General features: G+C 36.0%; 6 protein-coding genes and 1 long non-coding RNA gene across 10 annotated transcripts; 2 read left to right on the plus strand and 5 right to left on the minus strand.

The window, feature by feature from the left end:
• Positions 1–31379: 31379 nt before the first annotated feature.
• On the plus strand, positions 31380–95368 carry LOC724138 (igLON family member 5). Of its 4 annotated transcripts, none has more exons than XM_006567573.3 (7): positions 31380–31780; positions 32946–33135; positions 69187–69288; positions 75559–75701; positions 91934–92089; positions 92183–92516; positions 93061–95368. In XM_006567573.3, the coding sequence occupies exons 3-7, from the start codon at positions 69225–69227 to the stop codon at positions 93207–93209; spliced, it is 846 nt and encodes a 281-aa protein (XP_006567636.1). In that variant the 5' UTR covers positions 31380–31780; positions 32946–33135; positions 69187–69224; the 3' UTR covers positions 93210–95368. The 4 variants fall into 4 exon arrangements, with proteins under 4 accessions (XP_006567636.1, XP_001119871.2, XP_006567639.1 ...); XM_001119871.5 differs by having other exon boundaries at positions 31380–31688; XM_006567576.3 differs by lacking the exon at positions 31380–31780 and adding an exon at positions 31811–31944.
• On the plus strand, positions 80523–84123 carry LOC113218992. Its single transcript, XR_003305334.1, has 2 exons — positions 80523–82774; positions 83094–84123. It is a non-coding gene; the product is annotated as an uncharacterized LOC113218992 (long non-coding RNA).
• A 27115-nt stretch (positions 95369–122483) lies between the features above and the next one.
• LOC724178 lies at positions 122484–130727 on the minus strand. Its single transcript, XM_001119931.5, has 2 exons — positions 129955–130727; positions 122484–126769 (listed from the first exon to the last, which is right to left on the minus strand). The coding sequence occupies exons 1-2, from the start codon at positions 130060–130062 to the stop codon at positions 126476–126478; spliced, it is 402 nt and encodes a 133-aa protein (XP_001119931.1). The 5' UTR covers positions 130063–130727; the 3' UTR covers positions 122484–126475.
• A 3982-nt stretch (positions 130728–134709) lies between these two features.
• Positions 134710–135580, minus strand: LOC102654541 (zinc finger protein 776-like). The gene is made up of 2 exons (XM_006567471.3): positions 135228–135580; positions 134710–135021 (listed from the first exon to the last, which is right to left on the minus strand). Exons 1-2 carry the CDS (start codon positions 135235–135237, stop codon positions 134792–134794), a joined length of 240 nt encoding a protein of 79 aa, XP_006567534.1. The 5' UTR covers positions 135238–135580; the 3' UTR covers positions 134710–134791.
• A 480-nt stretch (positions 135581–136060) lies between these two features.
• On the minus strand, positions 136061–137785 carry LOC102654585 (zinc finger protein 37 homolog). The gene is made up of 2 exons (XM_006567472.3): positions 136705–137785; positions 136061–136557 (listed from the first exon to the last, which is right to left on the minus strand). Exon 2 carries the CDS (start codon positions 136487–136489, stop codon positions 136112–136114), a length of 378 nt encoding a protein of 125 aa, XP_006567535.1. The 5' UTR covers positions 136490–136557; positions 136705–137785; the 3' UTR covers positions 136061–136111.
• Positions 137786–138290: 505 nt separating this feature from the next.
• LOC100578093 (myeloid zinc finger 1) lies at positions 138291–139843 on the minus strand. The gene is made up of 2 exons (XM_026442967.1): positions 139576–139843; positions 138291–138598 (listed from the first exon to the last, which is right to left on the minus strand). The coding sequence occupies exons 1-2, from the start codon at positions 139841–139843 to the stop codon at positions 138291–138293; spliced, it is 576 nt and encodes a 191-aa protein (XP_026298752.1).
• A 559-nt stretch (positions 139844–140402) lies between these two features.
• LOC102655188 (zinc finger protein 2 homolog) lies at positions 140403–144006 on the minus strand. Its single transcript, XM_016913877.2, has 3 exons — positions 143853–144006; positions 142262–142501; positions 140403–140812 (listed from the first exon to the last, which is right to left on the minus strand). Exons 1-3 carry the CDS (start codon positions 144004–144006, stop codon positions 140403–140405), a joined length of 804 nt encoding a protein of 267 aa, XP_016769366.2.
• Between the last annotated feature and the right edge of the window lie 173 nt (positions 144007–144179).

A 144179-nucleotide genomic window follows, 5' to 3' on the forward strand; every position in this document is an offset into this window, starting at 1 on the left:
ATTATACATGTATAAATTATATATATACGTTTGCAAATTGATGAATATTTGAACAAACTTTGCCCGTGACCAATTTCGATTAACCGACACGTACGTATATCATATACCTAATATATCGTTAATGAGCAATTGGCTCGCTGTCAAATGAATAACAATTCGAATCACCTCATCCTCGTCCGAGATTTCTACATTTCGCTTCGCGTTCGATACAAATTCGACTCGATTATTCTAAAATATTCGACAACCATCCTTCTTTCGCGCACAATTTCACAATAAACGTGCTTTCTTACCCGAAAATCTTTGAAAATCTTTTCTGCAAAAGTATCCTCTTCGTGGTAAATCTTGTTTAAATCACGATTGTAATTCGTCAAACGCGGTGGATTAAATCCGATCGAACGAGTCGACCTCGATCAATGTCAACGGCAAAAGTATAAATTGGCATATTCCCTCGACGTATTCCATCGTTAGGGAGCGATTAATTCCGCGAAAGATTCCGTAAAAGATATCCTTTCCTCCGTGAAATCATCCCCTCCTCTCCCAGAGATAAAATTCCCAGTTGCGCTTGGACCATTATCGTGACATTTCCTGAAGGCATTCGTCAAACGATAGTCGATAAAACGAATTGGCCGTGACTCTGGGATGAGAACGTCTTGTCGAACGAGGAGGGGAAATCACGTTTGCTCGAAAACAGGGGAAAAATCGAGGGAATATTAGAGGAGGGATATATATATATCGCTTTCTCTCGCGGTCCCAGAGGATTTTAAAAAGGGGGCGTATATAAGAGATCGTGAGCAAGGATTCGGGTGAAAAAGAGAGAGAGAGAGAGAGAGAGAGAGAGAGAGAGAGAGAGAGAGAGAGGAAAGGCGGTAAGCCAGGATAAGAAATCCTCGGAAGGATTTTACATGGAAAGCACAACAGTGTCGCCGGGCGGATCGAATACTCGAGCCGAGGCCGATAATGCGAGCGATGCTGTTTTCCTTACGACCAGAGATAAAGAGATTCGAAAACGTTGATCCAAAGGATGGTGCATAATTGCGAGAGAGGGAGAGAGAGGGAGAGAGAGAGAAACAATTCGAAACGGAAACTTTTAACTTTCATCGAACGTTGTTGTTTCATAATTCAAGTTTTATAATTTTCTAAAATACTTTTGCGACAGAACTCGTATTATTACATCTCCGGGAAAATATCTCGCGTTTGTTTTCATTCCATTTTCCCCCGCTAAACAGGAATTTCCTTCCTTTCGACATTCCTCCGTAAGCAAACGTCTTTGAAAGATTTAACTACGTACGAAAATCTTCGGATCTTCTGCTTTGCTATCGCTGAAGAAGAGATTTTCGCTCGAGATTCGAGCGTGCATCCCCTTATATATTAGTTACTCGAGAGTCAAAAGAAGATATCGGTCCGTCGTTAAATTTTACGTTCTTCAGTTTCAACTTCCCTCCTCCAGATTTCTTATTAACCGCCCTCCATTTTCCGTCTCGATTCGATTCGTAAAAAATCCCTCCCCCGTTATTGCGATCATCCCAAAGAAATGGGGCGCGGATTTGCGAAACGAAACTCAACTTTCACACCCCGATCTCGTCAATTCGTCGTGGCGCAGTATTACGCGATATTACGACGGTAATATTTATTATTGTAAACATAACGGAGGAGGGACGAAATATTTCATCCCCTTTCGTTCTATCCGCGTTATTTCTCCCCGCGTAACAGCCGAGGTTAACGTATATTCGTATTTTATTCGAAGGATCGATTCGAAGATAGGGAAATAAAATGTGATCTATCGAGGAAGGGGATGCAATTCGATCTCTTGTGTCGGGGACGTGTGAGCAGCATATGCGATCGTGAGTTAAATTCTATAGGCTTGCTATACTTAAAAAAAAAAATAATAAAAGAACAAGAGCGTATTTTTATACTTTTCTTGGAAAAATTTGAAAATCGGCAGAAATCTATCGGCGATCGTTATTTATATAAATTGGAATGATTTTATGGTCTGGTAATCGATATCGTAGATTGTGGACGAATCACGTATGGTTAAAAATCATGAATAAGAAATTTCAATTTGATGTAAATTGATCTCGAGACAAACTCGAAAAATAATAAGAATAAACGGATGAATCGAGCTTGTTTGCATTTGCAAACGCGTTGTAAAATCGAAATTGTCTTTTTTTTTTTTTTGTATATATATTCAAACGTTTATTGTCACTTTGTACGTCGGCTCAATTTTCAGATAGATGGCGCAAAGTTTATCGAAGAACACCCAGCCATCCATCGATCATCCCCCTCCCTCGTAAACAAACTCTTTTTCCATTCTCATCCGTAAAACAACAGATTTTTATATTCGAAATTGAATATCGAAGGGAAGGGAAGACGGCCCGCCCTTCTTGACGGGTTCAGATTGAAAAATTCACAATATGCGTTTATTCACTTCTTTCTCTCTCTCTTTTTTTCCTTTCTTTCTTTCTTTCTTTTTTTTTTTCACGTTTCAATTATTCCCCGTCGAACGAATCGACGGAAACGATTTTCTATTCCAAAAAAAAAAAAAAAGACTCGAGAACCAGTCTGTTCGAAATAAATAAAATATCCGAGGCGTGCATCTATAAATAACTTTTCACTCTTCTTAATTCAATCTCGATCAAAAATTGTACACGCGGTTGTATTTTACTTTTTTTTATTTTCTCGATATTTATTTTTATCTCTTCGCCATTCGATTACGAACGAAAAAATTTATATATGTGTGTGTGTGTGTATATATATATATATGCGAACACGGAATAAAAGATAATGATTAGTGGTACCGAAAATACATGGAAATGGGCGCGTTGTTGCGTCTGGCACGGCATCGAATAAACCGTATAGTGCAATAACAAATTTCCATTGAAATACGTGAAATTAATTTCATCGAATTATTCGGCACGGTCCTACGAAACGCCTGTTGCATTTTCATGCCGGCTCGAAAAGAAGATTAATCCCGTAGTCAGATTAAATCTATCCCGTAATTACGATGAAAACAAATTTCAGCGGGGGGGGGGGCAGCCACGCCATCGCGCTATCGCCTCTCGCGCTACAAACGAAATCTGATTACGTATTATTAAATAATTTATCACGGTATTCAATTAACGTTTGCGACGTAATTTGTAATATTATGTGTATATCAGCCGAACGAGTGCGAAATCGGTTTAAATTCGGCAACGGCCCCCCTCCCCCCTCCTTCGATTAATCTTTATTTTTGCCACCACCTCGTGCGTGACGCAATAACGGAAACTTATGTAAAATTTGGGGCGATTAAAAAAAAAGGAAAAGATTATCTTAAAGATTCGCGTTTAAAAGGATGGACGAAGGAGATATCGATCGAGCAGAGGGAAATAATGTTATCAAAATTAACTCCAAGTTTCTGTTCATCTGGATTTCCAGATGATCCATCGAATCAAATAATGGGAATAATATTATACTTTGTAATAACTCTATCGGTACTTTTATCTCTGCCTCTTCTTTCGATGTAATTTATCCATCTCTCTTCTTGTTCGAAACGTTATTCCAAATTTTATCTCTAGGCTTCTTTTGATCGACTCGAAAAAAAGAAATTGAAATTCCTCTCGCTCGTCATCGCGTTATTAATCGAGCAACGATCCTGAAATCGATCGAAACGTTATTCCAAATTTTACAGATCCCTAAGCTTCTTCCAATCGACTCGAAAAAAAGAAATTAAAATTCCTCTTGCTCATAGATTTTCGAGCGGTTTCGCACGACCTTCATCCATTGTGTTATTAATCGAGCAACGATCCTGAAATCGAAACATTATTCTAAATTTTACAGATCTCTAAGCTTCTTCCAATCGACTCGAAAAAAAGAAATTAAAATTCTCGTCGTTATTAATCGAGCAACGATCCTGAAATCGGTCGAAACGTTATTCCAAATTTTATAGATCTCGTTCTCTAGGCTTCTTTCGATCGACTCGAAAAAAAAGAAATTGAAATTCCTCTCGGTTGCGTTATTAATCGAGCAACGATCCTAAAATCGATCGAAACATTATTCCAAATTTTACAAATCTCATTCTTTAGGCTTCTTTTGATCGACTCGAAAAAAAGGAATTGGAATTCCTCTCGCTCATAGATTTTCCAATAGATCTTCCGTCGCGTTATTAATCGAGCAACGATCCTGAAATCGAAACGTTATTCCAAATTTTACTCGTTCTCTGGATTTCTTCCAATCGAAAAAAAAATGTTTGTCAAAAAGGAATTAGAATTTCTCTCATAGATTTTCGAGTAGATTTTTTCGTCGCGTTATTAATCGAACAAAGATCCTGAAATCGAAACGTTATTCCAAATTTTACTCGTTCTCTGGATTTCTTCCGATCTCTCAGAATTTCTCTCGCTCATAGATTCCAATAATCTCGTACGATCCTTCATCCGTCGCGTCATCGGTCGATATTATTAACTATCCTATCCTAAAAACCAGTTTGCAACGACGTAGAAAAAAGAAGAGAATAAAAAAAAGAAAAAGAAAAAAATCTCATGGTATACAAGTATCTATAAACACGTGGCAGACGTTGGATCGCGGCAAGCATCTATCGATAGCCGAAACGAAACAACGTGACGCGGCACGTATCACGGGGGGTACGAGGCGTTAAAATCGATCGTAGCTTGGCAAATAATTTTTGCCGATATAGCACACGTACGCAAGAGTGACGCGCAAAATGCTCGTAGAAAGATAATCGAATCGGTGTCTGCGCAAAATCAAGCCATCGAAGCGAGCAGACACCTTCCCTTCTCTCTCTTCCTCCCCCGTCTCGAAACCAGCTATCCCGGCTATCCTTGTCTCGCACGCAGCCCTCCTCCGCGTCCAACTCTGCCCGATTCTTCCGCCACTCGACTTCAACGCGCTTCTCCACCTTTCCTTCTCTCTCTCTCTCTCTCTCTTTACACTGCGTCCATAGAGGAGAAGGCACGTTAAGTGGCATCGATTATTCCGTCCGCGAGATATGCAAATCTCCCCTTCTGTCCTCGACTTCGACTCTCTTTCTCGCCATCCTGGGGCCCTTTTTCACCTCTTCACTCGACACACACTTCTCTCCCTTATCTGTCCACCGATTTTCTCCCTCACCTTTCTCTTACCTTTCTCCTCCCCTCCCCCTGCGAATCGTGGCCCGCTGTCGCGTGATTTACGCGGGGAGAAATAAAAGATGTACCCTTCCCCCTCTTCCCATCTTGAACCCCTCTAAAATAAGACGGAATTAACGCGATAGGAGGGGGAAGAAAGGGGGTTGTAAATCTTCCTATTCTCGTCCTTCCGTTTATCGCGGCAGAGGGAACCAGTTCCCTTTTAACTTTATCTCCTCGATCCCGGCTTCGTTTTTCGTATTCATAAATGTGTTTCCCCGGCTTTCCTTTCCTTTCTTCACTCCTTTTCTCTCGAATAAAATTGAAAATGAAATGGAAAATGGAAGAGGAGGAGGAGGAATCTTGCGAGGCTTGTCGCTACCACTTGCTCGAACACGCGTGGAGAAAGAGAAACACTTGTCGTTAACGAGGCATGCAAATAGAACGAGGGAGGGGAAAAATTCTCGTTAGAATTTATCGGATTTATCAAGAGAGAGAGAGAGAGTTCCTTCGTACAACGATTGTGAAACAACGCATCGTGCTTTGTATACGAATCCCGAACTCTTCGCTAATTCGACGCGATATTCGGCATCTCGATGATCGTTCGATCGAAATGGAACGAATGTTTATTTTCCCTTGGAGCGAATAATCGCGTAAGAAGCTTTCTCTCTTTCTCTCGCTTCGTTTTTAATCACCGCAAAAAAAAAAAGAAATGGAGGGGAAAGAAAAATACGGAAGGAGGATAATGGACGTTGGACGATTACATAATTACTCGGCGTAGCCGATGAAATGTTTGTTGGAAGCCGGTGACAAAGGGTTGATGCAATTTCAAAGGTTATTACCGCGTACGGGGATACGCCATTGCGATACCAAATTCGATTTGACGCTCGTGCTTCTAACGGACCGTGAGTGCAACGATACCTCTCGCGTTACGCGTCATCGTTACGTGATGCGAGTCGCAATTAATAATCGAGCGCCGCTGGTTAACGGAAGAGTATCCGGATACTCGATAAAATCAACGCGACCTCCCGAGAATTTAATACAAGTAATAATAATAATAATAATAATAACAATTATCATCGATGTAATTGTTATCGAAGCTTCGAAATAGTCTCTCGTCAAAACAATTGAAAAAAAATATTTGATTATCAATATGTTGATACGAAAAAGAGAAAGGATTGTTCTCCGATCTATACAATTTATCCATGAAACACACGTTTATTAATGTTCGCTATTATTACAGAAATTGGATTATAATTATCGTCGGTGTATAATAAATGCATCTGTGTGCGAGTAAAATTTCACCAATACGTTATATAGTCTGATTGTATGGAGCCATCACGTCAATTATTAGGTCTACCGGAAAGTTCTGTCCGTTTTTGGAATAAAACAAAATACAAATTTTTTCTTACCGTCAATTTATTGAATAATATAATTGCCATTATTATTAATGATCTGTTGCCAGCGCGAGGGCAATTTGTATATCCCATTTTTGAAAAATGTTTCATCTTTTGATGCGAAAAATTGAACCAGTGCTTGTTTGACATCTTCTTCATTTTTGAAGTTTTTGCCCGTCAAAAAATTTTGTAAGGATAAAAACAAGTGATAATCAGAGGGTGCTATGTCCGAGGAATATGATAGGTGCGACATTCGAATTTCCCAGCCTACTTTTGCAATTTTTTGACGAGTCCCTAAAGCAGCGTGTGGTCTGGCATTATCGTGGTGCAGTATCATGTCCTTCCTATTCAACATTGCCGGCCTCTTTTTTTGGACCGCTATCTTTAAATTATCCAGTTGCTGACAATACTTCTCCGAATTGAGCCTTTCGTTCGGTTTTAAAAGCTCATAATGTATTGGTCCTCGAATGTCCCACCATATACACAACATTCTCTTATTCAGATTTGATTTAGAGGTGGAAGGGCTAGGTTTTCCGGGTTCACAATATGCCCTTTTCCTTACAATGTTGTTATATATAATCCACTTTTCATCCCCAGTTATCATCCGGTTCAAAAAGGGCTCGATTTTGTTCCGAACAAGCAGAGATGTGCATATGACAACTCGATCATCCAAATCTTTCTGACTTAATTCATGTGGCACCCATCTTGAATACTTCCACACCAATCCTATCTTCCGAATATGGTCAGAAATGGTTTGTTGAGCTGAATTAAGCCTTTCTGCGATCTCCGATATTGTTTGGAAAAGGATCTTGCTCCAACATTGCCTTAACAACATCGTCGTCGATCAAAGATGGTCGCCCAGAATGTGGCTTATCAGAAAGGTCGAAATCACTTGTTTCAAATTTTTCGTACCATCTTCTGCATGTCCTATCAGAAACTGTACTTTCACCAAACACTTTCAATAAATTTCTACATGCTTCTGTAGCATTTCTTTCTCGTTGAAATTCGTATAAAATACAGTGGCGTAAATAAACTTTATCAATCGCCATATACTATTGTTTCACATTTAAGACTAATGTGAATCAACTTTATTATAGTTTATTTGCTACGTCAGTATGTATACATTAAGCGATAAAAATATAGAGCCGAACATGCAATAAATAAACATGTGCTTACGTGGCGAAAATGATGTCATAGATTCGGACAGAACTTTACGGTAGACCTAATATATTATATATAATTTTGTTTACGATATATTCAACAAAATATTCGTTTTCATCGATTTGTAATTCTATTCGCATCTTGATCTTATGCCTTCTGTCTGTCGACGAGCAAAAATAAATCCATAGAAACGTAACGAAATAAAAATTCGCGGTATTATTAATTCACTCTCACTCGATTGAGATAATTTGTTTCCCACGTATGAAATTTGCAACAAAACTACGTAAATGTCATATCTGCTCGAAAGAACGAGGGTTGTAATTCTTTCGTTTCGAAATCCTTGAGGATTTCCACCCAAAGGTATCGCGTGATTACGATATAATTCACCGACCACCAACATTCCCCCGATTACCTGTAATCCGCGTGTTTGCGCTTATTCGGGAGGGGGGCGAGACGAGCCGATTATCCCGAATAATTACACCCGCTACGTGCATCCGTTTTATTAAGGTAATACGTATGCGTACGTACATCTATACAGTTAATCTTCTTGATATTTGACGCGCTGAATATTCGATGCGCGCTAATCCAACGAGTAATCACGCGTCCCGATGATCCACGCTGAAACGCGTCGATGCGGCTTCTCGTCCATTTTTTTCCTCCCCGATATTTCCCCCTACGATTTCAACGTACATTAATGTTATTTCGAATCCTGTTTACGAGAATAAGAATTTTAATTGTGAAATTATTGGATGTCGCGCGATATGGTAGAACAAAGGATAATGTATGAGATCGATTTTATAATAATTAGAATAATTTTAGAATGAACTAGATTTGTAATATTTTGCTTATATTTTGCTGTATGTATTATGTTGTATACATTTGTGTGATAAATTGTTTTTTTATAGTGTTAGAATTTAGAATATTATTCGTTTAAACTGGGCCATAGTGCAGTATATCGAAATATCAATTAGATTTCGAAAGAAGAAGATTCTATCGACGAGAGGATCGTTCGATGGTGATTTTAAAAATTCAGATTTGGAAATGGGAATTTTGAGAATGGACCGAAATCAATATTAAACCCAGAGTGGAAGGTAATCGAACAAACAGAGTTAGATAATGATAATTTTCAGACATTTGAGAGCGATAAAGCTCGAAACAGTAGAAATCCATTTTTGAATTATAACCTGTGATGAGAAACGGATATTATATGATGTTGTGCACGATCTGGATTAATGAAAATAGACTAAACAAATGGCGAAATCATCGTTACTATTATGATGATTGAAACATAACAGTAGCATTTTATTGTTATGAAATTGATTAAGAAACAATCCGCGTTTAGACGTGGATCTATTCTTCTGCATGCAAAAATAAAATATTGGAGAAGCTATATTCACAGTGTTCGAAGAATTTCAACACTGAAGTTTTATGAAATGTCTCAATTGGAATCATTCTGGGAAAGAGTGATTAAAGTTGACGGCTCGAATTTTGATCGAATAAAGATTACAGCTTCGAAAATGTACGCTTTTCTTCCGACAAATGTGAAACTATAATACAAAAATATGTTCTTTCTTATTATATATTCTTCGTTATTGATCCAGTATATATCCTTTGATATTTCATCCTGTCGACCTCCGAATCTCTCTATTCGTCTGTCTATCGAATATCGAACACACTTCTTTACACCTAATCCTCGACTTCTCGATTCTCGTTATCAAAAAAAATGAAAAAATGTTTCGAAAAATATCGTTTATCTATCCTCCGAAGAGAATAATACTTGGAATTAATATTAAAAGATCTTGGAATTTCTTGGAAAGAAACTGACCAGATATTTCCAAAGGTGTCATTGTTCGACTGGTCTCTAATGATTCTTCGAAAGTATCGAATTTATATCGTCCTCTGCTATCGAGCGTTAAAAAGACTACAAAACATTGGCCGAGACTAACATTTCAAAGGTTGAAAACTGACCAACTTACTCCCTGTTCCTTTGTGGTTATCCACTCTTCTCCCAGAACGATACAGTATTAAAAAACTTTCCTTTGCAACGCAGAGCGCTGTGTCGTTCGACGCTTTCGCTCTCCTCGTTTTTTCATTTTCCACGAGGGAATTAAAATAAATAAACAAACAAACTTATCCATCGATAATAACAAAACTGAAGAACGAAGAAAGGAAAGACAGAGATCGTTGGAGGAGCGATAAGAAGAAAGATCATTCGTGGCGCGAATTTTTAATTCTCGACGAAATTGAACCTGCGCCCAGCGAGAATGCCAAGTTTAAACCGTGTTGACAATCGGAATCCCTCCCCCTCTCCCTTCCTCCTCCTGGTTTTTGGTAATTCTACCTTCGTGTATCCGGTTAATTTGGACACTGATGGAAAAGGAGGGGGAGGGAATAACGGTCGAAAATTAGTAGTGGCGCGTAGATAATCGATCGTAGGCTGATATCTGTAATCTGGGATCTGTACTCTCGGAATGGGAGGGAATCTCTTAACGTTATCACGTTTCTCGGTGTTTCGCCGCTCTTCCAATTAGAAGGCTTGTAATTAATCCGCGGCATTCGTACACAACTCGAGAGGGAATACTTCGCGACAAGTTTCTCGTAAACAAGACGCGTGTGTTATCGAGGCTAGAAAGAGAGAGAGAGAGAGAGGATGTTCGAAGAATCGACGAATGGGGTCGAATACTGAATTAGTTTCAACGCTTGTTATTCGAGGACTAAAAATAGAAGGGAGAAGAAAGGGGAAAAGGAAAAGGGACAAAGGATCCACGTCGTCCCTTTGTAACGTTAAACTCTTTGCAAGTTAGGTTTAGAAAATATTTTTCCTAACGTATTCCCGATGTAACGTTTCACAATTTTTGGCCCAAACCGAGAGAAATCGGATAATTAATTTTGTTTCGAAAGGTGGCCAATTTCAATCATAAAACTATTCTTCTTCCTTTTCTCTCTAATTTGTCTCTTTCTTCTACGCAATCATGGCGAATGCAGTCGGTTACAAGATCCTCTTATTTTGTTCTCCAAAATGATCCAAATGGTCTCGATTACTTCCTCGAATATAAAATTCTTGATCAATTATTCTCTTCTTATCTCACTTGCGAAATAACGAACAAACTTACTCGCTAATTAAAGATATACGATACGAATCGAATAAATAATTTCCGTCTCGAATCGATCTTCTAAAATTTCTACCAACACGGAAACCAGGATCCAGGATTCCCCAGGAAATTTCGTTTCATCTCGTTCTTTTTTCTCCTTTCCTTTTTTACCTCTCATTTCCAGCGAGAAACAGCCAGGAATAGGCCATACTCGTTGCACTTGTTTCGGCTCTAATTAACATCAATGCGACCCTATTTATCCCGCGCAGGGCGGAATGCCTTGCGCCGTTATAAATATCCGTCACAGCCCGTTTTATTATTACACGCGAATATAACAAATATTCGCAAAATACATCCCTCTCCGACGATTCGACTCGTTTCGCTCGTCCTTTCTTCCATTTATCGAAAACGCCAGGGCCGAGAGTTTCGAGTTCCCATTGTCGAAAAACCCATTGGCACGAAAATTACGACTCGACCTCCTCGTCCAATCCCCTCCTTCTCCCCGAATTAAAATCACGAATTAAAATCACGCGTTACATAACTCGAGGTTCGATCAAAGCCTTTCGAATCGATGATTTCACTCTGAAAGTGAAAAGTAAGAAATCGTAAGAGAAAAGATTTGTTAAATATCGACTACGAGGAAACTCTCTGATCCATCGGCTCGAAACGTCCGGAAAATAGCCGTGTATTATATTGAGAAAAAGGAGAGGGGTGAGAGTAAAGATGACTGGTAAAGGATAAAGAGATTTTTGGCCTCAAAACACATGCACACTCGTGTGATTTATGATCCATTGCCGAGAAATAAATAAATGCCGCCTCGCAAAATATTCGATCGTGGCTCGTGCCCGTTCGTATATACAACAACAAACGATAGAAAGGAACGATAAGCCGCGTTTGCAGTTTTTCTCAATTCTCTCTCTCTCTCTCTCTTTTTCTCTCTTTTTCTTTCTTTCTTTCTCGCGATTATTATCGGGGAAAATACACGAACCGTGAACGATCTTTCGTTATTTTTTTTTCCCTTTTCCCTTTTTTACCGTCCGCTTTTGAACGCATTGTTGTTGTCGTCGTCGTCGTCGTCGATCGTTACAGTTCCGTAAACGAAGGATAAAAAGGAGGACGGAAAAATAAGGGAGGAGAGAGAGATAGGGAGATTTATTCCCTGGATGAAAAACGCGGATCCTTCTTCTTTTCCATCCCTTGGCGACATCTCTCCTCCTCCTCCTCCTCTTCCTTCTTCTTCTCGTCGGATGGAACACATTGAAAATTACCATAAACTCGGCGGAAACAGAAGCAGGGCGGAAAAAGGAATCGATAAATCGGTTTCGCGAAACCGATGGACCAGCGATCGAGCGAGGTTTCTTGCAGGAAGCGACAGATAGGATAAACTCTTAGGAGATCAAGGGATAGGGAACAATTTCCTGAGGGGGTTCGCGTGCTCCTCGGAAGTAAACGTCGCCGGGGGGAGAGGAAGAGGAGGCTTGATCCTCGCCCCTCTCTTTTCTTTCTTCTTTCCCAACCAGTTCGTCGAAAACTAACCTGTGTGCTTTACAATGGAACAACGTAGAAATGTTTTTCTTTGATATGAAAAACATGTTGCCAACGTTTGCATAATTAAATCCACTCTTCTCTGTCTCCCTTCCTTTATTATTATCCTCTCTTTCCTCGCTGTAATTATTGCGTGCACAGAGAAGAAGAAGAAGAAAAAGAAGAAGAAGAAAAAGAAGAAGAAGAAGAAGAAGAAGAAGAAGAAGAAGAAGAAGAGATTCTTGTTTTTACTTATAACTTTGCAAAAAGTTTGAACAAAGAGGGGAGGGAAAATTCAACGATTGCCAATCTTACTCGCGATATAATAACTTTCTATTTTCCTTTCGTGAAAATAACGCAAATTATCGTCGCGGGTAATTTTATACGCAAGTTGGATCGATTTCATTCCCGTTCCACGAACGCGCAATACTCGACACGACTCCATTCATTAGCGCTAATTGTAAGGTAATATCGTCCTGTTGAACGAGGTTCTCGAGGTTTGCAAGGGGAGGGAGGGGAAAAAAGAAGAGGAGGATACATCGTCACCTCCCTCCGGCCGCGTGCAATTATCGCATTTGCATAAATAACGATTATCGGTATCGATATGCGGAATGTCGTAATGGATTTTCGTCCACCGGGTTTTCACGAGTTGTTGTTATCGGTGGTGGGATGGAAGAAATGGTTGGACAAACGATGACAATGAATGAAAAAAAAAAGAAAAAAGGAAAAAAGTAACGATGTAGCGGCTAATTTACACGAACGTGCCACATATTTCGATATTTCCATACAACGGATTTGCAATTTTTAATAACAGGAAAAATTGTTATTTCCCATGGCGGGCCAACTTAATCCTCTAATTTTATTCGAGTCTATATATCGCAATCGTGTTTCCGAATAAATGGAATATTTTTATATTAAAATCGAGTGAAAAGGGATTTTTTCTTTTTTTTTTACATTTTTATTTACCCTTCTATTACACCGACGAGGAAGTCGCGTATTAACCGTGCTTGATCGAAGGATCCACCAATGGAAATTTCCCCAATATTTTGCAATTAGTGTTTCGTCTTTGACGGGAGGTGAATTTTTTTTTTTTTAATCCATCAAACCATTTTCCATGCGTCGTCCCTTTCGAGCAGGACGTGCAAATAAAATTTTCGCCGAAAATTGGCGAAAAAAAATACTGTAGAAATTAATTTACAACGGTAAAAATAGAAGAGCTTTGAGATTAATTCGTGAAATTTCGATCGACAGAGAGGGAATCGAGTCTAAATAAAATTCTTCATAGAACTTTAGCTTCGTTCGACCGTTTCGAATGTTTCTGAAACTGCGTTCTGCTAACTTGTATTCGAAGGGGAAGAAAGGAAGGAAGGAAGGAAGGAAGGAAGACGATGGACGAAGGAATCAATTAATCGACGGTCATTAAGGGTATGATGAAAGGATTGGAAGACAAAGGAGGAAGAGACCGCTTAGACAGCGCGGGTGAGAGGGGGGACTTCTAGTAAGATCCTAGGGCCAGGTTCGAAATTGTTATCGTAGAGGAATTGCAAACTGGTGAAAGGCCGCAACCACGATCAGAAGGCCGGAATCTAAGCAAACGCGTTACACTCGATGCATATGCATCGACCACTTTCGGCTGACCTGGCTGCATAAATTCTAACTAGATTCAGCTCGATATAGGGAAACGGCTTGTAAACCAAGGGAGCAAACCTTTCCTCGGTTAAATCACTGTACCCTTCGTCCTCCAAGGATAACCAGGTCGTAATACCAGACCTCCTCTCTTCCTTCTCTCGGCCGCGACCCTTTCCTTTACTCCTTCCACTAACTTTGATTTCTTAAATTGGATTGCTCGATTTATATGCTAATGTTGATCCATCAATTGATTTATTAATTTCTCTTTCTTTAAATTCAAGATGATTCCTGAAAAATCTATGTGAAATTAATTTTTCTTAATATATTATTTATTATTAATAAAATTATGTTACGGTTTTAAAATTAATTGTATTAATTGATTATATATAAAATATAAAAAGTTTAGTTCTGAAATAATAAATGAAAATTTTAGAATAGAATATAGAAATGTAAGAATGATAGAAATAAATATACTGATATTAATCCAATTGATCATTGATTTCTGGAAAATTCAAAATGTATCAGAGACCGCTGTTCAACGACATTTTCTCACGAATGGTTATTACGAAAACCCGTGAACGTATAAAATGAAATAAATATGATGTTAATCCAATTGATTTTTGGAAAATTCAAGATGTACCAGAGACCGCTGTTCAACGACACTTTCTCACGAATGGTTATCCTGAATAATCTACGAACGTATATAGAATAAGATGTAAGAACGATGGAATAAATATGGGGAAGAAGCAGATATAGAATCTAGAGCCGATATAGAATCGCTTCTGAGAATCTATATAAATCGAGAATGTAGAACCGATAAACAACTATTTCGGAATCGATACAAGGGCAATATAGAAACGTTTCATAACCGATAGAGGGGCCAATACGGAATCGATATGAAATCAAGGTAAAATCGTTTCAAAGCCAATAATACGGGACTCGTATAGAACTCTTTTCACGAGTGAAGCGCTGAACAATATCGCATATATATATGTATATATTTTATCCTAGGATTCGCGTTAACATTTTCAACCGGCTAAACTCGATCGAACGTTAATTCGGTATACGCGTCAACTTTTTATTTTTTCCTCTCCCCTCCCTGCGCAATTGCAAAAAGTGGCGGGCAAATACACGCGTACGGCAATAATAATAACGCTTTTGTTGGCCGACAAATAGGTTAATTAAACTTTGCGATATTTTGAGCGGCCAAAAGCTTATCCGGTTCGTTATCTCGGCCCGGTCATTCCGCATGGATCGTCAGTTTTCCCAGTGTTTGTCACGCTTCGAAAATATGATTTGATACGAAAACCTTTCATTTATCTCTATATCGATTCTCTTTGATTTTTCTCCCTCCCCTCTCTCTTTATATATATTCCGTATCCTATCTATCCTTTAAAAATATACTTTTAATACACACACACACACACACACACACACACACACACACACACACACACACACACTATATGTTATTTTATTACATACATAAAAATAGAAAATTCTAAATAAAACCACCCCTACAATGTATATCGGTTGATTAAATATAATTCAGAATTTCATAAACTCTGGCAAACTCATTTTCCCCGGGAAATGCTCCTCGATTATTATCGTAATTACCAAAGTTATTTCCATATAAAACAACCTTGCAGCTTGTTAAATATTTCGACAAAAAATGAACCGCCATTTCGTCTCCCCGCGTCGCCCTACATTTTTCCATCGGAGGATAACAATGTGGCCGGGAGGGGAGGAAGGGAAAGAGGGAGGGGGATGGCAATTTATCAAGGTTGAATATCATCGGGCATTAATTATCCGGTGAAACGCGAACCTCCTTTTTATGGCGGAGCTCGTGTCGCGTCGGTTCTCCAATTTTTTTTTTTTCTCCCCTCCCCTCCCTCGTTCGTTTGCATCGCGCATTCGATGTTTTTTTTTTTTTTGGTCGGCGAAATTTATAGCATTCGACGTTTCAAATTAATATTAATATTATACCATCGTGGATGGTATGAAATTGTCGCTGTATTTCTCAGCTCGGTTAAGGCTCGTCGCGGAGATGAGAGATGAGAGATAGATAGAGAAAGGAAGGGGATAGTTTACGGTGGATAGTTGCGAGTGAAATTGTCGGATGGACGTTGGCACGCCAAATGTCCACAATTTTTCCACGCTTATATTTTTCCTCTCCATCGAGGGCGCATCCCGCTAATCGGGGATGTGGGAAGTGCAAAATATGGTTTTGACGAAATTTATAGAGAAAAAAAAAAAAAAGGAAATATTATTTGATTCTCTTCGCGACGAAAATAAATTGAAATTTAAACGAAAAATCTCGCGAAATGTTTTCGAATTTGAAGAAATAATGTTCACCTGTTTTACATAAATTTTTCTAATTATCGTATCGAATAATTGCTACCCAATTAATTATTTCTGAATCCTTATTTCGAGCCAAGTCATCATTCACTTCTTCTTGTCATCAATTTCCATCCCATCTTCGTCTTTAAATCGAATATTTTGAAGAAATTGAAATTTAAACGGAAAATCTTGAATCTCGCGAAATGTTTTTGAATTTGAAGAAATAATGTTCACCTGTTTTGCATAAATTTTTCTAATTATCGTATCGAATACTTGCTACTCAATTAATTATTTCTGAATCGTTATTTCGAAATCATCATTCGCTTCATCTTCATCAATTTCCATCCCATCTTCGTCTTTAAATCGAATATTTTCTTCTCGATTTCTTTAACGCGTTCCCTTTCGTTTACCTTTTCTCCCTTCGATAAAAAAAAGAAACTTTTACTCGTCTATTTACAGGAAATTCGACGATTGCAGGCGACAGTTCTTATTTCGGTGAAATAAAAAAGTTTGGTTGGCGCGCAATCGAATATCGCTGCCCGGAAAAGGGATTCAAACGAGATTAATAATCGAGTAGTACAGAGAATGGATGGAACTTGTAAAAGTTATTAAGACAGAAGAGGAGGAGGGGGAAGAAAAGGTGAATTCGTTGAATTTTCAACCCGCGGGGGCGGACGAGAGTGGCGACGTTCCGCGAGGAATTGGCCTGGTAATTAAAAACTTGGGCGAAAGTATTCGCCGTGGGCGGGCGGAAGAGAAGAAACACGATCCCTTCGAGGGATCGTGAGTCCAACCGGTTGGGATTAGTCGGTCGTGTCGCGTCGATAGAAAGGGATATCCGTTCGCATACAGATTTCAATTCCATTTGCGCGAAACTTGCTCCAGGGGATTCTTGGAAATCGTAGAGACGGATTGGAACAGAAATTTCACCGTTCTAACCATCGTGGATGATTTTAAACGCGACCGAAAAAGTCTCTTTCTATTCGGCTGTGTTTCTCTCTCATCTTCGTTTCTTTCTTCCTTTTCCTTCAACGCGTTAAATCGTTTCGTTATTCTCTCCGGTTTAATATTTAATGAATTTCTTCTCCAGAATGGATGAACAGGCTTTTGACAGGATACAGTGTATAGAGTTATTAACAAATTGTTATTATAAATCCGAGGAGAAGCAAGCAATGGGGGATAGGATTCCATTCAATGGAAGATAAACGTGTACGAGGATTTTCTATTTCATAACGAGTTTTCCAAAAAATGAAAAAAGATTTTCATCAAGTGTGTGAATTATAAAATCGTTATTTTAATTAAATTTCCCTCGATAGCTGCCTAAAAGAAGCTTGCACACAGTTATCGCTCGTAAAAGATGTTTTCCATCGAGAAAAAATCGTGCAAACGGAAAGAGGAAGTTTCGACGGAAGAGTCGATGTTGGAGAAGGGAAAGAATCGAAGAGAAAACAAAAAGAAAGAAAGAGGAGAGATCGAGAGCGCGGGAATCCCTTTAAAAGTGGTAGTAAAAGTGGTTAGGTTAGTTCCTGAAGAAAAAAAAAAAGAACGAGGTTTGGACAAAGAGGTAGGATACGACGCATCGATCGGGAAATGGAGGGGGAGGGGAGACGTGGTAGGAAGATTCGTTGATGTTGAAGGTAAAGTAAGTCGATACGTGAACCGAATAAAAGTCGACGTTGAAAATATGCTTGGCTCCCAAACAGAGCCTTATATATACACCGTCGACCTATTTCATCCAGTTTTGATGCGGGATCTTTATTTCATATTTTCATGGCCGTAGCTTCGATCTAACCGGCTCCTTCTAACTTCGATACTTCGTACTCCGGCCAACGGAAAGGCGACGCTCCAACGCTCCAACGTTCGATTCTTATTTTACGTGGTGCAATTTGCACGACGCGCGGTTAAAATTATACGCGCGTAAAATTATACGCGCTCCCCTGAAAATGTTATTACTCGCGTCGACGCGTGTTGCTCGAATTTTCGAAATTTCAATAAACGGGAGAAATATTTCTGAAAAGAAGATATTCGAGAAGAAGAAATTCAATTCGTCCGTGTCGAAAACTATATAACTTTTTGTTCTTGCAACACTTCGCAACAAACGTGTATTCTAAAGATTTGAAAATGTTCGAGAAAAAAAACTCTAGAAATCTCCAGAAATATCGCCAAATGTTCTCTAGATTTCAAAATTTTCAACGAACGTAAAAATTCTTTTAAATCATTACTAAACAAAAATCTCTATTATCTCTATTTCCACGAGATTAAAAGGAAAAAATTTTCTTTCCTACGAATTAAAAATAATGAAAAATCGACAACATCGTAAATAAGGAGAATAAGAAGCAGAACTAAAAAAAACTATAACTTTTTGTTCTTGCAACACTTCGCAACAAACGTGTATTCTAAAGATTTGGAAATGTTCGAGAAGAATAGAAAAAAAACTCTAAAAATCTCTAGAAATATCATCAGATATTCTCTAGATTTCAAAATTTTCAACGAACGTAAAAATTCTTTTAAATCATTATTAAACGAAAATTTTTATTGTTCTTTCCACGAGATTAAAAGAAAAAAATTTGCTTTCCTACGAATTAAAAATCGGCAATCATAAATAAGGAGAATAAAAGGAAGAAACTAAAAACTATAACTTTTTGTTCTTGCAACACTTCGCAACAAACGTATTCTAAAGATTTGAAAATGTTCGAGAAGATTGGAAGAAAAACTCTAGAAATCTCCAGAAATATTGCCAGATGTTCTCTAGATTTAAAAATTTTCAACATAAAAATTCTTTTAAATCATTACTAAACGAATCTCTATTGTCCTTTCCACGAGATTAAAAGGAAAAAAATTTGCTTTCCTACGAATTAAAAACGATGAAAAATCGACAACATTGTAAATAAGGAGAATAAGAAGAAGAACTAAAAACTATAACTTTTTGTTCTTACAACACTTCGCAACAAACATATTCTAAAGGTTTGAAAATGTTCGAGAAGATTGGAAGAAAAACTCTAGAAATCTCTAGAAATATCACTAGACATTCTCTAAATTTCAAAATTTTCAACGAACGTAAAAATTCTTTTAAATCATTACTAAACGAAAACCTCTATTGTCTCTATTTCCACGAGGTTAAAAGGAAAAAATTTACTTTCCTACGAATTAAAAAGGATGAAAAATCGGCAACCATAAATAAGGAGAATAAGAGGAAGACGAGCCATCAAAACGAAAGTAGAGGGGCGGAGAGAAGGGAGGAGGGAAGGAGGAAGGAAAACTCGATAGGATGGAAGGAATGAGCGAGGGGGAAACGGGATGCGAGGAGGAATCGAAAGGGAAGAGCGGGTGTTCGGAAGAGCGTCGAATCGAGTTGAACGGATACACCGCCAGTGTCGGATCTGTCCAACGGGATCCGTATCAACGCTATCGGATATATTGTCTCTCGTGAAAGAGGCGGGCTCGAAAGTGGGAATCTCCGCGCGGTAACGTTTACGATACGGCGCGAGTCCCGTCGAAATGGAACGGAAACTGAGCCTCCAGATTTTTGTCCACCCTTCTACCATGTCCTTCTCGCTGATAAACCGATACATACCCCCTCGAGAAGCCGATATTTCGAGAGAGAAAAAAAAAGCGGAATATGGAAATGTTTACTCGTCCGTTCATAACAGAGAAAAGGACGAGGAAAAACTCTCCTCTAAATTTCTAATACGATTCTTTTCGGTTCGGTCTGGTGGATTGGAATAATATTTACGAAAACTAAAAGTTGGAATCCGGGCGGATATCGGTAAGAAAGCGGAGGGGCATTAACGATGCATAAAGCGCAAACGTTGGCTGAATAAAATGGGGAGTTTTAAGGCGGCGCGAAAGCTTGGGATGCATGCTAAATTTACGGGTCGTTACCGCGTTGTTGCGTTGCCGCCACGTGCGACGATTCGCACGCCTCGAAATGAAATCTGTTTCTCCTAGGAGGCGGGGCGACCTACGAAAAACGCGAGAAAAGGATATTGCGGATGCGAAGAGGATAGGAAAAGGGGAAGAATTTGGGTCGGGTGAAGAAGAATCGTATAACTGGAAGACTGGGGCAAACCATTGTCCGGGGAATATATCCCCTTCCCGCGCTATCGGTCAACGTTACCCGCCATATTCCACTTTCGACCATAACCTCTCGTTACAAGGACGCGTGGCTCGGAAAATCCATCCCGCGCCCGGTGCTTATTCGCTCCAATTTGTCGCGAATTCGATATGATGATGATGATTTAAGACGATGAATTTAAGGATGGGGAAAATAAAATAAAATAACAGGTAGATGGAAGAAAATAGGAATAACGTTGATTCGTAACGACGCAGTTAATGAATTTTCATTACAAGTTTGCAATTATTACAAGTTTTGTTTCTTTGAGCAGTCAGGCTATGATTATTCAAATTTTTTAGTTTGAATAAGATTCAAGATGATGAGTTTAACGGGGGAATAAAATGAATAAGTTAAAAGAAATAGAAATTTATGGAAAATTGTGAAATATCGATAGCTTTTAATATAAATTTTAGTATAAATTTTGATTGAATTCGTTTTCTTCTTAGTTTAATTGGATGATATATGTATATCGGAAAATGAGATATCAATTTTTGGAAAGTATATCGAATATTCGATCAACCGATTCGAAATCATTATGCATAGCCCGATTTTTCAATTGTTGGATCAAGCGTCACAAGCATCTCGACCTTTCCATTTTCCAACATTTATCGTCCACGCTCGTTTGTCACCGTAAAAAGCATCATTAACGCAAACCGTTTCTTGTCTTCAGTTCTCATCGTTTTCCGACTCCGACTCCGCCTGTCTTGTCCGACCATCCAATCGTCCCGATTTTTTTTCTTCCCTTTTTCACCCTCTCTTTCCCCTTTTCGACCAAAAATGTGCGTCAATTCAAAAGTATCGTGATGTGAATTTTTCTCGGGAATCAAAAATATCTCAAAATTAAAGAGACTTAAGAATATACTTACAAATTCCAAAATTCTTAGAAATAGTCCTATATTCTCAGAAATTTCCAGAATCTCAAAAATCTTAATATTCTCAGAAATTCTAAAATTATCAGAAATTCTCTAAATCTTAGAAATTTCGAAACTCTAAGAATTCCCAAAATTCTCAGAAATTTCCAGAATCCCAAATATTCTCAGAAATTCTAAAATTGTCAGGAATTTTCTAAATCTCAGAAATCTCGAAACTCTGAGAATTCCCAATATTCTCAGAAATTTCCAGAATCTCAAATATTCTCAGAAATTCTAAAATTGTCAGGAATTTTTTAAATCTCAGAAATCTCGAAACTCTGAGAATTCCCAATATTCTCAGAAATTTCCAGAATCTCAAATATTCTCAGAAATTCTAAAATTGTCAGGAATTTTCTAAATCTCAGAAATCTCGAAACTCTGAGAATTCCCAATATTCTCAGAAATTTCCAAAATCTCAAATATTCTTAGAAATTATCAGAAATTTTCTAAATCTCAGAAATTTCGAAATTTTAAGAATTCTTAAAAATTTCCAAAATCTCAAAAATCTTAATATTCTCAGAAATTCTAAAATTGTCAAAAATTCTCTAAATCTCAGAAATCTCGAAAATTCCCAAAATTCTCAGAAATTTCCAGAATTTTAATATTCTCAGAAATTCTAAAATTGTCAGAAAATCTTTAAATTTCAAAATTCTGAGAAATCTCTCAAAATTCTCAGAAATTTCGAAACTCTGAGAATTCTCAAAAATTTCAAAATTCTCCCAATATTCTCGGGAAAAATTCGAAAATTCCCACAAAATACTCAAATTCTTAGAAATTCCGATACTTTTAAATGCCGCGAAAACTATCCGCGAAATCCTAGGGAATCGGATTCTTCGAATTCGCGCGAATTCACGACGAACCTTCCCGTAAGTTGATTTCCAGCGCGATCGTAGAAGGGAATCGTGGTTTCGCCGTGGTGGTTATAAATTTCGCAGCGAAAAAAAAAAGAACACCGACCGACGGCGGGAACGACGCGAGAGAAATATTAGAACGCGGCTCCATTTTGTTGCCGCCGCGGGATGAAAGCGTGTTGGTGGCGTGGCGTTGTTGGCTCTCTCGTTGCTTTGTAATATCTGGTAACGGATACAGTCACCCCACAACCGGACAGCTCGTAATTTCACGATACACTTATTTCACGCCGTTCACTTCCTCCCCTCTTCCTTCTCTTCTCTCTCCTTCTCGCCACTTCAGATTATCGTTTCGAATTTATCGTCACACCAGCGTTTCAACGCTTCCACCCGCGTTCAACGCAAACTCTCCCTTTCTTCCTTGCTTCCTTCCTCCCTTCCTTCCTTCCTTTCTTTCTTTTCTCTCTTTTCCACAATAATGTATTTACCTTCCCTCCCCGACAAATAAACTTTTAATTACGATTTTCAGCTACGATGTCGCTCGCGTAATCTTCTCGGCTACAAATACCCAATCCCTGGGAGGTTAATACCGTTTAATCGGGAAAGCAGTGGTAAGGGAATATTTTCCCCCTGTTTGCCGTTTGATAAATTGCCGTGTTACGATTTGGTAATTGAAGCGAGATCTCCTGCCTCGCCTTTTTCCAACGCGTTTCCCTACGCTCCCTTTTCTTTTTTTCTCTCCTGCTTCTAACATAAGAAAACCCGTATCAACTTTGGGAAGAGAAAACCTTCGAAAACATTTTAGATTGGAATTTTTTTTACTCGAAATTTTCAAACCTTCCTTTTTCCATATATATCAAAAGAAAGAGAGGGAAGGAATTGGAAGAAGATTCTTTTCTTCTTAAAAAAAAAATACCTTAGATTGGAATTTTTTTTACTCAAAATTTTCAAACGCTTTTCCATATATATTAAAAGAAAGAGAGGGAAGGGATTGGAAGAAGATTCTTTTCTTCTTAAAAAAAAAATACCTTAGATTGAAATTTTTTTTACTCGAAATTTTCAAACCCTTATTTTTCCATATATATTAAAAGAAAAAGAGGGAAGGGATTGGAAGAAGATTCTTTTCTTCTTAAAAAAAAATATCTTAGATTGGAATTTTTTTTACTCGAAATTTTCAAATCTTTCTTTTTCCATATATATTAAAAGAAAGAGAGGGAAAGGATTGGAAGAAGATTCTTTTCTTCTTAAAAAAAAATACCTTAGATTGGAATTTTTTTTACTCAAAATTTTCAAATATATATTTTTCATATATATATATATATATATATATATATATATATATATATATATATATATATATATATATATATATTAAAAGAAAGAAAGGGAAGGAATTTTCTTCTTTTCTTCTTAAAAAAAAAAAAATACGATAAGAAAGAAAGGGTGCAGTAGGCGAGATTTATCCACGTTCCCCCTCCCTCTCCTGCGTTGATTCCTATCGAACAATCGTCCAATTAACAATTCAGCCGCGGGGGGGGGGGGGGAGCTGTATCGATCGGGTACCAAAAACAAAAAAATTAATTTCCACGACAAAGGGTTAGAGGGTTTGCTTTGCAGGTAAGTTGAGCGTAAACAGCTGCTTGAGCGTGGGAGAACGAGGTTCGAACGTTATAGTCAAAGGAGAGCTTGAGGGGTTAGAATCACATTTTACGTTAACAGAAACGTAGGGGATGCCTTGCCACGTCCGTTAATCCCCGCAAAACTTATGCAAATACGGCAACAATAACAATGATAATTGTCCAACCGTGTTCCAAGCCTCGCGTTAAATACGTATACGTGCCTCCTGTCTCACGCATGTTGCGACTTGCCTCGATTCAGCCACGTCAAAGTAACTACCGTTTCAAGGTAAATAATTGTATCAGATACAATTATTTTGATTGTCGTGACTACTTATTATAATATATTATATATTGTTTCTTCTTTCTTTTTTCCTTTTTTTTTTTAATCATTCACTTTGTTAGGTAAAAAATAATATCGATATTCGAAATGAAAATTCTATTTATTACAATATATTATATATTGTTTCTTCTTTTTCTTCTTTCTTTTTTCCTTTTTTTTTTAATCATTCATGATGAAACTTTGTTAGGTAAGAAATAATATCGATATTCGAAATGAAAATTCTATTTATTACAATATATTATACATTGTTTCTTCTTTTTCTTCTTTCTTTTTTTCCTTTTCTTTTTTTTTAATCGTTCATGATGAAACTTTGTTAGGTAAGAAATAATATCGATATTCGAAATGAAAATTCTATTTATTACAATATATTATATATTGTTTCTTCTTTCTTTTTTTCCTTTTTTTTTTTTTAATCATTCATGATGAAACTTTGTTAGGTAAGAAATAATATCGATATTCGAAATGAAAATTCTATTTATTACAATATATTATATATTATTTCTTCTTTCTTTTTTTCCTTTTTTTTTTTAATCATTCACGATGAAACTTTGTTAGGTAAGAAATAATATCGATATTCGAAATGAAAATTCTATTACAATACATTATATTATTTTTTCTTCTTTTTTCTTTTTTAATAATTCATAATCGTCATCGACGAAACTTTGTTGAATAATATTAACATTGAGATGAAAATTCTTTTCGATAATTCAAATATTTATATAGCAATCGTTTTTCATCGTTCATTTTCGTATTTGAACCAACTTATTCATACGAATGGAGAAGAGATGCGTCAAAAACACATCGCGCAAAAGAATATAACAGGAGGAGCGACTGGAGGATTTCTCCTCTAAAAACTTACGAGTACGTACGTAAGAAACGCTGAATCTCTGGCCTCGCGTACACGTTTCGTTACGTGACACGTTTGTAGTACGCGTGGTGGATGTAAGTCAGGCAAGAGAGGAGAAGAGAAGAGGAGAGAAGCGCGGAGAGAAGCATTTCTAAAATTGCTTTGCTGGCACGCGGATTCGGGCAACGCGATTCTTTCACTGCGTGTAAATCGCGATGAAATTTCGATGGAAAACAGCGGTGAAAATTCGGTAGAAATAGGAGGGGGGAAAAAAGAAAAGAACAATTTGAACAACTCGCGAGCTATTGAGACTTGTGCGGTCTACGGAAACGAAAACGGAATCCTACGAAAAAGGAAACGAACAATATTAAACGAGCAATGTGACAAGCGTTTGAGAAATTGAAAAGTGGGATTAATGTCGACGAATAAACAATAAACAGAGGCAAAGATAAAGAAAAGCCATTCGAAAGTCGAGAGCGAAAAACTGGAGAGGAATACGGTTCCAGCGGAACAATAGTCGTAAACAAGAGGATCCGTCGAAGCGTAATGATAAAATGGCGACAATTGCGAGTCAAGTGAGCGTCAAAGCTACGATTAAAGACCGGTTTTACGTACGAAATCGATATCGAAGGAGGATAATGCTTCTATCGAACGTCATATTCTTATTTCCATCGTCGAAACCAACTCCTTCTTCTCTGTTTATTTGAATCGAAATATATATACACATACTGTTAAATAAAGACAATTACATGCGACTTCCTGTTCCTGTTACCTTGTGTTCCAAGAAAATTTCATCTTTCCCTCTTCTTATTCCCCCAATACAAACGAACGATGATCCGACGCGTGTCCTTTCCCCTCCGCCTCCTCCTTGAAACGCAAATTTACGTAGTTGATGATCGATCCACGTCCGTCCACGTTTTAATCTTTATATTGCATCGATTCCCTCGGGGTGTCGCGAAGACGCATCGTTTCTCCCTAGAAACGAATTTTTCACCAGATTAAAAAACCAGATCCATGGTAAATGCCTTCGGTTATTCCAAGACGCACGTTTATCACGATTAATTTCTTTTTTTTTTTCATGCAATATCGTTCTCCAGACGAATCGAATCTCGAGTAACCTAGAAACGAATTAAAAATGAAATCGATCGGTTTACGAGAGATCGGTTCGAGAGAAGGGACAAATACGAGTCGTTTACCCCCCCAGATCTGAATTTCCTTTCGCCGTGCAACGCTCGATTCTTCAACCCCTTCCTCTCCACCCAAGGAAAGGGTTTCCAATACGGGACCCTTGGCGGAACATTTGATCCGTGGAACGAGTTCATTATTCACCCGCATTCTTCATCCGGCGAGGTAACAAAGGAATTGGACGGTCGGAGGGATGGTGATCCGGGCGTCGAAAGACGTGTATTAAGCGAATCGCTCGATTGTCCATCTCCGCTTTCTCTAAACTCTAAACTGTTCCCGTTGCTTCCGAGGAAATATTCTGAGAATAATTTCGAGTATTTTATTTCTTAAACGAAACTTTTTTCTTCCTTCTTTCTCTCTTTCTTTCTTTCTTTAATTCGATGAAACATTTAATACGTACTTTTCGCATACTTTTCGCATAATAAAGGGAAATGAAATGGAAGAAAATTAATCGACGAATAACAGGGACGATATTTTCCATCCGGCGATCCCTTTGTCGTTAAACTTAATAACAGGATCCAGAGAATTTGATGAAATTGCAAGGAACACTCGGCCGGCAAACAACGTGCACGATCCTCGGGACGATCGATGCGTTGGCACAGGGTGCGGTCCAAGCGCGCAAACACGAGTATGATTATTCTTAAAAAAAAAGAAAGAAAATCCTCGTTTCGTAAATTCTTTTATAATAATGAAATAAATAGTTCCTCTAATTTGTTTTCCCTCGATTTCGAAAAAAAAAGAGCCTTTTATTAGAGTTTGAGAAAGAAAAAATTGAAAATCAAAGAAAATTGGTGGGACAAAAGACGTTGGTTGCATCACGAAACGCGTATTGTCCCGATACACATCCACATATAAACCAATTCATCCATGACTGAATTGATCGATAGAAACAGTTTCGTGCCTCGAATCGATCCGATCCGTTTCCAAACAAGTCGAAGAATAAAATTTCCTTTCTTTACCCGAGATATTATTTCGAAAAGAGATCGCCTCGAAATTAGAAAACTGCTGCTCGATGCATCGAAATCGAGTTGAATAGTCGTCGAGTCGAGGATTCGTATTGCGTTTGAAACGACACAATGTCGTGTTGCGGTCGAAGAAGAAGAAGAGGAAGAAGAAGTATACGATTTGGAAGATGTTTGAACAGGAGTTAGAGCAGGGATCGAAGAGAACGTTCAAAAAATTTGGGGAGGGGGGGCGATCAACGAAAATGTACTTTCAATAATGTGGGCGCATCCTGGAAATGTATGCGACGAGTTGGGAAACTTTCATCCACTGGTACACTTGTCGGGAGGAAGTTTACGACCGCCGGTTTCAAGAGATTTCAAATTTTCCCTTCGTTCTCGCCACTTGCGAGTAACGAACAAATTTTCATAACTTCGCCGTTTATAAACCGCGCTACGAAGCGGCCAAAGTAAATCAGTCAAATTTTTGCTTCCGGTATTCGAAAAATTAGCTAACATTTTAACGAACGCACTTTTTCCTCGCTTTCCACTTTTTTCTTTCCTTGCTTTGAACGAAAAATATGCTTCCCACTCTTATATTTGTTATTTGAATATAATGTATACGCGTATATAGTTTCGTGTATCATCATGACCTATCTTTTGCTCTTTCCTTATTTTGAATAAAAAAAATATACCTCTACTTTTAATATTTGTTATTTAAATACAATGTATATGTGTGTATATAGTTTTAGTCAGACAAATAAAATTAGATATGTTATGATGATACACGAAACACAATTTTTAACGAAGACACTTTTGTTCTTTCCTTATTTTGGATAAAAAAATATACTTCCACTCTTAATATTTGTTGTTTAAATACAATGTATATACGTATATATAGTTTTAGTCAGACAAATAAAATTAGATAGGTCATGATGATACACGAAACACAATTTTTAACAAAGACACTTTTGTTCTTTCCTTATTTAAGATAAATAAAAAGGATAAGAAAAATATGTTTCCACTGTTAATATTTGTTATCTAAACACAATGTATATAGTTTTAGTCAGACAAATAAGATTAAATAAATCATGATGATACACAATTTTTAACTTTTGTTCTTTTGTTATTTTGGATAAGAAAAATATGCTTCCACTCTTAATATTTAGTATATAGTTTTAATCAGACAAATAAAATTAGATAGATTATGATGATACAATTTTTAACGAAGACACTTTTGTTCTTTTCTTATTTTGAATAAAAAAAATATGCTTCCATTCTTAATATTGGTTATTTAATGTATATAATGTATATAGTTTTAATCAGACAAATAAGATTAAATAGATCATGATGATACACAATTTTTAACAAAGACACTTTTGTTTTTTCCTTATTTTGGATAAGAAAAATATGCTTCCACTCTTAGTTTTAGTCAGACAAATAAGGTTAGATAGATTATGATGATACAATTTTTAACGAAGACATTTTCGTTCTTTCCTTATTTTGAATAAAAAAATATGCTTCCACTCTTAATATTTGTTATTTTAAATACAATACATATGTGTATATAGTTTTATCAGACAAATAAGGTTAGATAGATTATAATGACACAATTTTTAACGAAGACATTTTTTAATATTTGTTATCTAAACACAATGTATATAGTTTTAATCAGACAAATAAGATTAGATAGATCATGATGATACACAATTTTTAACAAAGACACTTTTGTTCATCTAATTTCTTTTCTTTGAATATAGAATATGCTTCCATTCTTAAATTTAAATACAATATATTAATGAAATAAGATTAGGCAGGTCACGATGAGGCACAAACGGAATAGAGCAGGCATGATTGAGGCGAGGATAATAGGTCGATCGAAGAGATAAGTAATATACGTCGATCAAATAGAATAGAGACCTGTTACGATCGTACAAATAGAATAGGTCAATCGTGACTTGACAAGAAAAATAAATTTGTTATAATCAAATAAGAATAGACTAATCAAACAGGATCAGTTTCAAGCCAGGATATAGCCGAATCGATATCGATCGACCATACATACATATATATTTACATAAACTATTTTCACTCTTTTTAAATATTCCCTCTACAAAGTTCATCAACGTCCCGAATACGCAAATCGTATCGAATTATCACATCCCCCTTCCCCCCTAATCTATATTTCGTTTGCCCTTCGAACTCTCATTCGTAACTCGTCCCATCGAATCGATACAAAAACGAATCCTCGTCTCACGTTGTGCAACGTGAATCGCTCAAATTTAGAGATCGAAAAAAAAGAAGAAGAAAAAAGAGAATCGAAAAGAAAATTCGGGTCAGCCGATTGGAGAGGGGAGAGACATCATCCGCAGGAAGGGAAGGGAAGAATGAGAAGCGAGAAAGGAAAAGGGAAGAGGAGACGTTTTTGGAAAATGGAGAACGGCACTCTCGATAAACCGCGTCCTACCCAAATTTCCGAATCTTAATTGTGAGGAAATGGTGTGTAACGGCGTGAAATATTACCCAGAAAAAGATGCTGACTCTTATTACGCTCGGCCGAGGAGCGAATCGTTTAATCCGATGACTTCTCCCTCTCTCTTTCTCTTTTCGTATCCCCACACCTGTCGGAAAATGCTGACCTGTCATTTCCATTGCCAATCTGTTACGCGCGGTATTCAAAGGGAGAGGAGCTCAGCTGAGAGGGGTCTAAGAAAAAGGGGTATCTACTCCTCGCCATCTCCTTTTTCGTCCTCCTCCCTCGAGATAAACCTCGTTTTTTTCTCTCCTTCTTTTTTCCTCAGTCCCTTCCTCTCTTGATTTATATCGATGTCGCTCTTGCCCGGGATCATAAATTGCACAATAGGGGCGCGATATGAATTTATAAATTTGCGACAGGGATGATTATAGAATAGACGATAGAACGGAGGGATGAGAATCTGTTTCCTTTTTCTATATACTTTAAAATAAGTCGAATTAAATAATTCCAAATAATTACGAAAGAATGGGAGGAGAAGCAGCATTGTTTCCCAGATCCGTGAGATAATATTTCAAATTATTTCGCGTAATTATTTCACGTAATTATGAAAACGTTATTACATATCACACTGGGAATAATAATAATAATAATCGAGCGATATCGATTTGAAAAATAGGCGGAAAAGGATAAGATGAAAAATATTATTGTTAACGACGTCTCCACCCCCGTGTTTTTTGTCAAAGCTCCTTCACCCTTCTCGATAACGATAATAATGAAAATTGGAAGAATTAAAATTCAAAAGATGATACTTTGACGTTACAATTTTAGTACTGCATTGTATGTAATTAAAAATTGCGGGATCACTCGAGGCGACTAATTTAATGCTTCCTTAATCACCCATCTCGCAAAGGAGTCGTCCAATGGAAGGAAGGATGATGAAAAATGTCTGGCCGCGTCAAGAAATTTCCATCCGTCCCCGTGTTTCGGATAGCTTCGCCCCAATTAGGGACCGCGGCCTCGTTAGCTCGAAACGAGCCGCGACTTAATTTTAATCTCAAACAACGGTGGTGGTCAAACGTCGCCCTTCTTGTCAGCTCACTGTAACGACGCTTCGCTCCCCTTATTCTAATTTCGTTTCGTTTCGTTTTGGCACGCGATGAAACTTTTCCCCGATCGCGAAAACCGACTTCCGGTTCTAAACATTTATCACGCGATCTTGTTGACAGCGGTGTCGACGAGCCTCGCAATTTCGTGAAAACGAGAAAATTGGAGTGAATTGAAAAAAGGGAAAAAAATTAAATTTAACGTTTTTAAAATTTTTCTTCGATGAATCTTACAATTTTGTACGCTCGTCTTTGTAAAAAAATAACGTTCTGATCGAAAATCGTTTTTACATCTTCTCTTATATACACTCACATTATCGTTACAGTGTAAAATTATAATCCTTATATCCCGATCAAATCAATTATTCTAACCGAGTGCAAGTAACGATTTCGTATTTAGAAATAATAAATTCAAGAATACAGCTCTCCCGATAACGATTAATACTATAATACCGACATGTTACTAGGTAGAATTGCCATTTTGCCTGGCGTGACTCGGGGGAGGTCGCGTCGTGTTGGTGAGGTGGTAGTTTCCCCGATGGTGGCGGCATTAAACTATTTCTCCTCTTGCAAGAGGATTTGCATCTCCATACAGCGGAATCCTTGTGCAGCGATATGGTAGACGGTAATCTGAATGCATCGGCAAGGTGTGATGCGCGCGGCAGGCTCGTAACGCGTCGAGAGAGAGAGCGAGAGAGAGAGAGAGAGAGAGAGAGAGAGAGGTGTGCGTTGGCCGTGAAGAGGCGCAGGCGTCGTGGCCAGGTACGCTCGTCAGTCGTCGGCCGAACTTGAAACGCGCGGCTTCGCGTTCCATTCGTACATCTGTGCCTCCAATTACGATTCGTCGCGCCAAAACAACGACGCGAATCAACCAAACCAACCCCGTTTCCTCTCCCGATTTTTATACATCGCGACTCGATTCGTATCATCGATCGATCACACGTCCTTTCATCGTCCAGAAATTTCTGTAACCGGATTCTTTTGATCCCGTTTCCTCCCTCGTATTCGCCGCCAATTCTCCGACCAGTTACACGACGGCTAAAGTGCTCCTAAAGTATATCTACCGTACGTACAAAGCCCCTGCACACCTGCAACCCGCGTAAACTGTACAACAACTGTGATTACGTATAGCTGTTGTGTGGAGGGTGGGACAACGTGTTTGTGTCGATGTTCTTTTTTTTATCTTTCCTCTTTTTTCCTTTCTCTGTTCATTTTTCGTTTCTTCTCTCGAGGAAATTTCGGGGAATAAATAATAACGAACAGTGACGCACAGGTTTCTACGATCCATTGAGACTTTGGATTATCGTTTTTAAATATATATGTATATATATATATTTTTTCTTTTAGGGTCGAGTTTGAAACTCGATCGAACAATGTTCGTAGGTCGAAAAGAATTTCATTTCCATCGCAATTTCATTGCTTTCACGATCCATTTGCCTTTTCCGATCCATCGACCAATCATCGCGTCAGAAAATATACACTTTCAACTGGATCACTGCCTCGGTGGAACAATAGTATTCGCGATAGCGTTCCCATTTTCTGAAATTTCCTTTAATCGGTATAAAAAAAAGAAAGAAAGGATTGAATTTGAATATACTTAATTTACGACGATTCAATTTGCAACGTTTCTTAAATACGCGCGTTTCACTTTTGGTATCACGTAAATGGATTTATCCGGGTAATTAGAGACTAATTGTCTGGTCTCTCGAGCGGCCAAACCTGCATGGACGTTACTCGCTCGAATGAAATTCATCCGGCCATAATTATTTTAGAATTGCTTTACAACTCGTGGACACGCTTCCCGACTATTTCAGCACAACGTCGTAATATTCCCGTTTTAAATTTTTAATTTTTATTTTTCGAGTGAAATAAAAAATTCCAAGCATACTGAGTTCTAAGCAACTGACCAACTTTTGAAACTTGGTTAGTCGAGCAATTAATCTCTTGATGAAAATTTTGTTACATCGATAATAACAATGATAATAATTAAAAAATTTTCTACCATCCTGTCATTCAAACATTCCCAATTCATTTGACCCATTTAAAATTTAACTCGATTAACTTTTCAATCTTCGAATCTCTCTTCTTAAAACATAGGATTAGTGTTTTTTAATTCCTCACAATCCACTTTCAATCATTCTTTCCATAAAATCGTGCCTCTTAATTTCGATCATAATCCACACTCCATCGATTTTATGGATATTGAATTTTAAACCAAATCGTTAAACCAGAGATCGAACACTGTACGAAAACAGTGTGATGAACGATACCTCGACTACTCGTTTCTTTCTCGTTTCGATTATTTTCTTCTACCCTTTTCAGTTTTTAGCGGCGATCGTTCTCGACACGGTCGAGATCAAATGGGGGGAAAAAGTTGGTAACCGTTGGCGAAACAACAAAGAAGACAATGTAAAAAAAGTTTAACGCGGGATTCGCGAGAGGAGGAGGAGGAGGAGGAGGGACGATGCTTGTTGTTCGAGCCATGGCTCGCGACTTCGTCGACCGATAAGCGGTAAGAATATAATCTATCATTCTTCGTTCAAACTTGGTGACAATCCCGATTTTCGATTATCAACAATTATCATCTCTTCTAAAAATTAATTATATAATAAAAAAAATACCAAAAGTTAGATTAAATATCCGATCTAACAAGCGAAACTTTTTACAAGATCGAGCTTCTCTTCCGTAAACGTTGGAACACACTTTCGAGAAAGATTGGAGAGGAAAAAGAAACTTGAAAAATTATTAAAAATCGCATTAAAACTTCGATAATCCTTCCCTCCCCTGAATTGAACGTTGATAACAATTTTCATCGATTTCTGTGGAGAGAAAAAAAAAAAAGAAAGAAATATCAATTCTTGAGACGTAATTAGCCTCGAACCGCGCTTCCCTGAGCCCTCGAATTCGCCTTATCGGCGAGAATGCATCGGTGGTTCGCCTAGCTCGGAGCATTATGACACCGCAATTACACGAACAGTAAACTTTACGCCACAAATTACGACGACGCAGGAATACACGAGACAACTTTGACTCTATAACCATGCCCCGGCAGATAATTGCTTAAAACGTTTACATCGATTTCTTCCCTGCTAGGGGAAACCCGTAACTGCTCAATCTCGCCGGATTAATCGCTTTCGATTCAGTTCATCGAACTTGAAATGGCGATAATTATAGAATACTTAAACGATTCCAAAGTAGTTTGTACAGGAGTGGAAAGCTGAGAGGAAGAAAGAGAGAGAGAGAGAGACAGAGAGAAGGAATAATACGATTATATTACTTAATAAAATTCTGGATCTGATGGACAGTTAGCTTTCTCTTCTCGATGAATCGCTTAAGGATAATTGTTTTAGTAATAATATGAAAAAAAAGCAAGCAATTTTTTACCAATCGAAATATTTCAAATAAAAAAAGAAAAAGCTCGAAGATAGCGAATAATTGTGGAAAGAGAAATTAATCGAAATTGTAAAATGTCATTAATGTCGCAAGATATGGAACGATCGATTTCGAAATTTTCATCTCATTGGAGACGTACACGAAATTGAAATTTAGGGGATATCGATCGATCAAATTCGATTATCGCGACATAGATTCGTGATGGTGGTAGAGGATACATCCGAAAGATGTCGCGGAGACAACGAAGGGAGAGGGATGATTTCCTCCGCCATATTGACGCGGAGGAAAGGTTAGAGTTGTCCGTGTCCCAAATTTTATTCCGTTGCGGATTATTTGTGCGCGTGCACCCGCGATGCTCCACGTGTAAAAAAATTTCGCTGTACACGCTTTTACCGTACAGGCTATAATTCGTTTTCCGGGTTGAAAACGTTGTTACGTTGTTGAATACGCGGGGGAGTATACGTGATTCCAACTTTTTTAACAGAGATGGGGGATGGCCGGTTTTTTAGTACGCGTATAAACAATCTTCGTGCACGGGACGCAATTCAAATACTTTCCGTCTAACTCTCCTGTTAAATCGAGAGATACAATTTTTTTACCCCTTTCTCAATATTATGGAAAATTTATAAAGGGTGTCCCAAAATTAACCCAACATTTGAATTAAATATAAAAGAGAGTTTTCATGCACCCTCATCGAAATTTTTCATCACCTTTCTTCACAATTGTAGCTGAATTTCGTCGATGCAGTTTAATTTCCTCTCGTAATGCACGTGTGGTTGTGGAATTGTCGACACAGACCTTTGACTTCGAATAATTCCATAAGAAGAAATCTAATGGCGTTAAATCACATGATCTAGGAGGCCAATTCTGATCACCGAAACGAGAGAGTGCACGATCAGGAAATGTCTCGTGCGATAATTGAATCGTTTCATTGGCTGTATGGCACGTGGCATCGTCTTGTTGAAACCACATATCGGCCACATCAATATCATCGAATTTCGGCAGAAAGAACCGTGTTATCGTGTCGCGATATCGAGCACCATTAACAGTCGCTGCTTGGCCAGCCTCGTTCTCGAAAAAGTATGGTCCGACGATGCCTCCTGCCCAAAATCCGCGCCAAACGGTGACACGTTGCGGGTGCATTTGTTTTTCGCTAATCACGCGTGGCTTCTCCGAACCCCAAACACGGAAATTTTGCCGATTAACGAAGCCATCGAGGTGAAAATGCGCTTCGTCGCTTAGGATTATTTCGCTGGAAAAACCAGCATCCACTTTTTCACGATTAATAATCCATTCCACTTTGTTGTATCGTATAACGCTCCATTTTTACTAATCCTAAACTCTCGGCTGTCAAACTGTTCTTTTTTCAGGCTTGCCAACAACTTGATGCAAAAGTGGCGGCAAATTCAAATCTTGCGTTAATTTTAGGACACCCTATAGCATCACAGCGCGATCGTTATAATTTTAAACGGCAACTCTCCTCTTCTCCCTCTTCCAAAATACAAGAAAAATGAACTTATTCTCACAAATTATTCTCACACTGTAAAATATACAACAATTAAGAAAAATGAAATTCCATTACATGAGTAAAAAATATTTTTCACGAGTTATTCTCTCGTGATTAAATAAAACGGTAAAAAAAAATCTCCAAATCCTTTTCTTCCAAATCAAACTTCTCGATGCTGGAAATATACAAAATATCATCATATATCATTCTGCGCGTAGTTTCGTACGTCGATATAACGCGTGGTTTGCAATTTATCGCCGACGCGTAACCTGATTTTCCGTTCGCCGAATGTTGTTCATTCGATAATAAACAAATGGAGGAATTTGTTGATATTATTGGAAAAAGGAGGGGAGGGGAAGAGGGGGGATATCGAATCGTCGAATGATTTTCGCAACTGGCGAAACTGGCAACTACGGGCGGGCAACTTGGCTGGGTAAAAATTAATGCGAGACCGCGTTTTATTTCGTCTCGATTGTACAAAGGGGTCGGCGATATACGCTATTTCCCGACGCGGGAGCGTCGTATAATTTAATAATGCCCGGCCTGATGTTCCTTACGTGACTGGATTTCTATTCTATCCTATATAAGTTCTCCCGACAGGGACAGTAAACTTGCACGCGAGCCACTACTAACTTCTGCAACGAACGGTCTTCTTCTTCTTCTTCCTCCTCTTGTTTCGTTGCTTTAAATTTTTCCGCGGGCGGAGGATCAGACGACCGTCTTTCTTCGGGGCGAACAGTTGTTTGATTGAAACGTGGCGAGAAACGTGGCTTTTTTTGGATCGTTAAAAATTAGATTAGTGTATTTATTATTATTGGGTTTCTATCATTCTATTCTATTTATGTTTTCTCAAGTAACTTCTACAACAAATATGTCCTCTGTTTCGTTACTTTAAATTCTTCTTTAGGTGACGATCTTTCAGAACAATAAATTTTTATCAAAATGATGAGAGAAACGTTGCTGTGAATTTGTGTATCATTACAAATTAGATTCGTATATTTATTATTATTATTGGATTTCTATTCTTTTATTCTGTTTAAGTTTCCTCGACAGAAACTTTTACAACAAGCTGTCCTCTGTTTAAATTTTTTTTGGGATGTGATGACAATGTTTCAGAACAATAAATTTTTGTTAAAATGATGAAAGAAATGTGGTCATAATTTTTTGGATTGAAATTACACCATTAAAAATTAAATTATTTATATTCTTCTGTTCTATTTAAGTTTCTTCGACAGTAACTTCTACAATCTATAACAAACTGTCCTCTGTTTTGTTATTTTAAATTCTTTTTTGGGATGCGATGACAATTTTTCAGAATAATAAATTTTCGTTAAAATGATGAGACGTGGCTATGATTTTCTGCATCATTAAAAATTAGATTAATATATTTATTATTATTGGGTCTCTATTCTTCTGTTCTATTTAAGTTTCCTCGAAAGTAACTTCTATAATCTATAACAAACTTACTTTAAATTCTTCTTTAGGTGACAATCTTTCAAAACAATAAATTAAAATGATGAGAGAAACGTGGCCATGAATTTGTGCATCATTAAAAATTAGATTAGTATATTTATTATTATTCTTCTGTTCTATTTAAGTTTCCTCGACAATAACTTTTACAACAAACTGTCCTCTGTTTCGTTACTTTAAATTCTTTTTTGGAATGCGGTGACAATGTTTCAGAATAATAAATATTTGTTAAAATGATGGCCATGAATTTGTGCATCATTAAAAATCAAAAATTAGTTTAGTATATTTATTATTATTAGGTTTCTATTCTTCTGTTCTATTTAAGTTCCCCCGACAGTAACTTTTAGAACAAACTGCCCTCTGTTGCCTTCTATATTGTTACTTCTTTACTTCGTTACTTCTTTAGATGACGATTTTTCAGAATAAGTTTTTGTTCGTTACTTTAAAGTCTTCTTTAAGTGACGATCTTTCAGAACAATAAATTTTTATCAAAATGATGAAGAAACGTGGCCATGAATTTGTGCATCATTACAAATTAGATTCGTATATTTATTATTATTATTGGATTTCTATTCTTCTGTTCTATTTAAGTTTCCTCGACAATAACTTTTACAACAAACTGTCCTCTGTTTCGTTATTTTAAATTCTTTTTTGAGATGCGATGACAATGTTTCAAAACAATAAATTTTTGTTAAAATGATGAAAGAAACGTGGCCATAATTTTCTGGATTGAAATTACCATTAAAAATTAAATTATTATTATTGGGTTTATATTCTTCTGTTCTATTTAAGTTTCTTTGACAGTAACTTCTACAATCTATAATGAACTGTCTTCTGTTTCAATACTTTAAATTCTTTTTTGGAATGCAATGACAATGTTTCAGAATAATAAATTTTTATTAAAATGATGAGAGAAACGTGGCCATGATTTTTTTTTTGGATTAAAATTACACCGTTAAAAATTAGATTATATTTATTATTATTATTATTGCATTTCTATTCTTCTGTTCTATTTAAATTTCCTCCACAGTAACTTCTACAATCTATAACAAACTATTCTCTGTTTTACTGTCGTTACTTTAAATTCTTCTTTAGGTGACTTCTTCTTTCAGAATAATAAATTTGTATTAAAATGATGAGAGAAACCATGATTTTCTGCATTATTAAAAATTAGATTAGTATATTTATTATTATTGGATTTCTATTCTTCTGTTCTATTTAAATTTTCTTGACAGTAACTTTTACAATTTTTACAACAAACTATTCTCTGTTTCGTTACTTTAAATTCTTCTTTAGGTGACGATCTTTCAGAACAATAAATTTGTATTAAAATGATGAGAGAAACCATGATTTTCTGCATCATTAAAAATTAGATTAGTATATTTATTATTATTGGGTTTCTATTTAAGTTTTCTCAACATAACTTTTACAACAAACTATCCTCTCTTGTCCTCTTCTGTTTCGTTACTTCAAAAATTCTTCTTTGGAATGGGATGACGACGATAAAATTTCCGAAGTTTAAAAACGATAGCCATGATTTCCTCTGGATCGATAAATTATATATTTATTCTCGAAGTGCTCGAATGTTGGAGATAAAAGAAACGTTTAGACCCGTGGCTTTGTTCCGTACAGGAACGGAGAAAGAGATCCCTTCCCTAATCGCGCCACGTGAATCGTCCGTCATGCTCAATCCTGGGTATTGCGCCGTGGGAAAAAAAGGAGGATTCGGCTCAAGAAAGGGAAACAAAACCGACCGTAATCCATAAAATCCCCGAAGATCCTCGCCAACGTTACGTTATATTGGCACTGTTTACTTAAGAGATTGCCGCCATCCCGGTTTGAGAAATGTTCGGAAATGTGTTCGCAACTGATTTGAAAACAAATATCCCCCAATTTGTTACGGAACGGAAAAATACAGCAAGTCATTCATCCGGTTGAAAATGACTCGAACGAGGCGAGGCACGTCGTCGCAATTATCCCTCCATCGAAAATTCCAATTTTGCAATAAACGATTAATAACGACGAGTTTCACAGAATTTTTTCCTATTCTCGTATTTCCATCTCTTCATCCTGTTCCATCGTCTACAGTGATCATCCTGTATTTTTTAACAAACATTTTGAAAATTCCATTTTATAGGCGATAATATTTATATTCGATAATATATTTTGAATTTCGAATCTTGATAACACGCGTATAATTCACAGAGGAAAATGAAAGAAAACTAAAAACTATTTACGCTTGGAGCGAACGACAAACAACGGACGATCGATCGAAAATATAAGAAGATATCGGTTTAGATAAAAATCGAATTGAAACGCGCAATAGGACCGATTATCGTATCGTCGATTCTCCAAACTCTATTTTCATTTCCCCCGATCTTCGACGGAAAAATACGATATTTAATTCCGTTGACGTGTCGCAATTAAAGCAGCCTTGTTTAAAGAGACTTTCCCTTAAAGGGAACGGTCGAAACGGGGAGTGGAAATATACTTTCCTTTTTTAAAAAAAAAATCGAAAACAACGAGCGTATTTTTATCACGCGGATAAATTCCGCAATCGGAAGAAAATGGCAAACGAACGAAGTAGAAGAGCTCTTTTGTACTTCGTCTCATCCACGAGTGTCCTCTCATCTACACTCCACCTGCTCTATTTATATATAATCTTTCGTCACTACAAAAAAAAAGAAAAAAAGGAAAAACAAAAGAGGATCGAAATAAAATACACGAAGGGTTACGAAGGGCAGTGAATCGAAATCGATCGGCATCGAATGTTCATCGAACAATCCAAGCCCTGTTTAATCGATAATCCGTAGAGTTCGAGGCAACAAGCGAGATTTGATGAAAATACGAAAAGATCGAGAGAGAGAAAGAAGAGGAGGAGAAGTAGAAGAAGAAAGGTCATAGAAACGAGAAAAGTTTGAAATGAGGAGAGAACAAGCGTATATATACATATATACACGCTGGTACAAAGGGACAAAGCGACGCTGTCTTCTCCGCTGCGTTGACGCCGCACTTTCTTTCCCTCGGTATCGGCCGCCAAAGAAACGAGAGAAAGAGAGGAAGAAAGGGAGAACAGGGATGGGAGAAGGTCGGAGGAAGTGGATATTTCGCGTGGAGAAAATTTGAATAAAACTAGGGGGAGGGGGGGAGGAGTTCCCTCTTTCATCCCCTGTTCCGCTACCGACTTCCTCTTCCTCCAACCCCCCCTCACCTAAAGAAATGCAAGTTTAGCAAGTGGAAACTCGTAGAGAGGCTTGGCCAATGCGAGCCACCACCTCGTTGTCCTCCCCAACATCTGCGAATACCGATTCTCTTCTTGGAATTCAACTTATTCGCCGTACAGGGGACTCTTCGCTTTGTTCACAGTCGCGTTAAGGACACGGTGATGGCTCGAATTCCGGCGAATTTTGACATTTTTTTCCACCGTGATTCGATTCGATTCAATTGATAAACCAAGGGAATCGAATTCGCTCCGATGAACGAATCTCGTGGTTGGAGAATGGTTTTTTACGAGTTTTTAATCCCGATTCCTATGGTTTAACGGTTTTTCGAAATAGATTAAAGAACGTTCCAAGCATTGGTTACATTTTTTTTATAATCTCGTTCGAACATTTGCACACAGTGTAAAATCTGGTCGAATGTTTTATGCGGTCGTGGCTCGAGATCGGTTGGGATGGAACGTGGAGAATGGAGAAGAAAACTTAACTTTGTGATTTTGGTAATAAAGTCGATGTCATTATATGCGATTCGTTTAAGAAAGAATAGAGGAGGAACAAGAAATGAGAATCTTTCGTAAATAATTTCAAATTTCCTCGTCGCTTGTCACATTCGAAGAATTGAAGAATTAATTGAACGAACGTGACACGACGTTTTAGATATATTCGGGGATTTGAAATAACGATTTTGCGACGGTTAGATTCGGAAAATCCGTGGATACAAGGTGGATAAAAGAGACATTTTCTTATATTCTTTATTTTCAGCTGGGGAAATGCTCCCATCGACTTCACGAGCTCTGGCCATAATCTCTGCCAGAGACGTTCTCGCAAAGTCAATTATCGTTTTTCCGTAATAGTTTCGTCTCATTTATCCGATATCCAACCGGCTAGAATATTCTATTTCCCCTCCATCTCAACTTTCTATTCCCGATTTCCGCTCTTTTTATTATCCTTTACCCGCGTTCGAATAGTCTTTCCATACGCGGAACCTATTTTGGTTAGAAGATTTAATTTTACATTGGCCGGAAGAGTAAAATTCCAGATGAAATTTCGAATACAAACCACTCTTGGTGTTCTTGAAAAGAGAAAAAAGAAAAATTATCGCCCCATTTTTTACTACTTTTCCCTTTAATTCCGATAATCTTCTACGCGACTTGAAAACGTAAGATGAATTCCAAATCGCTCTCGCTAACTTTTTCTTAGAAAAAAAAGGGAAAGAAAAAAGAGAGAAATCATCGTCTCTTTTTATTAACTTATCAGGATCATTAGACAGAGATCTACAATCTACAATTTAAGGTGAATTTCAAATCGCTCTTTTTACTTTTTAAAAAAAAAATCGTTTTTCTTTATTAACTTTTCCATGTTCTAATAACCCTCTTGAACATGAAACATGAAACATGAGATCATCAGCCAGAGATCTGCAATTTAAGATGAATTCCAAATCGCTCTCGCTACTTTTTCTTTAAAAAAAAAATCATCGTTTCTCTTTATTAACTTTTCCAATAACTTTCTTCGCGTGAAATATATTCCGATATCTGTTATCCGTTGTCTTAATCGTCGAGATCATTAGTCACGCATCTATAATTTAAGATGAATTCCAAATCATTCTCGCTAACTTTTTTCTAAAAAAAGAAAAAAGAAAAAAGAAAGAAATCATCGTTTCATTTTATTAACTTAATTGTTATCTCAATTATCAAGATCGTTAGTGAGAGATCTACAATTTAAGATGAATTCCAAATCGCTTTCGCTACTTTTTAAAAAAAAATAACTTGTTCAGAGATCTGCAATTTAAGATGAATTCCAAATCGCTCTCACTAATTTTTTCTTAAAAAAAAAAAAAGAAAAAAGAAAAAAGAAAGAAATCATCGTTTCTTTTTGTTATCTCAACTAGCAAGATTATTAATCAGAGATCTACAATTTAAGATGAATTCTCCAAATCACTTTCGCTACTTTTTAAAAAAAAATTGTTTCTATCTATTAACTTTTCCACTTTTGCAATAACTTTCTTCACATGAAACGTATTCTTTTATCTATTATCTCAACTATCGAGATCATTAGCATCTACAATTTAATGTGAATTTCAAATCACTGTCACTACTTTTTAAAAAAAAATCTTTTTATTAACTTTTCCACGTTCGAATAATCCTCTTCACATGAAACATGAGATCATTACCCAGAGATCTACAATTTAATGTGAATTCCAAATCACTTTTGCTAACTTTTTCCTAAAAAAAAAAAAAAAAAAAGAAAGAAATCATCGTTTCTTTTTATTAACTTATTTATTATCTCAACTGTCGAGATCATTAGCCAAAGATCTATAATTTAATATGAATTCCAAATCATTCTCGCTACTTTAAAGAAAAATCATCGTTTCTCTTTATTAACTTTTTCACATTCGAATAACCCTCTTCGCGTGAAAAATATATCTGTTATCCGTTGTCTCAATTATCGAGATCATTAGCCACGCATCTGCAATTTAAAGCGAATTTCAACTCACTCTCGCTAACTTTTTCTTAAAAAAAAAAGAAAAAAGAAAGAAATCATCGTTTCTTTTTATTAACTTATTTGTTATCTCAACTATCAAGATGATTAGTCAGAGATCTACAATTTAAGATGAATTCCAAATCACTCTCGCTACTTTTTAAAAAAAAATAACTTATCAAGATCATTAGTCAGAGATCTACAATTTAAGATGAATTAAGATGAAATCACTGTCACTATTTTTTAAAAACAAATCGTTTCTTTCTATTAATTTTTCCACTTTTTCAATAACCTTCTTTACATGAAACGTATTTCTTTTATCTCAATTGTCGAAATTATTAGCCATGCATCTACAATTTAAGGTGAATTCCAAATCACTGTCACTATTTTTTAAAAACAAATCGTTTCTTTCTATTAATTTTTCCACTTTTCCAATAACCTTCTTTACATGAAACGTATTTCTTTTATCTCAATTGTCGAGATCATTAGCCATGCATCTACAATTTAAGGTTCCAAATCACTGTCACTATTTTTTAAAAACAAATCGTTTCTTTCTATTAATTTTTCCACTTTTCCAATAACCTTCTTCTTCACATGAAACGTATTTCTTTTATCTCAATTGTCGAGATCATTAGCCATGCATCTACAATTTAAGGTTCCAAATCACTGTCACTATTTTTTAAAAACAAATCGTTTCTTTCTATTAATTTTTCCACTTTTCCAATAACCTTCTTCTTCACATGAAACGTATTTCTTTTATCTCAATTATCGAGATCATTAGCCACGCATCTGCAATTTAAGGCGAATTCCAAGCCACCTGCTGATTACCGGCACGAGTATCCTCTTTCAAAGAGGAGAAAAAAGAGAAAAATCCCCGGTTACGGGGCGAAATCTGGAAGAATTCTCACCGCGAAGAAACGTAATTGGCAACGGGGAAAGGGAAATTGATTAGCGTTCGAGTTAACCGTTACCACGGTTAACGAGCTCGTTCCCACCGCTGAATTTCGACTGTCGATTTCCCGGATAGCTAATCCCGTGTCCCGGGTAATTGGAAGCGAGGCCAGACTTTCGGCCGCGCCTCCGTTCGGACGGAAATCTGTCCGAACCGCGGAGAGGTTAGGGAGACGGGCGTGGAACGCGTCACGGTTCCCAACAGGCATCGCACGGCCATCATATCTCCTCCTCCTTCGAGTATTCCACCCTCCCAATATCCAAATGGAATATTCCATTTCCTTGGCTTTTCGAGTCCCGATTCAACCCTGCCGCCGACGGTTTACGAGAGGAGATCGTATCCTCGCCCTCCAACCTGTCCGTCGCACTCTTCTTTCTCCCTACTTCGAAACCGAGGGATTTGAGAAAAAATTGCCGCGTTCTTCGAAAAAACACCACCTTTGAAACGCGAATACTATTCCACAATTTTCCCCGTGTTCTCGGTTTAACGTTTCACCACGAGGCGGTGAAGAAATAGAACAGAACTGTGCGATATTTCTTTTGTCCGATATAAATATAGGGTGTCCCGAAATTAACGCAAGATTTGAATTTGCATTGGTTGACAAGCCTGAAAAAAGAACAGTTTGATAGGCTGAGAGTTTAGGCTTGGTAAATACAACAATGTGTCTTCATTATTGAACAATATTTTGAAAATAATGAAAGTTTAGCGGCTGCAGTTCGAGAATTTTATACAAAATATGGTAAAAATAATGTTTTAACCTCGTCAACTGTGAAAAAATTAATTGAAAAATTTGTAGAGACTGGATCAGTTGGAGACGCTAAATACACCAGTCGTCCAAAAACAAGCCGTTCAAATGTCAATATTGAAGCAGTGCGTGAGAATGTTGGTGAAAACCTAGGAACATCAATTCATGGACAAGAATTGCAAATTTCAAGAAGCTCTCTACAGCGTATACTCACAAAAGATCTGTGTCTTCGTGCTTACAAAATTCAATTAACAACTGAAGCCTAACGCTGCATCAATGAAATTCAGTCACAATTATGTAGAAAGGTGATGAAAAATTTGGACGAAAGGATGCATATATGCAAGCCGTGGAGGCCATTTATCCGATGTGTTATTCCATAAATAATCCTATCCTATGTACTTTACGATTCGCTTGAAAGATAAATATCTAAAGTCTAAAAACTCTCTTTTATATTTAACTCAAATCTTGCGTTAATTTTGGGACACCCTTTATATTCGAACGAAAGGTTCGAATATCGGTAATAATATTTTGAAGCAGTGCGTGAGAATGTTGGTGAAAACCTAGGAACATCAATTCATGGACAAGAATTGCAAATTTCAAGAAGCTTTCTACAGCGTATACTCACAAAAGATCTGTGTCTTCATGCTTACAAAATTCAATTAACAACTGAAGCCTAACGCTGCATCAACGAAATTCAGTCACAATTATGCAGAAAGGTAATGAAAAATTTGGACGAAAGGGTGCATATGTGCCAATTTTGAGACACCCTTTATATTCGAACAAAAGGTTCGAATATCGATAATAATATTTTGAAGGAATGAAACATGAGAACGTGACGCGAGATACTTTCGAAAGAGGACGCTTCCTCCCAGAAATACGAAGACAAACGCGTGCTAATTAAGCGAAAGTGGAACACGTGCATTATCAGAATATAACAGAAGCGAAAGAACGATCGCCACTCTTCCTTCGCGTTATTTCCATTTCACGGTGGACAGCGATCGATTAAATGGAACGACAACGCGAGAAACAGAGAGGCAATCTCGTTAGTACATTTCCATGGAACGAGTGTCGGTTGAAAATTGAAATATCTACTTAATCGGTCCACTCGAATCGAAATCGATACTACTTCCAACCTCGTCCTTCATTTCTATCGATTGAAAAATATATATTTAAATATCCTTTCGTCTTATCTCGAAAGAAGTGGTTAATCGAACGCGTTTAAAAGGATATTATAGGAATGGTATCCGATTGCTATTTCAAAGAGGACATTGGGAGGATCATTGACGCGTGTTACGCCAAATTGCGCGGTGTCCGCTTTAACTGGAATAGCAACGGCAGAAATTGGCCAATCAGCTCGTACTATTCGGAGGTTCGATAACAGGCGCATATATACAGTTCTTACGTGGAAAGATTTCATTTAAGGATAACGGGACTGTGCAACAATATGCGCTCCATCGACTCCGAAATTTCGAGTCCTCCTCGTTTTCAACCACGAGAAGGAACGAGAGCAATTTCCATTTTCAAAATTTTTATCCAAATAATAAAGTATCGTGCCTGATGAAAAGAAAAAAGAAGCGTGAAACGATCTTTTAACGATAAAATAAAAGTAACTCGGTTCGAAAAGTAATCTCTGACACGATTCCGTTGAGACGAGAGATCGAGAGTTTAGATGGAAAAAATTCAAAACGTTCTAGAAATCGAAAAATCCGTCGAGACATCCTCTTTCAAGCGTTGGATATCGATTCCGGATCCTAGCAGGCTATTACGTATATAAAACCAAGTTAAAGAAGCTGTACGGTTACGAAACGAGATCTGGGGGGGGGGGGAGAATATCTAGCTTTTTCTCTTCTCGCGGAATTTTCTCCGTGCACGCGTTCCAGGAGAGGGAAAAAACAGCGAGTAAATATTTTATTTCGTTCACGGGCATCGATTTTTTATCCCGAGTAACGAGTTAAAAAAAAAGAAAACAACAACAACAACAACAGCTTGGCGGATCGCGTTGTTTACGCCGACAGATGGCGAAGAGCTCCAATAAACGGTGGAGGAACACGGTGTCCGTGGGAGGAGGACGTGGTCGGGCGGAAGAGGGCGATCTGGAGCGGAAAACGATAGACAAATTGAACGTTTAATAAACCACGTGAAAAACCTCGGCCACCGACTTCGTTTACTGCAACCTGTCACGGAACAATCTCTGTACCTGTTACGATGGGATCCATCGTACGTGAACTTTGCTCGTTCGAATCGATCGAAACGAAACCGCATTCGGGGTAAAGATTTCAAAGGGATTGAACAAAAATTTTTGCTCTTCTTTTCATTCTTTTCGCGTCACAACGTGCGATCTCTTCTTTCAAGTTGATTTTTTCTTTCAAGAATTAAAAAAAAAAATGCACTTTCCACTCGAATCTCCTTTTTTCGAGGAAAAAAGAATCGTATCGAACCGATTTTCGATTTCGTTTCTCTACGCGCATTCTCTCTTCGCGCACGGATTGAACGCGTTTCGTGACAACAATCGACAATTATCCTTTATTCGGGTAAATATTTTCATTGAATCCGACAATTGCCAATCCACGCGCCACGTGTTTTGTCTTATTAGCATATATCCCACCGCTTGCAGCCGGCTATTTAACATGGACGTCGGAAAAAGCGGACCCGTTTTGCCCCGTCCAAAAAGTAGCGCTAATTATCCTCAGGATCGCGATTAATGGCGCGAATCGCCCTTCCTTTTTGCACGCAGACCAATTTCGTAACAAAACGATGAACTCGCAAAGATTTGTCGTTTCTTTCTCTCTCTCTTTTTCGTTGCGTACAAAAATTGGGTTGCTCGATCGTAGAATGTTGCTCGTTGTTGTACGTGCACAGGTTGCAGGGGATAATCGGAGGGTCTCTTATCGTCGTATCCTGTTGCCCCGGAATATTGTCTGAGAGGGTAGGTAGATCTAATTAGTTATAAAGCTGATCGCGACTTAAACAAAATGGCCTGATAAAACGGCGACTCCTTTTACGATAATCGACCCGTGTCCAAATTCATTTCTGGGGGTAATTTCCACTAGCAGATATGCGCTCCTCTATATTCGTGCATGGAAGATGTTGTACGAAGGATAATAGTAAGAAAAGGTTTCTGAAAATCGTGAAATAACGAATGTTTGTGGTTGGGACTCTTTGATCCAATCAAGATAGAAAGGGATCCCTCCTGTTAAAAGAATTAAAAAGTTTCTTCGATTTGTAAACTTCTCCCTCGAAGAATACAATTGATAGAAAAAAAGTTCCTTTTTATTAACGAACTTTTCGGAACAATTTTTCACAGACTCGACTCTAAAAACTGGCTCTCGACCGTTTCACACCGTTTTATTCCATCCAACGCCGCTCGGTGTTGAACATTCTCCAACAATTTCCAGAGCGCGAAATTTTCGCGGGAAGGACAATGCGGACGCATTCGTGGTCCCCTCCCCTCCCTCTCCTGCGGAACCAACGTCGAAATTGCGAGTCGAAATAGGAATAGGAATATACCACCAGCTCCTCTAATTGCGCTCTTTTCGACCGACGAAACGAAATTTCAATCGACACTTGGACTTCTTGAAAAAAGGGGTCTTCTCTAAATTCTTGCAAGATCTAGGCAAACGAAGTCGAGATCCGTCCCCTTGAAAAAAGGGATCTCTCTCTAAATTCTTACAAGATCTATAGAGAAACGAAATCGAGATCTATTCCCTTTGAAAAAAGGGGTCCCTCTAAGTTCTTGCAAGATCGAGGCAAACGAAGTCGAGATCCGTCCCCTTGAAAAAAGGAGTCTCTCTAAATTCTTGCAAGATCTATAGGGAAACGAAGTCGAGATCCGTCCCCCTTGAAAAAAGGGGTCCCTCTAAATTCTTGCAAGATCGAGGGAAACGAAGTCGAGATCCGTCCCCTTGAAAAAAGGGGTCCCTCTAAATTCTTGCAAGATCTAGGCAAACGAAGTCGAGATCCGTCTCCCGTTGAAAAAAAGGGTTTCTCTAAATTCTTGCAAGATCTATAGAGAAACGAAATCGAGATCCGTCCCCTTTAAAAAAAGGGGTCTCTCTAAATTCTTGCAAGATCGAGGCAAACGAAATAGAGATCCGTCCCCTTGAAGAAAAGGGGTCCCTCTAAATTCTTGCAAGATCTATAGGGAAACGAAGTCGAGATCCGTCCCTTTGAAAAATGTCTTCTCTAAATCTTCTCTAAATTCTTGCAAGATCTATAGGGAAAAGAAGTTGAGATCCATTCCCTTGAAGAAAAGGGATCTCTCTAAATTCTTGCAAGATCTAGAGAAACGAAGTCGAGATCCGTCCCTTTGAAAAAAGGGATCTCTTTAAATTCTTGCAAGATCTATAGGGAAACAAAGTCGAGATCCGTCGTCCAATCGATGGGTTAATTGAATTGCTATTGATTCTAAGGGATATTGTCGCGTATGCACGCGACTTGTTCGAAAACTGGACGCGCATTGGCCGGGGGATTCGATCATCCTGTAATAACCATGCCATGTCAAGACAAATATGCGGCGAGCAAATTTTGACGAGCTACTGCGCCCATGTTTGAGCTCCATTTTCGCCCCCGCCCCGCCTCCTGACCGCGGCCTTCCGTTTCACGAACCGGCTGCTCTACCATCGACCTTATCCCTTGTTCAGTTATCGATTCGTTTATTCGCTCGTTCTTCGAGATCCGCGTGGGTTTCGATATCTCTCTCTATTTTCAACAATCGTTATCGCGGAGATGGATCATTTTTTTATTAAAAATCTTCTATCGATTTATTAGAGGGGTTCGTACATTTTTCTGAAAAAAAAGTATATATATGCACTTTTATAATTCAGTTTATAAAGTATTCTTAAATATTATTATATTTTACATCTGTTTATTAGATATAGGCTTGTTCACGTTGTACAACTATTATTTATTTTATAAATAAAATTAAATCGATTAATTATTATTTACTTTAGAGACTCGAATATCAGAAATCAGAGATGAAGCAGATTCTCTCTCGTGCAATGCTATTGTAATTTGCAATTATCAAAGTTTTCCTCTCTCCTTTTCCTATTATTGCATCGACCGTTTTTAATCGTCGAAAAAACATTAAAAAACGAGATATCTCGTGACCCGCGTAATGTTAACAATCCAAATAATTCCAAAATAATTCCTTAATCTACCTCAACCTTCGAAACAATAATAAATCATCGAAGTTATTCGTTCCCTCGAACATTATTCGTTCCCTCGAAATATTTTTATTATTATTATTATTATTACCCGAAAAATCTTCAAGAATCACCAAAGAGTAAAAAAATTTTCAAAAAGAAATTCACGGTATGAAAAAAAAAGAGGAAAGAAAATCTCCACTCCTTCGAAAGGGGGAGGGGACCCTCTTCTCTCCCCTTCTCTCAAAATTCGTTCGATCGTCTATTACATCGATCGACGATATAAAGTTTTCAGTGTGCAAAGACAAACAGGCGGATCCGGTCGTAAGTCCAGCCGGAGCTCAACACCTGCCCTCCCCCCCCCCCCTCCCCAGGCGACAAATTATCGCGCCATGTTAGCAGAACGATTTAATACTCGATTTGGAGGAGGGGGGGAGGAGAGGAGGAGTCCCCAACGTTACTACTCGGCTCAACCCTGCCATTAGCCCGACCGACCGTGGCCCGGCCAACTTTATGGTTACCAACGGCGATGAATAATGGGGCTGCAGAAAATCGTTAGCTTCCCATTAAACGGGGACGGGGAGATCCTGCTGGTAAACACCCCCAGTATAACGAACAGACATTCGAAATCTCTTGATAATAGTGGATATCGGGCACATTTCAACGTTTCATAAACTTCTTTCTTCGTTTCTTCTCGATTTTCATTCGTTGTCACGTTATAGTTACGTATTCGTAAGATAGGAAGGGAGGTTGAGTTAGACACGTGGATAGTTGGGATATCTCGGTTAATTTTGGCCAATAATTGGTACCTGCGGTTGTGGATCGTTTATCAAATCATACTTGGAAGGATAAGACGAGTTAGGATGATCGAGTAATTGCAAGTAAGAGGTCTGTTGTTAAATAATTTTTAAACCAAGATCGTATCGAAAATTATAAACGATAATCGATGATTTGAAAATTTAGAACTGAATTATTTTTCTTAGTTTTCTTACTAAATTTTTTAGTAGACAAAAAAAATTATTAATTATTATTATCGATTAATTTTAAATTTCAGCTAAAATCAATAAATTTAATTATAAATAAAAACAATTTAAATTTATATTACGAAAAATTAATTTATAAATCAAGTTTAACCGCTGTAGCTGGCATTCATATTTATCTTTACTTAAATTAATTAATTTCCGAATAAAACTTTCATTTATTGTTTCAGAATTCTCTATTAATTATAATTTTGCTTAAATTTTTAATAAATTTTTACATTTTATATACAATCAATTAATACGATTAATTCAAAAACCACGATATAATTTATTTAAAATAAATTATTAATAATTTAAAAATTACCTCGTTTATAAAATTTTATCTATAATTGAAAATATTAGTATAATAATTTAACTTAATTATAAAAAATAAATTTTAATTTTTATAATCTATTTATTCATATAATTTAACATAAATTTAATTAAATTACATTATTTATAATTATTTTTAAATATATTATATATTTTTTAAAAATATCAGCATATATTTATATTTTTTTTTTGTAATATATATTTTTATTCTATATATATATATATAGGGAACGAAGAATTTTATTTTATTTTATTTTATTTTATAGAAAAAAATTAGGCATTCTGGGAAAAAGAAATAGGATAACGTTTAACGAAATAACGGAATAATTTTCGAAGATCGCGAACAAGAATGGGTGAGGAAAGGAAAGCGAATAAAAAGAGAAAGGAAAAAGAAAATGGTGGGAGGGGAGCAATCGTTTCTCGAATCGACGTGCGAGAGGTAGACGGTAGAAACCAGCAGGTGGAAGTTTGTCTCCGGCACGTGCAGCCAAGAAATATTTCCAAAACTGGCTTTCGTCTCGTTGACCGACTCGTCCTAAGTTCAATCAAGTAAATTGCAACGAATCCAATTTGGCGATTGGGGGCCATTTTTTTTTTTTTTTATTATTTTCGTTCGACGATTCCAACTTTCGCGATAGATCGATTTTCTATCTTCTTCTTTTTTCCCCTCCCTCGGCCAACGATTCAAGGATAAAACTTGGGAGGGGGTGCGAGAATTTAGATTAAAACAGGAAGGGGAAAACAAAATCTAATCTAAAGAAAAGCGTTTGTACACGAAACTTTTGTTTCGAGAGAGAGAGAGAGAGAGAAAAAAAAAACATAATTATTGTCCATGAAATGCGCGGAGAGAGAATGCGTAGATTATACAAAGTGGATTTTAAATTTCTTGAAAAATTAAAGGAGCAAACGTAGTTGAAAATTCGTTTGAGAACGTAACTCGTTCCGCGAAGTAAATTCTCCCTTTCCGCGCAGAAAATTATTTTGATAATTTAATATAGAGATTAATATAGAGGCCGAGAATAATTATTAATCTAGCTTTAAGTAATTGTTATATATATATAATACTTGTTCATTCGGAATTAAGAAAGTTGGAATTTTAAAAAAGGGAATTTTAAAATATCTTTAAAAGAAAAAGAAAAACGTGACGATTCGCGAGGATAGAAAAAACTGAGAAGAACTTTTATTAAGGCGTCTGAAAACACGGCACGGCAAAATTGATAATAAAGAGCGGGGAGACGAGGGGGGAAAGTTTGTTCGGTTTAACAGTAAGTTTGGAATCTGGTGGAACGTGAAAATTGGTTGGTTCGCGAAAGTCGAGCTCGCGCGAAAAAGTAGGGGAAAAAATAAATATGTAAGGGCGTAATATGGTGATCGAGAAAAAGTGGAAAGAGGGGCGAAAAAGTGGAGGGCAAAAACAAATTGTGGGGAGAAAAATATATACCTTAAATTAGCTTGAGCGGTGCATGATACACGGTACAAAGTAAACGCATATCGACGATAAAATTCGTTTCAAAGTGAAGAATGAGAAATGTTATACCGTCGTTGCATTAACATTTAGAATATTTTCATATTGCACGTTTTTATAAATTGTTACGCGCGAAATTCACGAATGTGTTTTAAACGTATTTTCAAGATATAAAGCCTCTCTTATAGAAACACCAAGATCTCTCATAGAAACCGAAGCTTGAAGCGTACACCGACTGAATAATAAATCTTATACTCCCAACTTTACGTATGCAGGCAGCCAGAAAGAAGGAAAACTTTGGATTTCCAGTGATCTAGCTAGAAAATAGAAAAGAGACGATAAAAGAGAAATTGGTCGTTCGAGTACGATAATCGATCAATTTAATTTTCTTGCTTCTTATAATATAATAGATTATTCTTAGGTAAATAATTCGGAGGCTAAAATAATTCTATTTGATATCACGAATCTCGAAAACGAAGTCAAATGGAATTTTGCCCAATTTTAACGATACATAAACAGCCAGAAAGAAGAAAAATTCTGGATTTCCAGTGATCTAGCTAGAAAAATGATGAAAGAGAAAGTTGTCACGATAATCGATTAATTTAATTTTCTTGCTTCTTATAATAAGTATACTATTCTTATGTGAATAATTGGGAGAAGACTAAAGTAGTAGACTTGTCATAGTCAGATAAATAAAGTAGATCTATTTAATATCGCGCTATATGAAAATCTCGAAAACGAAATTAAATAGAATCTTTACATACACAGGCAGCCATAAAGAAGAAAAACTTTGGATTTCCAATGATCTAGTTATAAAAGAGAAATTTATCACGACAATAGATTAATTTTCTTGCTTATAACAAGTATACTATTCTTACGTGAGTAATTGGGAGGAGACTAAAGTAGTATAGACTTGTCATGGTCAGACAAATAAAGTAGATCTATCCAACATCATGTACAAATCTCAAAAACGAAGTCAAATAGAATCTTGCCAAATTTTAACAATAAATAAACAGCCACAAAGAAGAAAAACTTTGGATTTCCAGTAATCTAGATATAAAAAAGAAACTTGTCACGACAATCGATTAATTTAATTTTCTTGGTTTTTATAATAAGTATACTATTCTCACGTGAATAATTGAGAGGAGACTAAAATAGTATGAACTTGTCGTGGTCAGACAAATAAAGTAGATCTATCCAACATCATATATAAATCTCGAAAACGAAATCAAATAAAATCTTGCCTAATTTTAACAATAAATAAACAGCCATAAATAAAAAAAACTTTGGATTTCCAGTGATCTAATTAGAAAAATGACAAAGGAGAAATTTAAGCCTCTCTCATATATACAATCTGCTGCTAATGCAAATACAATCCTGTATCTATCCTCGGAACCGATCTACCCTCGGTGCAATTGGAAGCATAGGTTAACGAGGCATGATCGAAACGCAAAATGATGGCTTCTTGCAGACGAAAGGAATCACCGTGTCAAGAAGGATACAGAAATCAAACAAGGGGAACAGGGCCACGGATGATGCCACGTCAGAGAGGTGTCCATTGGACAGTTTGAAGCGTTTACATAAGCTCTTATCTCTATCGAGATTTATTGATCGATGCACTCTACTTCCGTGACCCATCAGATTCACATGGGATTTCAACGATGTTTCTCTCTCTCTCTCTCTCCCTCGTCGCCCTTGTATCCTATCCTCCCCGTGTCTATCCTCTTTCCCCTCGCGCGTACCTGTTTCTCTCACGAGTCGGAGATATTTCGATTGGGGTCAGACACTTGGATTTCACACGATCTATAATGCAGCTCTTTCAAATGGGATAGAATACGAAAGAGGGTGAAATGAGCACATGCTCGAAAAATGGCGAGTACGATGCGCGAGAGAAGAACCGAAACACCTCACACAACGGTCCGGGAAATCGAAGAGAAAGATCTCAAAAATCGATTTCATATATACAAACCTGTGTGTATATATATATATAATCAAAGCATCGAGGATTCGATCAATTTTGATCTGAAAAATAAATCGTTCCTATTCGATGAATAATTCTTTTCTTCCATTGCCAATCGAGCCAACAATTGTTTTTTGTACGGCGATACACGGAATATCGTTGAAAAATTCGTATCGTGCTGATCGGGGCAAAAAGTGGCCCGTTGTGTGTCTTACGGTGAGAATTTATCGATCGAGGAAGGTTACGGAAGTACATACAGAACCGCGTTTCCGGCCAAAATTAAATTGCTCTCGACTCTAAAAATAAACGAATTGGAAAGTTCCCTTCGTGATTTGCATACTCGGATGTGTAAAAATTTGAGAAATTGCATTCTCGATTACTTTCGAAATACTTTTCGGATATTATAATACCTTTACGCCCGAGAGACGAGTCTCCAGGAGGCATAATGATTCGAACGATGTATTAAAATTAAATTAAAATTCGTTTTCGAATTTATAAGAAAGTAATTGTTTCAGTGCAACGTATAATAACCATACGTTAAAATTTTTAAAGACGTTTATAGATCGAAGAAAATATATTTGGATAGAGAAGCGATCGATCACATTTCACTAGATGACAAATATCCTAATAAATTTGTTTAAATTTCAATTTTATAACGAAAAAGAAACATCTATTTCAATTTAAATCGTTGCAAATTACAAGTTTTCTTAAATGAATTAAGCTTAAAGTTGAGTAACTATTTCATGTTAGAAATTCACAAATGCAACGCGATTTGTCAACGATTTTTCATACGTTTTCCACTTCGTTCCACGCGATAAGAGTTTGCGTGGCGTTCTATGCGGCAACTCGAGCGGCGACTTATGCTAGATTTCCTTATCTCGCATTAATTTGTAAAGAGATTTCTCTCAGATATTTATTTCTTTATTAAAAAATGTAACTTACTTGACATATCCGCAAAATCAAGTTGCTACCTCGTCGAGCCGCAGAGGGTTAAATTTAATACGTTCTCTTTTTCCATCCTTAAGAATATTAAGAATATTAAGAATATATTAAGAAATTTTTCTTAAGAATATTAAGAGAAGCGATATTCGAACGACGCACCAATACTTTTTCAAATTTGCAATTCAATCGAATTTTATATATAATTGAAGTAACTTTTGCAAAGAATTTAGCTCCTTTTCGATTGTTTTCCGTGGGACGATTAATTCGAAGTGCGGCCCTCTCCATCCACCCTCTCAGCTACGTAAGCGCTACGAACGAGAGGTTTTAATGCATTTAGGTGGAGAGAGGATGCATCGTAGTGCGACGTAACTTTGAAAACGTCACACAGTTTAGAAACGGGACCGTGTTTACCCCATCTACGTAATCCCGCCGGCCTTTCTCTAATACGCCGCTCGAAGCCGACCGCAACACCAGACGTCGAGTTTGCCATTACAAGCACTAAATCCCGTCAAACCTATCATCCCTCCGCCCTCTGTCCCCCTCCGCCACCCCTCTGCGACCATCCCCCTGTATACTCTTCGCAAATATTCGCGCGGAATTATTCCAATTCCAATTTCCTTCCTTCCTTCCTTCCTTTCTTCGTTCCCCGCGTTATTTTAGAGAATGGTGAATGTGTGGGGAAAAAAAAATTAGGGTTATAGTTGGAATATTTATTTTTCTAATAGAAGGGAAGACAATTTTGGTTAAATTTGATTTAAGATTAGAGGAGGATAGCGAATGTGTGAAAAAAAAATTAAATTGTAAATTAGAGTATATATTTGGAATTATTTACTTTTTTCCAAAGGAAAGGAAGACGATTATTAAAGGAGAATAATGAACGTGTGAGAAAAGAAGAAATTAGGGTATAATTGGAATATTTATTTTTAAGATAGAAAGGAAGATAATTTTGGTTAAATTTGATTTAAGATTAGAGGAAAATAGCGAATGTGTGAAAAAGAAATTAGACTGTAAATTAGGATATATATTTGGAATTATTTACTTTTTTCCAAAGGAAAGGAAGACAATTATTAAAGGAGAATAATAAACATGTGAAAAAAAAATTAGGGTAGATTTGGAATTATTTACTTTTTCCAAAAGAAAAAAAGACGATTATTAAAGGAGAATAATGAAAAGAAGTGAGAAAAGAAGAAATTAGGGTATAGTTGGAATATTTATTTTTCCAATAGAAGGGAAGACAATTTTGGTTAAATTTGATTTAAGATTAGAAGAGAATAGCGAATGTGTGAAATTAGACTATAAATTAGGCTATGTATTTAGAATTATTTACTTTTTCCAAAGGAAAGGAAGATAATTATTAAAGGAGAATAATGAACGTGTGAGAAAAGAAGAAATTAGAATATAGTTGGAATTATTTACTCTTTCCAAAGGAAAGGAAGATAATTTTGGTTAAATTTGATTTAAGATTAGAGGAGGATAGCGAATGTAAAAAAAAATTAGACTGTAAATTAGGATATATATTTGGAATTATTTACTTTTTCCAAAGAAAAGGAAGATAATTATTAAAGAAGAATAATGAACGTGTGAGAAAAGAAGAAATTAGAATATAGTTGGAATTATTTACTTTTTCCAAAGGAAAGGAAGATAATTTTGGTTAAATTTGATTTAAGATTAGAGGAGGATAGCAAATGTGTGAAAAAGAAATTAGATTATAAATTAGGCTATGTATTTAGAATTATTTACTTTTTCCAAAGAAAAGGAAGACAATTATTAAAGGAAAATAATGAACGTGTGAAAAAAGAATTAGGGTAGATTTGGAATTATTTACTTTTTCCAAAGGAAAGGAAGATAATTGTTAAAGGAGAATAATGAACATGTGAGAAAAGAAATTAGGATAGAGTTGGAATTATTTACTTTTTTCAAAAAAAAGGAAGACAATTTTAGTTAAATTTGATTTAAGATTAAAGGAGAATAGTGAATGTGTGAAAAAAAAATTAGGATAGATTTGGAATTATTTACTTTTTCCAAAAGAAAGGAAGACGATTATTAAAGGAGAATAATGAACATGTGAGAAAAGAAGAAATTAGGATATAGTTGGAATATTTATTTTTCCAATAGAAAGGAAGATAATTTTGGTTAAATTTGATTTAAGATTTGAGGAGGATAGCGAATGTGTGAAAAAGAAATTAGACTATAAATTAGACTATATATTCGAAATTATTTACTTTTTATTTACTTAAAGGAAAGGAAGACAATTTTGAATTTAAATTTGATCAAGCTAAGATTAGAGGAGAATGTGTGAAAAAAAGAAATTAGGGTATAGTTGGAATTATTTACCTTTTCGAAAGAAGAAGAAGTCAATTTTGATTAAATTTGATCGAGCTAAGATTAGAGGAGAATAGCGAATGTGGAAAAAAAAAGAAATTAGGTTATAGTCGGGAAATATTTATTTTTCACGACAGAAAGGAAGCCAATTTTGGTTAAATTTAATCGAACGAAGCTAATTAAATAATGGAAAGCACGTGTCACGATCCGGGGAAAAGATACATACATTATTTTATAACAACTCTACTACTAGAAACGAGATTATACTTGTCGCAACTTCGTCCAATTGTGTATTCTTCGCGTAAATCGTTAAATCTTGCTGTTTCATGCAATTTCAAATTCAACAATTAATCACAACAAGTATTGTAATTGAACAAAGAAATTTCTAGTGATATTTCACGATATTGCACGCGTGATGCGACATATTCGATCGTATTTGTATTCATTTTTACAAATTCTACGAAATTCTTCCCATCGATCTAAAAAAAAAAAAGAAATTTTACGATCCAATGAAACCAACGGAATTATCGGGGCGAAGAAAAATAACCAAGAATCTTCGTCGAAACTTCGTAATAACCACCTGGACCCTTTCGTTCTCGACTGTGTTGGATCGATCCGATGGATCAAGATGGAAAACTTAAAGGGGAAGAAAAGTAATTCTCGCGTGTATCGGAAGAATTTTATTAGCGATAACGAGGGAGAGTTTCTCCAACTATCTCCGCCTGTATGATTCATCGCCACTCTCGAGGATCTCGACGAGGAGAGGGCAATCGTCTCGATCGAGGAACGAAGGAGAAACACGATCTCCTCTTCTTCTTCTTCCCCTTCTTCCTCTCATTCCGTCCATCCATTCCTTCCCTCCTCGCCACGTTGAAGAGTGGTGCGTGCGAGAGAAAAAGCGATACAAGAGAAGAATGGAAATCGAATGAAACGGCACCATCTTCGAGGACAGATTGGCGCCTCGAGGACGCGATCTTACGCGAGAATGCAAAGAAGAGAGAAGAAGGGGGGAGGGGAAATAAACGCGTCTCGAAGAGAAATAAAGAAAAGTGCGAAGAAAAATCTTCTTCTTTTCTCCGTTGATTCTTTGCTAGGTTTTTACGAAATTGATATTCTTTCTCGATACAATGATGATAATTTTTTAATAACCATCGGAACATTCTTATTAATCTCGATATTCCCTTCCTTTGGATAGAAATTATTAATTAATCAAGTCTTTCGATCTCTCTTTTTTTCCCCTTTTCTCCGATGGATTTACATTTAACTGCGACGGGGAGGAAAAAATTCTTAATATAATTAATAAAACGTGGAAATAATTAATAAAATCTCCGGGAAAATCTGGGACCGGCGGTCGATATTTTTTATTATTATGGGCTATCTCCCCTCTTCCTCTCGCCTCCCAAACTTTCCATCTTTGTTCTCAACCGGTTGTTTCGCCCCGCTATGTTTCCTCTTTCCAATGCCTTCCCCTCTCTCTCTGCGCAAATGGAGGGGAACGAAAGGACGGAAAGAAGCGATAAAACTTGGCCGACCAAAGTTTTCTCGATACGATACGATACGATACGATACGATACGATACGACACGATACGATACGATACGGTACGATAAGATGGAAAAGTTCCAAGGCTTCGAGAACAAGCCGAATACCCTCAAAAGTATCCAACAACAAGTCTAATTGCGATACTTCCCCGCCGTATCATCTTTCTCGATCACCATATATCGCAGCTAAATGTAATACGAGATATACAAGATCCACATTGAATCGATGGAAATTTGGTAGTCGCGTAATTCAAAAGGAAAAGATCAATTTCTCTTAAATATTAATTCTAGGATATAATACGTTTCCACACACTGCATGAGAAAGGAGTCGTTGTAAATAATCCTCATTCATTTTCAATATAATTCGAATTTTATATCGAAAGCAAACGAGGTTGAAGATAATGGCAATTGCAGGGACGAGGCGATCGATGAGGTGGTTTACGTATCAATCGTACCATCTTCGAACGAAAGATGGCCACTCGACTCGTTTAACGATACACCATGATCAAGGACGGCTACGGCTACGGCTTTCAGATCGTGCATCCGATATTTGGGTCAAGGATCGAGGATGGAGGGGCGGATATACTTTGCGCGCGAAGAAAGTTTCGAGAAACGGATTGCTCGAAAAGGGGGATTAAATTACGAAGAGGAGAGGGGAAAATTAAAAATTATTAGCTCTGAAATTTTTAATTGGAATTATCGGGGATCGGATGGATGAAAGTGGCGCGGTGTGCCGTGGAAAGGGCGGTACGTCCGTTCCTTGAAATTAAAGTGTCGTGTTGGAGATCAGTTTCCACCTTCTCATTATCCCATTACGATTTCGAAAATTCTCGCTAACGATTCAATAACGTAACACGATCATCTTTAAAATCTTTTTGGGTACGATGCAAAGATTTGCGATCCGGCTCGTAACGATAACGATGTGGCGGCAGAGTCGTTAATGCGAACGAGCTCACCGTTTCCTACAAAATTCTGCAAATATTAATTGTATCCACCACAAAGTGAACAATTATTCCCACGATTTATCCGGAATTTTTATTAAAATTTTCCAAAAACTTTTTCTCGTCGTTGTTTCCCAAATATTTTACCAACAATTTTATTTTGGAATAAAAAAAAGTGAAATCGAAATCGACACGAGACCGCCATTCCGTTCTTTCTAAATTTCAAAATTTACGCGTAAAATTCTGCAAATATTAATTGTATCCATCACGGATGAACAAATGAACCGAATCCTATTCTCACGATTTATCTAAATTCTAATTTTAGAAATTCTAATTTCTAATGAAATTCTAATTAAAATTTTCCAAACTTTTCCTCGTCGCCGTTTCCCAAACAATCTTTACCGATAATTTTATTTTGGAATAAAAAAAAGTGAAATCGAAATCGACACGAGACCGCCATTCCGTTCTTTCTAAATTTCAAAATTTATTCGTAAAATTCTGCAAATATTAATTGTATCCACCACGGATGAACAAATGAACCGAACCCTACTCTCACGATTTATCCGAAATTCTAATTAAAATTTTCCAAAAACTTTTCCTCGTTTTCTTCGCCGTTTCCCAAACACTTTACCAACAATTTTATTTTGGAATAAAAAAAAGTGAAATCGAAATCGACAAGACCATTCCTTTCTTTCTAAATTTCCAAAATTTCAAAATTTACGCGTAAATTTGGAGGAAGAAGAAGCTTCCTCCGATCGATCGCGCTTAAATTCAGTAGAAGAGAAGAATTTACTCGACGCGAAATCGTATCACAACCCTCCAAGGGTAACGACTCGTTGACACACCAAGGTCTCTCTCCCCCTCCTGTCGTCTCGCCAACTAAATGAAGAGGTCTGAATCGCGGGGGTGTAACGCGGAACAAGCATCCACCCCTTCTCGTTATGACGTGCCGATAAATTCTACGCGGCGTAAGGGTTGGCAGGGTAGGGTAGGGTTCGTTGCCTCGACATCGACAGCTCGTTACACCGTTAAGACGGCCGGCTTACTCCCCCCCCCTTCCCCTCCTTGTATACATAATTCAGATATCCCTATGTGCGGTTTCTCCGTTTTCTCCGAGAGCAAAGGGCTTCTTCTTCCACCCTCCTCCCTCTTTGAGCGGTCCCGTCTGAGGAAAGCCAATTTTCCCCTTCACCCGCCTCCCTCTCCACTCCCGCCCTGTTCGCGTTGACGCGTTGACTTCCTTCTAATTCGAAAATTGATTTTACGAAGCGATAATTTTAACGGGGCGATTAAATAAAACGGAAGGAGAACGTTGAAGGAGAGTAAATTTTGAGAGTAAAGTTTCTCTCTGGACGCATTCCTAGATAATTTCGAGAGAGAGAGAGTTGTATCGTGTAACGTATCGTAGAAATCCATTTACGTTCGATGTCAAATTCGAGGAGAAAGAAAAAAAAAAAAGAAACCGCCTTTCCATCTTCTCGAACAAATAATAAACGTCCAAATGTGATTCGTAATACGATACCAATCCTCCCTTCTCTCCCTCATACGTTTCGGGAAGGATCAGAGTTGAAAGAAGAAGAAGAAAAATCCCGCCCCATACGTTACGAATAGTGACAAGGAAAATGGAACGAAACGGAACGAAATGAAACGAAACGAGGCGATATCGATTAGCTGCTAGCAGGAATATTATACAACCCTGTATATAACGATCCACGGCGAGAGTATATTAATGTATCGATATCGATGCCTTTGTATCGATAATTCCACTCGTGTCGATTCTTTCTTTTTTTCCACGAGAAAAAACTCGAGAAGCAATGGTTCAAGTATCGTAAGTTCGGTAGAAATGCATATCGCGTGTACGTTCGACGTTTAAAAGCTACCGTCGCGTTACCTATTCCTCCGCTTATCCCACGAATTATTCCTAGTTACATTCTGTTAACCGGTTGGCAAATACGGAGAGAGAGAGAGAGAGATACGTAGCGATATCGTAACGGCACGGACGTTTATTAGGACGGGAGGGTGTTGGAATGGTAAAGGGAGCAACACACTCGCCCCCTAATAAACAAACTCGCGAGATATCTCGTCCGTGGCGTCGCACCAACGATATTGTGTCGCGGAATATCCCGCTCCGTGGTGGATATACACGTATATATATATATAAATCGTGGAATATCTCCTTCGTGGTTACGAGGCGGTTAAGCTTATCGCGTGAAGAGACAATTAAAACGCCAATCATCGGCAAGATGCCGTTTACGGATACGATAATTATTCGAGACGAGAGTTAATTTCTCCTAAACGATGATGAAATCGAATAATACGATTAATTTTCTCGCGTGAAATATGCAAATATATTTATAAATATAGCCGGGGAAATAATCAGCAATGAGTTGATTAAATGTTAATTTCAATCATTTTTAATACCACAATCACTTCTTTTTTCTTTTTTTTTTTTTTTGCATTAGAAAAATTCGTATAAACTATATGGAGTCGCGTGTAGAGACAATTGAAACGCCAATCATCGACAAGATACTTATGGATACGAGGGTTAATTTCTCGAATGATGATAAAACGAGGGAATCGAATTGTCGATACGATTAATTTTCTCGCGTGAAATATGCAAATATATTTATAAATATAACCGGGGAAATAACCACCAATGAGTCAATTAAATGTTAATTTCAATCATTTTTAATACCACAATCACTTCTTTTTTCCTTTTTTTGCATTAGAAAAATTCGTATAAATTATATGGAGTCGTGTGTAGAGACAATTGAAACGCCAATCATCGACAAGATACTTATGGATACGAGGGTTAATTTCTCGAATGATGATAAAACGAGGGAATCGAATTGTCGATACGATTAATTTTCTCGCGTGAAATATGCAAATATATTTATAAATATAGCAGGGGAAATAACCACCAATGAGTTGATTAAATGTTAATTTCAATCATTTTTAATACCACAATCACTTCTTTTTTCCTTTTTTTGCATTAGAAAAATTCGTATAAACTATATGGAGTCGCGTGCAGAGACAATTGAAACGCAATCTTCGATAAGATGCCGTTTACAGATTAAGAGTTAATTTCTCGAGTGATGGTCAAACGAGGGAATCGAATTGTCGATATGATTAATTTTCTCACGTGAAATATAACAAATATTATATATATTTATAAATATATTTATAAATATAAGGAAATAACTTCAATGAGTCGATTAAATGTTAATTTCAATTATTTTTAATACTACAATCACTTTAATTTTCTTTTTGCTTCATTCTTTTTTTTTCTTGCATTAGAAAAATTCGTATAAACTATATGGAGTCGTGTAGAGAGACAATTGAAACGTCAATCTTTGATAAGATGCCGTTTATAATAATTTTTATGATAATTTTTCGAATGGTGATCAAACGAGGGAATCGAATTATTGATACGATTAATTTTCTATTTCCGTGAAATATAACAAATAAATATATTTATAAATATAGGGAAATAACCATCAATGAGTCGATTAAATGCTAATTTCAACCTGCAATCAACTTTCTTCGTTTTTGTTACATTCTTTCCTAGCATTGGAAAAATTCGTATAAATAAAATCGCGTGCAGAGACAATTGAAATGGCAATCATCGACAAGATGCCGTTTACAGATTAAGAATTAATTTCTCGAGTGATGATTAAACGAGGGAATCGAATTGTCGATACGATTAATTTTCTCACGTGAAATATAACAAATATGTAAATATATTTGTAAATACAAGCGGGGAAATAACTACCAATGAGTCAATTAAATGTTAATTTCAATCATTTTTAATACTACAATCACTTTTTTTCTTTTTCTTTTACATTAGAAAAATTCATATAAACTATGACTATTTGCATGGACGGATAATTAAATCTAATGATCGAGAAGATGCTTTATAGATACGATAATTATTCGAGACGAGAGTTAATTTCTCCTAAACGATGATGAAACAAGAGAATCGAATTGTCGATACGATTAATTTTCTCGCGTGAAATATAACAAATATGTAAATATATTTATAAATACAGGCGGGGAAATAACCACCAATGAGTCAATTAAATGTTAATTTCAACCATTTTTAATACTACAAAAACTTTTTTTTTCTTTTTTCTTTTTTTGCATTACTATACGGAGTCGCATGAAGAGACAATTGAAACATCAATCATCGACAAGATGCCGTTTATGGATACGAGGATTAATTTCTCGAATGATGATGAAACGAGGGAATCGAATTGTCGATACGACAATTAATTTTCTCCGATGAAATATAAAAAATATTAAGAATGGAAAATCGTGAATCAAAATAAAAATGCTAATTTCAATCTACAACAAGTTTTCCTCTTTTTATTTTGCATTAGAAAAATTTATATAAACTATAACTATTTGCCTGGACGGATAATAATGATCGGGAAGATGCTATTTATAGATACGATAAATATTCAGACGGGAGTTAATTTCTGCTAAACGATGATGAAACGGGGGAATCGAATCGTCGATACGATTAATTTTCTCCCATGAAAAATAAAGATTATTAAGAGTGGAAATACGCGTGAAGAGATAATCACGATGATTCAATTAAATTCCAATCCTGCAATCGCTTAAACCTCATTCCTTTCCTTGGAAAAATTCGTATATATAAATAGAATCGCGTGGAATGAACAATTGAAGCGGACAATCATCGACGCAATTTTACGAATACGATAATTATTCAAACGAGGGGAAAGGGTTAATTTCTCCAATGAAACGTAAATGGAAAAATGTTAGGCGTGGAAACGAAGAGTGGCCACGATGAATCAATTAAACAGCTCGACAATCGCGTGACGACGAATGCTAATTTCAACCTACAATCGCCTCAGTCTCCTTCCAGTTTCGCTTCGTTCTTTCTTTGCATTGGAGAAGTTCTTCTCGAGGACGCGACGGCACGTTTCATCGAACCCCTACAAGCTCTCCCTCTGTGATGAAAAAAAGGACAAATTCGAGAAAGAAAAGTACGCGATCCGAGATGGAAGTGTCCACATTTATATTTCCTCCTCTCGAGGCTTTCGAGATTCCACTTTCCGCGTTGACACTAATTTGCCCGTTTCTCTCGTTTCCCTTGCTCCTCCCAAGCTCGCCATAAAACTCCACCCCCGAACCCGGGGTTCAAAGAAACCACGCTCGCTTCGCGTTCCCTTTGAATTTTCAAATCGAAGGGGTGAAAAATTTAAATACAAGATAGAAAGCGATACGTGATATCTTTTCTCCATATTCTCTACTTAACACTATATATAGATAATTTTCTTCGAATAATTAACATTCCTTTCACATTCAACAGTTGAATCTATGATAAATTGTCCAATCGTTCAATTTTATAAAATTTTTATACAATGATATTTTCCTTCCTACAACAAATTGGCATAAATTTGGAAAAGGTCGAAACATTTGTCCCTATAACAAAGGACTTCCTTCCCTTTCAAAAAAATCCCTCGTAATTCGAGATAAGGATGAATCCAGGATAAATTCCAGCGATCTAGGATCGAACCTTCCGATTCCGTTTACCGTTTAAAAAATCCTTTTATTCGAATTCAACAAGGATACCTTTCATTTTCCAAGACTTGGGCCACTTTATTTCCTGATCAATGCAATATGAATTTCTCAACACTCTCGTACAAAACAATTGTTGGCTCGATTGCCACGCGATAAAAAAAGAAAAGAATTATTCATCGAGTATATATACACACACATATATACGTACCTTTCATTTTTCCCCGCTACGACGAAGATAAGCGTAGCGAGCACGCCCCAAATAACTAGAAAGCGAAAATCACGCCACGAGAATTCGCCACAATTTCTCCGGAAATTCCATATTCCAGGGAACTGCGTTCCCATCCCGTTTATAAAACGGACATTGACGTACGTCTCGATATACACACATATACGGCTCGAAACTTATTTCCAACTTAGGCGGAAGCTTATTTAAATGCTAAGCGCCGAGATAAACCGGGGATCCGACAACCCTTCCCCCTCCCCAACTCACTTCCCTCTATTTATATACCCGCAAACACCCAGCAACCGGTTGCTTTCATCGCGACCGGTTCGTGTATATATCCGCCTCCAAGTTGGCAAAGCGCCGTCTAATTAAGTGGCGAAATTACGAGGCAAACCCGTTTTAAACCGACCGGCCACGCGTCCCCTCTCGAAACCGAAAACTGAAAACTCTAATCCGCCCCTAATCCGAGAAGACTAATTTGCGAAGGGAAAATTTCGTTTTCGAGCGAAGAAAAAAACGAAAGCGAGATCGGGGAGCGGTAGGTAACGAGCTGTTAATCGTCGGGAAACATCCATTCCAGGTGTATAATCCGTTTCGACAGCCGTTCCTGCTCCCCCCCCCGTTTGTGAAACATTTTAATTACGCCGAGAAAGTGGAGGAGAGGGGAGGGAGGGAATGCGCGAAAACAACATCGCGCCCCGTTAATGTATCCGGCGTGCATAAATATTCATATCGAGGAGGAGGAAGAGAGGGGGATCCCATCCGTGAATTAATCAGATGTATCTCGTATGAAACGCGCAAACCAATTTACAATTTTATTCCCCCGTTTGTTTTCGTTATTGATTCGTGTTGGAACGCGATTACGAATTCGTTAACTCGCAATTATATTTCGAGTCGCTTAATTGCTACTTTTGCCGTAGTGAATTAGAGAACACTGTTTTATAAAATTGGAGGAGGGGATGTACGTAATGATAAAGTTTTTGATATCGAGAGAGAGATAAGACGAGAATTTTAAATTTATCCCAGGTAAAGAGGAAATAAGAAAGTTTGGCAATTTGAAAATTGCATAAGATTTAGCGAGGTGTATCCCTGTTAACGAATTTCACTTTATTCCCATTAACTCGTTTGCTTTAACCCATTTTAATCCATCCTTAACTCACTTTGACTTAAGAAACAAAATTTTAACTCGAAGGTATCATCACCATTACTATACCACGACTGTGTAATAACCCAGGAAGTAATTTCACTTAACTATTTACACCTGAAACTCTTTTCATAAAAATTGCATCAAAATTGTGCGGCTATCGTAATTTTCATTCAAGAGGCCAATAATTCATCCACCGTTTTATACATTAATAAAACATTTACTCTTATAAAAATATTTCGAAATATTTCTTCGACTTTGCTTCACGAGCCGTTATTGGGGTGGCAACTAAGTAATTGCGGATTTCAATTGAAATTGATGACGACCTAATCAAAGCAATAATCGATTCGGATCGTCACAGTACAACTCGTGAGATTGCAGAGAAGCTTCATGTATCACATGCATTGAAAACCACTTAAAACAACTTGCCTATGTTCAAAAACTCGATACATGGGTTCCTCACGAACTGAAAGAAAAGCATTTAACGCAGCGCATTAACAGCTGCGATTTGCTAAAGAAACGTAATGAAAATGATCCATTTTTAAAACGACCGATAACTGGCGATGAAAAATGGGTTGTTTACAACAATATCAAGCGGAAAAGATGGTGGAGCAGGCCACGTGAACCAGCTCGAACAACATCAAAAGCTGGTATTCGTCGAAAGAAGGTTTTGTTATCAGTTTGGTGGGATTACGAAGGAATTGTCTATTTTGAACTCTTACCACCCAACCGAACGATCAATTCTGTCGTCTACATTGAACAACTAACGAAATTAAACAATGCAGTTGAAGAAAAGCGGTCCGAATTGACAAATCGAAAAGGTGTTGTATTCCATCGTGACAATGCAAGGCCACACACATCTTTGATCACTCGGCAAAAATTATTGGAGCTTGGTTGGGATGTTTTGCCACGTCCACCATATAGTCCTGACCTTGCACCATCCGATTACTTTTTGTTTAGATCTTTACAAAACTCCTTGAATGGTAAAAATTTCAATAATGATGATGATATCAAATCGTACCTGATTCAGTTTTTTGCTAATAAAAACCACAAGTTTTATGAACGTGGGATTATGATGCTGCCTGAAAGATGGCAAAAGGTCATTGAAAAATGGGCAACACATTACGGAATAAAGTTATTTAGTTCCATGAAAAAATTGTCTTTGATTTTCTAAAAAAAATTAGTTGCCAACTCAATACATCCCGTGAATCGAGAAACCGACAGGAAATAGGAAAACAAAGTGTTATCGGTGTTACGGTTAACGAGGGAGTGGGGCGATCGGTCGATCCGACGTGTTCGGATGGTCCGTGTCTAGGCTCGGTCAAATCTGTACACGAGGAGTATCCCGATTCTCCTCCACCTGGATTATTCGAGATACTCGATACATCGCCGTGAAATCCCGGACACACATTTTCCAAACCAACGAGCCCCTGCCTCTCTCTCCATAGAGGCTCCAATGCCAGGATAAATGCATGTGCCGAGTAGATGTATGCGAGTCGCGATCATCGATCGGCATTAACGATGTACACATGCTCTTCCCTCTCGTGTTAAGACTTTACGTGCGGAATACGTAGATGGACATAATTGGAATAACATCTGCGTATTATGTATTTTATATTCGTGCAATCTGGCGTTGATTTTTCTTAATTAATTGATTATATTCTTCTCGATTTATATTACATTGGGAAAATTTTGAAGAGCAAATTTAACAAGTTTGGTCAATTTGGAAATTATTTTATATATAATTCTATTACTCTTCGATTTTACTTAGATTGGAATTTTGCTTACCGGGTTTGTCAAAATGGCGGGTTTAATAACGGTCAGATGTGTTCTTGCTCCTTGCCGTCAGAGGGACACAATAGTCGTTCGTTCGTTTCTAAAGACCCTCTAATCTCCAACAATCTGTTCTATTGTCTCTGTTTAGACAGCTTTATTAATTTAGATCTTCTTTTTTGCAATCTTCTCTATTACCAGATTATTAATAAATTTTGGAAAAAAGTTAATGTTAATTTTCATGGAAATAGAAATGTAATTATAATTTGCATTCGACGTTTCCATTGAATTATTGAAAACGATCATATAGATGTCGTTACACGTATCTGCAACATAGATCGCGCATTTCTTCTTTTTCTTTTTTCTATAACAGACAGTAAGTCTCAGACAACGATATTACTCGAAAATATCGATATACACATTCCTTATCTCTACATTTTTCTATTACAGGCGAGCTCGTGGATAAATGCACGATACACGGGATCACCATGGACGCGGTTCGATTGTTCCTTGTGCTGCTGGCATCGTCGCGCTACTTTCTACATCCTATCGGTAAGTCAACTTGCAATTTTAAAATTTTATCTCTTCACGATACAATAACTCGTGAGAGGAGGAGGAGGAAACAATTTTTTCCGAATCTTCCAACGTAAACCGTCTAAGAGAACAGACCTTAATCACGAAGAAGAAGAAGAAGAAGAAGAAGGAGAAGGGGAAGAAACTTAACCACCAAAGGTTGGTGGTCGGCTACCTTCATCCCATGGAAACACACTAGGCGGCGGCCAACTTTCTCAATTAGTGCTCGAGCCCGATCGACCTGCAACTCATTCGTATTCACGATGAACCTAGGGATCCCTAGATAGAGTAGACCGATAGCCTACCTCTCCACAGATTCTCCCCATCCTTGCTCCCCATCCTCCAACGCTATTTCTCATCTGTTTTTTTTTCCTCCACGTGTTTTTTTCTCTCGTCACACGTATACACACACACACACACATGTATCTTTTTCGCCTCGCGAAACTTTGAATTTTTTAAACGCTTCTTTTCTCTCTTTCTCTCAACGTACGTTGAATCAGCGCATTGAAAAGGAGCAGAAATGAGTAGTATTTGAACGTCTGCCTGCGTCTTCTTCTTCGTTTCAACGGATCCGTTGAATTTTTCAACATTTTCAACATTCGTACGATACAGAAGTAAAGAAAAAAACGAACAGGAGTTTAAGTGACGGGCAATCCGAACGATCCTTTGAAAAATAAGAGGGGGAGCATTATATTTCGGTTCTCGATGATTTTTTCCAAACTGAACAGAACGATGAAACAACGCTCGATCCGGGATATCCACTTTAAGGTGAAGATAAAACGTGTCTATCGCTTGTCCCGAGACGAGTTACTTCCAAGGGTTCGAAGAAGGGGGGGCTCGTTTTATCGTAACGACGTAGATAAATCTCGCAAAATGATTTCTCTCGAGCGCGACGGCGTTAGTCGGGGGGTTGGTGGGTTTTTGCGGTGCTCGCGGAACGACTTGGCCGTAAAACATAAAAGTGAAGGGGAGGGGGAGAGGGCCTCGACTAGAGCCGTCAACGAATATATATATAAAGTAACAAAGCTCTCGAAAACACGCGAAAACACCTCGACCCTTCGTCTCGTTTCTTGCACGCGAACGAGTCAATTTTTTTTTCCCCCTCCAGGCTTCGATTCGCGTTATCGGATCGAGAAACCGCGGAGGATCCATTGAAAGTGAAAGAAAGATCGAATTTTTTTTCCTTTAAAATGCGATAAATCTTAAACGACGATTCTTCGATTGTAATTCTAATCACGAAGAGAGAGAGAGAGAGAGACTTTATTCTAAAAGATTGTATAGAGAGAGATGCAAAGATATCGGATAAAGATCAACCTGTTCGCGTGTCGATCGTTGGCATAGGGGATTGGATATATGAAATTCACTTTTAGGGAGGTGTTAGATAAATAAATGGAAGATTAAAAGGAAAGTATGATCGGAGGGAAGTTCGTTCGAAGATGGTTGGAATAGAAGGATGCGTTGATCGTGAGCAAATTTTACATCCCAAGATTAAATTGAATATCTCTCGTTCGCATTTCTCCTCCTCCTCCTCTTTGTCAATCCTCTCATCCACTTGGCGAGGCAAAGAAAAAACAAAGAAAGTGCTGGAATCACAGTCGCTTCTATTAAAGAAAAATTTTCTTACGAGAGAGAAAGAGAGAAAGATAAGTGGGTTAGCGGAGAGGAACGAATATCGTTCCTTCCTCGAGAAACGTTCCCTACGACGAAGCGATGACCGATTCTTTGCTCTTCGACGACCAAGAATTTCCTTTGATAAGATGAAATATGCCGAAATGAAAGGATAATTTTTTCCCCCCTCCTCGTTTCTTTACCGATTCGAGTGTACGATCGAGGCAAAGAAAAAAAAAAGAAAAGAAATCGTAAAGGAAAAATTTATACGATCCTTTGATGATGAAATGATCTTCGGTCTTCTGGCAAAAGAGCCGATTCGACTCGTGAATGGTGGAAGATATATTTGGATCGTTAAAAAAAAAAAGAAAAAAGAAGGGTAGACGAAATTTCTGGGTAAAAATTGACGCCATAAAAGGTAAACTGCTCTTATCCCTTATCGAAAAGAAGTAATTTCTTATTTCCTTAGCTCCTTAGGTCCAGAGAGAAACTTGTTTGCATCGTTATTGGCTACTTTCTAGTGTCGAGGCAAGATCTCTCCCCTCCATTGACTCGATTTTCGTTATATTCCTGAAATTCTCTTCCAATTTTTCAATTGCTTTAAAATTTACCCCCTAATTCAAATCGTTGAACCGCACCGCCTTCAATTCAATCCAATCGTAGAATAAAGATCGGGACCGACAAATCGTCGAATGAAAGAAATCGAATCCCGATCGATATTCGAAACAAGTTAAAAAAAAAAAAAGAGTAGCAACAAACTTTCAACAATGTTATAATTCGAGAAAAATTGGATGTACGTTTACAATTGTATTACATTTATTTTCATATTCGATCGTCGATTCGAATGCACGGTTCGTAAATTTCGCACTTTCCCCTAAATCTTCTTCGTTCCATGATCGAAACCCTTTAAGCTGTATACGATGGGAAACGATCACACGAAAATCCATCTGCTCGAAGAGATTTTGATTCGTGATAAAAAGGATTAGAATTACTTTATTAAAGTAAAATATCTTTATTAAGGATACGTCGATTCTCTTAACCTGATTTCTTCTCCTCTTGTGCGTCAATTTATCAATTACTCTCGTTCCAAACATCTCGATTAGGAATATTTTAGAATAAGCTTTGAATTCATCTGTGAAAATGCAAATCGATCCTCGAACACCATTGAAACGAAAAGAATGGCAAAATTTAAAGAGAAATAGTTTGATCGGATTACAGCGATAGAAAGAAAGAAAAGAAAAAAGCACATAGCTCTAAAACAGAACCAGAATCCTCTTTTGTTTGTCGTCTATCCGTTTACTCGCGAAAGCTATAAAACGAGCTCGACTATTCACGTTGTGTGTGACATAAAGAAATTACTCTCCCCGAATAAACGTGTCGCGGCATGTACGGAATAATTTAAAGGATAGTTCACCTTAATTCTGGATACACTGTGTGTACACGTGGCGGATAATAATAGTACTCTCTCTCTGTCTCTATCTATCTATTTCTCTTTCTAAAACAAACTCGAATTTCGATCTATTAAGATATCATTCATTTCCATATTGATCGTTCCATCCCATCGAACGACACAATCAAATTTCACTAATCCATTATTCCATTCTTCCCTATTCAAACACGCTTCGGTTGGAAGACACTCAAGACACGAAACTTCCGTCATTCCAGATTCCTTCCTTCCTTCCTTCCTTCCTTCCTTCCTTTCCCTTGTAAAGAGAAGGTAATTCCATCTTCAGTAGAGTCAAAAAATCGTCGCTTTAATCAGAGAGGACGGTGAGAGGAGTAGTGGACCTTTTGCGAACGTTGCAGATAAGCCGAGGTTACTCTCTCTCTCTCTCTCTTTGCAAATTAGCAGACACCAACAGGCACAAGTTGAAGGCATTCCCTCTAATAGGTAATGCAATTTAAGAAGCTCGCCAACCAAGGATGGAATGGTAGGCGGATGACCAGAAGAAGAAGAAGAAGGGAATATCCTGCCTTATCCTCGACGTACGTAGAGCGAATCTTAAATTTTGCGGCCGCATCGTTTCCTCAGCTGAGTGAATAACTTCGGTAATTACCATCGACCCAGTTGCGCTCCCCTCCTCGAGTCAACGTCTCGAATTACGTTTGACCGGGAAAGGAACGACAACTTTTGATATCGCGATGTATATATGGGTCGATACGAATTTCGTCCAAAACTCGACCAAGTTTCCAAATATATATATATACGTAGATGAACGAAGTTCTCCAAGCCATACTTTTCGAAAAATTCATCCTCGACCTTTGGCGGTGTTCGTTCACGAGGGAAGATGTTGCACGCATATTCCTCGACGATGATCGATGGTGGATTTTTTTGACGAGAAATAATTGAAATAAAATTTTCTTCATCATCCTTCACGTTTCTCCTCTCTGGTTACCATCTCGTTCCAAACTTTCTACTCCTTTCCCTCAAAATTACGACAGCATAAAACGCAACCAAAGTATTTAAGTTATGTGTGAAATTGCCAATTTTAGAATAAACGACTTGTAAACTCTGCTTAACCTATATTTTGTTTTTATATATATATATTGTTCTCTTGCGTTTGTAGAATAAATTCTTTTTTACTACTATAATGTATAAATTTGGAATATTATTCCTGCATGGGTTCAAGCTAGGCCACGATGCAGCATATCGAAACATCAGGTTAGCTTTCGAAGAAGATTCTATGGACGAGAGGATCGTTCGATTTCAAAAATTCAGATCTGGAAATGGGAATCTTGAAAATGAGCCTCGAGGTGGACCGAAATCCATATTAAGACAAATCGGAAGCCAAAGTGGAAGCTTTGAAATCCACCGAGCATTCAATAATAGTTTTCAGATATTTGAGCACAATGGATGGAAATGGTGCTCATCGCATAAAACTCAAAACTCAAAACATTTTTGAACAGAATTAATCTGTGATGAGAAACGGATGTTGTACACGATCTGGACAATGATTGGATGAAAATGACAATGCTAATGAAAATCCTTGACAAATAGCAAAACCATCATTACGACTATCCTAGAAATTGCCAAGAAATTGATTAAGAAACAATCCGTGTTAGACGTAGACCTATTCTCCTGCATAGATCCATCTTACTCAGACGTTTCGATTATTACTTGCTTCTTCTTTTTGGTTTTAAAAAAATAAAATACTCGAGAAATTGTATTCGAAGAATTTCTTCCCATTGAAGCCACAAAGTTTTATAAAAATGGAATATATCGATCGAAATATCTCGTTGAGAAAAGGTCATTAAAGCTAATGGCTCGTATTTTGATCGAATAAAAATTATGGTTTCGAAGATATATCGTTTTTCTTCCGAGCAGGAAGGAAAAACGGCAATTTCATACGATCTGATAGTTACTCTTACGGGGGGAGGAAGAGCAAGAATAATATTTCGCGTAACAAGCCTGTGAATAATGATGCGCCGGTAAAAACATTCCAAGACTTCCTCTTTGTCGAGCAAAATTTAAAATCAGCCCGCGGCACTATATATATATATATATATATATATATATATATATATATACACGCATCGAGCAAAATAAAAACTGTACGACGCGTACATTCCCGTAGCGAAATAATTGAACGATAAACGAAGAGATTGCAGCTGACCTCTGGAGGTTGGCACAACTTTCTGGCTCGTTCAATCAGCATCCGGTGCAATGACTCTCGTAATGATTTCCGCGAACCCCGCACGATATTTTCCCGTAGTAATGCAATCTTCTTGAGTTTTTCGGCTTGGCTCCAAGTCGTTACACGTACGTTATTCGATAGCTAGGTCCACCGGAAAATAGCATTTGGGGGGAGGAGGGGCATTCGTGCGACCGAGCAAACTCTTGCGGCTATACGCCGGAACGACGTCGTTGTTCTTAAACCGGCGGTGGAGAGGGGAGAAAAAAAACCATGGCAGTAGATCGAGGGAGTGTCGTGTTTCGTGTATGGAACACAGGTATAAAAATGTATATAAAAAAAAAAAGAGGAAAACAACAACACAACAACAACAAGATAAAAGCTTAACGACTCGAGTTTCGAGAGAGAAGGAAAAGACAAATATATCCGTGGTTGGAAAGTTTTCGGTCGAACTTGCGCGATAAACTTTCCCAATATGTCGTTAGTTACGAAATGTCGTTCCTTCGAAATTCATTTCCGCTGGAAGAATGTTCGTTAACCGCCGTCGGTCAACGAAGGGAAGGGAAAAAAAAAGATTGTTCTCAGATTTGCCGAGAGAGTATCGATTACGAGCGTAAATTTTGAATCTTAACCTCAACTTCTCGCACTCGTTTCTTCTCGTTTCGCTTACTTCTAACGCAACAACGAGCAACAAACTCTGAAACGTTCAACGCGTGGAAACGTTTAACGTTTCTGTACTTTCTTCTCCTTTGATATTTCGCGAAACGCGAACACCAGCAAAGCAACGATTTATTATTAGTACGAAAGGAAGAAACGCTCGAGACAACTTTTTCGAGAAACTTTTCCCTCTCGTTATTGCTCGGCGTTATTGCACGGTTATGGCACGGACACAAACACGACGACGTACTTATATCGTTACGTTAATTTGCCACGCGCGAAGCGAGACGAGAATCTTGTAGAACCAACCGAGACGCGTATTTCTCAAAGTAGTATTCTCCGATGTTTCCAGATGGTGCTGTTCGCAGCGAGAAGCCGGCCAACGAGGAGAATAGAAATAACGTCGTTCCTTCGGTAGCTGTATCCGTCAAGGATGTCCTGGCGCAGTCCGGCGGCAACGCTATGCTGCCTTGTAGATTCTCCGGCCCCGGAATAGTGAGTACACCGAACATATATGTACACAGACGAACGTATGTACGTTCTGTAAATGATGTATACAAGGGAGGCGGGGCTCGTGTGTACGAGTGGACTCCACCTCCCCCCCCCCCCCTCCTCCTCGCCCGTGTATGCAAAAGCTTCGAGCATCTGGGATTGTATACGGGTATTACGTGCGGGCCGATGAACACCAAGGAAGTGTGCGTATCGTGCCACAAGCGTGGCGTTTCATTGTTGGAATCGGGCGCATCGATAAACATCCAAGCAAGCCAGATTTCCACGCCACGATCCATTATTGTGCTTTCGAGCGAACGTCGTACACGTTCCCCGAAATATAATAGAATACTCCTTCTTTCGCTTGTCGAGACTTCTACAATGCGGGGATTGCGAACCTACTGACGAATCAACCTTTATCGACCCTTGTGCACCTTTCTCTAACCACTCGACTCTACAATCAACGCCAAACCGTTTCTCAACGCTTTCTACAATTTTCATTTGTTTTCTAGAATCGATCCTCCTAGGGCTATCTGTGCATATAAATTGATCGATCGTGAACGGTGATACTGATTGCGAAAGGTACAACGTTTTAAAAGAATAGAAGCATTGAGTTTATACATATAAACTTTTTGAACCGACATAGAGAGTTAAATCATTTCAAAACCTATTCCCTGATAAGAAACAAAAGAAAAGAAACCATTCCTGGATACTTGGATACTCATCACGTAACGTCTCTTCCCCTGCAAGAAGGCTCTCCCAGGACTAGTAGTAATTTTCCCGTGGAGGAATCTCTCGAACGTATTTTCTCTCGTTCCTAATAGTAGACTGCGGCGCGTGAACCGTGGCGCCGAGTATCAAGCATCAATTATTTATCGGGAGCAATGCGCGTGCGCGTGTCTACGTCGAACGCGCTATTTTATATTCAAGCGCTGCACGGTGTCGACACGGTACGTTTCACCATCCGTAAACCCGATACACGCGTCCTTCTCCTCCTCCTTCTCCCCCATCCGTCTTTCTCTCGAGGTATACGCGCTCGTTAATAAATGATCGAGGTGCACCGTGTGCAAGCCTCAGGGCTGAGGTCACTCTCGCAAAAGGGCGGAAACTGGGAAAGCCAGTCCCGGTATTTCGTTCGTTCGTTCGTTCGTTCGTTCGTTCGTTCGCTCGTTCGTTCGTTCGAGAGAGAGAGAGAGAGAGAGAGAGAGAGAGACAAAAGGTGATCCCGTTGGTCGCGCAACGAGCAACGGCACGAAGAGAGGGCGGCCTTGACGAAAGAGAAGACGCGCGCGTCCAAGGAAAACACAACTCCCTCCCTCCTCCCTCCTCTCTCCCTCCCACCTAATTTCTCCATTTTAACGTTGCAAAGTGCGCCAAGAACCGCGCATTTCTCCCCCACCACCGGCTCCTTGCTCGATCCACGCGTTATATACGCGATAGTTTGAACAGGTGCACAAAGGAGGGCGAGGGAAATTTGTATTTCCCGCGAGTTCACCTACAATGAGAGCGTGATTAAGATTCATGCCGCATTATTCCACGGCATAGATGCACGTGGAATCGGCCTGTTACGAAGCAATTTACTTCCAAGGTACGAGGGGTACGACGCTTCATCAACTTTAAGGGGTCGTCGCGTGCGATTTTAAACGCTCCCGCTTCTCTGGGGGGGAAGAACGTATCGAAAGGGGAAGTTGTTGTCGCTTCCTCTGTACAGATCTCTTGATATTTTTTTTATTTTTTTTTTTTTTTTAAATTTATACACGATGCGTCGCGTCGATTTTTATTTTCGAATTTCCCCTCTGGAAACGAACGATTTAATCGTAAATCGTATTGGTAAATATTACGAGGGGGGAGGGGGATAAGGTAATTGGTTTGGAAAAAAGAAAAAAAAATTGTTACGCGATGAGGATAAATTTTTTTTTTTTTTTACCAACGAATACCGATTTCTATTTATTTCGTGATATATATATATGATATATAAGCGAATTGATAACTTATATACGATATTTGATGATTCCGGTACATTGTGTATTTGTATTATCTCGTTCGATTCTTTTTTTTTTTTATTGCGTTGAATCAAACTTTACCGATGTTCACTAAATCAATATGTAATAAAAATATTTCCGTTATTTTATCATTTTACACGAGTTTCGCTATGAAAGAAACGAAGGGAGGGTGGGAAATTTTTAAAATAATAAATTTTTCAAAAAAACAGTTATTTCGCATCAACGGAGAGATAAAAATAAATCGTTCCGCTCATATATATATATTTTTCACGATGGAAAAACCCGTTTATATTATTCATTTTATTATTACACCGAGAGAGAGAAAAAAAAAAGTTAAAAAGCCAAAAAGCTCGAAATAGATTTTTCAATCCAGTTATTCCGATATATCAATCCGATCCGAACAGAGTTAACGAAATTTGCTTGCGTATATATATATAATAATTTATCATTGAATCGGGGAAATTGAGTCGAAAAATTATCCGTCCAATAATTTAGAAAAAAAAAGAAAAACAGAGGAAATCCTCTCATCGATGTAAAATTTAATTTGCAAGAGAAATCGCGCGAAGAAATCGAATTTCCTTCATCTTTTTCTTTTTTAAGTCAACGTCACGACTAAGAGAGGTTCAGAGACAGTGATGGGCCGTTGCTATTTAAAAAGGGCGGACAGGATTGATTCTCCGTTGTCCTACCGCTGGCAACAGAGCAGCAGAAGGGGGCCCCGTAAAACTCAGCAACGATAAATTATCCCGAATACCGAACCAGGAGGAGATCGATACTCGCCTCTGCCAACTCTTTCTCCCTCCCCCGCTTTCCTTTTTTCCGATTCTCCGGGGCAGAAGCTTGCCACGTAAGAGCGACTTAACGATCGCAGAGGATGATCCATGAAGATAGATAACGGATGGACAAGCGAAGAGAGGGGGGAAGAGAATTGGACGCAAGATTGACAAAGTGGCTGATTAAGCGGGAATAACGCGTTCAAGTATCGTGGCATCGCTAGGCCGAGAGAAATTACCTAAGAAAAATGATTTTTAAATTTGCCGCGTGACGGAGAATACCGTTTCTTCCATTCGCTCAAGCACGCGTGTGTCATTGTCAACCGGTTAATTAAATGGAAAGGGAGAAGTTACGAGAAACAATAATATGTCCTGGTGAATAAGGATTGATAATAAGAAGCGAGAACAATGCCTCTGATGGAACGAAAAGATTCCATTCTGCGCGTGTACATACACGCATTTAACGATTATTTATGAAAGCCTTCGTACAAGCGCTCGTTTCTTTCAATTCTCTCTGACATCTTTTTCTCGCGTCGAAATAATACCACTCACTTGAGGGAATTACTCTTGTTAATTGAAAAACTGATTGCAACGATCGTTTCTCAAATTTCACGTCAAAATGATCCGTAGAACAATCGCTCTTAAAAAACAAACGAAACGATATAATAAAGTGTTTGACAATTGAACGTTTAGAGAACAATGGAAGCACGGAAATGGCGTGCGCGATTAACCGGGGCTCGATTCGTGCCTTCGAAGAACGCATCGATGTCGTTTTAATCGCGCCGCTGTCGAACGTTCTCGCCAATTTGAGAGTAGTAAGAGGCTCTCTTTTACAAACGAAAAAGGAAAGATCAATTAACGATTAACGATCGTATTTCACGTATTTACACCGAGACGGAGCAAATGATTGAAGGATACGTTACATAAACTTCGTAGAGAGATCGGTCAAAGAGGAATATGATGTTATTTCTGGGGTAAGAAATATCGGGACGTTTGTTTCAAAATGTTCCAAGTCGAGTGGCAAGTACCTGGGTTGTAGTAACTTGGCAATGCGGGGAGGGGAAGGGGGAGAGAAGGGGAGGAGACACGCTCGCCTACAAAGAACACCTAGTATTGGGCAAAGATCGATTCGCGCTCGACTAGAATTTCAATTCGAACCGCCGAGAAATGTCTCGGATTGCGAGTATCGAGAGGATACGACAGAGGGAAGACCGAAAAATTCGATCGAACGTGCCGTGCAATAGCGCGGTTCCCGGGCTATGTACAATGATTACGATCAAGAAGACAAGTTGACACGATCGAGAAATAGGGTAAGTTGATTTTTCAACGGAATCACCGTCCAAAAATTTTTCTCGCATCTCGTATCGTGTTCCCCGATATTTTCCAACGAATATAGGAAATTTTCTACATTCTTCATTCCGAATACATACTTTTCTTCTTCGAACTGAGCGAACGATAAAAATGGCGGCAAATTCAAAAATTATTTTGCACGACGTCGATTTCTGTGAAACGAAAAATGCACATTGCTTCGAAGTACATTCTTTTCTTTTTCTCGAATTTTTAAGAATACGAAAATTTAAAGGAAAGATTGCTCGTGAGAGAATAATAAAGATGGCGGCAAATTCAAAAATTACTTTGGACGATATCGGTTTCTGTGAAACGAAATATACATTCTTTTCTTTTTTTCAAATTTGTAAGATTACAAGAATTTAAACGAAACATTGTTCGTGAAAGAATAATAAAAATGGCGGCAAATTCAAAAATTATTTTGGACGATGTCGATTTCTGTGAAACGAAAAATGCACATTCTTCGAAATACATTCTTTTCTTTTTCTCGAATTTTTAATAATACGAAAATTTAAAGGAAAAATTGCTCATGAGAGAGTAATAAAAATGGCGGCAAATTCAAAAATTATTTTGTATATATCGGTGAAACGAAATGCACATTCTTTGAAATACATTCTTTTCTTTTTTTCAAATTTGTAAGAATACAAGAATTTAAACGAAAGATTGTTCGTTCGACATAAACGAACGATAAAAATGGCGGCAAATTCAAAAATTATTTTGGACGATATCGATTTCTGTGAAACGAAATGCATTCTTCGAAATACATTCTTTTCTTTTTCTCGAATTAGTAAGAATAAGAATTTAAACGAAAGATTGCTCGTGAGAGAATAATAAAATGGCGACAAATTCAAAAATTGGTTGGACTATATGTTGAATCGATTGAACTGTGAAACGAAATACAATACACGACGAGAAGTATTACGTTCAACTGCTACACCAAATATAAATTTCACGTATGTATGAATATTTGGAAAATCAGTACACGTGCATTTAAGATCGAGAAAGAAAGAATCCCGTCGGGAGTCGGAAACTTCTCCAATTTTCTCGTCCGAACAGCCTGGAATGTCGCGGAAAGTTCATCTCGTCGAATATCGGACATCGCCTTCCTCCACAATTTTTCTTTCCCTCCACGCGCTAATCGAACAGCAATTTGCAAAGAACAATGATAGAAATCGATCTATCAATTTTTCATCCAACGAGAGAAATTATTGCAACATTATCCGATAAACGTTGCAAGAAGTAAAAGTGTAAACTTTGCAATATATCAATTGATACATTTTGTCTTTTTTTTTCTTTTTTTTTTTTTTTTTTTGAATGACGATCGAAAATAATCAACAGGTGGCGAGCATACGAGAGAAAAAACTATATAAATTATCGTTACGCAGAAACGGAATGACGAACGTAATAAATAACGCGTAAACTGATGAATATTAAAGCGTGAATATTATTTTATACAACAATCAAGACACTTAAGAACGATGTTAGAAGAATGATGAACGAATCTTTACTTTACGCGACACGTGTTGAATCGAATAGATTGCACACCGAACAAGAAAGCTCGAAAATAATAACTACTTATTATCGAAGCAGTCACAAATATCGTCGACATCTAACGAAATAATTTTCCTCGAAAAAAAAAACTCTCGAAGAGCAAATGTGCAGGCTTTCGAACATTCGAGCGTATAATTTTCAATCGAACGATACACGATATCGGTTCAGAAACAAGCGAGAGGGGTATTAAAACCTCGGGGAAAGAGATTTGAATAATTGGTGAGGAATTCATGAATTTAGCTCGATGATCGTTCAAAGTGCCGCCCGTAATTATCCTTAATGGGCGATAATATTAGGTTGACGCGCATATGGAACCATTTTTAGACATTCTTATCGCGACGTTTACACGCGTATCGCGATCGAAACTCGCTATAAATTCCAACCTCCTCCTTCCTTCAATACTTTCGCAATAGCGATGAAGAAAATCGGGGGCTACGGATTTCCCTTTTCCTTCTTTTCCTCTTCTCTTCTCTTCAATTATAATACGAGCTACCTGGATTCGACTTGGTTCCTGATTTTCGATCGAATCCACGATTTGAGAAGACAGAAGTAAATATTTGGATGAGGAACCACCACGTATACATATCTCGTTTGTCTTATTAACCCGCCCTCTACACACGCTTTAATAAACGGAGAATAATAACGGATGATTCCGAATGTATCGGTCTAATGCGCATAATTGTTTGCCTAGCAACAGCTCATTACCCAAATATACGATGGATGGATCGACACACGTCACGCATCATTCCAACTGTTATGGATTTAACGGTAGCCTTTGGCTTTGTTTGAACGAAATTTCTCTTCGAGGGGGGGTTGTGTTGAAGATAGATATTAAAAAAGAAGAGGAAGAAGAAAGGAAAAAATCTTATTACCAGTGAGAATTTATTTCCAAGGATGATACGGATACGAAAATTTACTCTCGAAAGGGAGGGGGGAAGAAAAATTTATGGAGCTAAATGGGCCCCATGGGTGGTATTACGAGTCAATCTTATTCCTTTCCCCTTTACGTATTTACGACGAAAAAATTAGCTTTTAAAATTTTACCGCCAAGGGATTTTAATCGACGACAAATATTTTGCGATTGCGTATTTTAATAATTCTAACGTGTCTCTCTGCGAAGAAAGAATCCCTTCTCTCGACAAACTCTCGAGAATATTATTTTCACAGGAGAAGTAAATATCGTCTGAAGAAAGTAGTATTCCCGTGAATTGGATGAGAATAAAATGAGGAATCGTGACGAGGAATCGTGTATCGTGGAGAACTACGAAAAAAGAAGGAAGGAAGGAAGGAAAGAAATAGGCGAGAAACGATTGCCATTACTTGCTCCAACCGATTCGAACACCGTGCCAGATGGTGGCAATATGGTGGCGCGTGACGCTACCGCCACCGATTTTCTCATAAACCGGTAAACTTTTGTACGAGTTTTTTTTTCGAGAGAGAGAGGAGAACAGATGCCGTTTCGTAAAGAGGAGGACGTCGTCGTGGAAAAAGTTCGTAGGTTAAAAGTCCATTAAAAACGAAGGAGAAGGAACGAAAAATTGCGAAAAAACGTTTTCGTAGCGGGACGCGTTGCCAAGACTTTTAATGAACAAAGGTGATGAAACGAACGACGCGAGCTCGAAAGTATCTCTCTCTCTCTAGCTCTCCTTTTTCTTTTCTTTTCTTTTCCATCGACGCGAGGGAGAACAACAAGTTCTCTTTCTTCTTTCTTTTCTTTCTTTCAGAGTTCGCTGTCATCTCGTTCCGTCAACTTCCCTCGAAGGAAATATAAACTCGATTCCGTCGTGTAGTTGCGATCGAAGTTGTGAAATTAACGTGTAAAATCGTGGTGTACACGAGGAGCGCTATTTCCGCACTTGGTGTTCCCAGGCTCTTGTCTATTACAGAAGATGGTGGGTTATGTTCCACGCTGGCGCAGATATAGGACGATTAAGCTACAACAATGGAGCCTTAACGGATGCATATAATCGAGTCTGCCGTGCGTCAGTTATCCCCAGTGAAGCTTCCAGGAACCTAGACTTGCCACTCGAAAGGCGACGAATTCCTAGGAAAAGGAGAAGGATATCGCGCGAGAAATTTTGCTTTCGACGAAATTTCATCGATTGATATCGAAAGAACTCGCGAAGAAGATCCCAAAGGCACTTGGAATCCTTCCTCTCTCTTGCGTGAAATCGTAAAATATCTATTTTGGGTTTACGTTTCACTGACGATTAAGCTACAACAATGGAGCCTTAACGGGTGCATATAATCGAGTCTATTGCCGTGCATCAGTTATTCGTGAAGCTTGCAGGAACCAAGACTTGCCACTCGAGACGAAATTCTGAGCGAAAAGAGAAGGATATCGCACGAGAAATTTTACTTTCGACGAAATTTTATCAGCTACTACCGAAAGAACTCGCGAAAAAAAGACTAAAACACTTGGCATCCCTGCATGAAATTATAAAATATCAATTTTGAAGGGCTCTAATATCAATGTAAAGCTTCTAGAAACTGAAACTTGCCACTTTCCAACAAAAATGAAACGAAAGAAAAAGATATCGCGCGAGAAATTTTACTTTTGACAAATTTATCAACTACTAGAACTACTAGATCAATTATCAACTACTGAAAGAAAAAGGACCTAAAAGCACTTGGCATTCCTGCGTAAAATTGTAGAATATCAATTTTGAAGGGCTCAATATCAGTGTGAAGCTTCCAGGAACCGAAACTTGCCACTCGAGACGAATTCCAAGCAAAAATGAAACGGAAGAAAAAGTATCAACTATTATCGAAAGAATTCGCAAAAAAGGGCCTAAAGCACTTGGCATCCCTGCGTAAAATTGTAGAATATCAATTTTGAAAAGGTCCAATATCAATGTGAAGCTTCCAAAAACCGAAACTTGCCACTTTCCAAGCAAAAATGAAACGGAAGAAAAAAATATCGCACGAGAAATTTTATTTTTAACAAAATTTATTAGCTACTACTAAAAAAAAAAGGGCCTAAAAGCGCTTGGCATTCCTGCATAAAATTGTAAAATATCAATTTTGAAGGGCTTCAATATCAATATAAAGCTTCCAAGAATTGAAACAAATTCCAAGCAAAAATGAAATGGAAGAAAAAGTATCAGCTATTATCGAAAGAATTCGCGAAAAAGGGCCCAAAAGCACTTGGCATCCCTGCATGAAATTATAAAATATCAATTTTTAAGGGCTTCAATATCAGTGTGAAGCTTCCAGAAACTGAAACTTGCTACTTGAGACGAAATTCTGAGCAAAAATGAAACGGAAGAAAAAGTATCAGCTATTATCGAAAAAATTCGCGAAAAAGAGCCTAAAGCACTTGGCATCCCTGCGTAAAATTGTAAAATATTAATTTTGAAGGGCTCCAATATCAGCTACTACCGAAAGAACTCGTGAAAAAAGGTCCAAAAGCACTTGGCATCCCTGCGTAAAATTGTAAAATATCAATTTTGAAGGGGTCCAATATCAATGTGAAGCTTCCAAGAACTAAAACCTGTCACTTTCCAAGCAAAAATGAAACGAAAGAAAAAGATATCGCGTGAGAAATTTTACTTTTAACCAAATTTATCAACTACTACTGAAAGAAAAAGAGCCTAAAAACACTTGGCATCCCTGCCAAGAAAGTAAAATTGTAAAATATCAATTTTGAAGGACTCCAATATCAAAATGAAGTTTCCAGGAATCGAAACTTGCCATTTTCCAAGCAAAAATGAAACGGAAGAAAAAGATATCGCGCGAGAAATTTTACTTTTGACAAAATTTATCAGCTATTACTGAAAGAAAAAGGACCTAAAAGCACTTGGCATCCCTGCCAAGAAAGTAAAATTGTAAAATATCAATTTTGAAATGCTGCAATATCAATGTTCCACTGACACAAATATAGGATGATTAAGCTACAACAATGGAGCCTTAACGAATGCATATAATTGAATCTGCCGTGCGTCAGTTATCTGTGAAGCTTCCAGGAACCGAGATTTACCACTCGAAACGAATTCCAAGCAAAAATGAAACAAAAGAAAAAGATAACGTGCGAGAAATTTTACTTTTGACAAAATTTATTAGCTACTATCGAAAGAATTCGCGAAAAAGGATCTAAAGCACTCGGCATCCCTATGTAAAATTGTAAAATATCAATTTTGAAGAGGTCCAATATCAATATGAAGCTTCCAGGAATTGAAACTTGCCACTCGAGACGAATTCCAATTAAAAATGAAACGAAAGAAAATGTATCAGCTACTACCAAAAGAACTCGCGAAAAAAGAGCCTAAAAGCACTTGGCATCCCTGCGTAAAATTGTAAAATATCAATTTTGAAGGGCTTCAATATCAATATAAAGCTTCCAGGAACCTAGACTTGCTACTCGAGACGAATTCCAATTAAAAATGAAACGGAAGAAAAAATATCAGCTACTACCAAAAGAAAAAAGTACTCGCGAAAAAAGAGCCTAAAAGCACTTGGCATCTCAAGCACTGCGTGCAATTGTAAAATATCAATTTTGAAGGGCTTCAATATCAATATCAATATAAACCTTCCTAAAGAAATCGAAACTTGCCACTCGAGACGAATTCCAATTAAAAATGAAACGGAAGAAAAAATATCAACTACTACCGAAAGAACTCGCGAAAAAAGAGCCTAAAAGCACTTGGCATCCCTGAAATTGTAAAATATCAATTTTTGGAGTGGCTTATGCTTCACTGACGATTAAGCTACAACAATGGAGTCTTAACAGATGCATATAATCGAGTCTAGGAACCTAGAGGCGAAAAACGAGGAATTCTGAGGAAAAATGAAACAGAAGGAAAAGATATCGCGAGAAATTTTGGAGCTCGGGTACGTGGGTGCGCCACTGCCCAAAGGACTCACGAAGCAGGGTCATTAAAGACCCCTCGGTCCCCCCTGCGTGAAATCGTAAAAGATAATATTCTTTTTACATTATCAAACTCCGTTGCAAAAAATTTCCAAACGTCAACAAAAAAATATACAATGGAGAAAGAATTAAGGGGGGGGAAAAGCTAAAATCCGTCGAGAAATTGACGCGTCAAAGGAGGAGCACAATAATAACAATAACTCACGGATCGTCGTAACAGATCGCGAAAGAAGCAGACAACAATGAATGAGGAGGCCAGAGTTCTCGACTTTCTAAAAAAGACTCCTCCGATCCCCTATCTGCCGATACACTTTTATCGCGACTTTATCCCTTTAATCTCCCCTCCCCTCTTCGATCTTTTATTCATCGCGCGTAGATATCAAGTCGTTCCGCCCCTCGACACCTTCTTTCCGCGTATCGTCTCTAAAAGCTCGGCTGCTTTTCCGCTCGGACGCGTTGCTTCGCATGCAAGGAGGAATGGAATGGCGGCATGCAAACCACGAAAAGATCGGCACGCGCGAACACACCGCGTTTTTATCCCCTATAAACGCACGGGATAAACGTAGATCCGGTTACAATCCGCGACAATTTTGTCGCACGCGTCGAATATATGAATGGATCCGCGTCAACCTCTGTTCGATCATTATGCGTTCCACGACTCGAGAGGGAAAATAATTTTCTTTCTTAAAAAACAAAGAGAATTTTTGTTATTGAATTGGATTAGATTCGATGAATACGAAGAAAGAGATTTATTACAATAAATGTGATCGCGGTATCTTTTTTTATTCCGTACGTTGAGCTTTGAGAATTGAACTAGATAAATGAGATATTGGAATTTAAGAAATTCAGTTTATTGACTCCACAAGAACGAAATGCGAATTTACGTGAGATCTTTAACAGCGAAATGTTCACAAATTTTGAAAATTTCATTTCTTCTGCTCGGCTAACGATCGATACAATTTTTACGAGGATCTCCTTAAATTTTACGATCTCCACATCATGCTAGCTCCATTTCGCGACCTGAAGATATCGTCGATTAATTATTTCGAATAGAGAAGACGTTTGGAGATCAGAACTGGTTCCGTAATTTGAACCAAGAAAAATTGTAATGAAAAATAGAAATTCGTTCCTTTATTTCGATAGTCGAAGTTGAACCACTACTAAAGTCGCTTCTTTATCCTTTTTTCTTTCTTTCTTTTTTTTCGTTCGAAAAAGGAAATCGATCACCATCTCTTAAAGATGAATCGGGGAAGGGAAGTAAAAATCGGCGGCCACGATCGATATTCGATAAATCTATCGCGATCACGGGCCATTCTTCCAAGGGAGACATTAATTAAACCGAGGTCGACCGATGTTATCACTGTGCCGTGTTCGCACGCGGGAAGAAAAGCCTGATTAATGGAACTCCTCCCCTCCCTGCCCCTCCGGTTGACCAGAAAAAAGGATATATTATATCCCTTTCTTTTTCTTTATCCCGCCGCCAAGTGAAAGCAACCGATTTTTTTACCACAACTTCCTTCTTCTTCCGTCTTTTTCCACCGTGGCAAAAGGAGACAAAAAGAAGAAAAAAAAATCAATCAAGAAACGAAAAATTCTGAAGGAAATCGAGAAACGAGAGTGAAATTTGTAAATAATTTTTTAAGGATGATCGAATCGGATGCAACGAATGATGGAATTAATGGGGCGAAGGTGATTCTGTGGATACCGAAGTTCATCGACTCGTTTACAGCGTAGTGGCATTAGAAAATCGCGAAACCTAGAGCCGTGAAACACGTCGAGTACACTCGACGTAGACAATTAAGGCATGCAAGTGGGCCGCGGATCATTCTTCACAAACGTCGATGATCCTTTTTCCTCCCTGTTCGTAATCCGGTGATCAGAAATTCATCTGTATCGAGATAAATAAATAGATTAAAATTTTGTTCATCGGGAATTTTGAAATTCTTCTAGAAAATTGTATCAATTATCTTTGATCAATCATTTCTCATTTCTATACTGTAAAATTCATTCGAATGAGTAAAGTGGACACGATGGATTCGAAGAGTCCATGATTTGCGCTGAGATTGCACGGCAGTCATCTTAATTGTGAGCGTGGTTAATAAATCACGTGTTAATTTTTGCTAATGTCAAATGGGTTAGGTTGTATTAGCTTATATACGGCTAAAATAAAAATAAAATAAATAAAAAAATTTTGTAAAACAGAATATCACTTCGATATAATTTAAAGTTAGAACGTGTATATTTATTTTTTAGTTTTTCTTATTTGTTCGGTCGGCATGCTTTTATTTTTTATCCTATTATTTTTGTGTTTCCTAGTAGACGAGACAAAAGTTTAGTTTCATTTTGACTGCTATTCCGCTGTTGAGAGACTGAGAGTCTCTTTCAAAGTATATTTTTCTGAACTTTTCCTAATACGGATAAACCTTTTACTTCTTCCAGTTGCTCGAGAAAAAGGCGCGTTGAACAAAATAGTTGACGAGTATAAAAGTTTTATAAATTTGAAGATTTTAAGTTTTTGTAATAACAACTTTTACGCTTTTTTTATCATACTTTTTGATTTTGTATATCTTTTGTAATTTATAAAATAATTAGAATTACATTGTATTATAATTTGATTTTAGTAAAATATTTTTTTTTCTTGAATCGGCTGTGCTAAAAATCCTCGCAGTTATATGATACTTGTTTACTTTGTATAATATACTTCCGTAATTTATAAAATAATTAAAATTATATTGTCCAGTAAAATATTTTTTTTTTTTGAACGATCGGCTGTGCTAAAAATCCGCAGTTGTATGATACTTTTTTACTTTATTTACCTTATTTACCTTTCATAATTTATAAAATAATTAAAATTATATTGTCCAGTATTATGATTTTAATAAAATATTTTTTTTTTTTTTTTTACATTTAAAGTAATCAGCTGTACTAAAAGTATCCGCAGTTATACGATACTTTCTTACTTTTTATATCTTTTGTAATTTATAAAATAATTAAAATTATATTGTCCAATATTATGATTTTAGTGAATTTTTTTTTTTTTTGCATTTAAAGTAATCAGTTGTAAAAGTATCCGCAATTATATGATACTTTCTTACTTTGTATATCTTTTGTAATTTATAAAATAACTAAAATTATATTGTCCAGTATTATGATTTGATTTTAGTAAAATATTTATTTATTTATTTTGTGTTTAAAGCAATCAATGTTAAAAATTAAAGGATTAAGATATTTGAGAGTACTCACGAAATTTGCTTTCTCGCAACTGGAAAACTATATCGAGATAGATATCGATGATATTCGAGAATAATTATCCTTCCAATATAATTGAAGAAATACTACACTCATAAAATACACGCCAAAATTTTTGTATTTCTCGTCTCTCTAAAATATACTCCAATCTAACCTCGCCCACCTGTAACGAATCTACTCTCCCTCCTCCCTCCCAACACCGCACACGATTCAAAGCCGACGCCCTCATCTCGCGACATCTCGAATCGAATCGAATCGAATCGTCGAGGAAAAACTTGAAACCCCGAGCAACGTGTCCTCCTCCTCCTCCTCCTTTCGAAATCTCGCGCACGTTTCGCGACGTCCCGCTTCGAGGAAAATTCTCGGCCGCAAGGAAAGCGTAAAAATCGGCCGAGCGAAATCAAAGTAAAAGTTTACGAGCGAACGAGAGGTGTGAAAAATAAGGGAAAGAGATCTCTGAAAGAGATCGTAGATTCGACAGGTCGCTCCTTTGTTAAAGCTGTAACACAATTCGAGGAAAGGTTGGAAATTCTCATGCTGCTCTTTGCATGCAACCTCGTCCACCACGAGTCGGCCCACTCTTGTTCATTTTCGTTCGAATATGCTCGTTTCGTCCGAGGAACGAGGTTCGCCCATTTTCCAAATCGTCTTCCTTACGAATAACAAGAATAAAACGGCTGCCATCGGACGAAAACAGGATGGATAAGCTGGATGACGATGTTTCGTACTTAGAGAGAGAGAGAAAGAGAGGAAGAAGGATTTATTATTAAAGCTACTTTCAATTTTGATGCGACGTGAATAATGGAGGAAAGGAGCGGTTGAAATAAATACCGTATTTATTTACGCGGATGCCGGAAACGTATTTAAAAAAATGTAAACTTTTCTGCACGCTCGGACTATTTAATTAGAATTTTTCGAATATACATCTTCGTGCGTAAAATATGTATTTCTCCGTGTATTTTAAAACTGCAGCTACAATTTCGAATTCGTGATTAAACTAAACTTGTCCAAAATTGTAACTTCTTCCAATAATTCCCATATTGTTCTATCCAATTTTACGTATGAATCATTTCCATAGAATACGAAACAATGTTTGCTCTCCCTATGTGAAATTGGCAAAAATTTGAAAAACGTAGAGATATAGAATATAATACGATTTTACTTTCGTTAAATCGTTTTCTACGATGATAATGACCAATTCGATTTCCATTCGTCGCAGGTTTAATATAAATAGCATTACTCTGACTATCCAGATTCATACTATTGTTGAAATTTCATCAATTGGATCAATAATTTCTCTAAATCAGATAACGTGGATCAAAAGAAAAGACAGGCAATTGACGTTGGGGACCCATGTGATTCATCGTGGTCTCGAACAGCCCAGACTGAACTATTTAATTAGAATTTTTGAAATATACATCTTCGTGTGTCAAATATTTCCCATGTATTTTAAAACTGCAGCTACAATTCCAAATTCGTCCAAAACTGTAACTTCTTCCAATAATTCTCATACTGTTCTATCCGATTTTACGTGTGAATCATTTCCATATCACGAATATCACGAAACAATGTTGCAATCCAACAATGTTTGCTTTCCCTATGTGAAATTGGCAAAAATTTGAAAAAACGTAGAGAAATTGTTCTCTATAACGATAATGACCAATTCGATTTCCATCGTCGCAGGTAACATGGATCAGAAGAAAGGATAGGCAATTGACATTGGGGACCCATGCGATTCATCGTGGTCTCGAACAATTCAGACTGGATTATTTAATTAGAATTTTTCAAATATATATCTTCGTGCATAAAATATGTATTTCTCCGTGTATTTTAAAACTGCAGCTACAATTCCAAATTCGTCCAAAACTGTAACTTCTTCCAATAATTCCCATATTGTTCTATCCGATTTTACGTGTGAATCATTTCCATGAAATATCACGAAACAACAATGTTTGCTCTCCCTATGTGAAATTGGCAAAAATTTGAAAAAACGCAGAGATATATGCAATTATCGATTTACTTTCGTTAAATTGTTCTCTATAACGATAATGATTTCCATCGTCGCAGGTGACATGGATCAGAAAAAAGAACAGGCAATTACTGACGTTGGGTATTCACGCGATTCATCGTGATCTCGAACAGTCCAGACTGGACTATTTAATTAGAATTTTTCAAATATATATCTTCGTGCATAAAATATGTATTTCTCCGTGTATTTTAAAACTACAGCTACAAATTCGTCCAAAACTGTAACTTCTTCCAATAATTCCCATATTGTTCTATCCGATTTTACGTGTGAATCATTTCCATGAAATATCACGAAACAACAATGTTTGCTCTCCCTATGTGAAATTGGCAAAAATTTGAAAAAACGCAGAGATATATGCAATTATCGATTTACTTTCGTTAAATTGTTCTCTATAACGATAATGATTTCCATCGTCGCAGGTGACATGGATCAGAAGAAAGGACAGGCAATTACTGACGTTGGGGACGGGCACCCACGCCATCGATACGCGATTCATCGTGGTCTCGAACAGCCCAGACTGGACGTTGCTGATCAAGAACGTCAAGCGCGACGATGCCGGTCTCTACGAGTGCCAGGTAAACTTCTTCCTCCTCCTCCATAAAGGTAAATTTATCGATGTTAAAAAAGAAAAGAAGAAAAAAAAAAAAAAAAAAAACGTTGGGAAACAGATTCAAACGGAGCCAGTCCAACGGCGATTCATTCGATTAAAAGTGACAGAGGCGTACTCCATGATCCCGGGTGGCCCCGACCTGCACGTGAAGCAAGGGTCCAGCCTTCGCCTCGAGTGTCAATTAATCGCATCGACCGAGGCGCCCAGCTTCATCTTCTGGTATCGGGAGGGGCGCATGATCAACTACGACGACGAGCGAGGCGTGAGGGTCGAGGCGACGAAAAACGGGTCGATCCTGGTCGTGGACAAAGTGAAACTTTCCCACGGTGCTAATTACACTTGTTCACCGAGCAACGCCAAGTCTGCGTACATCATGATACACGTGATCGAAGGTTAATAAGTAATGCTTTTTACAATACTCTATCTGGTGTCCGTCGATAAAGTTTTCCATCCACATTTTTCCAGGGAATAAAGAGAGATAAAATCGTGGAAACGGGTCGTGGAAAGTGGATGTGTCCCGATACTTGGTTGCTTTTTTTATTGGCCGTAAAAAAGAAAGGGCCTCCCTGGGGAGGACATCGAGAATGACATCGGGACGCGACAGCTCGTTTTCTTTTTTTTTCTTTTTCTAATTTTTCGTTTCTGAAATTGTTTCGAGACGAATGCTATTTTTTATTTTTTTAATAAAAAATAATCACCTCAAATATATTCGACGAGTTTGCAAACTTTATTTCAAAGCTCGTGTATATGTATATATATATATATTTTTTCATTCGTTGATAGGAGAAATATTTCGTTTGTCTTTTTGAAAAAAGATGTTCAATTTCAGAAAAATCGTTTCGTTTACCTTCGCAACGTTTAATTTTTCGCCATAACTTTCCCCCCTCCCCCCTTTCCAGGGCGTTATTTTCTCATTGCCCCCATTTCTGTTTGTAGAGGAGGAAAAACCGGCGGCCATGCACGGCGGTGATCGGCGAAACGCTACCACGAGAGCGTCCATCAACGTCATGTTGATTTTTCTCACATTTCTCGCCGGTATACGCGCCTCGAATCGACTTTGCCCGCGACAAACCTGCGCCACGTGACCAGCCTATACCCTCAACTTTCGTCCCTGAATTGATACAGGCCACGGAATAAATAATCTCTTGTCTCCCTCTAATCTCCTTTATCTTCTCTTCGAGTATTTTTTCTTCACGAATCGACGCTTTCATTCGTTTTTTACGGAGTAAATCACAATTGGAACATCCAAAATATCCTTGACTTGGTATTTTTTTAATTCTAATCTAATTTGGGAATACATTCGAGGAGAAGAAAATCAGAAGAGGGGTTGAAGAATTAAAATTGCACGGTAATTTTTTATCAACTCCTGTGCAAATATATTTTTGAGAATGGAATTCTCGAAAAATTGTTCTTCGTTGATCGATCTTTTCAGAGAATGAAACTAATGTCGATCAAAGCGTCCATTCGCGAATAAAATATATTTCTCGAGAGAGGAGAGAGAGAGAAAGAGAGAGAGAGAGAAAAAGAATATATATATATATATAATTCGACGATTTAATTTAAAGGCTTCCTCCCCATAAAGCCTGATAAATTATCGAATTCGAAAATAAGAATAGCACGCGAGATGTCTATTTTTCACTTTTCACATTCGAATTGAATTCGGGAAGAAGCGTGTATCTTCGTGATCTTGAAAATAATTTCTATAAGTTCGCCGATATATAAATACATTTAGATCGAGAATAGGAGATTGATTAAAAAGATACTTAGGAAAAAAAGTTCGTTCCATTAAATGTTGAAAATAAGAAACGTTAAGACACAAGACAGATTCGCGTAAGCGAACGATAAAGCTCAAGCAATATTATAATAAATCGAGTATTATAAATTCGTCTTTCAACCGAGTATCTTCCCACCCATTTTTGTTATTTTAAGTTACATAGAAAGTATCCAGGATTCTAATCATTACGAATTATTTATAAGAAAATTATACTATTCTTTTCTTAAAAAACCAAAGACCGATCCTTTCTTTCTTTCTTTTTCAATACAAATATCTTACAAATGATTCGTAATTATAAAATGCGACTACCCTATACAAGAAAAAAAAAAAAAAAAAAAGAAACTCATGCACTTATCGGTTTGTACTCTTTTCCTAAAACGAGTGTATACGAATGAAGAGCCAAGAGGAAGGGAAGAAAGAAAAGGTGTGCAACACATCCGTCTGCACTTTTCAAACAGGAAGAACCGTTCGATTAAACGGTCGATCGCTCCAAAACGCGTCATAAATTTCTCTAATGAAGAGGGGAGGGGAAAGAAGAAGGAAAAGCGATATATATAAATATAAATATATATATATGAATCCATACGAGTGGATTCGAGTTCAATATTCTCTTTCGTTTTCGCCCATAAGTTTAAATTTTTCTCTCTTTCTCTCTCTCTTGCATATAAATAAACGACAGGCGTCGAAACACGTGCGAAGATTTCGCGTCCATTCACGCAACGCGCGCAACAATCGATATTGACACGCGTCGAATGAAGAATGAAGAAGGAAAAGGCTCTTTTTTCTCCAATATAATTTTAAAGGTAAAAGTGTTTACGTGTGTTTAAACAACCGATTTAAACGAGGAACAAAAGCGAGCTCGATTTCTTAACCAAAGATCGAATTTTTTTTTTTAGGGAAAAAGGAAACTTGAATGAAATAAAAAATGTTTCCAGAATTTTTTTTAGAGAGAGAGAGAAAAGGACACAACTAAAATTTAATTTCAATTTTAACGAAGGCAAATATCGGTTCGGTTAATAATTGAGAAGTGATTATAGAAAGGCGTGTTTGTACGATCAAATTAAAATTTTCATTATCAAAATATTATTTTTGGGGGAAAATAAATCAAAATTTATTATTTTCAATTATTTCCACTCAAATAATTTATTATTGCGACGCATATTTATATATATATATATCCAGTTTTCAATTAGACGAGATAGAGGAGATTAAACGAGCCACGTCGTATCGTAAATTATACGAATACGCGCCAATACGCGATCGCCAATTTTTCTCTTCTTTTTTTTTTTTTTTTTTTTTATTAACAAACACGAAAAATCCAAACGAAATGCCTTTTACCTTTCGCGAACACGATTACACAGCAGCCTGAAAAACACGTGAACAGTTTAGTCAACATTTCCTCTCCCGGTATAAAATCACAATGCGAAAGTATGATTGAAAATTGTTAAACTGGTAAAAAAAAAAAAAAAATACATATATATATATTATAAAAGAATACGAACAATTCTCTTCCATTTTGTTCAAACTAGTTTTACACAGCTCGATGTGTTTTTTTTTTTTTTTGCCCGTTGGAAAAATATCATAAATTCGCTTAAACGAAAGGGTGGAGGAGGATCAAGTAGACGCAATCATCGTTCGTCATACGCCTCGCCATAGGGAAAAGAGGAGTCTCTCGTCTCTTTCGATCTACATTATAATACTCGAATCACCGTTTCCAAGGTAATATTATTATTAGTAATAATCACTCGATGTATTTCAATGTGATCAATGTAAATACGTGTACAACAATATAATTATAACTTTAAATCGTATGTTTTTTTAATAAGAAAAGAATAAGTATTCAAAAAGAGTTTCTTTCATGCGACAAATATATATACGATAAGAGAATTTTACACGATATCTTTTTACACGGAACGGAAAGATTATTATTATTATTATTATTATTATTATAGCGTCTTGTGGATACAAGGATATAATTTCTTCATATTTGTATAATAATAACGAACGATTGAATTGCCGATGAATATCGATTTCTTGATAAAATCATCAGGGAATGATTTTCGATTGCCCGACTTATTAATTAATCCCGTACAGGCGGCATTATAAAACTATATTAGCAGCAATAATCCGAAATTTCCATTAATCGACGTACGCGGATTTGATTTTAACGAATCAATTTATCTCGATAATATTATCGTATCGACCGATAATTTTCAATATCGACGTTTTGTGAAATATTTTCTTTTTTTTTCGTTCGATATGACAAAGACTTAAGGATGGAATAAAATGATACAAGATTTTCATCTCTATTGTAATGTAAAAAAAAAGAAAAGAAAAGAAACGAAAAATAGTAATAAATAAATTGGACTTTTTGAATCAAACAAATGTGATAATTGTTTTATTTAAAAAAAAAATGTATGCTTTCATTATCAGGTAAGTAGGAAAACTGACATGGATTTTTTTAGAAAATAAAAAATTACTCTTCAAAAAAATATCCCAAAAGGTACGTATTCTCAAATTTGTTCAAGAATTTAAAAAATACAGCATAATAAAAAACTTTTTCGTTCGATCAAGTTAGAATAAATTGTTTCTCAATTGTTATTCGAAAATAATAAAAAAAATTCGTACAATCATACAGGTTGAAAACTCGCGATATTTGACCCCTTATCTCGTATCACGAATATTCCATAAATGATATTCCGCCATTCACACCGATTCCCGGCCCGAGATGTATCGTTTTAATAATAAGATCGTAAGAGGAGAGGAGTATGGCCGATAAAGCCACCCACATACGGGGATTTCTCGTATCACTGCAATTCTATCCCAAGGAATTTTGCTTGCAACCCGTGAAATGTAATAACCACCCTCTTTGCACCGGTGCTAATGTATAGCGAAGATGTATCTTCCTGCTCGTGGGGAACACGGTTAATCGCGTATTACCGAGTAAGTACTTGGTAAGATATTTAACGCGGAAATTATAGCCGATGAAAATGTTAGTCCTTCGAGAGCGTCCGAAATTCTTGTATATCGGTAACCTATCGAAGATTATCTTTCGCATTGTCCGTACAACGTCATAGATTTCAACCAAAAGGAATGGTAAATTTAAGGATGTTAAACCTTTAAGAGAAGCAGAAAAATATAGAAAAAAAAAAAATGTTATTCCTTTCTATTTTTTTTCTCTCGTTTGTGAAATTTTTTAATAAGAATATTATTATTATTATACAGATTATAAAGGAATACAAAATTTGAAATTTTGTTAAACCGAAGAAAAACAGATAAAAATATCGAAGAAGTAATTAATCAATTAATTATTCCTTTTCTCTTATTCGTGAAATTTTTTTAATCGAAGAAATGTATTATTCCTATATACAAAATTTGAAATTTTGTTAAACCGAAGAAAAGCAAATAAAAATATCGAAGAAATGTTGATTAATTATTTCTCTCTATTTTCTTATTCGTGAAATTTTTTTAATCGAAGAACAAAATGTATTCCTATATATAAATATATTCCTATATATAAAATTTGAAATTTTATTAAACCGAAGAAAAGCAGATAAAAATATCGAAGAAGTGTTAATTAATTATTCCTTTTCTCTTATTCGTGAAATTTTTTAATCGAAGAAATGTATTATTCCTATATACAAAATTTGAAACTTTGTTAAACCGAAGAAAAGCAGATAAAAATATCGAAGAAATGTTAATTAATTATTCCTTTCTATTTTCTCCTTCTCTTATTCGTGAAATTTTTTAATCGAAGAAATGTATTATTCCTATATACAAAATTTGAAATTTTGTTAAACCGAAGAAAAGCAGATAAAAATATCGAAAAAGTATTAATTAATTATTTCTCTCTATTTTCTTATTCGTGAAATTCTTTTAATCGAAGAATAAAATGTATTATTTCTATACAAAATTTGAAATTTTATTAAACCGAAGAAAAGCAGATAAAAATATCGAAGAAATGTTAATTAATTATTTCTTTCTATTTTTTCCTTCTCTTATTCGTGAAATTTTTTAATCGAAGAAATGTATTATTCCTATATACAAAATTTGAAATTTTGTTAAACCAAAGAAAAGCAGAAATAATTAATTATTTCTCTCTATTTTCTTATTCGTGAAATTCTTTTAATCGAAGAACAAAATGTATCATCCCTATACACAGATTACAACGGATAGAAAATTTGAAATTTCCTGCGATCCATTTAGTCACGTTTCCACCACTTAATCGATTTGCAACCTTTACGAGACAGTCGCCAATAATCGCAGCTTATTCCCCTCCATTAGTCAAAACTCAACGGCCGATTCAATAGCTAATTTAGTGTCTGTTGTACAAGAGATTCGGAGTCAATACGCGTTATCAAATTGCAACACCAACGAATTCCAAGCAGTAACATATGCCGAGCATATATCAAATAGAAACTCTGTGATGTTCGATAATTAATAACGGTATTCCATAGATTGTATTAAATTATCCTATATTACGAACAATAGATTTATATCAGTTTCTCTTTGTCCGTTCATTCTACCGATTGCATTGGCCGAGATAATTTTGACGAATAAATTATTTCAATTTTTCCATAGGAGAAAAAAAAGATTGCGTTCAATATCAACTCGCGGAGAGAGAGAAATAAATCGTAGAGATCGTTCGTTTCAGATTTGTATCTAGCGTTGGCGCGTTCTATGCATGAAAATATCATCGCCTGTTATTTTAATTGAAACCGGTATACGTACATAGAGCACGGTATGAAATATATATCCGGTGAAGTTAATTGAAAAACCACGTCGATGTAGAACAGTTTGGCACAACAAACGATAATAAACGAAAACTACTAGACGAAGTTGGAGTTTTGCACTTGGCGCAAGTACACTTACGCGCGAGAACTGGATGAAATATGATATGGACATAAAATAGCCGCCGCTTAATCCATTTCTGCCTCCTTCGGTCTTATATCTTCTCTCTTATCCTCTTTATATCGTGCATAAAAATCACGATAAAGAACACTTGTATAGTAGAAAAAAAAAATAAAATCAGAATGCAATTTTTACGCGATTTTTAGAAATAATAATTTTGATTATTTAAAAATAATACACGATATGATATACAGCGAAAATATTTTATCGATTGGATCATTAACTTAAGTATATAAGCGTGTATAAAAATATCGATGGAATATACGGTGGACGATAGCCGAAAATAAAACTGAAATCGGTGAATCGGTCTTTGGCAACAGTCGCATTGAATAAAGATACAAGAGAGAAGATACGGTTACGTGAACATTGGCACTCGAAGAGTATATACGGGTCGTGAATATCGGTTTCCAATATAACGCCAGGGATATATTCGTAGGCGCTAATTCGAAATATCGTGAATAGCGCCTTGCAAGATTGGAAATTCCATTCTATACATACACTTCAAGGGCATACAACTACTACTACGTGTTACCATTCGGCTACCACCATTGTCACCACAAATCCGTAAGATCCGTATAATCCTGTGAAAACGAGTGATATGGTCTCGCTGTATTGTGTAAACCGCCAATTGGATTCTGGATTATCAGCGGTTCGGAACGAATCTATCTTCCCGACTTTTAACGCGACGCCATTTCCCTTTGTTTTTCCGCGTCTTTGGATATATTTGGAGATATTTTTGCATCGATCGATCGATGAACCAAATAAGATGTAATGATTGGCAGAGGAAAATAAGAGAGTTCGAAATAAGAGAGATTGTTCCATCTTTATCTCTATTTTGTATCGTTCGATCGATACGAGGTTCTTCTTTATGGTCAGAATATCATTTGACTTTTTTTTTTTTTTTCTATTTGGCACAGCTAAGAAAGTATTTTCTGATGTATTTCGTATATTTAGATTTTCGAAAAATAATAATGATATACGTTGATATAGATGAATACGCGAAAGAATATTTTTTGTATATTAAAAGATAAAATAAATTTCGAATATCGAATATCGAGTATAGCGTAGGATTACGAAAATTTACATCATATAAATCCATATAATTAATGTAATTATATAGATAAATGAAAACACCAAGAAATTTAGACGTTTACCGATAATCCTTCCAATCAATGAATTCATTGATATCATTTTCAATTCTTCGCTTCCCGTTTTTTTAAATATAATATTATTAAAAAATATTATAATATATATGAGAGATATGTATTGATTATAAACATTAAAATCTTATATTTTTTATGAAAATATTATTTTACTTATTCATTGCAAATATTATCGTATGTCGATTAAAAGAAAATAGCTACCTAAGTTACCGATACACGGTTCGTAGCACAGTCGGTCTTTTAGTTTTTTATGATACAAAAAGATTTATATCACGTGTTTTGAAATACCGACTTAAAAAAGAAATGAAATACTTCTCCTGCCCTCTGCGATTTATCATAGTCAATATAAGAATTATGAATATATTTTTATTATTAAAAATATTTAGTAAATTATGAAAAGATCCTTCATTTTTTACATTTAATATTACAATGTAAATGCAATTTACTTATATAAATATTAATTTAATAAATTTTTTTTATTAAATTTGATTAATTCTTTATCACGTAAAAGACACATAATTGCAAAATACAGCCAATGCAACAATATAATTAATAATTGCGCTGTATAATTTAATTATATATCAAATAATCACGAATTCCAAATCTCATCTCATGGAGATTGCTGCAAATTGGATACTTACCCTAATCACGATGATTCCATCCATCCTTTTGGAAAAATTTATTCAAGCAAATCCTTCTTCTGGTATGTGTTTGTAAAACATTTAAATTTTTAATTATTGTGCAAAACAAACAAAAGGAGTTGAAAACCGTCGGAAAAATTAAATCTGGAAAATAAAAATTAAATTAAATCTTATTCTATAAAAGACTATATATGGTATTTTATACATATCAATATTTTATATTTTCATTTTCATGAAAATAAAATATTGATAAGAAAGTATAAAAGAATATATCTGACATATTATATATTATCATATAATTATATATTATTTTTAATACCACCATCACCACAATTAATTATGCATGCATATTAGAAATATACTTTATACTTAAGTAGTATTAAATAGAACTCTTCTACAAATCTATTTATGTTTCAAGTTACTTAAAAAGAGTCTATCAAAATTTATCATACCAATCCAAATTTATCTAAACTTGAAAGTATCTAATTCCTACTTAAGTACCTAATTCCTAAACTTATCCTATTTATTAAAAATTTATAAAATTTCAAAACTCCTATCTAAATAAATATTTTATATTGTTTAATATATAGAAAATTTGTAATTTCTATTTTTGCAATACCTAAATCTCTTTTTCTTAATTCTTATATATCTAAAGATAGTATTTTAACTTTAAAGATTTTTTTAGGAATCCTACCTATAAAATAATTCTAATACATTTTCAAAAGAACAGGATATTATATGAAATAAAAGTTTCTTCAATTATTTGATCCCATTTTGATTGTACCATAGTCTCTGAAACAAATAAAACTATAAAAGATTAGTAAGATAATTATATTTATAAAATATAATTATTATGAATAATAATAATAATAATAATTTAAACAGAATAAATCTTTTTTTCCCTATTTATCAAAGAGTTAAAGATATTATTCTGCCTATAAATCTCTACCTGTTTAAAAATCTAAAAATTTATTTAAAATTTATTTAAAAGAAAGAAAAAAAAATCTATTAAAGTATGTAGTAGAATAAAAATTTACAATAATCTCTGAAACAAATTAAACTAAAAATAATTAATAAAATTTTATAATAGATTCTTTAAACTTATATTTACTAGATTAATATAAAAGAATAGATTCAATAGATTTAAATATCATATTTTCTTACCTTTTTTTATTGTTTTCTGTGAATAAACATATCTGAAATAAACTATTTACCTATTTACCTGATTGCTGTCGACGATCACTCATGTAGCATTTTTAGCTACACCAAGTGATCCAGGAACATGTATTTCCACAATTCTAGTGGAAGAAATTTGGGCATTTAACATTTGCAACGACACTACTTAACAAACGCGGTTATTTTTCAACGCAACACTACTTTTTAAAACAAAATGCAAATATACAAATAATAAAAATTATTAATTAAGTATGATTGAAAAAACTACAATCAATTGGTTAAAAAATTTAAATAAAAATTTTAATATTACTTTATAAGAAATTATAATAATTTATAATAAAAAAAAAAAGCTCTCTCATTTTTAACGAAACTCTAATTCAACCCGATTCTTAATCAATCGCAACACTACAATTAAAAATCGCGATGCCCATGATGATTGGATTTGATGGGCCGGCATGCAATCGGCCAGACAACGCAACAAAAACGATTACTACGTATTACTAAAACGAGCACAGTGACAAAGTAGTAACAATGACTTCCCATTCTTTGGACCCGAACAAGGGTCCAAAAGATGAGAAGCCATTCGTTGCAGCCCTCTTCGTGACAGTTTGTCGGGCCTCTTCGGTCTTCCTCCTTCGGGCGCGATGCCCGCTGAAACTTAAATCTAGGCTCGAGATTTCCTAAACGAAAAAAAAATAAAAAAAAAAAAGACCAAACCGCGCAAAGAATCTCGAGTTCGTTTCGAAATTTCGTTTCGTACGCTGAATTCGAAAAATCGACGAGCAAAGCCAGAAATGAAAATGGCGTCGATTTTTCAAATTTGATCTCCTGAAACAGGTTGCCACGCGAAAACGCGCCTACCCGTTCCGAGAGACTGTGACAACCTGCCCGGTCCTACCTACTTATATTTAACAGGCATACCAGAAGTATACTACCTATCCTACCTAACCCTATATTTAAAAGATGGCAAAACAGGCGTACCAACACATTCGTTCTACGATTCTCACGCATAATGCTCGGGCGCAAAAAGTCCTACACTAGAAAAAAACGTCCCGGGACGCCTCCGACACCCGAGCTTGGCACTCTATTCTTTCACACTCTAAGTTTACGTACCGTTTTCCTGAAATCGACTGACGATGGCTAGCGACCATTGCGTTGAAAATGAAAATGAATATTTAAATTATAATTGTGAATACCTAATTAATTTTGTATTTTGTAAAAGAATGAGATAGTTAGATCAAATTGTATTAAATTTTGTTGTATTTGTAATTTGAGATCAAGTGATGTAATTGTTAAATATTGTAATTAAATTATAGTAATGTATAATATAATAATATGATGGAAACGACGCAATTCCACAGCCTAATTATATAAATTATAATTGTGAATACCTAATTAATTTTATATTTTGTAAAAGAATGAGATAGTTAGATCAAATTGTATTAAATTTGTTTTTGTATTTGTAATTTGAGATCAAGTGATGTGATTGTTTATTACTATATGTTATATTTAATTGCAGGTTTAATATTGTGATTAAATTATTTATAGTAATGTATAATATAATAATATGATGGAAACGACACAATTCTACAACCTAATTATATAAATTATAATTGTGAATACCTAATTAATTTTGTATTTTGTAAAAGAATGAGATAGATCAAATCATATTAAATTTGTTTTTGTATTTGTAATTTGAGATCAAGTAATGTGATTGTTTATTACTGTATCTGCTATATTTAATTGCGGGTTTAATATTGTGATTAAATTATTTATAATAATGTATAATATAATAATATGATAGAAACGACACAATTCTACAACCTAATTATATATAATTATATAAATTGTGAATACCTAATTAATTTTGTATTTTGTAAAAGAATGAGATAGTTAGATCAAATTGTATTAAATTTGTTTTTATATTTGTAATTTGAGATCAAGTGATGTAATTGTTTATTACTGTATCTGTATCTATATTTAATTGCGGGTTTAATATTGTGATTAAATTATTTATAGTAATGTATAATATAATAGTATGATGGAAACGACGCAATTCCACAGCCTAACCACACACACACGTACACACATACAATGTGGAAAATACATCGCGCACGATACACTAATACATCGTCAGTCGCTAAAAAATTTTTATAAATTTACCTATAAACTAAAGTCATCATGCTCATCGCCTTTCTCTCGATCAAGTAGCACCTAGGCACGTGAACGAGTTCCTGGCAATGAGCATGGAAAGGGTTAAACCTGAAAATCCTGAGCTACAAAAAGATATTAATATATAAATTATTGTTTCTAACGGGCTAATGATCTTTTATTTAACATTTCATTTTATTAATACATAAATATATTAAATTTAATAAATTACTTTAATATTAAAAATATATATATTGAAACAATAAGCAATTATAATCATTTTATTAGATAAATAAGAATGAAACTACCCTCAGGCGATCTCTTCATCAAAGCATATTCTCTAATATATGATAGCATAATTTGTTGCATTGATACGGAAATCTACCTGTCACGAAATGTCTTCTTGCACATAAAATGCGTTCAATGCGTTAAAAAATATTATTAATGCATTATCTTTATTGTGTAATACTTGAAATCTTTTTGTAACAAAATAGGAGAATATTTAAAATTATTTCAATATTTCTTATTTATTCATAAATATATATTCATATGATAATTTACTTTTACAAATTGATTTCACAAATTACTGTAGCAAATGTATTCTCAATTAATTAAATGTGATATGCAAGAAGACCTATCCTGAACTAATAAATAATACACAAAAAATAGAAATATTACTACTCACAGGTATAATAAATACCTGCGGTCACTGTGCTCGTGCAAAAATCTACGAATACAACCAATCATTCGTGTCAATTCGGATCTTTCATCCTATGACATGATTGAATGATTGGAGGAATCAAAAAGCATGCGACTCACCATTAGATGCGAGGAACGTTGTCATCGATGCTAAGATAAATATTCAAGAAGAAATCGAAAAGAGGAAATATCTATAAAAAAGAAGAAACATTGTAATTTAAGACACAGTTCATAAAAAAAAATTTTTTATGTATAATAATTGTAAAATAAAAAATTTTAAATTTAAAAATAAGAAATATCTAATAATTTAATTTCAATAGAAGAATAAAAATTAGGATAAGTAGTTACCTCTTCATGTGATGAATAATCATCTACTGTTCACTGATTTTAGCATATACCGAATGTTTAAAAATAAAAGAAAAAAAAGAGACTAATAACGCGTTCATTTATATTAAAACCAACATACAAACACTGACTTTACTTTCACAATTAAATATTATAATTAAATTTAATTAAAGTAATTGTACTCTGGAAAACATTAAAAACACTATAGAAACACTGTATAGAATAAATTTATGCAGGAAACACTGATTCTATTGACCACATTGCACGTGGTCACAAAAATTCTCTGAAAATAAAATTATATTAGAAAGAATAAAAAAAAAAAGCAAAATATGTTTAATTTTTTTCTTTTTTCTCTTATTAAACATTTGTTACAGAAAATAATAAAAAATTTTTTTTAATTTTTGGTCTGATTATCATTAATTCATGAATGAAAAAAATTTTATGTATAAAAAAGTATAATATATATTTTTAAATTATTATTTTGATAGGAAAAATATTAATATCTATTTGACGAATTTTATTATAAACGTATAAATATAATTTTTAATAATAAACTTTATCTTAAAGAAAAATGAAAAAGAAAAAAAATAGAATAAATATAATATATATAAAAAATATCTTTTAAATTTTACCGTTTCTTTATGAAAAGATGGAATGGCGTCCATATTGGAATTTTTCTCGCTTTAGAATTGAATCAGCAATCAATTAATAATCTGTACAAAAGAAAATGGAAAGTTTAAAATAAATGTGTAAAATTAAACAAATTCATCGATTATATTATAATAAAATCGATAAAATCTTAAAAAATGATAAAAAATACCTGTAATTTTAATCATCAAATGAATGAATAAAGAAAAAAAATAATTTAATTCTAAACAATTATTAATTATAATAATAAATATATATTAATTATAACATACAAACTATAGAATAAATAGTTATAAATTATATATGTATAGAATAAATAGTTATAAATTTATATATTACGTATTAAATAAATCACACTTAGAGAAAGAATGACACGTCTGAACACAACAAATATCGATAATATAATGATGCCCTGCGTCGTAATTTCGATTATCGAGTCGAATTAGGGAGGGGATATGTTCGTGATTCTAAATAAGACGAAATATGTCGAAATATGTCGAGCGTATATAACAAGAAATATTTCAGCCTCGAACATAAACATGAACGAAAGAAAGAAAAAAACGTAAACATCATAACGTGAAATGTATTTAGGAACAAAATATGTATTACGATTCATGATATAATTGAATTTAATGAAATATTAAATAATAAATTGATTTCTATGAACTAAAAATATTTGTTTCAATATAATTAAAAATAGAAAATATTCAAAATATATATATATATATTTGTTAAATGAAATAAAATATCGTTAAATTTAGAAAAATCACTGAATACGAATATACACATTACAAATTATTTTTTCTTCAAAATCATTTTGATGATTGAATGATCATTTGCACAAATAAGAATCAAAATTATAAAATAAATGTAATATGTAAGAATAAAAATCATATTGAGATGAAGCAACAAGTGAATTCAAACTTCAACTCCAAGGAATACAAACCGATGATATGATCGAAGAAAAAGCAAAAAGAATTCAAAACACTAATTATTTTCACCATACTAATGATTAATGAATTACTAAATAAACGAAATAGATTGCAATATATAAATTCAGTAATAGAATTACTCACTTAAGTTGAAATCACGAACTCGAAGCCGGTTTCAACACGCGTCCTGTCACCATGATCTTCTACGGACGAATGAGACTTGGTATAGGCTCTTTGATTGGTTGATCTAATCAGCTTTCTGATTGGTTGACATTGTATACCAATTCTACAAAAATCGCGCGGAAAATTAAAGTTTTAAATAAGTAATAATATATTTTCGATACTCTTATTAGAAATATAATAAAAAAAATTAATTTAATATAAAAATCTGCAATATAATAGCAAATAGTAATTTAATTATTAATAATAATTGTTATAATAAATATAATTAATACATTACGTTAATAGAATAACTAAATAAGAAATAAGTAAATCAATAAATAAATATATATTTTTTATTATAAAATTATTAATATTACTAAAATTATTACTTACGATTTCACATTAAAATTCAATTTAAATTTCAACAATCAAACTTCTTTTATGTTATATCGATAACTTTGAGAATAACGTTAAAATAGTAAGAGAGAGCCTCTAGAGCCCTCTGAACATAAAACGAGAAAGTATATTGAATATTAGATTCGTTTTATACCAACTGTGCATCAAATCTATGGTTAAATAGAACTCTGTAATACCAGAAGTCAATAATATATTCACTGAAGTACAAATGAAATTTATTTCTCAGAATTTTCTTTATTATCGATAAATTGCCAATTGATAATTGAATAATTTCATATTTAATTTCTATAATTTAAACAATATGAATTAACTTAAAATACGTTATATATCTTTTTCTTTTAAAAATATAATTTAAATTTTACTCGATATAAATATAAAAACATATATATGTATTTTTAAAAATAATTATATGTATCGCAATTTGAATATACATACATACAAATATTATCAAGCATATGTACGTATATAATAATATAGTTAAGGTGTAATAAATGACATTCTTTTTATGTGGTTGTGTAAAACCGAAGGACAATGTTTAGCTAAAAATAGATGCGTATAAACGCTGTCTTGTATTTCTCTCGACCAACTCTCTGAACCGATGACAATCTTGGATTTCCTTTCTCTTTACCGCAATTAACATTGTTATACCAAAAAATACGGAAAAGCAAATTTAATATCTATATTTTTACATTTCATTCAAGCACAAATGACCCACGATAAATTTCGTATAAGTTATCTTCAACGTCTTCTTAAAGGGGGGAACTGCTGCATACCTACCAGTGGTTCTCATTAATAATGATAGTCGATAAATCAATATGGAGGCAAATTGTAATTTTATTTCATTATTTGATTTTGTTATCATTTATAAATTATATGAATAAATAAATAATGTTAAAAATCTAAATACAGAATAATTCATATATTAATAGACTTAACTTAATGAGATATCATTTTATTTACAGTATTTTTTGAAGATATGAAAAAGAGCTATTACGTAATTGTATTAAAAATTATATATACAATTATATTTTTAATATTATAAATGAAATTATTATAAGTTGTTTGCTTTTTTTTTCATTAATAATATTGATTTGAACAATAGCAGCATTTTATTTGAACTGCTGTATATAAAAAATATTGCATTTCAATTTAAATCTTTATTATTTTTTGATACTATTTTACGATACCTTGTCACATTTAATAAAAAATACATAAAAACATTCTATACAAATTGAAAGGAGGTCTTTACATCGAACAGTAGACTTTAGGGTTCAGTTACATATACACCACGATCGCGACCGGAAAGTGTATGTAGTAGTCACCAAGAGTCTTGGGGTAGGGCAGTGGAAATTTCCACTGTACCCGCTGAGACGGTCAATACTCTCTCCGTGCCGTAACGTGTGTTATACGAGGACCATTCGGGATACAGGAAGTTTCAAAGACGAACGAAAAAACATATCTATATGTATCTTCCGTTTAAATGTTAATAGAAATTATGCAAGTTATGATAGAAATATAGATCGGTGAATTTAAAAAGTCAATTTTTACAGAAAAATTATTATTTTTTTTCACTTACAAGTATAAATATTCACGTTAAAAATGTTATAAAAAATTCACATTTGCTTCGAAAAATTCGATAGTTAGAGAGTAAATACCTGTTGCTAACAAGATTTAATTTTTTTCATAAAATCAAATTGAAAAAAAAAAAAAATATTTGAAAAATTAAAATACGAAAATTTAATTATAATGATACATAATAAAAATGAAGCTTTACTGAATGGAAAGTACCATGTTGTTAATTGCGGCATAAAGGTCACAGGTTAACAAACGGGCAGGCAGGCGCCAGCTACTGCCGATCTATTAATCAACGTAATCATTTATTCTACATATGTGCCAAGGGACAAATGTATTCATATACATATATTGCAGATACTTATGCAAGCTATCTGAAAAATTAAGTTTTTACAATGATAACACTATTGTCGTTAAAACCGAGCCTTTCTTACCAGTTGTACAATAAATTGTATTGTATGTATGTATTCGCATGAAATAACCTGTAGATAGAGGATTTCTCTTTTTCTACATAGCATGCATAACATTCAATGTATAGACGTAGAGGTACTTTGTGGCAAAGAAACAGCAGCTACGATCACGTGACACAATTTGAATGCAGCGAGAATCTTTAAATAACTATCTGTGCACAAATACTCGTTTCTTCCAACCTATCTTCATGTCTCGATGGAATGCGACGGAAAAGAAATTCTTCTCATTAATGAATTCGTTTAGATATAAATAATACAACTGATACTTAAGATATATTCATATATATATACAATATAACTATATTTGGAAACATACGTATAATAATATTTATAAATGATTCTTCTTTTTTTTATAAACTAAAAAATTCCATTTTACACATTAATATGTATATAATATTTTTTCATAATTGTTTTAGTCTATGTACACTTAATTATTAACATTTATCGCGATAATTATTGTACGTTAATACGTTTTATTTATCGCGTTATTCACATATATAGAAATGTGCGATTAAATATAAATAGTTTTATTTGACCTCGTTTATTTTTTTATCGTATATCAACTTCGATAAAAATTTAAGTACATATATTAAATAAATATATTCATAGTATACGATAAATAAAGTTTGAGAAATTGAACGAATGAAATTAAATTTTAATACGAACAATTCGCGTTATAACAATTATTGGTTATACTCACGATAAGAATTACCAGCATTATCGTACTAAATATATATGTTATGGTGAAAAAACAACTGTTCAATGCCGATAATGTGTGATATTTTCAATTTTCACAGTATTCACAAGGTTAAGTTGTTTTTTAAATTTTTTACCCAGAATACTTGCATACATAAGTATAAAGCTAACATTGACCAAAAGCAGATATTTCAAAAAGCAGGACACTAATAACCGTGTTTGCGATATATCTTAAAATGCTTTTAATGTTTATCAAATTCTTCAATGTTTTTACTAACGTTTACATCACGTGGTTTGTGTATACAAGTTGCGAAAAATCCATGTGAGCGAACCGAAGCACAACTATCGTGAGCGCGAGAAGAACTTGAAAGTACAAGTCTGCACGATAAAACGTGCATAAGAGTTTCTTTCCAGTACGAAGATCACTATGTTTTATCGTTCGAGCGACATCCTGTACACTCGGTCGGTAATCAATGAAGTTCAAATTTGTTGAAGAGCTCAAAATCATTCATAGATGTCATCAAACTAATTGCTTTCGGATAACAATAAAATAATAGACATTGAAAGTGCCGGTTTTGCGTTGAAAAATTATAGAAAAAAAAAAAAAATTCATATCTTGAAAACAACCACAAGAGAATGTGCTCAAGAAGCTAATAAAGGAGTAATGGAAAAGGTAATAAAATAGAAAGTGTATGTATTTTCAAGATTTTATTTGCAGAATAATATTTACCGTAATAGCTTTGAAAGGTTCATAAAACTCAAAGTTTTATTTAAATAAATACTTCTTGTAATTAACAGTATTTACGTATTTTCATATAATAATATAATAAATAATATAATAATATAGTAACGTACAAAATTCATCTTTGACGAAATATAATAATAGGTAAATAATAAACTTCTAATCGATATAATTATTCATATATTCTATTTCCTTGTAATAATTAACGAAATAAAATTGAGCACACAAAATAAATTATTTAACAAATTTTTAAATAAAATATATATATATTATCATTCATTCGATACATTATTTAAAATACAACAGCGTTATCACGTTTATAACATTATACGAAAATAAGAGAACACGACTTTTTTAATTAAAAAAACTTAATTTGTGTTACTAACGTTATTCGAAAATAATTTTTTTCTGATTGTCAGATTATCAGATCTGATATTCAATTAAATAAATCAGCATGATTAAACAAATCGGAAAAAAAAAAAATTTATATTTTTCTCTTATATGCACATAAGTCGTAAAAAAAATTAAATGCTTGTTTTAATTTTTTTTAAATGGCAATAAATCGAAATTGATCGGGTAACATAAAAATAAACAACGACGTAGTCGCGGGCGCCAGGATGTCGCGTCGACGTTCCTGCTATTGCGTCGTTCCTGCTCATCTGACTCTTTGACCAAGATCGATAGCGGGAAAAAAGGATAACAACCTTATATTCCACTGTTACATTTTAAAAATATCTCGTATAATCTCTCGTTTCATGATGGATAATCTAACATCATTTTAATCGTATTCACACAACTATTAAATTATCATTTGCATGAATTAAACAAAAAAATTTAAAAATTCCTCGTTACGTTTTTTTCACTCGAAAGGAACCTTCCGCCAGCGTTCAATCGCTCTCTCTCCTTAGAAGAAACCTTATACTAATGACTCAAAGAGTGCTAAATCTGCTTAACGCGCTACATTTTACCGTATCTACCTTTCTTTATCCATAAATTATTATACATATTTTGCAAATTATTTTCTATGCCAATTTATTAATCGTCAACATCGTACACGTTGAAACACATGAAAGACACAAAACTTGTTGTATAACGTTATAACTCGATTGTATTTATTTCGGGGGAAGAATCGATAATTTAATTAATATCGATCAAGTGGCGAGAGATAGAGGGTTCGAGGGGCAGTAAAAATTTTCCCAATTAAGAGGTTCTATAAATATCCTCTAAAAGAAACAAAAGGAGTGTTGTTTTGATTGTTCTTTATCGTCTTTCACGGCAAATGGATTTAGCTGAAAAGAAGGCCACGGCGTAGTAGGCCAACGTGGTATTGATTTCGGTCGGTCGGAGTTCTCTGCATCCGCGCTTTGTGTCATTTGAGTACGGCGTAGATACGGCAGAAAGATGTATCAAAAGGGAATTAAACTGTCGCACTTTAATTTTAATCGAACACGATGGAACACGCGAAATCGATGTGTGGAAACAATAAATAACATATTCGAACGATTATTCTTCCTCTTCTCAAAAAATTATTCTTAAACGTTTTGCATACGATACTTGTAAAATCGTTGAATAAATCCAATTTGATATGATATATTAATAAGGCAACGAGAATAATATCGAAAATAATAATGTAATAATAAACGATGAAGAATAAGATACGAGGAAAACGAAAATTCGAAAACATATATCGAAAGTATTGGTATCGAAGGAAACTGTATGATTTTAAATTTTTCGAATTTTAAAGATCGCGTTTTGTCTGTGAATCGATAATCAAGGTTTAATTCATACTTACCAACATTTGTCAATTGACAATTGTCGATTCGATAGAAATTTCGTGAAACGATATTTAACGTAAAAATTGAAAGATGCCTGATCGATCTATCTCTTTCCCCTTCCGATATTCAAATTTTGTTACGCATTATTATTACGTTTACACGCATGGAATGAAAAAGATTAGAAAGGGATGGCCGAACGAGCAACTGGATCGTGTTGTGAATTTAGACTTTTAAACAGGCGCACAACTGGTCGGTAACCGGTCGATGGCAAAACCTTACACCGACATCTGTACGGAGGGTAGAAAACCGATACAGAAACCTGGCTAGAAGACTGGTTTCCCTTGAAAAAGTGAATCGGTCTCGGCAGTAGAGAATTTCCCCGGCCAGATGATATTGTCCTTGTTGAGAATCCAAGATCTCGTACCAAGGTCGACTTGACTTCAACCGATTAAATTGCTTCCCGCTATTTTCTTCTGTGTATTTATAACCGATACACATCGTTGTTATCGATCAATATTTTCATCGTTCCACGCAATCGAAATATAATAAAATTCTTTAAAATATCTCGAGATTAATTTAATCGATGATAATTTATTCGAAAAAAAAAAAAGAAAAAAAAAGAAAAGGAAAGACTACAAGACGAGTAAAAAAAAAGTATATGGAAGGCATCTATCTACGAAGCTATTTGGCAATGCTGATCGGTCCCCTCCCGTCAAATATTTATTGCATCCGAGCAGTGCCAGGTTGTTTACAATCGACAGCCATGCTTAATATCGTCACAGGCCATTTTCACTTGGTTCTCGTAATGTTGCGTGGCGAAAGCGTGATACGCGAGTGCACGATCAAATTCTCCTCTCTCCTTCCCCTCTCCTCCTCCGCGAGTTTATAACAAATCGTAAATCTGGATCAATCCTTTACAAAAAAGATTCTCTTTCTCCCGGTTGTGTTTAGAATTCAACGGATCATCGGATAACAGTTGAACCGTAACAGTGGAAATTATTCAATCCGCGCGCGCTCGGTTAAAAAGGGAGGGGAGAGAAGAGGAGGGGGGGGTAAATAAATTATGGAAATAGAGGCTCGAGCGCCGCCTCTCTATTCGTGAATAATAACGGCCGATAGAGCCGTCAAATGCCAATGTCTTGCGTACGCGCGAATTCAATTGGGGAATGTAAAATGCTAACGGCAAACGCGAATTGTCACGCCAACTGCGCACATCTAGATCATTACCAATTAGCTCCTAACCGAGCATAGGAGGCGAGGAGGGGTAAATAACTGGCGTATTTATCGAGATAACGATACGTATCTTTCGATTCGTAACACTCTGCCTCTGTTAATAAGTTGATTAAATTATAGGAATAATTGGTCTTAATTGTTTCGCCTTATTCTTCTTCGACACGAAATTTTCGTTCGAGAGAACGGGATCGATTAAATGTATCATTAAATGGTCTCTGATTTTTCTTCTCCTTTTTCTTATCTACTTTGTTATTTTATCTTTCAGATTACGAATTCGTATTAATGTATAAACGGATTTGCGCATCTTTTTCTTCTTTTTTTTTTGAAGGGAAGAAAAAGGAGAGAATTCTTTTCCTCGAAAAAATTATTCGCAAACCTCGAATGGCAATAGGCCGGCCCGTGCCCGTAACCTCGCATTGTCCAAACGATATTGTCCCGCGCCAAGATCGAGAAACACTCGAGAGGAATATCTTTATCCGCATTAAAATTCTCAAAGAGAGATTACGCGATTGTATTTACAAGAAGGAATTAAAATTTCGTATTCTCGTGTTCGATGATTAAGACTTGGTTTGTTTACCTTTTAATATACCGCTTGTGTATGTATACATACATGAAGTTAAGATTGAGATAGGTCAGTGCTACTCAATGTTTAAACTGTGTTATTTCGAAGAAAATAACGTGGCTAACCTAACTGCGTGACCAGCGTCACTAGAGAACATATATATATAAACAACAAATTAATTCTTTGCAATAATAATAGTAATTGGAATTATATAAAAGAGAGAGAGAGACGAATACACTTCAACTTTGTCTACACTCTCAAGAGTGTTATTATCGCCATTTGTTAATTACGTATTAATTAACTACATCCTCGTTTTTCCAATTAGAAGCATGTCAGCGGTGAGAAAAAAGAAGAAAAAGAAATAATATAACTACGTTCCAACCAATATAATTGGCAATTAACGCACCATCATTCCCAGTTCGGGATTACATAAAATGATCTCGGTCGTAAAAATCATCGTTTCACGATGAGATTCTCTATTTCTTAAAAAATTAAAAAATGATAGAACCTCAACTCGAAATCCAAATTCGAATTTCCAAATTCTCTTCAGGATCTCTTCCTTTTCAGAGATCCTTTTTGAGAGAATCTTTTTTTCTTTATCTCTCGTTGGAAATATTTTTGCAGACGAACCGTGTATACGCGAAACGTGAGTTGCTCGTTGCCGTCGAGACCAATGACGGACCTCACGATTTGGCAGCGATCGTGACAGCGTGCTCGGAAAAATGTTGCACGTGGGTGTCGAGACGGCGCGTCACGGCACCCCTAGGCGCCGCTCTCTGCGACGACCTACGTCGCTATTACGCTCAAAATAACAAGGTAGACTCCGCTTACTTATATGTACAGAGGCGCATGTACGATCGGACGCACACGCGGTTCACGCTCTCCCTGCGTGAAATCGCGAAACTTACCGGGCTATTATCCAATCAATCCCTCGATTGGATTCTCAATCTGTGACTCGCGGCCCCCCCAACAGGGATTCAGCCGTGATTGATCGCCGCCTATTTTTCATCGAAATATTTCATCGATACTGGGAGGAGCGTATTTGCTTCTTGATAATTAATTAATCAGTTTTTTTAAATATCGAGATAGAGCGTGAAAATGTTAGAGAAGAAAGGAAAGAAAGGTGGAGAATTTTATCTTTTTTTTTTTGAAAATTATTGTTTCTTGTTTCTTTCGATAGAATGAAGAAGAAGAAAGTTAAATTGCCTTGGCGGGGGGCGATTAGAGGGGACGCTGATCGCTCGAAATCCGTGTCATTTTCTCAGAAGTCGTCCATCGTTGTTTTCTGTTGCGCTGCCAAATTCGAAGTACGTTATACGTTGACTCGCGTTTGTTTGTGTTGTTGTGCGTTATTGAGCCGGAAGAACAATGACATAAGTGCGGAATAACTGGTTCTTCGGGCGATAAGGAAAAAGCAATTTTATTTAATCGAGTTTAATTACGTGGCGGAAAGATATTTTTTTTTTTTTTTTTTTACGATGGAACGAAGAAAAATTGTTGTTATCGTATTTACTCGTATTGTACATTTATATATATATTTATTATGTATATTTGAAAGATTAGGAATTTCCGATATCAATATAAGATAGAGATATGTATCATCTTCTTTTGTCTTTTTTCACGATTGTTGATCTGATAAATGTTGATCTATAACAAAAGCAGAGAGAATCCAAGTAATGATAAACGAGAAATGAGAAAAAAGACGTAAGAATAATTTTATTAAAAGATCAGTTTAAAAAATTAAGAAACTTTAAATTGAACGAACAAAGATGAATGAGATTGCATTATTGAAATTGCAAATTAATTCGAGTTAGTTATAGAAATGAGCGTGTCTTATTAGCATATCAGACTCTCGTTAGTGTATTATCGTTCAATTACGTTGTTTGATAAATCCTCGTTATTATTAACCATTTTGATAAGAATAGAATAGAATAAGTTGTATATTTCGAATAAGACACGTACGATTTTTTTTTATTGCGATAAATAGTGTAGTAAACTTTTGCGATAACCCGAAGGGCATCCAATACGTTATTTATCTCTCTCTCTCTCTCTCTCCATATTTGTCAGCAATGTTATAAATTGTAAGATTGCCACACGATTAGAAGAAAAATAAAAAAAAAAAAGGAAAAAAGTGATATATTGTTTACAATTTTATCTATAACAAATTAGTTGTATTCATCGTCAATTTAAAATGATTCGTTATATATTATCATTTCGGATTGTCGAAGGATTAATGGAAAATTGAATGCGTGATGTAATATGCAGATACGGAGCGTAGAAAAAATTAATAATAGATATGCAAATAAGAGTTAATTAGTTAGGAAGCTTTATTTTTTTGACCGAAAGTGAAACTTTTTTTTTCCTTTTAAAATTGATATATACACACGTATATATCAATTAACATGAACGTTCAATAAAGTTTTCCAATTGGAAATCGAACTTATTGGTTTACATTGTTCGTTTATCTCGTACGAACGATAAATCATAAGTTGTTTTTCTCTCTCTTTCTCATAAGTGAAACAATGGAAATTCGTATAAAAATCTATTTCTCGAAACTGCTAATTAATCCTAAAGAAACTGTTTATCCCTTTCTTAGAGATTTTATCTTATCTATTTTCCCGTTCACTTTTATCAGATCTATCGTACTAGTCAAAAATGACAGGTTTCTTCTTGTTTCTCTAATCACTGTATAAGTATATATATATATATATATATATATATATATATACATATACTTTTGGTGAAATTAATTTGAAACGTTTTCTTCAAATATCCGATTACGCGCAACAAAATATTTACATTGTAAAATCGTTGTCACTTCGTGTAAGACGTTTATATTTACCAGCGATCGACATTGGCAATTTTATCGCGAACGAAAGGAAAAACGGTAGGAAGAAGGATCGATAAGCGCGTAACGTCCGTCTATTTCTTCGAACCGGACGACCGCCTCCCCTCCTACTCCTCCTCCTCCTCGTCTTCCCCCACCACCCGGCCGGATCTCGCGCCGCGTTCTCTGCCGTGCGTGTCATCCGTATCTCCGCCGAATTCATGAATTTCCATTTCGCGTGCAACGTGTTAATCGAATCGACGTACGAGAATAATTCTAAGAATAATTCACAACGAGTTAGAAATAGTGACATCGGCGGTACAAACGTATTGATCGGCGACCCTATTCCGTATACCAGCCAGAAAGTCCATCGACCTGAATTCTTTCCCGAACGCGACCGTTCCACCTGTGCTTGTCTCACCGCTCGTTCGTTCGCTCGCTCGCTCGCTTCGAGCAACAACGGGCATCCCATCGCGCCCTCTGCTCATCGCCCGCGTTTCCCCCCGCATACACGGTGCGCGCACGGTTTTTCGGGAACGACACCGGTCATTCTACAAATAGCTGGCGTTTCGAGCGTCTCCGTTCCCCAAATAGACGCACCACGATTTCGCGCAAATCGCGCCACTTTGTATGCAACAGAGGCTCCGTTGTGAATACCGTTCGAAATATCGAATCACCGATTTTACCGGTAGGATTCAACCGCTTCGGCCAAGGACGGGATACCATTTACTCGTCCCAAGGTCGACGTCAGTACGAGTAACTGTTAGCTTACTTAATCCGTCCGAATGGAAGATGGCCAAACGGAAAGGAAGTGATCCATCGCTAGATCGCTGATCCATGATCGTTCAGATTTTGGGAAATAGATTAAAGGGGAGGGAGAGGGGATACAACGCGCACGAAACGAAACGCGCTCGTTTCGAAAGAAAAGAATGGAATTTAGAGAGAGATTTTTCGAGGATAAGTAGTTAGCTAGTTTACCGATCGAATCAGACTATACGCGCAAGGCTAGAACGAGATAATACGTGGTGGGTGTAATCGTTTCTACGATTACAACTTCCTTCCTGTGTGTCTTTACGCGTTATGTTCCAGCTATTCTTGTTCTGGCCAATTCCAAAATAGGATCGCGTAGATTGATCGTTATCAATCGCGGCAAATTGTACCCGTAAACGAACAGCATGTAACACGTACACGTGATCTTGCCCTTCACGTGTTTACAAATCCTTGTATACGATTTGCAATTTTTTTTTTCCTTTTTTTTTTTTTTTTTTCTCTCTAATAAGTCAAACAGTGACACATCGCGCGCAGCGACTCCTCCTCGCACCGTGGAAATTTCCATTCGCGAAAACCAGTGGCGTAGCCTGCCGAGTATTGGCTCGACGTGTTTGGCGTGCATTCAGCCCTTCTTCTTCCTCTCCCGTCTTTCGACATCGCTATCGCTGAGAAATCACGCTGTCTGAATATAAATATACGGATTTTAAACTGATCGATGATCGTCAAAAATTTCACGATAATTTTTATTTTTCGTTGAAAAATACGGGTTAAGAAAAGAGAGGTTAACCGATTTTTTTTTTTTTTTTTTTTTTTTTCTTTAGAATTTGTCATCGAATCGAATCATTTCCATGATTTTTTTTTCTCGAAAAGATCGAGAGATTAAGTTCCTTCCTTGTAATTCTTATTAATCCGTTTTCTTCGGATTATTTACATTGCATTTTATTTTACCGCGTCACGACTCGTTTCGTTTTTCGATAATCTATTGACGTATCGGGTAAAAATCTACGTTAACAATCGATAATAATTTTTTTCACTCGCGCATTTTATCGTACGCATTTTTCTCGTTGTTATTTTTTGTAAATATCGCTTTTATTAACGCGGCGGGTTAACCATTCCTCGAAACGTCACAAAGAGAACAAAAGTTCAAGTTGAATTTTTTAAGCTTGAATCACTCGAGAAATGAAATAAATGAAAGATCGGTCGAGGAAAAAGAGAAAGAAACCTTACTTCGAATAAATTTTACGAAAAATTTAAAATAGATGGATTTCTTTCCTCTCGAACATATATAATTGAAAAGTTAAGGAAAAAAAAAGAAATTCCAACAATTTATTCCATTCTTCATTTCGTCTTACGACTTCTTTTCTTAAGAATGCTCATCAATTCTAATATTTCACCGTGATCGTAAACATTATCCGGTTACGATTACCTGTGAATTTTTCTTGCGCAACCCGTGAATCGTGCATTATCTCTCGTTTCTGATAAAAAGCGAGTAACAAAACGGTAATCAATTTCGCAATGCAAATTTTGTGGAAATGCTCGTGATTCATTGTTACTCGCCGCGTTGTTACGTTACGAGGCAACACGCCGACCGTGGTGACGTTAACAATGACGCGAACGCGAGATCAAAATTATCCCGATCTATCTCTTTCTTTCTCTTTCTCTCTCTCTGAAATCGTCAGAGATCGAGTCTGTGAAAGAGGAATGCAATTTTGTGGAAATATACCTTCGTGGAAAATTTTAGGATTGTAATCGAGGCTTGGACTTCCTCGTCACGTTTCTTTCAATCCACCATGTAATATCATTTCGATAAACGATAATTTTTGAAATTATTTAAATTATATTACTTACCTTCGAATTCACTTTGATATTCTTCCATCTTGAAATAAAGCTGAGCGACTTCGTATTCTTGATGGACAGATATTTATTATTTTATATTTTTGTGGCTAAATATCGAGTAATAAAATCAATATTATTTTAAGCGAATGGGATTTATTATAGAAGATAGAGATTATATTTTCGAAGACAAAAGTGGACAGCAACAGACACTTGCCTCGATCGAGCTGATCCTACTATGTTTAGATTAGAATTTAATTAGTGTCAAAACATTTTCTTCAAAAAAAAAAATGCAAATACTCCGTCTATTTATCGAACACATCGATACGATCATAATAATAGTCACGGTTACATAATAACCGAGGAATTATAATTAAAGAATGTTGAGAATCGTGAGTCACAATGATAATCCGAAATATCAAGCGTGCTATTTTGCACATTGTACAGATATTTAAGCAACTTCACGTTGAAATTACATATATATTTCGTAAGATTTCGTAACGTTACGAACACGAACGATATCTCACGACAATTTGCCTCGTAGTGGATCCTAGAAGGAAAAAGAAAGAGAAAAAAGATTTTCTTAAGGATATTAAACGAGCATTGTCAATCAATATTTTAAAACTCATTTATTGAACATGACATAAAAATCACGATATATGATAATGATGAACCGAGTCTATTCGTAAGCTTTCAAACTTTATTAGATATATTATTCGTTTGTTATCTTTGCGTGTAATATATCTTACTCGGATGCTCTTAACAAACGCTAACAGATTCGTTATTTTATATAAGTTATGTATAATTATATTCATGGAATGTGCACCCGTCATCTCGCTTTCTTTCCTATTTTGTACATTATTCCATATACGCGGTAGACGTATACGTCTAAAAAGCAGAAAAGAAAAGTAGATCGATAACACGTCTCAATATATATATATATATATATATATATATATATATATATATATATATATAAAAAAGAGAGAGGAGAGAAAAAAAAAACAAAAATATGAATTTCAAATGTACATACCGCGTACAATATTACACGTTGTACACGTACGTTTTCTCTTCTTTCCGCGTTCGATTCTTGGGGAGATTGATAATTCGAGAAAAAATTATTTAACGATCGTTTTCACTCTTCGGCATTTATCATACTCTTCGCGACGAGCATTTTTAAACAACAAGAAATGGAGAAGAGCGAGTGTCACGGGCTTTTATTTGTTAAAAATTGTTAAAATTTGTAAAAAAAAAAAAAAAAAAAAGAAAGAAAGGACAAAAAAAAGAATAAATAAATACACAAGGTAAGATCGAGAGAAAAAAAAAAGAAAGAAAGAAAAAAAAATAGTGAAAAGACATGACAAAAGTTTGTGATTAATAACGGCGAATTGACGAACGGAGCAACATCCGCTCGTCTAGTCTATCGACCATGTGTGTACACGCTATATATCTTTTATGCGATCGTGGGGATTTTGGCAGTGACATTCAATCGTCATGGTTGAGGAGAAAAGTCTTTTCGAAAAACGATCTTTCAACGAATGATCTCTCTGCGATCGATAACGACGAATACACTGTTTTTGCTTTCGAATTCGTGGAAACGACGATATATATATACATGTATATATACATATACATACATATATATATATATACGTATTTTTTTTTATTTCTCTGTATTGGAAAAATATTGCACAAGATATGAAACGACGGGCACATCTTACATTAATACATTACGAAAGCGTTATTCGGAGGCCGTTTTAGAAATGTACATTCCTCTACGTGAAGCTCACCATACATATACTCTGTAAAACGAGCGAGAAAAATTAGCAATATATTAGTAATATACACTGTTCATCGTTACTTGACAAATCGAATTTGTCCTATATTTAAAACTGAAACTATCAATTTGTACTTTTAAAAATACGAAAAAATGGTTTATATCGATTTTTTGCTTATTTATATTGTATCTTTTTTTTCCTTTTTCTTCTTTTCTTCTTTCCCGATAATTTCTAGCTCCCGTCTCCTCAGCCACGCGCTAAAAATCAGCTCAAAATATCCCGAGTGAGGTATAACGAATAACCATAATAATAAGTTGCAATAGTTATACAAAAAATAGTCAAATCGTCGAATAATGTATATATACATATATATATATATATACATATATATACATATATATATACTATATATGCACACATACAGACACGCGCGGGAGCAGTACGAGTTTGTACGTGTAAGTATATATACGCTCGTGTATACATATTCATATATAATATATACACACATATATATATATATACACATATATAAATATATATCATATATACCTATATATATATATATATATATGAAAATTTATATATATAGCTTTATATTGTTTGCACGGGCATTGCGACCGTAGAATGAAAGTGGATCGAGCTGGAAAGAGACAAAGTTTAAATATTTTGAAATGTATTGCGTGTAATATTTGAAATTTTTTAATTCGCTTCCTTTTTCTTCTTCTTCTTCTTCTTCTTCTTCTCTTTTAATCAACTTCGTATAAATATATATAAAAAAATGATAATTAATTGTCAAGGCCCATTCCCCCCACCCCACCCCCTCCGCCCCAATCCACGTTTACTCCGCGGTCCGAGGCCGCCGTAATAAATAGATCGTATCATCTCGTCAATCTCTAAAACTCTAGTAACACCACTGTTTTTTTCTACAATCAGTACAAATCGATCGAAACGGGACGTTGGGACGAAATATATATATATATATATATATATCGAGGCGAGGTGTCGCTTTTTCTTAACATTTCCTCCGCAACGTTCCGTCATAAGCACCACGTTTTCAACATCCGATCGGTAAATTCTATTGTTTTTTTTTTTTTTTTTTTTGTTTTTTCTCTAAAGCAGTCTTACGTGTAACGGCAACTTTCGCGAATTTAGTCCTCTCATTCTCGGTGTTTTGATCTTTTTTTCCCCTCTTTCGTCCTTTCTTTCTTTCTTTCTTTCCTCGTTCGCCTCGTTTTTCTTTTTTTTTTTTCGTTAAACAGAGAGAGAGAGAAAATATTCACGGTACGAATTGCATCGTCTTTTCGAAGATTGAATAATTTTTTTCGAAAAATTATTAAAAGCAAAAGCAAGAACCCCCTGTTTAATTGCACAGTCCTCGATGACACGCTAGTTATTATTGAATTGGAAATTGGAAAATTAGAGATTGATTAAAGAGATAATATTGGTGATAAAATAAGGTAGCAGTGGCAAGAAAAACGGTGTCGATCTAATCAGATGAAATAAAAATTTATTGCCGTCCGTTTTCCGGTCAATGCGGTTCTATCTATATTTTGGCGAGAATTTTGAAATTTTCCAACTTCTTCCTTGGACATCGCGCATGCGTAGGGGGTTTTCTTTCATATCTATCTATTCTATCTATCGTGGAACAGCAAGATAGATGCAAAATGTTTCGATCGAGAATTTAGAAGAATAAAATCATCGTTTCGTTGTTCTCGTTCGATTATTGCTGAACGAAGAAAGAAGTTGTCGCACTCGCTGCCAAAAAAGACGCGCATTTGATTGACGGAGAATCGAAGCGTTCGTACGAATTTTCATCAGTAACAATAACATTTCCCCAACTCCTTCCTCCATATTTTCTTCTTCTTCTTCTTCTTCTTTTTCTTTTTTTTGTCGTTTTTCTTTATATATGATCGTTGCAAAATAATTCTACCTTATAGCTTACGGTATCACAGAGTTACACGCGGTATCGTATAATTGCTCCCACTTCGTAATTTTGCAAAACGATAAGGAAAGCGCGTAATCGTCTCGTTAAAAATCGAAAATTGCGGCTAGAATGGACGCAGACGATGTCACCATTATTATTATTATTATTATACGCTTGAATTAAAAATACGAAAAAAAAAAAGGAAAAAAAAAAAAAATACTTTCAAAATCTTACGTTTAATTTAATACTGAATTCGAATTAAGACGATATTTTTTGCTTCGCAAATTTCCGCCCCCCCCCTTCCCCCCGAAAAACAATATATCACAAATCATACGAAATCAATAAGTACTCTTTGGTCTTAAACTTTCTTTTTCAATTTTTTTTTTTTTTCACTTTTCGCGTACGAAAATAATTAAAAAGGAAAGAAAGGAAAAGAGTCGATCGATTCTTCTTCTTCTTCTTCTACTTGCACGATTGCACATAAGATGCCCTCCCTCAACGATTTCACGAGTTCCCTCGACAACAGGGACGTTTCGTACTGCGTCCAATTTGCGTCACAAATTTTTTTTTTTTCGTTTTTTCGTTTTTTTTTCTTTTTTTTTTTTTTCTCCTTTTTCGTTCTCACTTTCCTCATTTCTCGATAAAAATGATCGCTCGATATTAATAATAACGTATATATAACGAATAACAAACTTGACCGCATATCTCGACGGAAGTAATATAATATACTATAAAAGAATTTAACAAACGCTTCGTAACGATTAATTGAAAAACAGCAAAAATCCGGTACCTCAAACGCGGGACACGCTAGGGAAAACGCTATCATACATTTTTCGATAAAAGCTGCGAGGATCGATTTGGAGAGAGAAAAAAAATGATTGCATATATAATATAGCGGAAAAAAATGGTATCTGCGAATACGTTCACCTCGAAACGATACCGTATAGCCGATGTCCAATTGATAAAAGGGGAGCAAAATTTTCGAGTCGAGATGAATTTTTGAACGCGTTTTTAAAAAAAAAAGAACGATATACATTAATCTAGAAAAATAAATAAAAAGACTAGTATTCCTTCTTTCCCCCCCCCTCTTCTTTTTTAACAAATAACAAGCAACAATTTACGCCAAGATAAAAAGCTATATATAAGGGTTGGTTGTATAAGACGCTCGCGTATCGTTTCGAAGACGTATTTGCATATCGTGTTTATCCAATTGTACGCGAGACGGAATTTACAACGAAAGCTTGAAATAAATATTTATACGCGTGTAAGTACAGATAATCTCGCTCGAACGATACGCGATTTAAAATAAGTAAGTCTTTTCTTAGGCTCTTTTTTTTTTCCTCTAGCTCGTCTAATTATAATTGTACGTGTGTATAATGCAACGCGCATCTCGTATATATATATATATATATATATATATATATATATATACATGTATACATATATATATACATAATATCCCTTCGCAGCTTTCGCGTACACGCACGCAATAATTCCCCATTGGAGGCAGCAAGTAATCTTTAACGATGAAAACAAGCGTTTCCGGTTGTTGTCGTATGCGAGACCCTTTAACCGGGGAACTCCTTTGACTTGGACGCGTGTGTTACGCCTCGCTTTTAGTCACCCCCATTTTTCTGCTTGTCCTAATGTTTCAAAAACATATTTTTACCACATTAAGATAATCGAGTTTTTCACGATAATTAATTAATTAATTAATTAAGAGAGAGAAAAAAAACGGGTAAATAACTACTCTAGTAATAAATTACACGTAACGAAATAGAATTCTACGTTTAATTTAATTAAAAAAAAAAAGAGAGAAAAAAAATAATCAATTTTTGTCTCCTTTCTGGAAAGAGGGAAATTTTTGAAACAGCAGAAAGTGAATGGTCAAAAGTCGTTCCCGAGTTTTTATAATGCGCGCGACAATATTTATACGTGTGTGAAGGAACTAACTTTCTTTTTTTTTTTCTTTTTTTTCCTTTTTTCCTTAGGTCTGGACATCTAAGATATCCATTCATCGACCTCGACTGGCCACGAACCATCCTTTAATTAATACACGCGCGCGAAAACGAGCGCGAAACGAGAATGAAACGCAGTCGTATCGATGTTAATAACGAGAAATTCCATTCGTGATTATGTGTACCTCTTTCGTTGGATCTCTCTCTCGTCGCTCGTTTTTTCCACCTCCTCGTTGTCCTTCCCTCGTCCTTTCCTTTTTTTTTTACAAAGGAGCTTCCGCGTATAAGTGGACGGAGGCTCGTTTCTAATTCGTTCATTAATCCCCTCGCTCTCTTCCGCATATCTTTCTCTCCTCCTCCTCCTTCTTTCTCCTTCTTTCTCCTCTATCTCTTTCTCTCTCTTTCTCTATATCTTCGTCATCCTAAACAATTATCCACAATAAGAATCCCGTTCATTTCGTTCGGAACGATAATTCAATTTCGAAAATCGAAAATAAGAAAGTTAAAATTTTCCCGACTCGTTCGTGGCTCGTTCATCCAGACTTCTTCCCGAAATAAGGGAGATTAAAAAAAAAGAAACGAAAAAGTAAAAAAAAAAAAGATAAAAATCTCGTTTACAGTTTCTCAATTACTGTAAATCGGCATGTACAAAAAGAAACGCAGAAGAGAGCGGTTAGAAACGTACAGGTACCGGAGGATTCGGCTGGTAGGAACATCATTCACGAAAATCTTTCGCCATCTTTGTCGATCTCCTTTCCGATTCTTCTTCCTCCTTCTCTTCTCCCGCGATCGAAGTTCTCCTCTTCTCGCGAAAGATCGCGCCACTTTCTCCTCCTCTCTTCGAGTCACGTTTCAAGCATGGTTTCACGCGTAAATATCGATCGTCCTCGTCGTTGTTATTGTTGTTATTATCGGTGTTGTTGTTGTTACCCGTAAACGAATCGAAGGGGGGATTATTATTTTGATCCGATCCTGTCTCGTTGTTGCCAGCTACTTTGTTATCGTTATATTGTCGTCGCGTTTCTCTCTCTCCGCGTGCGTGCTCTACCATGCCGAGGACGATTGATCAGGGCAGGATCGTACAACCCCCTCGTAGATGGTCGCGGACGCGGTAACGGGTGCGGAGGTGCGCCTTATCTCGATCGGTTTCGAGCCGGGAATCGGTGGCCGGCCCAAAACCCCCTGACCGTTTCACGACAAATTTCTCTGATCCTCCGTCGTGTCCTCAGCCTTCTTCAACGACCTTTTCAGCTTGTCCACCAAACGGTTGTGAAACTTGTTCAGGGAGTTGGAGCTGCCGGTTTTCGGCGGGGACGAGCCGGTACTCTTGCTCGGGCTTTGCAACGAGTTCTGGGACGCCCTCGAGGACGTCCTCGAGAAATGGCGGGACGTGAGAGGGACCGAACGATGAGCGGGCGACGTCAAGAAGTCCGATCCCGGCGAGGTGGACAACGACGGCCCCTCCGATTTTGAACATTCTGACACCTGCCAACAGAAAATATACCCGTTTTCCTCCGTTTAATCCTTTTCATTTTTCACCAATCGTTCGTCATCCTCGCGATACCGACCTCTCCCTCCATCTTTCTTTCTTTCTTTCTTTCTTTTTGTGCAGATTGAGTGGAAATGAACATTAAAATTTATTAAAAATTTATCAACTCGTGTGTATGCAATTCTACGACGGTTGAGAGAGATATATATGTGTATCGTTTCTTTAGCAATCATTATTTACAAAGGGAATTACATATATTTTATTTACACTATCTACAAGTTCGGGATATTTGTAGGTGTATTTTTGGTATTGCGAGGATGAGGGGACGATCGATATATCGTGATGATTAACTAAGTCGCTCGAAATAGCGATGGAATAGTATTTTTTTTTTTTGTGCGCGAAACTAACTACTTTCACTTCGTATTCTACTATTGGTTCGAAAAATTCACCTTATTGATTGATGTTCGACAGGTGGTTTGCACTGATGTATGTTTACTGAATTTTCTTTACGCTTTGTAATGAAAGGAAAGCAGCGGTGAAATCTAAGTATCTATTAGGTCATCCTATAGGTAATGTTTTAAGTGGAGAATTTCAATTGCAAAATATCGTTTGTTTTGATAAACTTTGACGGACAAATCACGGCGATGTATCGCGTGAACGATTTTAAAATCACTTGCGAACGAATTATCTTCACGCAAAGATCACGTCAGATCGGTTTTTTTCTTTTTAATTAAATAAAATCGACGAAGGAACAGGGAATGAACGAAGCTGTCGTTACAGTTTTTTTTTTTTTTGAAAATAAATTTTTAAAATAAAATTACGTATAAGGGATGACCCAATAGTTAATCTAAAAAAAAAAAAAAAAGCTAGACTCTTCTTTACGGATCTGACACCAAAAGTTTGAGAAACGAAGCTGGATGAAGTGACAAGTATATACAACGAGTGAAACGTTATGATCGGTCGAATACAATTACATTGGGCAGGTTTCCGAATACGGTAAACATTAGATAAGTTCCCGAAACGATTGTATATAGAGCGCAATAACCCGATATCCGAGTTGGAAGGAAACGGGGAGAGGAACTTTTCTCGTAACGTGTTTACTTTGACTTTCAGCTTTTTTTTTCTCTTTCACTGTCCGCTGTCCTTCTCCACGCTTTCTACGTTCTACGTTCCTTAACCCGGTGAAGGAAACTCGAAAGAAGTTCGATATCGGGATTAAATTTCAATTCCATTACTTCTCCACGTTACTTTTTCCACGTTCGCGACAAGACGCGAAGGAAATCGAGAACTTTGGTCAGGTTATTATATCAGGGATTACATTTTGATTCCGCTAACACCGTAAGTTGAGTTTCACGTTTCGGCTACTTATCCAATGTTTATTGTATCAAGATGTGTACGCGTGTCAACACGTGCCGTGTCCGTCCATGCCGGCTGGTAACGCAGCGAACTATCAACGGATCCGTATATACGCGGCGTAATACATATTTTCGTGGGGCGGATTTAGCGGCGCGGTTGCAGCAAGGCCGTGTACTCCCGACGCGGTGCTGTGTTACGATCGAGCAGCGGTTCTCAACGGTTCTCAACGCGCCGCGTCCGATAAGAATGTTGCACGTGCGCACGTGAGCCCACAACGCGGCGAATTTCTCGTCGCAGATTCTCGTACTTTGGTTACGCGCGATTACGTAATATCTCGTCACAGGTAACCCGACGATTCCTAGCTCCTCGTGACTCTTGCGTATCTTTTATGTAAACAACGCTCGAATGAAAAGAGAAAAAAGATTCTGTGTTCGACGAGATTTGCGACACCGAAATAGCTTTCTTATCTTTTTTTTTTTTTTTGTTTCTTAAATTTTTGCCAAGTATTCCCAAGATCGGAATATTCGATAAATTTCACCGCGAGAGATGGAGAGTGTCCGTAGAAAGTGTTAGAACGCGAGCAGACATTGGGGACTGCAATATAATTATCGATTAACGCGGTTCGCAGTTCTATGTGATTTACGACGTGTCTCACGTTCCTCGAACTTTGCCCGACATCGATGCTACATAGAACGACGCGTATATCGACGAAACGCATATGCGTGTTCCAACGGAGAAAATCGTTAAATCGGTAGTATGCGATATGCATTATCTTTATAATTCCTTCGAGACCGATGGAATTATGATCTTGAACGAGACTTTTGTTTCAAATTGTTTGTTTCTACGATTATATTATAACGTTTTTTTTTTTTTTTTCAAATATTTAAATTTGCATTCAAATATCTCGTGAAAGATCTCGTCTCGAGAGGATTAAAAAAGATGTAGAGGATAGAAATATGATCGATGATGAAACCATTCGAGAAGAAATTCATCCGTTATTTGGTATCTGTTAACGATGCTATATGGGTAACGTATCGTTTTATGAAGCGATATGACCGGAAAGATTATCACGCGCGATGCATTACGGAATTGAGTATAGTTATTGCGCAACTGTGCGTCACGTTGAAGAAACGGAAAGGAGGGAAAAAAAAAAAAAAAAAGAAAAAAGAAAAAAAGAATCACGTTGTCGTATTTTCACCGAGAGAAGCGTGTAAGCAACGTGTTTTCCGCTATGTTTTCTTCGTCAGCGATATACTACATACATATATCAGGCTCAGTCGGCACTACTTACGACTACTTACGACTACTTACGACTACTTCGCGTACGTGCCACGATAAACGCCGGACTCTTTCGTATTCGTCGTCATGCCACTTTCCTTGCGTGTAATCGACGATCCGGCTGACCGTGAAATTATTTGGGACCGACGCTCTCGATCCTGCGTATGTAAGAATATGAATATGCCATGCACGAGAGAGATTCGAAATTAATACATTTTTACGATTTGCCAAACGAGTTTCGGGCACGTGTTAACGTTTCACGATGACATTTGAACACGCGAGAATTTAACCCGTTGATTTTTTAACGCAATATTAGTTATTCGAGTATATTTCTCTCTTATCTTCGTGTCAAACTACCGAAAAGAATATCAAGATATATATAGGCCATGTTTATTTATCTGTCGCTTGTACGAAATTTCGCGCGAAAAAAACGAGCAACGGATGCAACACAACAACAACAACAACAACAACAACGCGCAATTGGAGCGCGCGCTTTCTGTTCTCGTTTTAGACACTGCTCGTTTTGTAACGCGCAAAACGCACTCACCTTTCTACTGCGACAGGCCTGAGGATTGGAACACTCGGAAGATCGCCGACTGCGGTTGGTCTTGTAAATGTCCCACTCGTTTTTCATAACGGGCATCATAAACGCCATCTCGATGAGCCGGCACTCGGTGAGCGAGCACACTCGTTCCCTCTATCCCGCGGCAACTTTCCTTCCTTTTCTCTCACCTAGCTCTACACCTAGCCTCCGTCTTTCTCGCTCCGTCTTTCTAGAAAGTTCAAATCGCACAGCTCCTTGGATTCGGCGATCGTCGACAATTTTTCCCGAAAAATTCCGTCGAAACACTCGGCGGTCTCGCTTCACCAAAAATGCAACAAGAGGATCTCTTCTCTCTAGCGGGAATTTACGGAATTAAAACGACCGAGAAAATATTTTTTTCGTTCTTTCTTCGCGAATCGTAGATCCTTCCGATTTTATCCTCGATTACGTGTATCCCCTTCGAATCGAAATTGACTGCAGTACAGTTTCGATCGGTTTTTCTACCGATTTGAATAGATGCCGCCGACGACAACAACGACGTGTCACTGCTACTATGGAAATTGTCAGTCGTCGCTTGTTGCCGATCGTGTTCCAATCGCCGCTGGTTGCTGTGTCGACTGGAAAACTGCATACACGTCGTGTGCTTTCACGGATAGGATTAGCTTCGTCGCTTTTTTTTAACGGTAGCTCGGCGTGCTGCCTTTTCAACAACGTTCTCGATCACGCGCGTCCGGTCGATGCAGCAGTCTGCTACGGAATGAGCACGCCGATGCTCGTGTGGGTAGGTGTAAAAGATTGGCAAGGTGGGGACGAGAAAGCAAGCCTATTGGTCGATTCTGAGGCGGGACTCCTACGTCACGGGTTACCATTGATTTTCCAATGTTGATACACACGACGGTATGACGTTCTGGATTGATTTTCTGGCGGCGGTTCCTGCTGGATCGCACGTATACGTTGCTTCTCTCCATATAGTATAACACGTCAACGCGCAGGAATCTCTCCATCCCTATAGAAAAGGATCCGCAACCGACGAGCATCGACTTGTTTCCTGGCCCGTCCTCGACCCTCCTTCCCGCAAAAATCTGCTTCCTTCCGCCCTCTCAAGGTCGCCACGGCAAATTGCATCGCGCCGAAACGCGAATATATATCGAATAGTTACACGTGCAAACCACGTTGAAACAGTCAGCTTCTCTCTCACGATATAATTAGAAATTAGCAGTTACTATTCTCGGCCTATTGTTCTGTTCGAAACTTTCGATTCGATTCGATTATATTGCGCGTTGACGCTCTCGGTAAACCTTGAGACGTATATAATTTCGCCCTAGTGTCGATGAAGTGATTAACCGACGTATAAGAAATCGCTAATAATTGTTTAATACTCGATAAATCGCACTGTGACGCAATATTTGAATTGGATTGCGCAGTATGCGATCAGTTAAATATCATTTCTATCGTATTTACGATCAATTTTAATCAATCGATTATCGTGTTACGATAAGCGATAAGTATATGTCACGTTTGAAATGAAAAAATGAATTTTAAAGCGATAAATTACTTTTAAATTGAGACACAGTTTTCCCTGATATTTTATCGATAGCTGGTATTGTCGTGCACATTTTTATGCAATAGGAATATAAGGATTATATATACCTACAGTCGGTATACTACCATCAATTGATTTCTTTGGTAGAGCAATAGAGATAGAGCAAGCGTAGAGTTTTTAATGAAAAGAACGAAAAAGTATGAAAAACTAAGGATCGATGAAAGATTTAAAAATCGCAAAATTTTTAAATATATTGTAAAAATGAATTTATAGAATAAATATAGATAAAGAAAGTAAATTGTAGAAAATATCGAGTTAAAATTGAAAAATCAGCGCTTTTGAATGCTTTTAAATAAATAATTTTTTAAAAAAATGTTTTTATCATTTGAGGTAATGAGCAATTCTTACTCTTTCAGTCTATCTTTAAAGAAATGTCTTAGTTACCCGATAGATGGCACCGATAGTCAATTCCTATTTTATCTCTATCCTTCTCCTATTATTTTCTATCCTTGTCATATATGTTTCATTTGCGGCACTCTGGAGATGGCGCTGATTTTAATTTTTTATCCTATCTTTGTCTTTTTCCCACTATTTGCTTTCCTTGTCTATACTTCTATATTTCACGTAATAATACAAGTAAACGGTACAGGATGTGTTAATAGCAAGAAGATAGATCTATGATATCGAATCTAACTAAATAAGTCTAATCTTTTAATAATGTCGATATTTGATTAATAATTAAAATTTCATTTCAGAGAGAACTATCGATAATTGAAAGCAATAAATAAAGAAATAAAGAATAAAAAGAAGAAACTTTTCATAAAAAGTAAATTTATTTTGTTCATAAAGGTATAGGTCTTTTGTTTAAATAAACGCAATTCATCTTTTGTTTCACGCGATACGCTATTGTTGAGTGATCGAAAAAAACATTAAGCTCGCAACATATCCGAAAATTATGCTGCTGCTTACTGTTATAACTATAAAAGACGAAAAGACTTTTTTATCCTAACGTTTCACGTACGCTTCCCCCTTCCTTTTTTCTCCTTTTCTTATCTTTATAAGTAGTTTCGCGTTCATGCTTCGGACAATAAAGGAACTGTAAAACCTGACTTAATCTTACTACTAAGTCTTAAAACTTTTAACATAATCGTTGATATAATAATAACGTTACTGTGATAAAGACACGCTGTTCTTTTCCATTCCGTTTTCTTTTTTTTTTTTTTCTTTCTTATTTCGATTTGAAATTTATCTAGTAAGTAACGCTTTATATGTACAATACGAATAGGTACATACAACACAGAGAATTTGCATTATCTTGTACTTGCAATGGTAAAAACATTACCATGAACCAGATTTTCAGGAAGCTCTGAGACAAGTTGCATTATTTTGCTTACAAAGTAGGTACCCAAAAAAGTAAGCGAATATTATACAATAAAATAGTTTTTTTTTACTCTTCGTACGCGTATCATAAAAGAAGCGTTTGCCAAAAATGGATGCGGTTTACACGGCACGGTGTTGCTTTCAACGAAACGCTTCGTTTCACTTTTCAAAATTTAATCGAGCAAACTCTCGTGAGGTTTTTTTCCTTCCTAGCCAGTCAACCTTTAGAAGATAACACGATATTTACTTATACATATTGCACTATCGTTTTTCCGTAGGAAAGTCTTATACTATTATACAATATATAATATACATGTATATATATATATATATGTGTGTGTATATATATATATATATACATATATTTATATTATATCCGATTGCAATATAGTTACGCTATAAAGTCTATACATATTTCGTTCTCTTGAATTAAAATACACCTTCAGAGATTATTTTATCCACAGGTATATATAGAGATACCGTTTTAATGTTTACGTGGATCCCTCGTAAAACGTAAAAACTAGAACATATCTTTGGCACGGTTAAGAGGTATCTGCAATTTGTTCTCCAAAACATCATTTTCGTTTGCACAGTTTCAACGTGTTAAGCTGCAAAGCCGTTAATCCCTTAGCGGCTCTTTATCTCTAATACGCAATAAGCACCGGATTACAAAAACTTGATAGCATCAGAAGTGTGCGCGATGGATGAGCCGGCAATCGTCACGAACGAGGGAGAAAAAATTCGGGCGTTATTTCTCACACTTATTATTCCTCAACATTTCAAAACATCTCGAAACTCTAAAAACTTGTTCTTTTTAAGATGTTCCAATACTTTTTAAGATGTCGAATATACGGCGAGATTCGAGCAAGGGCGATCCTACCCGAATTTTCCCGATCTATTCCGAAGTATAATATTTCAAGATTGCGCGCGCACACTTCTGTTTACTTGAGACGGATTCGTTTAGAGCCGGGAGCCGGCTCGTTCTGTTTACTTCGTTCTTAGTTGCCCTTCGCACAAGAGAAATCTATCCCGTCTACATTTAGTTGCGACTTACGTTCTAGTAGATACTTAATTAATATAATACCTCTCTTTTGGCACAGATTCGACGATCACACCAATCACAAACATTGAAAGTATACTCTAATTTTAAATAGTACTTGTTAGACGCCGTTTCGGGAATATCCAACTCGGTAATTTCGTACAAGTCGGACGATTCATTGTTATCTTTTTTTTTCCTTTTTTTTTTTTTTTTTTTTTTTAAGTACTTCAGCTATTTATGTACAACGATGCGCATAAAAATAATATATATATATTCTCGTAGTGAACACTCTTTAAAATGGCATTATATCTTCCTTACTTTAGATAAGAAATCAACCTGATATTTTAATCCAATACCGATGGATATTCGCACTCTCCTACGACACCGTTTTCTCCCTCCATTCGATTAAATGCCCTATGTAACTTTGTAACTTTACCGTACTTTCTTCTCTTTTCTCTTATGTATAGTATACTTGGGAATTTTAAAACGCAAGTTTAAAATTTTAAAGCAAGTACAAGTAGTGTTCTAAAAAAAAAAAAAAAATAGGACGACATATATTATTTTCGCATACATCACGGATAACAAGAGAGAAGAAATTACCATTTTTCTCGAACTATTATAATATTGTTGTCTAAGTTAAATAAACGTTTTTAAAGCGTGTAACAATTTAAATAAAAATATATTTTTCTTTCTCAACTGATAAATAAACGAAACGAATAAATTAACGAACGAAATAAATAAATAAACGAGTGGATCGAGAAATAAATAAATAGAGAAATATAAATAATCGAATAAAATGAACGAATTGAACAAAAATATATAAAAAAAATATATATATATATGTATAAATAATTGATGAAAGAGAAGGAGAAAGTATCTCAATTTCGCAATTCAAACGTGCAATTCGAATAAAGATGGATTCTCTGATGGTCCCTCAGATGATGTCGATGCTTGAATCGTTTCTTGCACCAGGCGCATTGAAATCTTGGCCCGACACCGCATTCCAACCGTAAATGTCTCGTTAAGTTGCACTTGTGGGAATAAGTACGACCGCATTTCGGACACAAAAACGGTGGCCCGTCCTCCAAATCCTTCAGCATCTTCCAAACTGCAACATTTTTTTTAAGCAATACGATAAAACGTGATCGATTTGTTTTTTTTTTTTTTTATATATATATCGAAATATAATATAACTCGGCGAAAGATAATGAGTTAAGCGATTTTCACGATAAATATTTATATATATATCGAGATATTAATATTATTAACTTGGTGAAGAAGGTGTAATTAACAATAAATTCGAGGAATTCTTACATTGAGCCATGCTATTGAAACTGCTAATTCCTTCTCCTCTCGTGATGAATCGTGCTAGTTTTTTTTTTTTTTTCTAGAAAAATTTCTCTCTCTCGTACGTGTTTTTCACAAGACAGATTTCTGGCATGCAAATTACTCAACATCTCTCGGTCGGTAATAAGAATGTCGGTAAAAGAATTAGATCGTAGAGCATATACATGTTTCGGAAAAACGGTTTTATAAGAATATATGGATATTTGATATCGATGAAATTTGTTTGTACAAAGCATGCTATCTATTTCGATGATGATGTATATAAAAATCGATGATACGGAAAATTAATTTCTCCGCGAGAAATATATATAAATCGTAATCTTATTCTTTTTTTTTTTTTTTTTTTTTTTGATACAAAATAATTTTATTTTCACTATTGTGTACAATTTGTTAATAATTTCATTTTTATTCTATATATATATATAATCTAAAGTATCTTTCTACTTCTACATATATAGGCTTCTTTTATCCCTTGCATTTATCATATATATATGTATATACGCATGTATGTTGTATATCTCATATACAACGTCTTACCTTCCATCTTTTATTACTCTTTCTTTTACTCTTTCTTTACTTTATTGTCCTATATATATATACCTATATATTTTCATCTTAAAATATACAACATATGTATAACAACTTTATCAATATATTCCAAAAAAAAAAAAAAGAAGGCAGTGAATCAGTCTATACATGGTAACATATCGACAATTTGATATCAGAGATCACCGTTTAATTAGAACTATATATATATATATATGCACTATATATGCACATTAGTAATATATTTTGATTCATTCTGAATGATTCTCTCTCTCTCTCTCTCTCTCTCTCTCTCTGGCTGTTATTTAAGTTTTTTGATGAGTTCTCATGTGTAAAACCAAATTATGCTTGTGCTTCGACTTCTTATGGCAAATGGGACACTCGAATTGGGGCTCCACTCCGCACTCGAACCTGATATGCCTGTTCAACGAGTGAGGCCTCGAATAAGCATTGCCGCAACGTGGGCAAGAATAGCTGGAAGGATCGCGAACGTTCGCCGTAATTCCATGGTTCCCCGCCGGTGGGGCCTCGTCCACACCGTTCTCCATAGCCAACTTATCCGCGGCAACGTGGAATTCTTTCAGGCAATTCCCAGAGCCCGGTTGTTGCGCATTGCCGGTTGTCGAGCACTTGCCGTTCTCGAAAACCACCTTGTTCTCTGCCATCATTTGATTTTCCGCCATCAGTCGTAGATACAAGGTCTGGTATTGATAGTACCATTCGATCGCTGCGCTTGGCGAGTACTTCCGTTCTAGAAAATAGATAACAGAATCAGATATCTCTGCACTTGCCCACCCCGTTCCCCCATTCGCTTCCAACGATTCGCATCTCAGTCACGGATGGATTACATTGCTAGTTGTCGCACAAGGATTATCGATGAAGAAGGATGGAGACTTACACAGAGAGCATGAAATTACATTTAAACGATCACCGTGAGAACAATCACACAGTTGCTTCGAGTTGCAACTTCTTTTTTATCTTTCCTTTTCCTAGACTTTGTCGATCTTCTTCGCCGAGAAGAATTCGAAAAGTCCAAAATGTAATAAAGTTGCAAGTTGTTATTTGGACATTGAAATCGCGAGATTTCGCGGATTTGATGCAGGTTGAAAAAATTCGAGCGAAAAATCTCGATGCTTTCGTATTATTTCGAGCGAAATAGTTTTAGTTGAAACGCGAGGATAAGCGGCAATTTGACTTCGGCAACAATCGGACGAGATCGGGAGCTCGAGAGCTGAAAGAGGAGGGAGATATCTCGCACGATTCCGTCCGAGTTTTGCCGATTGGTGCCGAAATTCTCGACTCGCAAAATGATTCTGTCAACAGAGATAGAATGTGGATTTTTATGTCCAAATATCGTGAAACGCAACTTATCTTATCCATACTTTGTTAGATTTCTTCTTTTTTTTTCTCTATATTATCGTGTTATATTAAATGAAACCCGTAAAATGAGGTTAAAAATATGAAATTGATTTTTTTCTTTTTAGGGAATGACACATATATAAGGTTTAGGCTCACCACAAACAAGGCTTAATGTTAAAGATTAGCACGTTAAGTTTTTATATAAGCATAATAACACTTTTCTTGCAACATTTAAGAATTTTTAGTTTAGGGTTTTTCTGCTTTTCTTTTGAGTTTTCCTTTCTTTTTTTTTGTTTTTTCGTTTTTAAATTTAATTACTCATTTTGCAAAATTAGCGCCGATTCGAAATACGATATCCAACAAACGGTTCGATAAAAAAGAGTGGACCAATAGGAAAAAACGATGCAATACGATAGTTAACTTGCGTTTTATTAAAATTTAAAAATAATTCGATGATTAAAATAGTTATCGATGTTTGTTAAAAAATATAACAGTGGTTGCGGTTTCCTGCCGTTTACATACAATTCTTACCACAATTTGCCAGTTGCTAGAAAATTACTGGTTCAGGTATCGAAATTTATTTCCATACTTACGAGTAAAAATCAGAGCATCGCAGGATACAACTTCGTCATTGTAATCGACACTGATAAGTTTTTATAATCGAAAAACGAAATTTGACTATTTTTATTTCGTCGGTTTGATGAAAACAACGATGACCAAAATCTAACGCAACAACTTCTTTTCATTCAATCATTTTTTCCCCAATATTTCTTACGAAAATTTGAAACTCAACGATTATTTAAAATTATTTCTAAGAAAGAGGAAAAAAAGATTTGTCCAAATCTGTTCTTAAAGGAAAAAGTAATTTTCTCGAGCGCCGTAAATAATAATAATAATAATAATAATCCTTCAAAAAGTATTCTAAAAGCAGTCTTATCTCGTAATTAACATTTCGTAAATACTATCTCTCTTAAAAGAAACAATCGGATCCGAGTATTTCCAGTATTATTTCTCGAGGAACGTTTTCGCCTTTCGGGTCAAATCACGATATAAAAATATCTTCTAAAAAATTAATATTGGAAAACAAGAGAAGTTTCGCACGTAATATTAATATTTAATATTTATTCAACGAGGCTTGGGTATTTTGTGCCGTCCTTGATAATGCTCGTTCAATTTGTACTGGTGATAGAATTTTTTCGGGCACAATTTGCAACAAAACTTCTTCTCCTTGTTACCACATTCAACCCTCTGATGCCTCAACAAACTGTCCCTCCACTTGTACCTCTTCCCACAACCGAAACAAACATTCATCAGGCTGCTCCCGTCGCCCCGCAAATATTTCATTTCGTCTTTTTGGGACAAATTCACGTTGGCCGAGTAAGGTTGGAATCCTGATGGCAAACCGTAAGGCAGTTGCAACGACACGTAGGCATCTGAAATTCAAGAAAACAGATAAACCGTTTAGAAAGCACGGCCCCCTGTTATTCGATGCTGTAAATAACGAAAGAATTTTTTTCTTTTTTTTTTTTTTTTTTTTAGAAGCCGTTGCGCAACCTTTTTTTTTTTTTACAGGTTTCTCACAGCCAACCCTTGACAACCACTAAACGATATATATGTAAGAAATGATTGGATTATCGAGTGCATATGCGAGTAAAATCCAAAAACTATAAAAAAAAAAAAAAAAAGTAAATGTATACAATTTATTTTCGTCGAAACGATTTTACAAAATTCGGCTTGCTTTTCGAAATTTTATCGGTCTAATCGATCTACCAAAGCGAAGCGTTGCGCCAAAGGGGTTAATAACGTGAGATAAATGATGGGAAGAATTTTATTCGAACGAAAAAATAAAATCCATCAAATTGATCATTACATTGATTATCACTTTGAAAAATGTGAACGGATTATAGAATAGGAAGATGTATATAGAAAAAAAGAAAAGAAAAAAAAAAGAATATTCGCATTGCGATTTTTTTAACGAATAATTTAATGATTTTACGTACGACGACTTGCGTAGAATCCATGGATGCGCTTTTCTTATTCAACTAACGACTTTTCTTCGTTGCTATTCAACGAATAAGTTTGGAAAAAAAAAAGAGAGAGAAAGAGATAAGCTTGCACGAGCATCCACGCTAACAAAAAGACGCAATAATAATAATAACAAAACCTACGATATAACAATGATTACGACTTAAAATTATTTTTTAAAGTAGCCAGAAGACGAAGATTTTTTTACAAAAATTTGCGAATTTTTTCGATCCTCCGAGAACGAAATGCTGGGTCGAGAAAAGAAAGAAAAAAAAGAAGAAAAAAAAAGAGGGGAGGAAAAACTTGGGAACTCTTTAATCGTGATAAGCGTAAACATGATTTCGCAGCTCGTATCGGTACTTAAACTTTTTGTCGCACAAATGGCAGGAGTATTTTTTCTCCGTGGTCCCGCAATCGACCCTTTTGTGCCTTCTCAGACTGTCGTGCCACTTGTATCTCTTTCCGCAGTCGAAGCATACGAACGGGCCGCCAACGGTGGCGACGTTGCACTTCGATCGATCGACGATCTTCTCCAGCCCCGTCGACCCGCCGACACTCGACTCGAACGGGTTGAAATACGGCGAGGAATCCTCCTCCTCCCCAATCGTGCGTACCCTTCTGTTCAGCATCAACAACGCGTTGTACTCTTCCATCTCTTCGATGGGACCTGCGGGAAAAACGTTCAGTGGTATCGTTTCCACCCACAATGCAACGATTGATTAATTAATTAATTTATCGTACGATAAATCTAAATTTAGTGTTGGGATTAGAGGATCGATCGAATGTAATCTCCAACATGGTTCAATGTTCGTTCGTTCAATGTTTAATAGACGCATAAATGGATAATACAAATGCATAATAATAATAAAAGTTGAAAGAAGCACAAATCGTCGCGTTACATGTTTGTCACGATTACTGTTTGGCAAAGATTTAAAAACCATTTTTAAAATTCATTTTTTCTTTTTTCGTTTTCGAAAAGGAAAAAAAGAAAAAGAAAACACGAGATAATCTATCGAACGCAATTCCTCTATCTCTGTTCAATTTTAAAATTTCAATTCAAATTCGCTTTCTTTCGGGAACGAAAGATCGACAAACGCAGAAGAAGAAGAAGAAGAAGAAGAAGAGGAAGAACAAAGAAAAAAAGGCATTCGAAGTAACGAAAAACAAAAAAAAAAAAAAAAAAAAAGGGGGGGGAAATCTATTCGTCCTCCATTAGGTGTTCGATTTGTCGGTGGGTGCAGTGGCGCCCTCCTTGTCGCCGCAAACTAATCTCTGATGCCTCCTCAACGTGTCGAGCCTCTTGTAACCCTTGCCGCACTGATTGCAATAGAATTTCTGCCTGTGCAACCACTCGACCTCCTCTTGAAGCTTCTCCAACGAGGCGTCGCACTTGGCCTGGTGCCGTTTCAGACTGTCCATCCTCGTGTAAGCCCTGTCGCAACCGTCGCAACGAAATTGTTGATGGGATTTCACGCTCTTCCGCAGGATGCTCGTCTCCACCGTGTTCAGTATGGACGAGTCGCACAGCAGATAATTCATGGGCAATTGGCCGTGGAACGAGATCTCGCACACCTCCACGTCGTCCTCTTGATCTTTCTCCGAGTAGCTCTCCGACTTCTCACCTGCAAATAACACATCGAAGAACGTTAACAAACGGGATGCCCCCCTTGATAGGATGCAGCTAGCTTTCGCTAGCTTTTCTCTTTCATTTATTATTTCCCTTTCTTTTTTTTTTTACTCTTTTATTTTCATCTTTTTATTTTTATTATTCTTTTTTTTCTTGTTTTCTCATTTGGACAAGGGGACAAGCATGCGTGTGTCTCGTTATTTATCAATGGCGGAATTACCTTTGCGTTTGAGTTTTTCGATTTTGCGAGCTTAAAAGCTTAAAAGGAGGGAGGATTATTATACCCGCGAGAAAAACAACTTCGTTAGTGATTTAATTTTGGGCGGGGGAGGAGGGGGGGGGGGCGAGCGAGAAATTTTCGAAGAGGGGGAGATTGAGAAAATGGTGGTGTACGTTTGATCAACGTTGATTTATTCGATTCAGAAGAAACATTCGATTCAGACATTTTTTTTTCCTTTTTTTTTTGTTTTTTTTTTTTTTTTTTTTTTCCTTTTTCTTTTTTTTCTTTTTAGCTTCGTGGACGAGGTTCGTTATTAATCTCTCGTTGATTGATTGAACGATGCGTGATAATACGTGGAGTACAAGTTCTTTTTTCTTACAGCATCCTCGATTTACACAATAAACGTTAACGCGCGTTAAATTTTTTGCTCCTCCGTTTTTTTTTCTTTGAATTATATTAATTATATTTAATATAACAAAACACATCGTCACAAAATCATATTTATTACAATCATCGTGCTGCAGTTTTTCTTTTTTTTTTTTTTTTTTTTGTTACACTGAAAATACTTCGTCTTCTGTGAATTCGTTTCGTATACACATTGATAGAACAAATGGAAATTTGTCTCTACAAAATAATCGCCACCGTGTCGAGTGTATATATATATATATATATACACACACACATATATATATATATACATATATATATTTTTCTGGTGTATACAAATAATTTTTTCGAATAAAAAAAAAAAACCTTATAAAAGTAATTCAAATATCAACCCAGTGTTGTCAAAACGAATCTTTGTATGTAAACAGCCACGAACGTGTACGTGCGTGTAGTTGTACGTATGTGCGTGTGTATATGTGTGTGTCAAGTGTGATATATCTGCGTTGAATGGAACAGATCCAAACTGTGATTAGAAAAGAATAGAAAAAAAGAATTTTTACAACGGAATATCAATATCTCTTCTTGATATCGTTTCGCGAAACGAAAAGTAGGAAACAAAAGACAGAAAGAAAGAAAGAAAGAAAAAAAAAAATATCAAGATCGAAGTTTTTTTTTTTCTTTTCTCGTTTTCAACAAGGAAAGCCCTTGAAAGAATATTATATCGTCCAATTTACAAGGCGAGTTTCTTCTATGGGATTTGCGATTTCAAAAAGATGGTCGAGTGGGCCGATTCCACGTGCGAGATCAACGACAACGGTTTAGCGAATTTTTTCCCGCAGAAGCGGCAATACATCCTGTCCCCCTTCACCCTGCAATAATTCTTCTCGTGTCTTCGAAGGCTGTCGAGGCGCGAGAAGCTTTTCCCGCACTCCTCGCAGATCACGCTCTTCGCTGCCTTCTTACGCTCCTCCGCCTCCGCCAATTCGTAGCTGCTGGCAACGAACTCGAACAGCGTTTGGGGCACCTCGTACTCGTTCTCCTGCTTCACGAACCAATCGCTCAGGTCCGCCCGTTTCCCTGCGGAACAACCAACGCCTCGTGTTAGCAATTTGAACGATTTTGACTTTGGCTTTTTTTTTTTTGGTTTGGTTTGGTTTGATTTTTTTTACTTTTTTCTTAGCCGATTTTCGATTTCGACATCGACGGAAACGGAAACGGGACAACGCATGCATCGGAGAGGAGACACGAATTTTTCGATTTGTTGCTTCGAAGGCATAGTGAACGTAAATGGTGTGGTTTTATAAGTAAAAAAATTTGTTATTCCTTTGTTCGTATATCGACAAATAATATCGTGATATATATATATATATATATATAAAAGTTAAACGAAAAGTGAACGTTTAAAACACACACACACACAAACATCTTTCTCGTTTTCCATCAATTTTTATTCGTCACTCGCGTCGTTCATGCGTATTACATATTGAAAGGATTAAAATGAAAAAAAAAAAGTGTTTCGAGATGTTTATTGATAGTGACAAAAATTGGAATAGAATTTTTTTTTTCTTTTCTTTTTTCACGACGATCTTAATAATTTCATTACGTGGTGAATATTTGTGTGAAAAGTATATACCTTTGACAAATTTCTATAAGCCGCAAACTTAATATTTATAACGTTTATCTTATATATATATACAATCTTTGATTTTCATTTTCGGGAAATTTTCACGAATTTCATTCCGTTTTTTTTAGGACAGAACTATTTTCCTAGAAGCGAAAATTCAAAAAAAAAAAGAAAAAAAGAAGACCTTAGGTTAGATTTAATCCAGTAATGTTGGACAAAGCAAAGCTTAAACACACAAGCTGGAATGTGCACAAGATTACACAACGAGATAGAAAAATTAGTGGCCTTTTAAAAAAAAAAAAAAAATGATAAAATTAGCCGCCACGTTCACAAAGCTTCTTCCATTGAATTGAAAAGTAATGTGCATGATTTGTCACGTACATATATAATTGCGCTGTTAGTTCATGCGGATATTAAAATAAATTGTAATTCGTCGTCGCACGATTAATCGGATTAAGATAAAATATTAAAAATATTGTTGAGTGTCAAGTAGAAAGAAAGAAAAAAAAAATACGAATAATTAAACTAGAAAAAATAGAAAAAACATAGGCTAAAATCATATCATTATCTTAAATCATCGTTATGACTGTTTTTGTTTATCGAAAAAAACACCTTCCCTCGTCCTTCTCCTAACTCATATACATATATTCCGCGAAACATGTGAAGAATGGGGATTTTCATCTCAACGAAAACATGCAAACATTTGTGGCCGCAAAAAATGGATAATTTAAGAGACGGCGTGTTTAGTGTTATAATGATTTTTCAATTCGTATCTCCGATAAAACTCTTTCCGACACAATCTGCAGCGATGCTTGGGCAGCTTGCCGCACTCGAGCCTTTGGTGCCTTCGAAGATTGGCCATCCACGAGTACCCCTTCCCACACTCCCCGCACATGTACTGCTGCCGTTCGCGCGGGCCGACCGTGATCAACCGTTGATTGATCATCATTTCCGGCATCACTTTGATATCCTTTGTTTCGAAGCAATCGAACTCGTTCATCGGGATGGATCCGTCTGGAATAGACAAAGATCGATTAATTGCGAAAAACCGATATGAATGTGAGATGATTTCGATTATTTCTGGACGAATCATTTGAAGGATATATATATATATAAGAGAGGGGGGAGGGA

The sequence above is a fragment of the Apis mellifera genome, linkage group LG9 (assembly GCF_003254395.2).
Source record: "Apis mellifera strain DH4 linkage group LG9, Amel_HAv3.1, whole genome shotgun sequence".
Taxonomy (NCBI): Eukaryota; Metazoa; Arthropoda; class Insecta; order Hymenoptera; family Apidae; genus Apis; species Apis mellifera.

Coding starts and splice junctions, on each gene's coding strand:
- LOC724138 (XM_006567573.3), top strand. CDS start 69,225: ATGGACGCGGTTCGATTGTTCCTTGTGCTGCTGGCATCGTCGCGCTAC. Junction 92,090..92,182: donor CCGGTCTCTACGAGTGCCAG/GTAAACTTCTTC, acceptor GTTGGGAAACAG/ATTCAAACGGAGCCAGTCCA. Junction 92,517..93,060: donor CATGATACACGTGATCGAAG/GTTAATAAGTAA, acceptor TTCTGTTTGTAG/AGGAGGAAAAACCGGCGGCC.
- LOC724178 (XM_001119931.5), bottom strand. CDS start 130,062: ATGGCGTTTATGATGCCCGTTATGAAAAACGAGTGGGACATTTACAAG. Junction 126,770..129,954: donor AGGCCTGTCGCAGTAGAAAG/GTGAGTGCGTTT, acceptor TTCTGTTGGCAG/GTGTCAGAATGTTCAAAATC.
- LOC102654585 (XM_006567472.3), bottom strand. CDS start 136,489: ATGGCGGAAAATCAAATGATGGCAGAGAACAAGGTGGTTTTCGAGAAC.
- LOC100578093 (XM_026442967.1), bottom strand. CDS start 139,843: ATGGAAGAGTACAACGCGTTGTTGATGCTGAACAGAAGGGTACGCACG. Junction 138,599..139,575: donor CACGGAGAAAAAATACTCCT/GCCATTTGTGCG, acceptor CTTGAATTTCAG/ATGCCTACGTGTCGTTGCAA.
- LOC102655188 (XM_016913877.2), bottom strand. CDS start 144,006: ATGCCGGAAATGATGATCAATCAACGGTTGATCACGGTCGGCCCGCGC. Junction 142,502..143,852: donor CAAGCTGCCCAAGCATCGCT/GCAGATTGTGTC, acceptor GTTGTTCCGCAG/GGAAACGGGCGGACCTGAGC. Junction 140,813..142,261: donor CAGGATGTATTGCCGCTTCT/GCGGGAAAAAAT, acceptor TGTTATTTGCAG/GTGAGAAGTCGGAGAGCTAC.